At 33.0% G+C, this 131093-nt stretch overlaps 3 protein-coding genes and 1 non-coding gene across 6 annotated transcripts; 2 read left to right on the top strand and 2 right to left on the bottom strand.

Annotated features, from left to right (window-relative positions):
* Window positions 1–11650: 11650 nt before the first annotated feature.
* On the top strand, window positions 11651–53043 carry LOC149476945 (paired box protein Pax-6-like). Of its 2 annotated transcripts, none has more exons than XM_089711509.1 (9): window positions 11651–11735; window positions 12508–12673; window positions 14750–14930; window positions 33790–34039; window positions 45868–46044; window positions 46612–46694; window positions 47940–48181; window positions 52269–52456; window positions 52778–53043. In XM_089711509.1, the coding sequence occupies exons 1-9, from the start codon at window positions 11651–11653 to the stop codon at window positions 52864–52866; spliced, it is 1461 nt and encodes a 486-aa protein (XP_089567635.1). In that variant the 3' UTR covers window positions 52867–53043. The 2 variants fall into 2 exon arrangements, with proteins under 2 accessions (XP_089567635.1, XP_089567636.1); XM_089711510.1 differs by having other exon boundaries at window positions 12547–12673.
* TRNAK-CUU (transfer RNA lysine (anticodon CUU)) lies at window positions 47264–47336 on the top strand. The gene has a single exon. It is a non-coding gene; the product is annotated as a tRNA-Lys (tRNA).
* Window positions 53044–56564: 3521 nt separating the features above from the next.
* On the bottom strand, window positions 56565–66940 carry LOC149476947 (uncharacterized). Its single transcript, XM_089711363.1, has 7 exons — window positions 66789–66940; window positions 66466–66547; window positions 66098–66217; window positions 65725–65862; window positions 64947–65064; window positions 62582–62779; window positions 56565–58629 (listed from the first exon to the last, which is right to left on the bottom strand). The coding sequence occupies exons 2-7, from the start codon at window positions 66523–66525 to the stop codon at window positions 57614–57616; spliced, it is 1650 nt and encodes a 549-aa protein (XP_089567489.1). The 5' UTR covers window positions 66526–66547; window positions 66789–66940; the 3' UTR covers window positions 56565–57613.
* A 7340-nt stretch (window positions 66941–74280) lies between these two features.
* msps (msps cytoskeleton-associated protein 5) lies at window positions 74281–101456 on the bottom strand. Of its 2 annotated transcripts, none has more exons than XM_089711303.1 (37): window positions 101281–101456; window positions 100206–100438; window positions 99358–99488; window positions 98833–99077; window positions 98226–98389; window positions 97341–97579; window positions 96713–96907; window positions 96274–96454; window positions 95692–95825; window positions 95208–95337; window positions 94709–94837; window positions 94164–94371; window positions 91602–91823; window positions 91074–91311; window positions 90240–90398; window positions 89626–89845; window positions 88820–88999; window positions 88098–88267; window positions 87580–87747; window positions 87049–87169; window positions 86648–86765; window positions 85986–86223; window positions 85572–85707; window positions 85088–85281; window positions 84440–84583; window positions 83820–83911; window positions 82862–83026; window positions 82040–82172; window positions 81107–81289; window positions 80197–80384; window positions 79295–79522; window positions 78791–78914; window positions 78252–78455; window positions 77640–77793; window positions 77217–77281; window positions 76842–76976; window positions 74281–76491 (listed from the first exon to the last, which is right to left on the bottom strand). In XM_089711303.1, the coding sequence occupies exons 2-37, from the start codon at window positions 100405–100407 to the stop codon at window positions 76396–76398; spliced, it is 6033 nt and encodes a 2010-aa protein (XP_089567429.1). In that variant the 5' UTR covers window positions 100408–100438; window positions 101281–101456; the 3' UTR covers window positions 74281–76395. The 2 variants fall into 2 exon arrangements, with proteins under 2 accessions (XP_089567429.1, XP_089567428.1); XM_089711302.1 differs by having other exon boundaries at window positions 82862–83038.
* Window positions 101457–131093: the final 29637 nt, after the last annotated feature.

Below are 131093 nucleotides of genomic sequence, written 5' to 3' on the forward strand. Positions count from 1 at the left end.
AAAAAAAAGTTATTGTGGGTTATCCATAAGAGATAGACATATACCATCGCGAACTTTTCTGTAGACCTTTTTAATGTGTATAATACTTAGTACATTATTTAGATAAAACTCGTAGGGTTCAGCCTGCGTTTACAATGTAAGCGGAATAAATGTAATTTTTTACGACATCACATTAGAAACCTCAAAAATAACAGTACTTCTCCACTACTTAATGGATCTTATTATACATATAAACCTTCCTCTTGAATCACTCTATCTATTAAAAAAAACCGCATCAAAATCCGTTGCGTAGTTTCAAAGATTTAAGCGTACAAAGGGACATAGGGACATAGGGACATAGGGACATAGGGACAGGGAAAGCGACTTTGTTTTATACTATGTAGTGATTTAATTTAAGATCTTATAATTTTAATTGTACTGACATTATTTATATTTATATTATGTAAGTGCTTAACCAGTATGTTAATATTTCTAAAAATTGAACAAAAAAAAAAAAAAAGCAAAAAAGAGTCTCTGGACACCATTGACATCCATTGGTGGCGCGAACACCCTGTGATGACGGGTGCCTTTAAAAAAAAATATATATATATTATTATATTATTCACAGTCGTAACTGTAACGTGAGAATTTTCAAACCATTGCAACCATAATTTTCATCAGAAACCTATGTGAACATCTGTGGTGAATATAGGTAGATAGATTATACGCATACATAGTTACGTCCTCCACCAGTCTCTTTCTCAATATCTTCATATTTTATTAATCAATTGTAGGTACTGTGGATAATATCTTATCCAGTTTTTACTTTTTATAGATCATTATAGGTATACACATTATCATTCGTTATTTACTGTGACACCTTGATAGAATTTCTTGGAAAAATACTTAGGTAGATATAAATATTGCTTGCTACCTTGTCTTGCTACCTATACAATTTGGAAGTCTAGCCTAAATTCAGACAAAAATTCTGAAGCTAAACCTATTTCGTACTATTATTATAAACGCGAAAGTTTGTAGGTACCTACCTCCTCCATATGGAAGCATGGATGATTGTTACTCTTTCACGCAGAAATACTAGCTGATTGTATCGGAGGTGTCTGCAAGATAATCACGTAGGCTTGATCTTGATCTTCATCTTTCTCTCTTCATGGCAAGGATACATAATGATTTTTGTGTCCATTTTTTGTCCTTTGCAGAAGGTACTTATATTTGTGAGATTCTCTTCTTCTCATTTTGTGGAGATAGATCATGGATAGGCTAGGTACCTACTATCTTCTACTATCTATCACGGAAAATCTACAGCCAGGCTAGTACCTACCTTTTGAACTATCTGTGCCATATTTTTCAATCTTCCATCAGCCGTTTTGAAAAATATGGCACAGATAGGTCATAGCGTAGACAATACATTTTAAAGAAGGAAAATGTTTCCTCATATTATATTCGACTTTATGTATTGTGATCTGAATTAATTCCTTGTTAAGTAAATGTAAATGTCAAACTATCACGCTATAATTGGTAGGGTAGTTAATATAGCGGATACAAACCTATAAATAGAAGCTATAATAAAAAATAGTTTTATTTAAAGTAGAGTTTTAAAACAACAACCAAGGCTCTCTCAGAGGCATTAATGTATAAGGATATTTGTTAAAGGAAAGGCTCATTTTTCTTCTTTTAATCATTTTTCTAGTCTATTGCAGATACTTGAATAAGGAGGAGACTGTGGATGGAACAATTCAACGCTAAGAGTACCATAACAATTCATGCTAGTGTTAAGATACCTCCTTTAAATATAGAGATACATACTTATAAATACGGACATCATTTCAAATAGTTCCTTTAATTCTTCATTAAATCTATTCGAAAGCTGAAAACAGAGCAAATCTACATGCTAAGATAATAAAGCTGAAGAGTTTGTTTACAAGTGTGAACGCGCTAATCTCAGGAACTACTGATCCAATTTGAAAAATTATTTCGGTGGTAGATAGGTAGCTTATATTTTATCGAGGAAGGCTATAGCCTATAGGCTATATAACATCACACTAAGACCAACAGGAGTGGGGCCTCGCGAGTGAAAACGCGCGGCGCAACTAGTGAATGTTTACTAGAAATTTTATTTTCGATTTTAACTTCACTAATTTGTAAGTGTGCTTTTACAACATTTTATACTTAGGTGAAGTACCTACCCACTTCTTCAAATCAAGCTTGATTGATCGTTAAACTATCTTAGGTATGTTCTTTTTTTCTATCTAATTTCATCATCCTATATTTCAAATTCGTTATAGGTACTGGAACTGTTAATAATATCTAAACCCAAATTTTATATTCAATATACGGACAAAAACAACACACAAACTATAACTAGAGAACCATATACAGAGTGCTCATAATCATTGTAAAATAGAGTCCAACGAAAACATCCTCAAAAACTCAATTAAACATGCAAACAAAAAGACCAACGGCACATCCGACAAAAACCGTCGCGAATAATGTTCAAATAATAAAACAAAAGGAACGGTAAAGCCAAAAATTTCGACCGCTTGATTGGCTGAAAATCGTTAGCGCTCACGTACTATTGGCCACAGATAATATTTGTGCGACTAAACTGTTGTGCGGGGGAGATAAACCAAAATACGACCGCAAATGTTGACAGACCATTTTCTGTAATTAATTAACCGAAAATGCACCGTGTATGCACTTGCATAGGGTACAAAATTTGGTGACGAACATTTCTTACAGACTGTGGGTTAGCTAGGAGAGCGAGACGGAATATATTTTTTTAGATATTCAGACTAAAGGATTATGAGTGCTCTCTTGAAAAAAGTGGACAGTATTTTCAACGAAAATATCAACTTGAATCAAGAAATACATTAAAAATGTCAAGTAAATATTTCCTCAACATTTCTTCTTATAACTTGCAAAGTGTGCATTCCATATAAAAGATGTAAATTATAATAAAAAAAATGATTCTTATAGTAAACTTCAAAATTTATTACTTAAATGATTACAGCCTAAACAAAAGTAAATTAAATTAATAGGAGAATAATGTATGCAATCGCGATATTGATAATTATTGAAGTAGACTTAACGCTAAGGACACCGTGGCAAATGAAACACATCATTAACAAAACCAACCCCTTATTTCACGAAATAATTTTATTATAATAGATAATTTAAAACTGTCCAACTTCGCCCCACCACTTGGGAATAAAAGAGAAGAGGGCGGAGCGAAAATAAAACAGAAACACGGCTAAAAATATAAGCGTCCTTCTCGCGCAAATGAGCAGTCCCAAGTACGGTAAGCGGCTTACAATGGGAGTTAAAGCTTTAGTGTCGTCTCTCTCTGTCATGGCGTCGGCAAATAGAGCTATCTCGATAATATCAGCCCTTCATTTCTGTAAAGGTATAAGCGGACGGCACGGTCATAGTTCCACGTGAGATTGTGTTTTGTAATCAGTGAAGTGGCGCCTTTATTCTGAACTGGAGGTACAATGTTCGCGCGCATGACTGTTTGACATTTGTTTGGCGGGAACACAATTTTCGCGTTTTTCGACACGCAAAGGCTCTAGTTAATACAGCCAAACTTAGTGATTACATTTTAAATGAGTGATGAATAAACGCAGTTAAAATTTAACCACGGTTATTGCATTGCCAATAACGAGGATTTAGTTTTATAAAGGTCTACAAGGTAAGAAAAGTTATCTTACAATTATTTAGGGACCTCCCATAAATACCAGTGGCCTCTGAAAATAAAAAAAGAAAATGTACTTAATCTCATATAAGCAAAAATGATGTTAAAAACAAATTTATAATAAATTTTACTTACCCCTAACGTAGATCTTTTTGTAATAACTGATTTATTTTTAATTAGTGTTTTATTTATTGTACTTTTACGTTTCGGTGTTTCACGCTTAGGAGAAACTGTTGTTGAGTCAGTAACTTGTTTTGTGAAAACTTTTATTGTTTCTTCCTTTTTATTTACTTGGATAGTCTTGGGATTATTACTTGTAGAAATCTTTGGTATTTGATCTTCATTTTTATCATTGTCAGTTTTATTAAGAGCCTCTTTTAAATTCGTCGTCACATGATCATTTGGTTGTACAGCTTCTCTATTCGATCTCACTTCAGAACGAGGAAAATCTACAAAAGAAGTTGCTGTTACTTCAGCTTCCATACCTATGGACGTTCTTACAGAAGAATCTATATCATCAACAGCCGGCCTATAATATATTAATTCTTCATTCTGTAACTGTTCAGGCTTAGCACTTATTTCGTGGTTTGTACTAGTGGAATTTGTTTTAGCTTCATCTATTATCTCTATATGTAATGCATCTTCGATCCTATCCTTTACCGTCTCAGTAACAACACTAGAATAATCTTCAGGTGTAAATATAGAAAATTTCGTAGTAGCCAATGTTTTCTTCTTTGATTTTTTAGTTTCTTTCGTATCAGATGCTCTTAACATGATATCCTTTTCGGGAGCGCTGTATAAACTTTTCAAGAATTTGTCAATATCATTTCCTTTATCATAGATAAGTGTTTGTAATGATTCTTCATAAGTTGTTCGTGTTACTTTTTTAGTGTAAGCTCTTTTCATTTTATCCACATCGAGATACTCTATCCGCCTTGCTTTTGTCGTGAGTTTTTCTCTTTGTTTCTCAACTCTTTTCGTAAGCGCTTCTTTAAATTCTTCTAGCGTTAAATACGCGTTGGGTAGTTTCGATTCTACCGGATTATTTATATAAATAAATGGGTTGTTACCGGATCTGGGATTCCCTTTGATCATAAGGTTGTGCTGTTTTAATCCATTTACTTCTTTCAACTTTTTTATATGGATTTCGAATAGACGATTATGATCAAATAGACGTCTTAGTATAACAATGTCCGCATCTATAAACGTAAAAATATGGTGAGAATGATGAAGAACTGGAATAACCAAATGTGAAAAAATAACCAAAAAGCAATAAAATGTGCTTAAAAAATTTATTGACTGTATAAAATTTATTCTTCTGAATAGTTATATAGCCAATAGGTTTAATAAGGTGGTGTGCCTTATTTGACAAAGCTTGATATCCTATACCTTCTTATAAAATCACTAGCGGTCCGCCCCGGCTTCGCCCGTGGTACATATTTTGCAATAAAAAGTAGCCTATGTTCTTTCTCAGGGTCTAAAAATTGTCAGTGACAAATTTCATCAAAATCGGTCCAGTAGTTTATGAGCCTATTCATTACAATCAAACAAACCAACAAAGTTTTCCTCTTTATAATATTAGTGTAGATAAACACTACCTAGATAGGAACTGATAGGTGCGCAAAATATAAAAAAAACTTCAAATGAATTTATGTAGAGTCGAATCTTAGCAACTCAAGTTTGTAAGAAGTAAAAGACCCAATGAAATTTAATATCTACATATTATAATAATTACATTACTTACCATTAGACACAGCTTCTTTATATTTCTGATACAAATCGTTAATTAAACGCTCACTTAAGTGTCCACTATCATGCTTCGTTTTTCCTCTAACAATTGTAACGTAAACCAGTAAAATAACGATAGAAATGAATATTTTCCCTCCAAAAACACAATTCATGTTCACACATGGTGACATTTTCTATAAACAAGCAAATGATTAGAGGTTTCGCTTGAACACTGCTGTGAAATTTAATCACAATATCGGTTTTCCAATAATGAATTATTGGGGACGATTTGTTGGGCAAAAGTGTTTTATTCATAGCGATTAATATTTTCTATATAATCTGGTAGATAATGTAGATGTCGTAGGTTACGGCCGTATTAAATTATCAAACCTGTAGTTTATGATTTTGAACATGAATATCATTGTCTTATGTAGAAGCATTTTAAAATTATCTAAATACATAAAGGTCTTTTAAATCAGTATATCAAATGTAGCATAGGTATAGGTATTTCCATTACCTTTTAATCGATATTTATGAACAACTAACCGTCCGCCTCGGCTTCGCCCACGGTACATATTTACGTAAGAACTCTACATAAGAACCATCCTCGTACTTCAAGGAATATAATAAAAAAAGAATTATTGAAATCGGTCCACCCGTTCACGCGTGATGCCGAGACCAAGGAAAACGGGTTTCATTTTTATATATATGTTACTGGAAATGTATGTAATCCGTCATTGTATACAATTCCTAGGAAATGTATATAATTCCTAAAATCGCACGGAAATGTGTAAAATAAATTATTTTATACACATTTCCTAGGAAATCTATATCTACATTTCCTAAATAGCTATCGGAAATGTAAAACATTTAAGATATTGATATGTCGCAGGCTAATAGTATATAATCTGGGCGTTTACAAACGGTCGGCATTTTGTAGTAACTATGCCGATAATTCGTAATCAGAAATTTTTGGTTTGGATAAGGGGGTGGGTTAGGTTATAGACCGGACTCTCAGTGGAGTTTCGTTTGCAAAAATCGCGGACCTAAATCTGACTTCTGATATATATTGTATAGATCCCAGACATCCTATAGACAGATGTTGCCAACCAGTTTTGTGGTCCCCCTGCCCGCACCCCGGTAATTAAATATGGCATACAAAGAAAACAATAAAAATTTCCAAAACATGCCGTGTGGGGTATCAAATGAAAGAGCTTATTGAGTAGATTACGAATATATAGCATACTATATACATTTCTTACACTTTCTCTAAGATTTTTTAGAAAATTTACGAAAATGGTCCATTTTTGAGTAACTTTAAACCACTATAGATTGAAAACTCATGAATATATTTTTTAAATTATTATTTTAAATAATTAACAATAGTCCATTGTTTACGATTCAATATTTTGTACAGTGAAATAGTTGCATGGGGGAGTGGGGGGAGCATTCAAAGATGGCGAGTATATTTTCAAGTTCATATAGTATATAGTTATTTACATCAAATCCACCACATAGCTCACTTATATTATATTACGAACTATTGAATCATAAACAATGGACTATTGTTAATTATTTAAAATAATAATTTAAAAAATATATTCATGAGTTTTCAATCTATAGTGGTTTAAAGTTAACTCAAAAATGGACCATTTTCGTAAATTTTCTAAAAAATCTTAGAGAAAGTGTAAGAAATGTATATAGTATGCTATATATTCGTGATCTACTCAATAAGCTCTTTCATTTGATACCCCACACGGCATGTTTTGGAAATTTTTATTTTTTTCTTTGTATGCCATATTTAATTACCGGGGTGCGGGCAGGGGGACCACAAAACTGGTTGGCAACATCTGTCTATAGGATGTCTGGGACCTATACAATATATATCAGAAGTCAGATTTAGGTCCGCTATTTTTGCAAACGAACATCTCCTTGGAGCCTGCTCTATTAGGTTCGTGTTTTTTAAAACTACACAGAAATAGGAGCCAAACGAAGTGGGGCTCCGTCGGCTTGCGACCGTCTTTTTGTAGAATTTTGGAAAAAGACGAATTTTCGGCATATTAAAACAGCTAGCGGCATAGACAGCGGGACGGGGGACTGATTACTTGCCAAATGAAAATTTGATTTTATAAGAATAAATATAAGTTGATTTTGTGATATTTACGTTAAAAGTTAGATAGTTGATTTTTAAAATGTTAATTAGTAAGATAATAATATGAACATAATATTATTACAATTTTACGGTATGACTGTTTAACCCGATTGTATCAATAAGAGCTATAATAAAAAAAATAACAACGTGTTTTATTACAGAAAGCATTTACTTTACACATTTCCTAATACGATATTGGAATTGTATACAATTCCTAGGAAGATTATACATTTCCTAGGATATGCATGCATTAAATAGTTTTTTAAACAATATTTTATACATTTCCTAAATGGTATCGGAATTGTACACATTTCCTAGGAATTGTATACAATTCCTTGATTTCATACATTTCCGGTAACATATATACTTAGATAGATAAAAAAATTATGTAACTACTAGAAAATACCGATATTTAAAATTTCTTGTTAAAATTAAAAATTAATGTTACGTATCGGTAAATTATTAAACACCTCTAGCTATACTATTTTATATCTCTACCTATAAGATCTCTACATTCTATTGCACTTCAAAATTTTAGATAATGCTTTGAGTATTAGGTATTAAGAAACTTACAGGTAACGATTTCCTGAGATAAAAATTTTATACAGCCAAATATTCAAAATATTATAAAAAAAACAGGTTCTTGAATTATATATTAGGTACTGAATAAATTTATATTTTATTTCAATTAATTTATTTGTCGTACAATAAATTTTCAAATACGTCAAATAGGAAGATGATGATTATTGATTAATTCAAAAACGTATTGCCAATAAAAATAAAAATTCTGTCAATATTTTTTGTGGATGGTACCCACTTAAAAATACTATCACGTAACCATCTTTACAGCAATAAAAAATAGGATTGTCATACCTTAACCCAACGACCCTTTTAGCCAACGACCTTAACCTATGGATTAATAAAAAAAAAAATGTCTTACATTATAGGTACCTATACCATGTCATAAAATACTTTTAAATGATATTTTCAAGGCAACTTTTAATTGACATTACTTCCGCAGACCTCAAACCGCTTCGATTAATTTCACCACGTAATTCAATTTAGTAACTGAACCTTAGATAACATAATCCATACTATAATATTATAAATGCGAAAGTAACTCTGTCTGTCTGTCTGTTACTCAATCACGCCTAAACTACTGAACCAATCTTCATGAAATTTGGTATGGAGATATTTTGATACCCGAGAAAGGACATAGGCTACTTTTTATCCCGGGAAAATTACGCAATCCCGGAAATCCCACGGGAACGGGAACTATGCGGGTTTTTCTTTAACTGCGCGGGCGAAGCCGCGGGTGGAAACCTAGTAATATATATATCTTAAATCATTTAAAGTAGTTATAACAAAACCATTTACTGATATACACTTTTTTATTATGCCTGATATGATTCTCTACATATTCTATGCTGTATACCTATTACCACAGACTAATAATAATATACTACGTATACAACTATTACCTATACCTGTAAGTAATAATTTAAAAAAATTTGGAAAATCCAAAAGTGCACGCCTCATAATTTTTTTTTAATAAATATTTATTAATTATTATTTTTGTTTATTTAATAACAATTAAACCACATCGAATCAGACCCTGAAAAATGAAAGGGTTCTATTCCTGAGCATACTCAAGCGTAAGAGAAAAAAAAAGACTCGATTAGTAAAGTATTTCGGTCGCTATCGTGTTAACAAGAAAAAGGATCCGCACATACAGACACACGGACGTCCAAGACAGAACTTTTTTAAACTGTTTTTTAACTAGTTTAAATAACAAAAATGACATCAAAAATATCATGAACGTTAAAAATAGTGTTTTTTCTTAATATGTGTGTGTATGTATTATCTTACAAGTGCAATGTATGATACATAAAGACATTTTAAGTTTGAAAAATCAGATGTTTTGCGCGAAGTGACAGTAGTACCCACCTCAACGCTTCGCTTATGAGGCGTGCAATAAGTAGGTTTATTAGTAGGTACATGGTAGGTACATTTTATCATAGGTACCTATGTAAGAAGACGCCGTCGGTAACTCATTAAAAGAAAAAAGTATTGTTTTACATGTGGTAATGGTAAAAAAATCGGAAAAGTGATTTTTAATAATAATAGAGGTTATAATAATTTTATTATCAAGTAAATAATTCATATAAGAATCCTATAGCCACACAACTAGTAGTAGTAGGTAGGTACAATTTACATTAAAAAATGTCCAAAAGTAATGATTTAATTGGAAAATATAAAGCAACTGGATGCACTATAATAATCAGTTTATCTAGTTTTCACAGTTACATCGAAACTTAGATCACTTGATAGCACTTTTTGCTGGTTACATTATTTTTAGCTCTCTTTATTTGTAGTTCCTCTATTTTCTATGTAAATTTAAATGTACTTACTTATTATATAAACAAAAAATCAGTGAGTAATGTTTAAGTATATATCTAATTTAAGATTTTACCCAAGTAGAGTGAAGTCAATCATACTTTAAAAATTGTAAGTGTAAAGAATGTCTATCTTATACGATTTAAAACAAAAACCCCGATTCCAATTAGAATAAAATTTTGTGAAAAAACATAGTCTACTTTTTTTACAAATAAATACAAATATCAACTCCTAACGGGTAGTATTTGGGGATGCAAGTTTTTCCCAGTTGTTTCGACCACATATTTGATTTTGTTTATTTATGGCTTTCTTATTTATTCAATTTTCATCATTTATGCATCTCAAATCGGATCGCATTTAAAATGTTTATTTATCAGATTCTCGGATTCTGGACTTACGTATCTGCTCTTTATTTCATACTTAATAGGTACATACACATAGGTATATACTCATGATACTATTCAGTATAACAAATATTCAAAAATATGTTCCTACATAATCCGTATTTCAAATGTTATGGCTAAAATAAGTTAATGAAGTACCTAATGTTTTTTTAAGTGGATTCTGTAGGTACGTAAAAATAAAAAAGAAATGCTTAAAATTTTAATAACTGTAGATATGCTACCTATCTTGTTTTAATTCAAGAAAAAAGTCATACGTGTTTATCACAATCTGTTTAGGCGTTTTTTTGGAATTGATAACAAAAAAAAATATACCGGCCGAATTGATAACCTCCTCCTTTTTTTGAAGTCGGTTAAAAATATTTTTACACACAAGTTTAATTCAGCATAAAAAGCACATTGATTGTCCGATAAATAAACTGCCTAATTTAATACCACTGTGCGAGTAAAATTTACAATAAAGGACTGTAATAATAATTGATCGTCTGATAAACCAGCTGACGCAATTTAAACTTTAAAAAAATAATAATTTAGTACGTAATTTAGGGCAATGATAGATTCTTTTGAGGTATTCTTAAGAGGTTTAATTATGGACCAAAGTTTGAAGGGCAAAGGCGTCGTAGTCTTTAATTCTTAAAAATTTAAGCAAAGATTTTTTTGCAAGCCTTATCTTTTTTTCTCTTATATCTTATGACTTACAAATGTTGTATATAATAAGATTTTAAACAAATAAAATAGTTTGGGCAATCAATAAGAAAAACATATTATTTACCTAGGTAATTACAATTTATTTACAATAGAAACAAACAATATCGATTAGTTTCATATATATATTTACGAGATATTTTTAGTAAATAGTAGTAATTACTTTTAATTTTACTTTGAAGGTTTCAAATTAACACCTAAGCATGATCGTCCTTATATTATGAGTGTGTTACTCTTTTTTCATACCTTTCTACAAGGAACTAAATAACACATTGGCATGGTCTAATAACATTCTACGTTTTTAATAAAACCAATTCATTTTTGTTCCCTTTTTTTCTTCTTCTTCAGAATATCTATATTCTATACTTTTGACTATGTTAATATATTTTTTATCCACCAAATTTCGTATCACATTACAATTCAACCTCCGAAAAACATCAACCTGTAGCTGTAGGTACCATAAAAATCACCTGTACCTACCATAAAAAAGCATCCTGTACCATAAAAAAGCACCCTGTACTATAAACTCATACCATGTTTACAAAGGGCATCACCATAGAAGAATACGGGGTATATACCATGCTGCCGGCGCAGCAGATCACCCCCATCTCACCCTGGCCGCCGGACCAACTCTTGGACAGGATGGACGACCTGGCGCACAAAGGTAAAGGTAATGGTGACCACCATTGTTTATTTAATGAGTCTGATTGGAATATTGAAACTAAGTAATAAGAAAGGGAGATTTTTTGAGAGGATGATTGACCTGTTAGATAGATTCAGTCAATGTTTTGTAGAAATTCTTTACACAATTTCAGAATATACACTATCTATTTAGTTATTTCAGAGAAATTGAGTATCGGCAAAAAGGCAATCAAAATATCTACTACGTTAATATTGAAAAGCATTAGATTATAGACAAGGCTTATCAAAAGTTGTCAATATTTTGATCAGATTCTCACAACGAAACGATTTGAGTAGTGTTTGCCTTTTGATTTCTTACTATAAAGTGTCTAGAATCCGCTTATAACACCTTCGTTTTTATTGATCGGCTTTAACAAACCGTATTCAATTCTCAAGTTGCTTTATATTTTCACACAAGTGCACGGCAAGCTTGAAATATTATTAATCATATCACCTTATAAAATAATGGTAATAATAATTTCAAGAACGCTATTTTTCAGATTACTATTAAGCTTTTAAGTATTTATGTGTCATCCCTATAAGCCAAATCAAGCCACGTAGTATTTAGACCTAGAAATATTAACTCACTAAACCAAATAACATTCTTGTAACTTACAAAAAACGCAACACACCTGCGCTGCGTTTCTTGTAAGCTCGTTCGCTGCATTGCTGTGGCAGAACCTGTTACATTATAAGTCTGTGCATCATGAAGTTGAAACTTGATTAATTAGAGTAAGCAGGCTTGTGGTGAACAGGTCACAGCGGTGTTAACCAGCTCGGCGGCGTGTTTGTAGGAGGCAGACCGCTGCCCGACTCCACGCGGCAGAAGATCGTCGAGCTGGCGCACTCGGGGGCGCGGCCCTGCGACATCAGCAGGATCCTGCAGGTCTCCAACGGCTGCGTGTCTAAGATACTCGGCAGGTAACGTATTGTCGCTTTGTGCCACATTTTACTCATTCCTCACGTGAACGGCATGCCGCTGCTCGACTCCACGCATCAGAAGATCGTCGAAGATCCATGATATTTCTTCAGCATTTCTACAGTTTGGACGAATAGACCTATGCTCAGGTACACGGTATAAATCGGAAAGGATATTAAACGACACAGAAGTGTTTATCAAAGGATACAAATAAAATTACACCACATTTTCAAATAAGATTCTATTGGGCTACTGTTCTAGGTGACCACTAATCCTTGGACCGGATCAATCAAACGGCTCAATCAATCGTAATATCGAAGATCAAACCACAATCGTCATAACGTAGTAGCATAGATCCCGACCAGCGCTGGCAACACTACACCCAGTTATCCGAAAAATGTTGCCTGTAATCAATACGAGGTCTAACAGGCCCCAACCGCAGTATCATAGTTGCAACCACATTTCATAGCAAAACAGCCAAACCGGCCAGATTAAAAATACCCGATCGAAGAGATTAATGGAATAAATATTGAAAATATAAATTGACGGTATTATTCGACGGACAAGGTAACTCCGAAGGTTGGTTTTAGGTGACAGACGTGTAACGTGACACGGTCTATTTTCATGACGCATTGAATATTGATTTTTATTAAGTTTGCGGTTGATATGAATATTGAGGTTTTATTTACTGATAACGAAATTCCATGTCGATTTGATGAAGGAGATTTTATAAGTTTTATTGTGTAAGATATCTTATAAGACATTCTTATATTTTTAAAGTGTAACTATACCTATTATAAAATTGTAAAACACAATGTTGGCGATGCGAACATAATGCGAAAGTTACTTACCTTATTTCCGTTTGTAGTGAATTCACGCCTCAATTCCTGAATGGATTTCGATGAATTTTCTTATGTAAATACATAGAAATTTATAAAGCATAATTGAAATACATATAAATTTATAGATACAGAAATTAAAGCAGAATAAAGTATCCGTAGAGCCATGTAAAATAGAAAAACAAGGGCAATAATTAATTTATACTATCAATACAGTGAACATTACCAAACGTTAGGTATATTTTAGCATACTAAAAAACTCATAGTAAACATAAGGCCAGGTAATAAAACAAAATGCGTCTTCAAGAACCTGACACCAAACCAGTTCGCAACTTGATATTAGATAAAAACTTTTACCGTGTGATATCGGCACAGGAAACCTTTTTAACATTGTAAATATCAAAAGCTTAGATATAGATCTTTTTGGAAATATAAGCCTAGATCTAGAATTTTTTGAAAAACAAAAAAATTCTCATGTTTGTAGTAAAACTCCTCCGAAACGGTTTGACCGATTCTCATAAAATTTTGTATGCTTATTGGTCTGAGAATTGGAAAAATACCTTTTTTTCATATTCCTAAGTGATAAAAAGTAAGGCAGAACAACGTTTTCCCGGGCAGCTAGTAAATATATAAAAGGGAAAAATTTTCGCACTAATTCATACACGTGTTTCAGCAAAATATGAACAGATTTACAGCTCAATATGTAGTAATATTCACGACCAATTTAACCTTCGATGATTTCCTTTAAATTATATAACTATTTTGGTTCAAGAATGAAAAGGTGAGTTGACAGTTTTTTCACGAGTATGAAACAGCCAGCATAATTAAAATTTTTCTATAGTTATATTCATTTATGCATCTTATTGAAGTGAAACTTCTTTATCGGGGTTGGAAAAAAATTTAGTGTAACATTTTTCCGTTACGCGCCATCTTGTTTTTATCCCTACCACGCGTGATTGACGTATTTCTGTAAAGTTGCATAAAGGTAGTAAATTATTTTTTGAAAAATAAGGTCATAAAGAAGTTTCACTTCTTACGTGTGTACACTATAGTACACGCACAATTTTTTTTTTTACATTTTGGTTAGCAATCGAAAAAAATCTATTTGAAACATTTCACAAATACATAATTTAATTGTCCATAATGTTATTCATATTTCTATGTAGGTACATAATATGTATTTGTACACATCGATATGTCCTATTTAATTGCCCATATAAACAGTCTTCTACTTCACAGATACTACGAAACGGGGTCCATTCGACCTCGTGCGATCGGTGGTTCTAAACCCCGGGTGGCCACCGCAGAGGTGGTCAGCAAGATAGCCCAGTACAAACGTGAATGTCCTTCTATCTTCGCTTGGGAGATCCGGGATCGCCTGCTCAGTGAAGGAGTGTGTACTTCGGATAATATACCTAGTGTGAGTACCTTTTTTATATCCATACACAATAGATTAATTAGGATTACATATTCGACTGTTTTATTTAAGTTACAAATTCTCAATTGCTCAACTACATGTATCGCGATGATAGTTGATACATTAGACAAATTCTGTATTGTAATTGGATAGCAGCAATTTATGTATAATTACGATTTCTGGATGGAAAATATAAAAACATATTCGTAACTATTTAATCGTAATACTAAATCACTAATCACTACTATGTCTATGGGTAAATCGTATAAATAGACCCGGGAAATTATATTTCTCCATCGAATCATGAATTTTCTAAAATTTTACATCAAATTAAATAAAAAATCGCTTAACTTTTGGCTTCTAACACTTCTTCTAATGATATTTTAAACTTATTGATCTCAGTTTGAAATAAATTGAGTGGTACAATAATTTAATAGGCTTATGTGAACAATAACGATTGTCATGCAACATGACCGCCTGAGGTTTACTTGTAAAACGACTTTACCAGCTTAATAATACAGTTTGTGGCCGGCCGCGGCGTTTAAAGTCTTTGTTAGTGCATTTGGCCTACAATTATTTGAGTATCGGAATATAGAAATTTTATTTATTTATTTATTTTTCTCATCACAAATGCACAATATATATACATTGTTAATCTATATAATATCTTAACACTAACATTTGTGAGAGACTGGTGCCCGCGAGAAGTATAAAATACTTGTGTTACGGGTCACCAGGCCCCCAAAGCATTAACAATCACATCTATAAGATATACAATGAGCGTGAGCATGAAATGAGAAAGAATTAATCGTAACTAAAGTTAAATGAAAAATTAAAATAGAAAAAATTACCAATGGACATATTATAAATTATTATAGATGAGGTGAAAGGTTAAAGTGAATTGATATACTATGTGTATAATGTGTGTGTTTGTGTATGCGTGTGTGAGTGTGTGAGTGAGTGTGCGTATGTGCTCGCGTGTATGTGTGTGTGTGTGTGAGTGAGTGATTGACGGTAAGGTGTGGATGGGTTTTTGCGATGGAGTATGTACGTTTCAGTTTCTCTATTTACCGAATTGAATGAATAAAATTTTCTGTTGTTTGATAGTCTAATTTTTTGAGCCATTTACATACCGACGTCTTGCACCTTGATGTACTAAGAGAGTATATTGAGATAGACTTATTGATTCTATTGTATAAAAATGCCCCGAGAAAATAATAAAATCTATGTGATAGACATGAATTAAAAGAGTTCTTTTTACAAATAATATCTTTTCTACGCTTGTCCCTATTGAAATTCGGATCATAGTTTATTTGTGCATGTTGCCTTATTACAATAGATAAGATAAAAGTCTGTCTGACAGTTAGTACATCCCAGCGTTTGTATAGTTCGCAAGTAGGATAGCGAAATGGTAAACCAGCTCCTACTCTGAGTAAGGCTCTTTGTGCTCTTTCAACTTCTATGAGGTGTACCTTGCAAGCGCCTCCCCAGGAGCTAATACAATAATTAATGATTGAATGACATAGAGCTGAGTATACCATTTTTATTGTCCGGAAATCAGCAATATGTCTCAAAATTTTAAATATATATATCAGTTTGCGAATCCGTGTAACTAAAATTTCAATGTGAGGCTTAAATGTGAGAGTTTGATCCAAGTAAACTCCAAGATATTTGATAGTGTCAGTTCTTTGAATAGGAGGACAAGAGCAGGTAAGGTTAGTCATAGGTGTGCATGTATGTGAGGTAATTTTGTAACTTACAGGTGGAAGAAGATTTTTTTTTGATGCAAAGGCAATATATTTAGTCTTATCCACATTTAACGTTAAAACATTACATTTTAGCCACTCACAAATCTGATCAAAGCCCTTTTGTGTACTTTGAAACACTTCTGTCCATGAGTCACCCGTGAACAAAAGTGCTGTGTCGTCTGCAAAAGACAGTATTTTACCATGGTCCAGTTGAAGTTGGCATAAATCGTTTAGATACACAAGAAATAAGCTAGGTCCAAGAACACTACCCTGAGGGACACCGTACTGCACAAGTAGTTCATCGCTAACCCAATTGTCTATTTTTACACGCTGCTTTCTATGTTTTAAGTAATCTCCCAGTAATTGTAATGGAAGGCCTCTGACACCGATCCTTTCTAACTTAAGTAACAAGAAATAGGAGTACACTCTATAAATATCAATAGTGTAGTAGTTATAAAAGCGATCAATAATGTAGTTTTGTGCTAAAGGTTTAATTAAGAGTGTACAAATACCTGTTATTATTAATCAAATTATTTTTTTAATAATCAGGTAGCCGGTAGGTAGTTAAAAATTAAGCTTATGATCGATAAAATGTGCTAAAACTTTAGGTCTTCCCAATGAAAATGTTTGCAGAATGCGACACAATATATTAGTAAATTTTATTGTTTTATTTAATTTAATCGATTAGGTGCAGTATCGCTCTATCATATAAATCAAGTGGAAACATAAATTACATAAGTGTTATTTAATTATTCGAAAAAAGCTTGCACTCAAACCATTTTAACATCATTCAAAGCTTCTACACACTTCCATTCAATACACGAAACGTTCAAATTTAAAATCCGTATCAAACTAAAGTATTTCAAATCGTATAAAACATCATACTAAAATATACATAGGATGTCATAACGCCTTATCTCCCGCACTAGCCCCCTCCCACCCCTTGGCAAAACAATATGACGACGTTATAACTTTTTTCTTCGTCTTTTCCCTTTTTTGAATAAGGCTCTCCCTACTGGTGCCTTGCGTCGTCGATGCCTCTATAGAGGTTGATGCTTTTGTTTGCTGGCTTTATTTAATGTGGATTTAATAATCATTTTATTTCTGATATTTATAGGAAAATATTGATGTGTTCAATTCTTAAATCAGCTAAGATAGGTAGATAGTTATTGGTATATAGGTAATTGTCTAATATGTAATGTAAAACTGAAATATTTGTTCTTTCCTGCCCGTAAAGATTGTTATAACTAAGTTATAAACAGAAAAATGATTATGGAAGGAAATAAAAATAAGTCAGCTTAGTAATAAGTCTGAATTTTTCCATACAAGGGTGTTGACAAATGAAAGTCATAACAAAACATTTGCTACGTATAACTCATACTTTACTGTAGTCTTAACTCTTTACGGCCTCTAAAAAGAAACGGCGCAAAAAGATATTAAGATGCGAAAATAACACAGTCATTAAGTCGAATTTAAGCAACGGGCAAATTCCTAAACACCCCTTCTACTGAATACTTAACATAAATTAATTAATAAATTCATGCCATCACCCTGTCGTTGACGGTTCGAGAAAAAGAAGCATTAAGCACTCCGCCAAGAATATCGAGAAAAACATAAAACCCCGAAATGGAAGGTATCTATAAAATGAGATGAAGATATCGGCTTTGTAATAGGTGCGAAAGAGTTGGACGTTTTTTCAATGGATGGGGGGAACAGGGCGATTTTGACACGGAGCGAATAAAGAAAATATGAAGGCTTTTGTTACCGTAAAAATTCCTGTACAGGGGATAAAGTCTTTAAGTTATCAGCGAGGGTAGGGTGGGCTCTTAGGTATCTATAAACAGGTAGATAATATGTAAACGCTCTCTGTATTTATCGAGGACAGGGTTATTTCGTGTTTACGTAGATACATTTAAGGGTGCTTAAAGGTGAATATATTAACGTCAAGGGATCGATTCAGTATGACGTCAACTCTCGTCTGATTTTGTTAATGTGATGCCTGAGCTAAAATTAATATGAACGGAACTCTATATTAAATTAACATACGATTAATTGATTTTATTTGTTACGGTTTTTACTTTTATATGTATATTGTATTTAATTACTGCATGTTATTCTTACACTTTTTATAAATCATTTTTAAACTATGATTTTAATGTTACGAACAAAGCAACATAAGAATATAATTTATTTCTTATATAAATTTATGTTAACGTAACAATTTTACAGAACAATTTTTGTAGAATATTTGAGTATGAATTTGATTCCCTTATTGAATCGTCTCGTTTAGCTTAATAACAAACAAGATTGAAACTACAGTTAAACCTTTACAGTAACGACCCTTAACTAAAAAAGCAGAACCACTCAACCTTACTAAATACACAGCCCTAAACGATTCGTTTTGCCGTTCAAATGTGTGATTAATACCCATAATGTTACAGTACGATTTTAATTAACAATAAAAATATGCGGTGAGAGGGTATATTGTCGTCAGGGTTGTCATAGGGTCATATCGTGTTGAGCATGCTTTCCCGTAGCAAATCACTTCCGGGCCACTAAATCCAGGCCAAATTAATGCATTTAGCACGCTCCCGGCACTTTTGCTGGGGATGACAACTTTATTTTATTGTATCGCGATATTTTCTTGTCACGTTACTGTCGACGCATGATGTTGGACCATTTTTTTGGTGACACATTCGAAGTCGCAAATGTCATGGTAATAAAATTTAACACAAAGTCATTTATATTTATTATTTCGTTCTAAAGTTGAATGGAGAAGAACGGTGTTGGAAATTGAATATATCTAATTATCGCAAACACTTTACATACATTATAAGCTGTATAAGTTAAGAGCTTATCTTATTTTACGTCTTTTAACATTCGTACACTCAATAGGCAGGGAATCTGCCGTAATTTTGTAATGTAAAAACTAATCGAGTTTTAAATCCCTTGTGAAGGCCCTATCTTTGTTCTTATTTCTACTTATATTTATCGCATAAAGAATATAAATTTTTATTCCTGTTTCCTAAATATATCCTTTACCGCTTTCCTTTATTATCCTATCACATTCAGAATGGCTTATAAATTTACACACGGAAAATAAATAAACAATATACAGCGATATTAGGCGCAGATTGTTACGGCGAATAGCTCAGAACACTGATTTAAAATATCATTACGTATCATATCTGAGACGGCGATCTCACGGGGGTTGGGATATCGCGGCAACAAATTGTAACAAAGAGAGTCAAAGAAGATTATCGCAGGAACGCGTGGCGCGCACGCGACATGCATGTGGTCCAGTATTACTCGTCTTCCCCTTAAACCTACGCACACTGCAAAACATACCTTATTGCAGAGCAGTAATGATCAATTTTCTATGACAATGCTAAATAGATTTGATAGCCAAAAATTGTTCGAAATTGTATTCTATTTATTAAACATAGAGTTCAATTTGGTTTGAAATACCTCGTTGTAAAGTTGCTTTAAAGCTAGAAGCGTCAGAGGGAAATTAATACCACAATTCGTGGGATTTAAGGCTTATATTAAACTTGAGTGTGATCGGTCCGGCAAATAAATATGTATTCGTAACAATTGTTTAGTTTTGCTGTTTGTGACGATGCCACATGCAAATGCCTTGCAGCGATAAAAAATAGAAGTATAAAATCCAGTTAATCGAATGTCACGTACTTACAACAATTGTAAAGAATTTTATAATTATAGATTTTTATCTGAAAGTTTTTAATGTCATACGAGTACTTCTGCAGTTTTCAATAAAAAGCTTTCCAATAAATATATTGAAAAACTCATATAGATTAACCTATCCCAAATGCACATTATTTTGTTTTGTGTCTTCTTCTTCCAAAAATATGTTATCAGTTAAATGCATTTTTTTAGATGTAGAGTTAACCTAGAGCGCAAATACCAAGATAAGGAACATTTGAATGTCCTAATACGTTATTAAATGTTTTCCGTACCGCCCTAGTACTTATCACATAATTACAATACTTATAATTTAATGAAACCAATAACTATAGCTAAGGTGTCAATAGAATTCTCCCTCAGTTAATTACACGTTTTGAGTGCAATAAGGCGAGCCGGCACGTGATCGCAACCGCCTCCTGGACTATTGTTGAGTTTAATTCTTATTGATTCTTTATAAGTACCATATGGATTTTATGGTATACTAGCTAGTAACGAGTAAAATGTAGCCTTTGTCACTCCTGAATAGTGAAGGTTTCCTTATGAATTTTCACTATCAGGGTGGTAAAACATAATGTCTTATAGCAGTATTGTATTACTTGAAGTGTGAGAAAATGATAGTCATTCCGAACCATATAAACAATCAAAGTCAGAAATATTCAATAATTTTCGAGTTCTCATTTGAATTTTATGTATCCAACAAATGTAGAGTTGTTGTAGTGGCTTAAAAATATACAAGCTTCCTGCTCCCATGGATTAAATAACTTATAAAGTATTTTCTTTTGTCATCGATCAAGCTTGTACGAAAAAATATTATGTTTTCCACGCAATTACAGTACGTACAAAAAATGACGAAATATCACATTGAAAAATAAATACTTTAGAGCTGTCCTAAAAATTTATACCGTATTGTGCTCATTCTTCTATACTACGTACTTATACTAAAATCTCTGTCAAAATAAATGTTTCATTGTTTCATTATATTCGTTTTATCTTCATCTCAACACTAAAAATAAGATTTCCCTTAAAAATACCTAGTATAAAACGTGAAAATTACACAAGTTCGCCGTAAAGGCAACCTAATAACGTCACATACTATATTTTTATATCTCACGTCGGTTTTCCGTGAGCATAATATTTGTACTTTTCAAAGCTCATCACTAACACGAGCCGAAGGGTGACAATCGAAGCGAGATAAGTATCTAAACGCCACGTGCGTCGATGCAATTTTTATATTATTTCCTCTTATTTGCAATATTTAAAGTGTTGTATTTTATTCTAGTTTTGAACGAGATTATTTGGTATTGTAGTTCTGTAGAATTTTAAGTTTTACATTGAAGAGTTTTGGAAATGTATTGGTTAGCTCTTTTATTGAGAAAATATTAAATAATTTAATGTTATTATTTTAAGAATTCACAAAAAATTATATCATTGAGTTAAATTTGGAAAAGCTATATTTTCAACAACAGTTTTTCGCGATTTTTTTCCTTTATAATGCAAATAGTGTTTTTGCAGGATTTTTATGCAGGATTCTAGCTCTACTAAATTATGAAAATACAAGTATAAAGTATAAACTACTAACCTAATGTTATTTTTTTCTCTTAGAAAAAATTCCAACAATAATTATAACAAGCTATACATATAAAAAATACCACTTTGTTCGTCGTATGAATATATTATGTACACAGTATAATTACAACATTAAAATCAAGTAGGAACGGATTGCGTATATTAGCGCTTAATCCCTTCGTCCACTACAGTTGAGATGCCACACTTGTGATCCCACGTGTACGGACAGCAAAAAAATTGCTAAGAAATAATAATAAAATAAATAAAGTGAAGATCAAGTAAAATTGTTTTCAATATTATATTCATGCTGAAACGGAATTAGACAATTTTTATGATAAAAAAATGCAAGCAATGGCGTATCCAGTTAATAGGTAGGAATAGGTAGATACTAAAATAAAAATGTCAACACAGATTTATCAATTTATTTATTGATAAAGTGTATTTTTTCAGAGAAATTTTGAATACGATCCTATAATATCGCACTTTTAACATCTCTCGAGATTAGGTCTCTTACTAATGACTAATATTTGCCTTTTATTCTGACCATACCACACCCCTGTACGCAATATCAACAGATACTTGATTAGATAAAATACGAGATTAGTATCAACTTGGGACTACATATTGGGGTATTGTAACGAATTAAACGCTTTTATTAGGCTAGGGTCTAGTTTGTAAAAATCTCTCATTATTTGATTACAATTAAAAGGAACACGTGCATTTTACAACGCAGTTTAAAGTGGTTTATTCATAGATTATATCATTTACAGAACTTTTTATCACAATAACATAATTAGTTAGGTAGTATAATTAATTTCGTCACATAAGACAAATTGTTTACAGATAGTAGAGTCACTATAGTGACAGTGACTCTACTACTACTCTCCCAAAATTTCTAATATTGCTAGCAATGCATAAAAACAACATAAAAATGGACAAAATTCGAACAATGAAAACACCGAATCAATAAGCCTTTAGTTTATTGCTATAAAGTTTGCATAAATCGGATGCAACTCTACATTATTTACACGAGGAGTAATTGACTCTGTGTGTATTTTTGTTATTTCTAATTATGTGTAATTTAACTACATATTTATATACAAACCACGCGTAGTCGTTCTAAAGTTCTATTTATTTACCTATATTATGGTCTAAGAGCCCGTGGGAGACTCATGACCACTTTTCGATAGGCAAGCAATTATAGGCATATTTGTTTATAAAAAATATTTAATAAAAATACGTCTCATCTGGTTATCAGATCGGTGAAGGACGATCTCCCACGGAATCTCCTACATTACAAAATTACATAATTACTTATTAATATACCTAGTAGTAAGCTTGTTATCATTCAAACTAGTTACTTTCATCTCCATTTACCTTCAAATATTATATATCTATGTGCTCTATGCCTTATATATTTGCCTAGCAAGTTACGCAGTTAAAGGCATTCTTAGGGCCACAACGCTTGACTGCACTTCAAACGGAGTACTACCAAACAGTCATAATCAGCCTCTTAGGCTTTCTTTGATAAACATTAGCCGTTGTGAGGGAATTTAATTTGCTTGTCGTATTATCTTGTTAAATTTTGTAATGGAAATTCTGTGTATTTATGATAGGTCTTTGTATGTTCATCTGAGGATTGTTTTCTTTGGTGCTATAATTATAACTACTTTGAATAATGTAAGATGTAAGTTTACCTTATACAGTGTGGAAATTTTCGATGGATCCTGGAGGGAAAGTACTTGAAATAATGGAGATAGCAAATTTTGCTTAAAGGAAATATTCCTTTATTTTTCAATAGAAATAGATCTGTTTTCAAAGATTTGCGAAAATTCACTTGCTTCGCCCGGGAATTGAACTAACAAAAAATTAAAAAAAAATAAAAAAATTTATTTCCAGAGCCCATCGAAAATGTCTACACTGTATAGTTGTAATTTAGGTAGGTAGCTTACATTTGAATGCCACATAATAAATATGGTCTATGATATTTAATTTGCCTCAACATTTTCTCACAAAAACAACCTCTGTATATGATAATTTGATTATTCTATAAGTTAATAACTAAAAGCAACTAATTCTGCTGGAAAGTTGGAAGCTTGGAATAAATAGCCATCAAAAAATTATAAAAAGAAAGATTATGTAACTTAAAATATATCAAGTTACAATAAAAAAGCCCTCTACACAAATAGTCTCAAGAAAAACCGTTAGAACAGCCAATCTATTAACTAAACATCAAAAAAGCTTCCAAGACTAATTAATTTTACGTATTTGCTCACAATCAGGAACTTGGGAGCGTGATTTTATTTATTTTTTAAAAGAATAAAATCTTATTTAGTGGGGTGCGGCCCTCGCTATCGACATATGCTATACGTTTTACGCAAGTTTAATTTTAATCCCACTTCAACCCGCTTGAGGAATCTCCCTATTTATGATATATTCAAATTAGTTAATGGTCGTTGAAATGTGTAAAATGTTGGAATTACGGGAATCGGTTTTATTTATTCGCAATATGGCGAATAGGTAAGAGACAGGATAAATGATAATATGTCGTGTTTAACAATATTTTTCTCAATTTAGTTATAGCTATCCAAGTATCACGTTTAACAAATATATATTTCTGATTTGAAAATTAACGAAGGAAGGTATATAAACCTAATTAAAACATGTGAATAACTTAGTAGTAGTATAGTAAGTACCTAGTTTATAACTTTAAAGTGTGATGCATGATTCTTTGAACCAAAGTTTAAATTAGGTACTACTTTGTGACTTTGTGAGGTTTATAACTTTATAATTAAGGTACGAAAAAACACGTTTAAAAAAAAATTAAATATCACAAATATGATGTTAGCTTTACAAGCTCTACACTCGTAGAAGAGGGTAGATCTTATTTATATATTTAATTATTACCTTGATTATTATAGTCACTAATATATCTCAAACAAACATCGTGCAAACATATTAGAAGATTAGCACAAAAGTAAAAGGGATGCCTTGTATTGAATAGTTGATGAAACAAATCAATACGCTAATATCCAACTCAAAGCTCGCCGGCCAAACGCAGCCGACCATTCATTACCCAATCTGGATTAGCATTCCACACACGCCATCCACTGACCACGCATTCTGCTTGTTTAGCTAAATGCGACTGTTAGCATTCACTTCTATAGTTCTATACATACAGCTTACATCTGTGGTTATAGATGCAGATTATCGTGCGTATTAGATAGGGAAATGAACGTTCAAACGCGCAGACAGCGCCCAGACACTGTTTCTTTTAGACAATGACAATTTAACCAATTTTTACGCCGAAGCCGGTCGAAGAGATAATTAAAAAGCAGTCAATACGCAATTATGCAATCTCCTAGTTAGGACCACATTCATGCTCCCATAGTCCTCAATAATTTTGCGAATTTAAAACCATTTTACAATAATTTCACAGATCACGTCGACCCCCAAGAAAGCGTTGACAGCGTCGTCACCCAACAATAATAGGTTTCGATCTAAATCAGAATTCATAGTCATTACGATACCCCTCCTCGAGTTAACATGAGTTATGACTTATTACAACTACCCTACAACATTGATGCCCCCAAATGACATGTCACTATTGTCACCTCGCGATTTACGAATGTGGCAACACTGCAATAGCATTCGCGATGACCGCTCTACCCATCTTTCTCGCTCCGACTATAATTTATAGCTCTTTCTCATATTTATTATAATTTTATGCAGTGTGCAGTGCTTTTGTGCTTAAACGATGTCCTTGTCGGGTTTTGTTGTTCGAGGGTGGGTATTAAATGTAATAATAGTATCGAGATATGTATAAATGAATATTTATGAAGTTTTTTTGGGAGATTTAATTCGGTGATTACAGGGTGTCAGTTGTCTGTAATTATAGACGATTGCGCAGCCGCAGTTTGGTTGGTGTTTGATTTATAATTATTATATTCATTGCAATTCGTAGAATTTATTACTAGAGTATAGATCTAAATTGGTAGTTCACACTTATTGAACTACGACTAATTTTGATAAGTTCACTGCTTACAAACTTTCTATGTAGTATTAATTTTATTTTCTATATTGAAATTGATACAACATATAAAAGCACATATATACAACATATATTCATTTCATTCATTTTCATAAAAGGTGACCTTTAAAATATAAATAATTTCTATCAAACCGTTTAGGTAGGTATTCGAATGTAAAGTGCTTAAGAAAAATTCGTTCAATAAGGTATAAGTATCTATCATTAGAAATACTTAATACATACATTAAAATATCATTACTACCTAATTATCTTTTTTTATCTCACTTCATACAATACTTACTCAAGCGCACCTTTCGAAGCTTCGCGTCGACTTGTATTGTTTCAAAAGTATATTTCATATAACACAATAGCACGCGTCAAACCGAACACGTTTTAACAGCAAACAAAAGTAACGCTTATTTTCATAAAATATAAACGTAAAAACGTCCGTTACCAGTCTTTATGATTCAGTCGAGCGTTCATCCTCGTGCCGAATATAATACATTATATTAATAATAATGATTATTGTCATTTAAAATAAAATCACCATTATCGACGACTCGGAGCGGTTCATGAAATAAACACAATTGACTTTTGCCATTTGGTTGATTCTCAAAGATGAAGGTATTTAATTGTGTTGACCCTCCCTGTTTTCACTTTATTATTTGCTAGTTTAAAGAAATCTTCGTTGTGCCCTGGAGTGTACCTATGTATGAGTTTATTATTAAAGTATAAAAATAAATAACACACATAAATAAAAATGATAGTTTAAATAACTTTAATAAAAATACATAAGTACAAAAGTTACATGTCTTTAGTGAACCCAATAGCTTTATGCTAATCATACAGATTAAAATCGGTCCAATGAGTATTTAAGCATTTAAGGGTAATCCTTACTCAAATATAAGTCTAACCTCAATCAATAAAATAACAATTTATCACGCTTTTACGACCGGCGCAATCACTTCGTCACACTTCCTATTATTTCACTCTTACCAAGCTCGAAAGGAAGCCACCCTTATCCATCCTTAAAAATATAATAAAATAAATCAATAATCAATTTCACGCCAGCCCTTTCGGGGGTTTTGGGCTCACACTGGAAACAGTCGACCATTCCGCGGAAAATAGCGATATATCTGCCGACTCGGAAAGGTGAATAATATATAAAATGTGATTTACTATAATATTTTCCCTATTACCCCTTCGAAGAAAATCTATTTTCGATATCACTTCGTTATTCACTTTGTTCAGTAAAGGAAATAACTAAACAAATATAAATGTATTGACATGTTAATTTTAAACGTAAATAATAAAGGACGAACAATACATATTTATCGGCGAATTCCAAGTTTACTATTCAAACAAAATTAATTAAGTACCCTACCATATTGACGAAATAATTCACGGATCGATTCGCTCAGCAGCCACCATGAGAAAGCACCTAATAAATGGTTGCATATCATTTCACTCTCAAATGATTCAGAATGAGGAACGAAACACCTTAGATTCTTGTAATATTGTATGGGCGCACCCCGCCGCGTCACAATGCAATGCCGTATTGATAAACTGCCTATAAGTCTCAATCAAACAATAGAATTTATGAGCTCTTTACGTATTGACCCATTTCTTTGATTGCAAACAACAATAGTTAACGATTAAATTGAAATTTCAAATCGTGGGAATGACTCGAATTAAATGTTGACCCGCGCTGTCATCGAGCATGGGCGGGAAAGTTTTTTTTTTTAATTCAGAAGGCGTCGGTTCTTAAGTCAAGGGGCGTCTTGTGGTAGCTTTATTTCAATTATTCCAAGCATGAATTCTTTTGTCCTTTTATCACGCGGAATTAAGTATACAATAATTCAAATTTCGCAAGTCATTGTTTGATATTTCTCCTTTAAATATTTTATGCAAAATATGAAATTCATTCAGCGTCGCGGCGTACGCATTCGTATTAAGTAAGCATTTCAACAGATAAAAAAGCAACAAAAAGCTGAATATAATGACGCTGCATAAACACCAGATTTTCGCATTGAATTCGAAATTCAAAACGTGAAAAGAAAAAACAAAAGGATAATCAATGAAATGCAGCGAGGCCCGACGCACTGCGAGGTGCGCAGTTGTACGCTTACGTTGCAAAGATTTAAAACATCTGACAAGAGTAAAAGTCAGCCAAAATATTGACTCGCAAAGTGCCGACTTCGCGCACAATACACCCAGCAGGTTGCCTATTGTGAAGGACCCTTCAGTATTCAACAATGCTGAGAGTAATGCACTGCTTTTTTATTCGGCGACATTATAATTCTGAACGAAGTAAGCGAGCGTTGTACTAGATAGCGCGATAGTTTTAAATGGCATTTTGCAAATGATAAATACGTAAACGAAAGAAATGAATATGAAGATTGAATTTAATTGCCTGCAACTCGAAGATTTGATGCCAATAAACTTATTTGGATGTTTTATTGGGTTTAGGTATTAAAAAAACATAAAAAAAGCAAAATCGTAGGTAGTTTTATATATTTTACGAAAGTGTCACAAAACTCATGTAGTTAATTTTAGTTCTTGTCGTAGGCGTTTTGTGTGAAACCATATGTAGTAGGTACGTTTAGGTGTTTTAATAACATACATAGAACCCTGAACCGCCCCTTCGGTAGAACTGTTAGTAGGTTTATTTTTAGATCAGAGACTTTAAACACGATATAGAGGGAACATTTTAATCATGTTTATAAAATAATGTAACTCTACCTGTGTGTGTGTGTAACGGTTTCATGCTTAACCAGCTATACACACTTATAAAGTTTGTTAATTGATCTTTAAATGGAAACAATTCATGAAACATCAGGAAGTTATTCAGATACTTTTATGAATTTTACTAAACTATCATATATTTCAGTAGTTGACATTTCCAAATCGATTTATTTTTAACTATGAATCCAAATATTTAACTCTATATTGTTCTCTTTTAATTAAATAAAATTAGGGTATTAAGTATAAAATAAAATAAAAATGAAGATCTTTTTCTTTAAAGTTTTTCCAATAACTACCACCAAGATCCATGAAAATAAATGCATTCCAAGCAGGCTATAAACCGATTAAATGCAATTAGAATTATTAAATGCTTCCATCGATTCATTTACAAGATGGCCGTGGTAAAAATAAAAAAAATCCCTAAGCTTATTGAAAAGTATTTTCGCCCTACGTTCACGGCGTCTGAGCAAATATAAGATAATTTTTTCGCTTCACCTCACCCGGTATTTAGAGGGTACCTTTCATTTTTACTGTACCGTTTCGTAGGTACGGTAGGTATAATGTAATTTATTTTGTATTCAAAACTCGACTTCTCGTATCGGGGCTACGATTGTCGGTATGGTGTTTGAATTTCATTTCGTTCTACGAATATTCCGTGGATGTCGCAGCGTTTATATATTTTTATTTCAAGTACCTTTTACGCGAGAAGAAACGCTCTTTCAAAACACAGGATATAAAATCGTGCGTGCGACATATTAAAAATCTGAATTTATTTTTTTAAGTTAGTTTTCTCTAAAATGAAGCTGTCCAATAAAGGCATAGTTTACTTGTGTGTACTATTTAGCTATTGGTTTAAATATGTGTGGGTTTTGGCGACAGTGGTTTTCATTATAATTATGACATTATAGCAGTTCTAGTGTATTGTTATGTATTTAGATTTCTATGGTAAGAACATTTGTAATCTGAACAAGAAATATTTACCTACTAAACATCATTCCATACTAAATTCAATTGCTCTGAATATATTCAAAAGATTCTATGTACAATGTACATACTATTAGATAAATAGATAGGCTCTACATATTCGTAAACAAGACCGTAAGCGACTAGGTAAAGTATTATGTTACCTAGTAGCTTACGGTTATGTTATATTTTTAATATGATATCGTTATTTTAATAGGCATTTAAGCCAAGATATAAAATGTCAATCTTTAAATACTAATTGAAGTAAATAAATCAGTCTTCTGTGATTTTATCAAAACAAAATATTTGCTCTACATAAAAATGTAATACCAAAATTTGAGATATATCAATGCTACAAATACATAGAGCTATAAATATGAAAGCTACGATATGCTACATCAAATCGAACTTAAGAAACTAATCTAACTTTTGAAAATATTTTAACTCAAAATGTGGCAAATGTGTATTATCTATAATATATTAAACATATGAAATTATTATACTAAATACTTCTTATAACATAAAACAAGTAAAGACTCTATAATCCAAATCCCAAAGGATACCTTTTTAAGAACATTTAAAAAGATGTTACTTGACATTTACGAGTTAAATCCTTCCAATAAATATAAGTAATTCACTAGTCACTACTTACGTTAGCTGCATTGTAAACTTAATTCCCCGTGAACATTTAAAACCACAAAAAATCTATTTAAGTCCAACCGAACGAGAAACGATTGTTAACTGGATATTGTCTAAATGCATTCTCATAAAGAAAATTAATATGTGTAAACAGATATAAACATAAATACCTACAACAGAAGGGTTATTTACTAATTGGTGAATTAGTCGAGTACAATCGTGAAAACAAGTCAATGAGTGTGTAATACGAATTATGGAAGCATTTACAGGTCCTTTGCCGAGTTTATTTTTTTACAAACGACCAGCGCACAGACGTTTTTCACACATGGCCACACTTCTACACGGACCGCTTGTTTATGGTTATGCATAATTGTTTTTTACAAACCGCGCACCTTTGAAAGCTTTCAGAGCACTCTAGTAGGAAAATATCTTTACGTTTTTATTCGCATTATTCATTAATATTGTTATGCTTATTTTAATACGCATTCATCCTAAAGTTTTCTCAGATTTGTTTTTCGTTTTAAAGCTTCGCTTGAATATTTTAAAATTGTTGTCTATTATTAAAATAGCAAATATTTAATTGGCACGAATCATTGGCGTTCAATCTTTGAAAACATCACTCGTTCCTTGTTAAAAATTTTCAGTTCATTTTGTTAGAAAATTTTATAAGTTGCAACCCCTTGAGAGCCATTTTTCTAGTCGGACAGTCAAGATTGTCGACTTTTAATTAGACGCCTTGTTATAATTTTCTAATCGAAGTGTTCTGATCACCTGAGATTGCAATTAAGAATTCTTTACAGTAACAATAACAGTATCTTTGAATTGGATAATTTTAATTCAATTTTATTGTCTATGTTTCATAGGTATTTAGACATGAAGAAATGGCATAAATAGAGTCATTTAGAAAAAAAATATGTATCTTTGCTTTCATATCCCTATAAATTCATGAAGGTGTTCATTTTCCTAAAATTGCAGCGTAGGTACCTAAGTTTTTTAGATCGTGCTTATCTCTAACCAACGTTAACTACAAGTGTGTTGTAATTCGACAATCACAGCGCACAATTACCCGCCAAAAAAAAGTTGCTAATCATAGACAATAAAAAAATATCGAGCGTTCGTTTTTCGAACGTGCCGCGCTTTCTCGCTCGATCGGGCATCGCGCCAGCTGCCAGTCAGCACGCCGATCGGACCACCGCGTGTCTGCGTATCGTGTTACCGTGTCTCGCCTTCCTGCCCTACGTCTAAGTTACCGGTACGTCCGTTTGCCGCGCTGTCACATGTCAGTGTGACAGTTGGTGTGTGGACAGTTTTGGTCTACGCGTACCCGGGTGGCCTGGAGGCTATATCTTGAGACTTGGATATCCTATCTTGGGGCTTAGCTATTATCTAGCAAATTTTGATAATATGACTGTATTAGTTTTCTAAATAACAGATCAAGTCGCTTGCACTTAGCATGCTTCTCCTATAAGTTAATGTTAAATTAAAACAAAACCTACCACGATCATTACAACCTAATTATTTTTTGTAATACAATTTAACTTTTAACATCATCATATTTAAAAAAAAGTACCAACTTTATAATTAAAAATTTGGTGTACTATATCAGACTCTCTCTACCATTGCAAGTAAAATATCAAAGAGATAACAAAACAAATATTCAAAAGCAGTTTCCTGTTTGTTATAAGAATATTACATTTAACCACCATCAGTCTTAAAATAGAAACAATATAATATATAAAACATACATAAATTCCAATAAGACGCCAAGTACGTTACACGCTTTTCTGATCTCGCATTGACGACATTATCAGTGACATCGAACGATATCTTAATATTATCTTCCTATAGGACCACACAAATAATTTATCACGAGTCACAGTCTAATTAATATAGAAATATAATAGATAAAATCTGATGTGAACTTATGTAAATCTATCATATTACCACATATAGATAATATCTGCTATATGCAAAACATGTAATAAGGGCCTAATTATAAAAATATTTTGTCATCGATTTATTTAATTAGTGTTTTGTCTCTTTTACTTTCAAGCTATAGACCGGGAGATACTGACACAAAATTTCGAGTCATTTGTAACAGGATGGCGGTTCTACAGGGGTCTTAGTACGCAATGACAAAAAGAAAAACGATGGCGTGAACGCTGGTACCGGCAGCTTAGTCGCGTGGGCGTTAGTCGAACTCGTCGGAAAATAGCGAAAGTCAAACGATTTGTAACAGTACGGCACTTATTTTTCCTGTAAGTTTGAGGATCAACAAATATAAATACAAAATTTCAAAGATCTATGTGTTGGAAATCTTCACTTATATAAATTAATAATAAATTAAGTTTTCAAGTATGACAGCACTTTTTCCCCCTACTAGAAGTATGGCAAATATAATAATGGTCACATTTTATCAAATACTCTCCAAAAATCCAAATGCAATACTGGTACAAAAAGTTTGGCGAAATAAAAATTTTTTGCAGATTTTCGGCGGTATGGCGACCATTTGGAATCGTCCGAAAAGTATGGCATGGCGATTTTCGTAAATGGCTGCACGACGATAGTTACCTGTGCAAAAGTTAGCCTGGTACAAATGGTTGAATGATTGTTTTATTTAAATCAACACATTCGCATCGGTATGGCGGGCTGTAAGTCACACCGGAAAAGTATGGCATGACACTACCGCCTACTACTTTTTTATGGGCTATCGGTAAATTCTAAAATTTTTGTGTTACAAATCGTTTGACTTTCGCTATTTTTCCGACGAGTTCGACAAACGCCCACGCGACTAAGCCACCGGTACCAGCGTTCACACCATCATTTTTCTTTTTGTCATTGCGTACTAAGACCCCTGTAGAACCGCCATCCTTGTTACAAATGACTCGAAATTTTGTGTCAGTATCTCCCGGTCTACTATTTAATAGAAGGAAAAACGAGATAAAGCTGTTTATAAATTGATTGATAAATTTCAAAAGAAAGTAGCGATAGTTTTTCTTTTTACTTATTATCAATTTACTTAGCATTATGGAAAATACATGGCTGTTTATACGAGTGCTACCCAAACTCTAAATAGGCATGCTTATCATACATCACTGGTCATAAAGCAAACTGACACAGTTAAATTCTTTTAGTGCGTCTATTTTGCTATCTGCTTCATCAATCAATACCTATTAATTCAGGGTTCAATTATGAAGTGAATGCGATTTTAAGCACCATTAAGATTTTAGGGTATAAATGTCTGCAAAATAATCTACGTTAAAAACTGTTATTTTTTGTACCTATCCATGGCAAGTCAATGATGAGGTAGAATAATATAGAGGTTGGATCAATCTCTATAAAGACTAATCGAGTTACTTTAAAATAGCTTTGCAAAGCTACACATAGTCTGCCTAGTGTAGAAAATTAACTCATTATCGATAGTTCTTTGTCTATGGCAATATTTCTTATGTCTCTACTTTTCCAGGTATCATCAATCAACCGAGTACTCCGGAACCTGGCAGCTCAAAAAGAGAAGTCAACTAACCAGCAGCCCCCTACAGACTGTTCTACACCAGTGTACGAGCGTCTGCGGCTGTTGGGCACTCCGGGGGCAGCTCCCAACTGGCCCAGGGCTCCCTGGCCGACGCAGATCGATACTCGCAGCCCGTACCAGCTGCATAGCTTGAGTCCTGGACCACAGCCGATGTGCAATGGAGATATGGGGATGAAGAAAGGTCAGTGGTTTTGTAGTTAACGAACAATGTCGTGTTTAGGGAATAAAATAGGCTAAGTTACTTTTTGCTAAGTTAATTTCAAACACCAATATAACGTTTCATTAACAGGATACAAGGGACACTTGAATCAGTAAAAAAAATTGTTATATACCTACATTAAAACATAATTTGCACATACATTCCTTTATATTACATTCATCAAAAAAACACATGATAAAAATTCACCAACGCAAAAAACGCATAACCAACCTCTAAAACAGCGGAACCCGCAACCGCAACGCATCACAGACGGGAATAATTAAAAAAAAAACAACAACAAAAACAAAAAAAAATCGCAAAATGGCAATCCGCGGTCGGTCACAGTCTGGCAACACTTTTTTCCTCGGCATTTTGATAGTCGATTTGCGGGACACCCCCCAGCCTCCCTACCGTCAAAAACATTACTCTGCCCATCCGCTTGGAAGATTTAATTTTCATTTTTATCTCAAACATCCCCCTTTGTAGTGGTCTGTAGTCTGTATCCAATTAGGTTGGCTTTGAACGTTTTTCTCAAACCCGGACAACGGCACGGAGCAGTTATGGAATTTTTAATTTCGATACCTATTGAAGATTACGTTTCTGTAAAGTATTTCCTTATGTATTTGTGTTATATTATTATTTTAAATAGAATTTTTTTTTTATTTATATTATCTGCACATGAATGTGTAGGACACAGATTGAATTCAATGAAATTTGTACTTTAAAACGACTATTAAAATTCTTATAAATTCTTATAAATGTATCTTGGCAGCTTTCAATAAGAAGTTTTGCCAAGCAAATCAGTAAAACTTCATAACAAATGAATATTAAAACTTTGAAGTACACTTTTATTTTTGGTTGCAAACAATAGAATGATAATATCCTATTTTTATAGCAGCATTGTTAATAGATACTATATGATAAGAATACAAGAAAGATACATTTTATTTTAATAAATATATAATGTCCTGTAAACATTTGGGAGACGATATTTAAAACTATAATAGAAATTGTAGAGATCGCGACGTAGGATGCTCTACTATTTTAATTAACAATTTACAAACTTAAAAAATTCTGAGATTTGTCCATGTTGACATGTTTAAATATTTTAGTTAAAAAAACTTAATATAATATACAATGATGCTTTCTAGTTCACTATGATTATTAAAAAAAACCTTTAAATGGTATTAATACAATCTTCGCAGTGGTTATATCGCAAAAGCTCTATTTCAACCCCTCTGAAAATTATATCCCCGCCACGAAAATGCTTTTTACAAGATTTCATCTATCTTCATAAACACATGGTCTAAAACCGTAGTGCGGTTCAGGTATAAAACCCTAACATACAGAATATAAAGTTGATCTTATAATATCAGTGAGAGTTTCCAATTTCTTCACATTCATAGTAACCACAACAAAGTTATGTGTGAGTCGCCGTGAAATTGGTTTACACTCGGCAATATGCTATTTATCGACTGAACACTTTATTTGTATTCGCTACTAGGATTCCTAGCATTTTATTCCATTTTTATAGGATTACAAACCTACTGAAAATATACAATTAGTTGGTGTGAATTAAAAGTGATTAAATGAAAAGAGAAACGAAAGCTTAAATTTTTTTTATAAAAAAACATTAAATTGTTCATTTCATAATTTCGCAGTAAGTACTCATCCTACTTATTTACATAGTTACAACTAAAAGTTACTAAAATAACGTCTACTTTAATCTTTAAATTTTTTCGTATTTTTCTATCCCAAATTCGTTCAGTTCTAGGGATCAAATATATTTAAATTTAACGTAAAAATAATTATTTAGCGAACTCTTCAAAATAATATGCGACAAACGCAACAATAGGTATCTCACGTGTGACTCTACATTGCGTGACACAAAAAACTGTATCGGAACAAGTCTTTTCTTTTGACCCGAAATAACTCAGAAGTGAACTCAAACTGGAAGACAAACAGACAAGGTCAAAGGACCCGAAGAATAAATCCATTAAGGACCCAAAACTAAATAACGCGCACTAAGGGGAGGTGGGTTCTGATAAACGCCGCGGAAGCGAGACGACACCACGCCAACACATAAGAGTGAAAGAGACAAAATCACGTCTGGCCTGAGCCTTAGATAAGGCGAAGAAAAATGTCGCAGAATATTTATTCGCAGGGACCTGATAAATGGTTATTATGGGGTTCCGTAGTAGTAAATTAGTGCGATATATGGTACTGGTTAAATATTTATTTATGCGACGAGTAAGTTATGTTATCGTTAGGCCTAGCTGTGGCAAATGGACTGGTTTATTTGGATCATCTTCAGTTTCCTTCTTGAGTTTGAGAAAGTTTGTTCAATGATAGTTGACACGTTTGACTATAAAGCACTTAATAGTCACAATTTCTTTCCTAGAGTTCAATAATCTTTATTTCACAATTAATTCTAAATATCTAATGTCATTAATATTGTTGAACTAGAACAGTCGAAACTGCCAAGTTTAATAATTTAAAAAACGGAATTAAAAAGATCGATAATACTCAATAAAATATTCATTGTAAAAATCAATCGAATAAGAAACGAGAGTTATGAATATAACAAGAGTCAGGAACACGTATTTATTTTAAGAATGATTAAAACGATTGAAATAAAATCATTCACAAAATAAAACCACACATTATTAGTGTCAAATCTGTCTCCATATTTGTTATTCTTCATACTATCTAAAATATATATTCACAAAGATAAGGAAACGTATAAACCGAAGATTATTATAGGCATTACCATATTGAAAACTTTGCGTCAGATAACCGATGAAGGAAAATATCACACGAACGGGAATTTCCCGACGTATAAATACATATAGACTATTATTGCAGACTTCCTGGCACCTTGAAATATCAATATTTTTCGAAGAGCAACATATTCTATTATTTATCTGTAAATATAAGTTTATCAATCTAAAATCTGAAATGTAATCATATGCGTCTGAATCAATTTATAAAATTCTCAAATTATGTATGTAGGTAAAAAATTCTACCTACTTATAAAGATTTTTAGGTCAACTATTATTATTATGTTAAAATATACATAGGTAGGAGTACCGATGAAACTTCTTCTTGATCCTTTATAAAATCGCACGAAATTTTCATAGGTACTTTTCTGAAACCTCAATACCTTACTTTTCAACTGTATTTACGAGACATCAAACACCCACACCCATCACACGTTTATCAAACCATCACGCATACATAGCACATTAAAATCCCGTACATAAGCGTATGTGATCCACACTCGAGTACATACGCCTGTCGGCGGCGGCACGCTCAAAGCACGCCGCAACCCTTTGATCTGTTTAGGTACACTAGGTAGTAGGTACCTACAGAACCCTTGCATTTTCGTCTCCTATTTTGAATCTGTGGATTTTGTTTTCATGTTTGTGTTAGGCTATTCAATATATTCATAACTATTGAAGCTTATGGTACTAAATCTATTTATTGGATACAAACATATAAAGAGTAGTAGCAAATACCACACAAGATATATTAATTATGTTTATCAAAGAGTTAAAACGATTATTTATTATTAGTGTCTCTTAGAATATGTATCATGATGCAAAATCAGTGGAGTGGAATGAGTCTCTACAGTATATTTGAATGTGTAAAAAAACTGGCTCTACGAGTACTTTTGCAAAATATTTTATGATAGGTAATTTTATTCTAAACAAGTACCTACCAATGTTTAGCATATTATTCTTTTACTTTGTAAACATAAATTTACGATGTAGTGTATGCAGAGTATCAATAATTAGAAAACATGTAGATTGTAGAGTGTGATTGCCTTTTGTTAGTAAATAAATAAATAAATAAAGTAATATGTGTATAATGTAGATTGTAGAGTTTGATTGCCTTTTGTTAGTAGTGTTTAATTTATTACTAAAACACAACTTAGCTTTATCAGCAATTTTTAATACTCCAATTTTTTTCTGGTCGACATAAGAAACATAGCTTACATTCAAAACAGTAATTTTCGAATACTTAAACCAGAAATAGTAAAGTAACGGCCAACTCTACATTGGGATTTTCTAATTCAAAGTAAATAAAAAATCTATCTGATTGCAAAAAATAACACTATTATAGTAAGAAACGCTTGTTAAGTAATGATATCCCTCATAAAATTCAACACTCAACATTTGAGATTTACTCAAACACATTAATAACTCGAAATATGACGTTAATAACGGGTATCTTCTCTAAACGGCGGATACACAGCAAATCCCCCAAAACACTGTACACATAACACAAGTAAAATAGCAATTAAAGCGTGTACCCTACGATACAGCCCGCGCGACCAATGAGGGTGCACTCATTTTGAAAGTATTAGCTTTGACAGAACGAAGAACAAAGTTATCACGCAAATTGCTCACATACAATAGTTTTAAGTTTTATTTAAATAAGTATAGTTCATTTGACTAATACTATGAATGTTCCTTTGATTAATATAATGATTGATACTATGGAAATCTCTTACATCTAAAATCTTTTCATGTTTGTTACTCTAACATTGCAAATAAAACCTTATTTTGTCAGTGTAATTCATAAAAATCAAAAATTTATTTTCACCTAACTACAATCTTTTATTCCATATTTACAATCTATTAACTCTATTATTATTAATATTTTTCAATGATAATTACCTAGTATAGGTAGTTATATTAATATTAATTTATCTCTGTTATACTCTTTATCAAAGTAGCTACTTCAACGTGTAAGAAAATGCTCATTTCAACAAGTAAAGAAATATAACTTCATTGCAAGTGTAATAAAAGTTTAATCCTACATTCAGCAAAATACTCAGCCAGTTGTTGCTATTTATTCCCAAAATAAGAAAGCCCTCACACATACCTGTAAACCCACGTACACATATCTAACAAAAGCAAATCGTCAAGGAAACCCCACACCTCAAATGCCTATATTATTCAATATTAATTAAAATTAACGAATAAACCCCAATCTCCGAAACGTCGCACGGTAATCGAGCGAGCGGCCCATACAAAGGGTTTACCGACGCCAATAACGCATGAAACGGGATTATAAAACATGAAAACGTTAGCTAAAGGGCGGTTTCAACCCTCTGTTACTTTACATGTAATTATAGCTGTTAATTTGCGTGTGTTGAGGACTGAGGTAGTTACCTCGTTTGGAGCGCTTTCATCTGTATTCGTTAATTATATTATATGTATATTGTATGTGGAGGTGTAATACATTAATATATTTGTATACAGTAATAGAATAGATATTAAATTGATTTACAAAAAAATATTGACTGAATCTGAATCTATTATTTGCACCAATTCACTTATAATGAAATTCTTACGTCCGTTAAGAAAACTGTATCTATTCCTAAAATTATGGCAAACAGTACACAATTTAACTAAATGATGGCAAAAAATACTTAGAAACATACAGAATACAAGGTGGACGTTCATTTTTAAACTTTAACCATTAATTGTTTTTTAAATGTTACGAGTTTACCTTAGCCCTTAAGGCTAACTTAGAAATCCTCATAATTACCTATTTTTGCCCCTAATTACATAACAGTATAAAAAAAAATTGTATAAGTTTTGTTTGATTTGATTCGATTTGCTCATTTTTAAATATTGTTTCTCTTTTGATATTTTTATATCATAGACAAATATATCAACATTCAACAAAGCTTCCATGCAGACTAAAAAGTTATGGTAACTACATTGTCTAGACTCTAGAAGTATACTCATATAATATCATTTAAACCGCGACTAAACAAACTAACCACAATGGGAATTAATTTAAAAATCCATTAATTCAATATCGAAATAGCGTATGAAATAATAAGTTAAAAAAGGCTAGGGCGCGGTAGGCGGGTCCACATTAGTGCCGCCCCGTTGCGCCGCGCAAACACATTATAATTATACTATGACATATGCGATGCCTACAAACCGTACCTATATGTTGTGTTGTCTTAACGATTCGTATATAAGGCTTATAATTAAATGAAAATATGTCCAATCAATATACATTTTGGTTAAGTTTTGGCTCTCGTAAAACTTGGTCGAAAATAGAAATAGAGCTCTGTTTCGATATCAATTTGGTAATTAATTTTAAAAAATTCAACTTTGAAGTGTTATTCATATAATTATATTATGTTTAATTTAATAAATATGTCGACGAATAAAGTTAATGATAGAAATTGTACGAATAAATACGAAAAAATTAATATTTTAAACAAATTCTGATGAACTCTACATTAGTAAAATAAATATTAAATTGTATCTAAGTCAATGGAACAAAAATATTATATGGAATGTAGTCAAAGGCAGATTAATGAGAATTAATACTATAAAAACTTAATCTACATTATAATTATTGCAAACAATAACCGCGATATTCAGTTTACCTAGTTTTACTTTTTGTTCTATTTGAATAAATAATTATAATGTATTAAATTGTAATATAAAACTTATCGTAATAGCCTGAACAAGCTGACAGAATAACAATATCTTAACCATTATGCATTGAAATAATATTTGAGCGTTAAATTGAAAATAATTTCAAATATTAATTTTAAATTCATAGCACGGCCGCCCGTATCGGTTACAAAACACCTGTGCGGCCCTTTTCCCGCCGTTTTCCTACAAAATGGCCGACGCGTGACATGCCTGCTAACTACAAAAATCATTTTCCTAGTCCCACAAAATGTTTTAATACAATTTTGGAAATTATGTAATTTGACAAGAATTGTGCATTGTGGATTGATTTTTATTAAGTTGGACTCTAATCAATTTATAAAAAAGAATTTTATAGTATGTACAGACTTAATTTGCTACTTAATATGTATATAACTTTTTGGTCATTATTACAACCAATTCTAAAGATATACTTGCTCATTAAGAAAACCTCGCTCTCAGTACCCTGTCCGGACTAATTTTGATTGACATCAAATAGAGACACATCTATTATCTGATATGGATCTCCGTACAGCACCGCTTCATGAAACATTAATGTTTTCCCGCCTGACAGATGGGCTCCCGATACACCGAATGTCATTTCTCCGTCGTCGCGCCGTCGCCAGGGGATTTGATATTCTATAGCGGAGGACTGACGGTGTAACTGACGGTGCGTTATTTTTCGAAGATAGGAGATCATGTTTCGAGGTGTCATATTCGTTTGCGAAGAGAAGTGGGTGGGCTTATAATTACGAAATGTCAGCGGTTGAGTTCGCTTGCAATTTGAGTGAAAAAATAGGCACTTATATTTATTTATAACTTTGTTATTTTTTGATAAAATAGATCAGGTGCTAGATGGTGACAACGTTATTTATGTATGTTTTTTACGAAATGTGTGTAGAAAACACGATGAATTCTCTATATAATAAGTATATTTACGTTCAATAAGTTATTATATTAGGTACGAATCATTTGAGATGCGGGAAGCATTGAAGTTTTAGAAGTTTGTCATAGTTCTCAGCATAGTTTTAGTGAACGAATTATTTGTTTGGTTGACAAATGTAATATTGGCAGCTATTCCATTGCAAATATATTTATTTAAAATCATTTAGGGTGCACTCACACACATCAGTCACCGTCAAGTCACCGATGACTGATCGGTGACGGTTTGTGTACGTATCCACAAACACCAGTCACCGTCATGTTGTCCGTCAGTCACGTCGCCGGTTTGACTGAATCATTGAACACATACATCAGGTTAGTCAGTGATTAGACGTGTGTCACGCTAGAGAACATGTAGCAATTGACGGTAGCACGACGCTGACTGAACTGAGACGTGACGGCACCGGGTGAGTGGGGATAAAAGTATGGTACATGTATGGAAAGATTATTTGACGTGCCTGACCGGGGACGTCACTGATAGATTTCGTGCCGGCGACTGTCGTGTGGGAACAGAGTCATACTAGAACTATTGATACATATTTTTTTTTAATCCTGTCCGGTGACGTGCCGTGACGGTGACTGATGTGTGTGAGTGCACCCTTAATTTGCTTTTTATTGATTTTACTGTAATAAGGCTCTATAACTCAAGTCACTTCAATGCTTATTAAAAAAAGTTATTTACTTTTGACTAACTTCATATTTAAACACCGGGATCATTAATTATCATTGAATACTTTTTGAAAATAAATATGATAATATATGCAAGCATGTGCGACACTCCGGAAGGTAAACTCTCACATCAGACGGGGGTTACAAAAACACTCGACTATGTAGTGCGTCTCTACCATGTTACCGTATCGATATCCCAGTAATTTAATAAATATTCCATTTTTCATACATTACGCTTTAAAGGAAAAATTACTTGATTATTAGAATGAAAGATTTGTGACATTATGTACATAGAGTTAAGTTACATTGCAAATTATTAGATTGAATGAAACTTTATTATTTTATACTCCTTATTTGTACGTATCTACTAATAACATCTCATACTTTAGTGAACTAACTGTACTCGTATACGAAAAGTATTTTTAACCGACTTCAAAAAAAGGAGGAGGTTATCCGATTTCTATAAATAATTAAGATACTTACAATAAATAAAGCGTCGCATCGGTTCTTGAAGTTCACAATGAATTAATATGCAGACTTCGAGAACATTTCCCGATAAAGTTTAATTCTCTGTTGACTCTAGAACTCTAACTCATTAGTTATAAATTGATTTGTAGTAGTATAAGATTTCATACATATAAATATACAATTGGAATATTATATTTAATTCCATTAAAACTTAATATATTACCTTTGAAGCAATCCATACTAATATTATAAATGCGAAAGTAACTCTGTCTGTCTGTCTGTTACTCAATCACGCCTTAACTACTGAACCAATTTGCATGAAATTTGGTATAGAGATATTTTGATACCCGAGAAAGGACATAGGCTACTTTTTACCCCGGAAAATAGGATAGGTTTTATCCCGGAAATCCCACGGGAACGGGAACTATGCGGGTTTTTCTTTGACTGCGCGGGCGAAGCTGCGGGTGGAAAGCTAGTAAGTATATAAATTAAATATTACCGATGCTTATATTATGTTCAATCACCATGACGTGCCTTGTTCAACGTAAAGGAAAATATTTCTGCAATAACTGATAACTAGTATTATAACTTATAAGTACTTTGTAAGAGATGGAAAGAGCAAGTATTAGATACCTTTTTGCGAGATTTTTTTCTATAGAACCTGCTTTCCATACTCTCTACCTAACTAAATTAATAATGTAACTTAATTGCATTCTATAGAATAATTACATTCATTAATTTATTAAAAAGGCTGCTTATAAAATATACATGTATGTATATTTTTTGACTTCAGACTTAAAAACAACACCTTGCCAAAAGAACACTCCATTATGGGCCATACATTTTTAAGTTGAGATAACGCTATCGCATTCGCCAGGGTTACGTGGTAGGCTGGGCTGTTATCGTGTCCTTCCACATGAACGCGCACGTTACCCCCCCCCCCCCCACCGCCCGACAGACCCCCGCCAACGTACCCGGAGCGAACAGTCTTGACACTTGAAATTTACTACTGTAACTTAAAAGATAAGGGATATTATTTGATACTTTGTTGAGATTTTTGTTGGCTGGGAAAGCTCAGTCTCAACGTTTTTTTAAGGAGTGCAATTCGTTCTACAACAAAAAACATCCAATGTTACTGTATTCGTTATAAACTTTAAATCTTAATACCAATTGTATGTCAATTAACTGAAGGGTATGTCTCCATATAAAAAATACAAGTTTAAATGATATTAAATATGTAATTCTCATGTGTGTCTACATAACTATGGTTTGTTTTCGAATAACTAACATAAAACAATAGCATGAAACAACATCTCATAAAATAATAATTTATCCAAACAAGTATCAAGGCATACAATGTACGTAGCACCGTAGCGGCTACGGTACTACGCTCCGTAGCGGGCCGTAGCGGCGAATCTCAGAGGATTACAAGATCTACCGCAAAATAACCTATCCTCCTAATCGGAATTACATATATTTAGAACACAATACGATTCAGATTCCTTGAGAATATTTGCTTATTAATAGGAAAATAACTGTACAGATTATTTAACGTAATGTCTTGTTCGAACGAAGTTTTTATACCTTTATTAAGTACGCAGTACTGCTTTAAAAACGTAATTGAAGTAAGGAGTAAATGGTTGGTTTGTTGCATACAAAATTTCACGATTTCGATAGAAATATGATTGTTTAGCTGTTATCTGCAAAACAGGCTTTTTTAGCGACGGATAGGTGAATATCATTAGACTATTGACTCTAACAAAAACAATAAATAAAAAAAACAATTAACTTTTTAATTCTTAAAGTAACATACCAGAACATAATATTATGGATTTATTAAAATTTTATTATTAATAAATACAACTTCCTATATCAAATAGACAGAATAATGTGTTTTCTGGGAATTCCCCTTCCTTTACTTCACTCACAAACCAGGAAAACGAATGTTTCCTCGACATGTCATATTCCTACTTCGAATATTGCACATCACTCCAAAAACATCACCAATGTTATTGACATCTTCTGATAGACAAATATAAATGTTTCAGCATAGCATGAAACATAATGTGTATATATACCTAATGTTGTTATATGTCCTTTTCTATACTACTTAACTACTACACTACTAAATATACTAGGTAGGTAACAAACTTGGTATGTTACAAATTATTTATTTATTTATTCTTTATTGTACATTAGGTTAAATTATCATAATGATACTATAAAATATGTTTCTTCATAATATGTTTCATAATATGTTTCTTTGATCTTTATTCTTTATAATTCATTTACCAGTAGCAAGCTTATTTCTGAATATGAACAGAAATAAAATTATGCATAGATTAGTTTTACATAAAAAAAATGCGTAGGTACATTTAAACCCTATTTCCATGTCACAAATGTGGATTGCCTGGGAGAGAATGCTGATAGTGTTTTTAATTTATTCAATCATGAACATTTGCATTAATATCAGCGCAAGGCACAATAAAATAAATAAAATATTTATTACATTATATTAGAAAAATCTTCACACTAACCGCAAAGTAGAACAAGAATGAGTGTAGTTATAAATCAAAAGCAATATCGCGGAGTTTTCAACTGAATAAGTTGTGAGTAACGATTGTTGCCCAACTTGCGGAAACACGTCGCGATAAGATTCCGTATCTGATACTTTGAACATTATTTAAAGGGAGTTGTGATTCATTGCATTAATTTTATACGTTTGTATGTTGAGGTGATATCAAACTTGGTAGTAAAATATAGTACCTACTACGTTACTTGGCACAAATGTTATAACTTTTATTTTATTTGGTGAAGCATTCTTTCTGCTGTTTATATAGGTAGGTATACTATATCAAAGTCAAGATTTTCAACCATTGATAAGATTTAACAAATAATTGTTTTTATACCACATCAAATTCAGCGTTAAAATATAATTACATGTTTAACTTACATATAAAAACTCGTTGTTAAAAGCTTAACTGACTTTATAAATTATTATCTCTTTTCAATAAAATTCTCCACTCTTTTAAAAGCTTATTAATCCTACAAACCCTACATAATATATCCCTTTACAGGATACCTAAACCTAGGTTAATTATTAATTAACAGTTTAAACTTATCCTTATTAATAATAATAATATAATACAAAAGATTTATTGCAACCAACAGAACAACAGCTGCAACTGCATACACTTATACATATTACATTATATTACATTTCAAACACTCATTTGTTTTATAACTCCAAACTTTCTATAGGTGAGGAAGCCCTGGAAGGCATAGAAGGCCTGAACTCCGACGAGACGGGTTCAGGCGACAACTCCAACGCGGGCTCTAGCGGTGCTGACGAGGATGCTGCAAGGCTCCGGCTGAAACGCAAGCTGCAGAGGAACCGCACCAGCTTCACTAATGAACAGATTGATAGCTTGGAGAGAGGTTAGTGGTGTAAGAGTTAGGTGTAAACTGTTATATGTTTTATGTTGTGTTTATTGTTTGGGTTTTTACTTTATTTAGCGAACACTTCGAATGAGTTTGGTTATAGTCATGCTTTTAGAACGTAGATGTAAATCACAAAATAAATATGCAGTGTGTTGTCTTATTAAATTATTATACGTATTTTTGTCCGAATTGAAAGTACAATATTGATCGCTTCATGCAGTTAAACGCAAAAGAGAGGAAATGAGAAGGTGGAATAAAGACAACCATATCTGAGTTCCTTAATGACAAATTATTAATCGTAATGTGCAAAAGTTTATTCTACAAACATCTGTTGCCATCTCACGGAAATTACACATTAAAATACATATAACATGTTACTACCAACGCCATCTGTTGGCAACAAAGAAAATCCTCAAAGCTGTGCTTTTGCTTAGTAAGCTTAGTTAGTAAGTTTTAAAGCTATAAAGTATAAAATATCGTAAAACTCTGCATTTAATGAATTTTAGGTACTAATTACATATTTATGTAATTACTGTCATTTTATTTGTAGTAATATTGTTGTAGAATTCGAACGAACACACTACCCAGATGTGTTTGCCAGAGAGAGACTCGCCGCCAAGATCGGCCTTCCTGAAGCTAGAATACAGGTAAGCTGCTACTATTGATTAAATATTTGAATTTAAGGATGTCCACTTTGTTTTTTTTTAAGTCAGTTAAGAATAGAAATGGCTTTGAAAATAAAATATAATTTATGAGATTTTTCGATATATAAGTAATATTGGTCAATATGTATAATTAATAGTGAAACCTCAAACCATTTCAAGTTTCAAATAATTTATTTGTTAGAATTGTGGTAATACAAAAGTGAAAAGATCATCACACACACATCCATTGTTATAATAATAAAATTATGACATGAAATATGAATCCGAAGCTTTTTGTATTAAAAAGATTTTAAATAATAACTTATGTGTTCTTAACTATATGTTTGTTAAAAAAAATTACCTTCGATGCAACTATTCTGTCCATATGCAAAATTTTCTCTACTATAATAAAAAATATTTTTATCTCCAACTCTTATTTTTCGGAAACTAAAAACGAGAGGGAGATAAAAATATTTTTAAATAAACTATTTTCTGTCTGAATACCCCAAAAATATAGGCACATAATATACTATGCCTATAAGCTAGTTGCTAATTTCGCTACCAGTTCCACAGCCCGGCTAGCTCAGTCGGTAGAGCATGAGACTCTTAATCTCAGGGTCGTGGGTTCGAGCCCCACGTTGGGCGGAAACACTTTTTGTGTATTATAAATTTTTCACAAAATATTTTGTTTCATAGATACTTAATTTTTTATTGATAATAATTCAATTTACTCGTGTTTAAAATTATAATATTATACCGATTTTACTTTCCAAGTAAAAACTTTCTTATTTCTATTTTTTTTTATCATTAAATAACTACGATAATAATTATCTGTATAGTTGTATACCTAACCGTAACCTCACAGGTTACGGTTATATCTATTTTTAGATTTTACTTGTTTGCTCTCTCATTCAAATCGGTTGTCTGAAAACTAACTCTTTACTGTAATAGCTCAATGCTGTTTGTCTGTATGTATGTCCGGGCTAAACTCAAAAAGTACTGCATGGATTTACTTCAAATTTGGTACAGATATAGCTTGAAACTAGAGGAAGGATGTAGGATAGGTTTTATTCTAAAATTCTTACGGGAACGGGAACTATGCGGGGTTTTCTTTAACTATGCGGACGAAGCCGATCGCAAAAAGCTAGTATATAATAAAGAGGGCTTTAAAATACATAAGACTAGAAACAATCAATAGCCACAAAGTCGCGTCCCGCGCGCGTGTTGTTAACCTAACCCGACATTAAGGTGTGGTTCTCGAATCGTCGCGCGAAGTGGCGCCGCGAGGAGAAGATCCGCAGCCAACGGCGCAGCCCCGACTGCGCGTACCCGCCGCCCGCGCACCCCTCGCACCCCTCACACCCGTCACACCCCGCTCACCCCTCACACCCCGCGCACCCCGCGCACCCCGCGCCCGCGCCGCTGCCCGCGCCGGCCGCCCCGCACGCGCACCATGCGTACCAGCCGCCGGTCAATGTGGATTCTTACAGGTATGTTGTAGAACTAAAATAAACTTACAGATATGAACCTACACAGAAAAGCTGCATGCATGAATAATGGCTGGTTCACACTTTGATTAGTGCGAGTGCAGGTGATTAGTGCGCGTGCAGGTGTGTAGTGCGAGTAGTGTCCAATTCAACTGCGAGTGCAGGTGATTAGTGCGAGTGCAGGACAATGGTGCAATTCGCGACGCTACACACTACGCTAAACACTAAACACTAAACACTCCTGTCCAGACGTGTTTAGGCAGGCACACTGCGAGTGAGGGGGAAGGGAGGGCGCGCGGGACGTGGCTACTCGTCCACTCGCAAAAAAATAGAACACGCTTCTATTCACTTTACTGGCTGGTTCACACTTTGATTAGTGCGAGTGCAGGTGATGAGTAGTACTACGTGTGGACAGCGACTGTTTAGTGCGAGTGTTTAGTAGGCTGTGTAGTAAAGTGAATAGAAGCGTGTTCTATTTTTTTGCGAGTGGACTGCGAGTAGCCACGTCCCGCGCGCCCTCCCTTCCCCCTCACTCGCAGTGTGCCTGCCTAAACACGTCTGGACAGGAGTGTTTAGTGTTTAGCGTAGTGTGTAGCGTCGCGAATTTCACCATTGACCTGCACTCCCACTAATCACCTGCACTCGCAGTTGAATTGGACACTACTCGCACTACACACCTGCACTCGCACTAATCACCTGCACTCGCACTAATCAAAGTGTGAACCAGCCATAATACACAGCCTACTAAACACTCGCACTAAACAGTCGCTGTCCACACGTAGTACTACTCATCACCTGCACTCGCACTAATCAAAGTGTGAACCAGCCATAAGTTTCGAATATAACTAGAAAAAAAAGCAGCTACAGCACTTTGTTGCAATACCTTCAGTCATGCCGTCCTTTAACTAAAAAGCCGTTAACCAACAAATGGTCAATTTTCAGTTTTAAATGTAGGGTGACAGAGTTCAAAATTCTCTATCTTTCTGTCTAAGAATCATTTCTCTAGCATTAATAGTTATAGAGATATAAAAATATTGTAAGTCGTTAAATAACACAATTTTCAGCGATTCCATAACTTGAAAGCGTCTAACCAACACTAATTCGCTAAATTTCCTTTAAAGTACCTTAACCGCCAGATTTAATAATTATTTTTTAGCTTTTTACTTGACTAAAAGTACGTTATCAGATTATACTTGACTATAGAGACGCAAAAGGAGTATAACTGCTTTATGATAAGCTTTCATATAACTATTCCAATGGAAATCCTTACCTTATTTGCAGTTACTCGCCCTTAACGCTTTTTTAGTTAAGTAATTTTATTTAGGACAAATTCTAATAACACTTTTTTGCTTAGCTACAAAGCAGCTAACCCTCATTTTTTAGCTAAAAGGCAGTTATCCGATTCTGGTGATGCATCAGTTTTGGGGATGAGAGTGATGATGAAATAATGTCGCCCCCAAGCAGAGTACCGATTGCTTTTGATTTTCTTTTACAAGACGTATTATTTCTGATCAAGTTTACTAAGTTTTAAACAATCTAGCAGCTAAATTACGGAAAATATAACAAGTCAAAGTTACAAAAATTTGGTAGATAATGGTTACGACATTGCGAACTTTCAATCGTATTTCTCTGTTTAGACTCTGATTTGTCTCTGTAAACGAGAAAGAGGACATAGGCAGTCTATAATATTTAATTTTTAAAACTATTTATAAAATATAATGTAATTTTAAATTTACCCCTTGGGTGGAATTAGTAATCGACTGTCAAGCAATGTACTAGAGATGGTGATACAAAAATTGTTATGAGTACACTACCTTTGACCCGCTGACGGGGAGACCATTTTGCCACTATTGCTATTTTTTCTTTTCTTTATATTAGATTATTAAGATTTGTATTTTTTTACATGGTAGCAAATAAAAAGTTTTCTACCTCCTGCTATTTTCCATATATTCTGGTATATTATATTTTCTAAATGTGGATGAAAGAGTCTTCTAATCATTTGATAAGCGGTTCTACATTATTTATTAAGAGCATCCCACATGTAAGTCTAGCTTGAAGCCCTATTGAAACCATGGTGTTTTTTTCAAAAACCTCGTGCACAAGTCTTATTTTTTTTTCAGGAAACGATTTATGTTTACATTGTTTGTGGTTCTATATGTACTCACATATCCGTGACTCGTATGATGGCTTCGCAGAAGAGTATTTATAAAATAACGTTATAATTGCAATTCTAAATGAAAATACGGTTCCAAAAAGAAAAGCGAGAAGATTTATCTATAATCTTAACCCCTTAATGAGCCTCTGTAATGAAATAAACGTGAACATGACGAGAAATAAAGGTTAATTTTATCAACAACTTAAAAGAGTCATTTAGTAAAAGAGTTACAATACTTGTTACTCACAAACAGACGCAAGAACCATTAATTTAGATAGTGTTTAAATCCTTAATACTTAAACCTAAAAGCTTTTAATCCTTTTCCTTTCCATTGGTTGACCTAGAGGATGTAATTCCCGAGAGCAAAGCCTAAGACAGCAGCAAATTTTTAACATTAGTAAGATTAAAATTTAGTACAACTATATAGAATCATAGTACAAAACCATCTAAAAGCCCTTAACCGTTGATTATAAAGTTTTTGAAATTTAAATTAAAGCGAAAGTCATAGCTTAAAAGTAGTTATAGTAGCTTAACGACGTTTTAGGTAAGCATTTTATTACTAAATAAAAAAAAATCCCAAAATGAAAATAAAAATACTAAATTACTTAGCTAAAAAGTCGCTATGGTATGTTAACGGCCGTCTTGTCCAGTAAATAGTTAAAATTTTCAGATTATATGCTGAACTAAACGAGAAAAATTGAATTTAAAAATAAATTATAACAGTTTCTGGGTAAAAACTATTATTTATATATAATATAATTAAATTTCGATCGATGTATCTCACAATAATTATTCTAAGTGTCATAATTTTTAAGAAATAACGATTTCCGTGTTTTTTGCCATTTACTCGAAACTCACTTCGTGGGCTTAAGTGACATATCACACTAGCGGATTGCGAGCGGTTTCAAAGCGGAGCGGGTGCGCAACGAATACGTTGCGGGCGCGCAACGAACACGCCGCGGATGCGCAGCGAACACGTCGCGGAATAGAAGCGTCGACGCCATTTTGTATACTCTCGCACAAAAGCCAGCTCTTCCGCCTTGCCTAACTTCCATTCAATATTTCCATCGTTTCTGTAGCACTCAATTTTTTAACCGTACTGTGGAAATGCACTTACTTAACTAAAGATGTAATAGTAACAACTGGAGTTGTTAAAAAAGGTGCTATAAAATTGAATTACTAGGACTAGTGAGTTGCTGGTTGCTTGATAAAATTTTCTACTCACTGCTACCTATTTACCTAATAATAAGATAGACCTGTTTTAGTTAAGGAGCTTTAACATTTATTTCACTAATGAACTTTCTTTATGAGCAATTAAGTTATCTGATTGCATTTCGACCAAGATTTAATGGATAAAAAAATACCCTAAACATTAACATGTTATGAAACTCGTAAAAAATAATGATCTCATAATCATTATACTATCACAAGTTTTAAGTAACAACCAGCACGGATTCCATTTTGTTAATGAGTGTACATGACTGCGACGTAAACGTTGCGCATCTGCCACGCGTCCGAAACGAATTCGCTGCGCAACCGCGGCGTGTTCGTTGCGCGCCCGCAACGTATTCGTTGCGCACCCGCTCCGCTTTGAAACCGCTCGCAATCCGCTAGTGTGATATGTCACTAACGGCTTTCTAGTTAAAGGACGGCAGAGTCGGTGATCCTAACAAGTGTGTTGCTAGAACTAGATACATACCTAGTTAGAACTAAATTCGCAATATCAATTTTAAAGAGCATTTGGTGGAAGCAACTCAAACTATGATTCTTACAGGTTAATCACTGCAATCTGATATGTTTTTACTATTTTAGCAATAAAACCACTTTCTTCAACAAATTATATTTATTTCAGAAATACAACGTAGCCATATGCCCATATACAGTGTACCTATCGCCCTACAAATAGATTACATATTATTTATTAAACATTGACAGCCCGCTAACCCCCATGGGCTACGGAGCCAGCAGCGGCATGGTCTCCGACGCGTCAGTCTGCGAGGGAAGCGAGGCCGACCTGTGCAAGGGGGGCTTCCTGGGCTACCCGCGGTACGAGCTGGGCTACCGCCAGCCACATCCCTATGTGAACCACGGGTACCAGCACGAACCGGCTTCTCCTCCACCAGGTAATTGAGTTTAACAGAATATCTTACTATCATATTGACAGATTTATTTAATAAATTGGTGTTTAGCATTAGGACTTCGTTACTGAATATTTATTTTATTATAATGTGTTCTTGCTTTGCACAATTTAAATTCAAGTTATATGATGCAATATCCTTATAGTCGGCAACATTTTTCAGAGACCTATTGTAGCTTTGTGATATCCAGGTCTTAAATGACATTTCTTTGTCCTTTTACGGAAGAATAAATATCTAAGAATGGTTATCGTGGGTAATAGACACAAAATAGAACTACCGAACTTAATTCCAAACATCGATCCTCAGAATTAGGAGGTCTCCTGGGCGCCGGGGTATCAGTCCCGCTGGCCGTGCCCGGACAGGACTCGCAGCAGTACTGGTCGCGCCTGCAGTGACCCTGGTGGAACTAGACCTCAACACTATATACCTTCGAGAATTTTCACCTTGGAGGGTTGAAAACGCTTTTAAAGAATGCGGGACAAAATGATCAATATCATAAATTTTATGGCACTTATTCATGTGTGGTTTCAAATTTGCAATGTATTTTTAGTTAGGACTGCTATTTTTTACTAGGTACCATTATAATTAATAACTAATGTTCTAAAGATAACTAAAAAGCTTAGCTCTAGTTATTTTATGTCATTTGCCAGGAATATTGTTATAAAATAATTTATTTTGTAGATCAAAGGTGCTGTGTCCCATTTTGTCCCGTGAACGTATGTAAGATCTTTCGGCAAGGAACCTGCCGTTCTCATAAGAGCTAGCGCGCACCACGACTTTATGCAGCGTGATTATTTTATCGCAGAAATATAACGTATGAGTTACTATGACAATGCGCGCACATGCGATTAAGTAATCGCAGCGATTTTAAAATTGTGATTTGTTACATTTTGCTGCGACTGCTCGCGACGCGATTGTCGCGAAAATGAAATGCAGAATATGAAATTGTATGGTACCGCGCGCACTGCGATAATAAAATCGCACACTCGGGCCCGGCCGGCACTTCACTTGTGTTTCGTCTGTCCAACAGTAAACATCGTAGTGGTATAGGTACTTTTTGGTAAACATAAACTCAGTAATCTGTCAAAAGTTTGAATTTATTTATTTATTTATTTAACACTTTATTGTGCAAAATATACATAAAGGTTACAATAATAAAAAAAAACACAAAGGGCGGCCTTTTGGCGGAATTTTCATTCTATAGTAGCCAAAGAATTTTTTGGGATACATCCATATCAGAAATACAATGAACTTCCATGTATGGATATCCATACACAAGTTCATTGTATTTCTGATAAAAGAAATCTTTGACATTTATATCTGCTGTAAAAGGATGAGTCCAATATTGACGAATTTTCTTTTTTTTTCTTCTTCTTATCCTCCTAAGTAGTAACTAAAGACAAGCAACTTGTACGAAATCCATGATGAAAGTGAGTAATGATCACTATTAAATTATCGCTGTGCGCGCACCGTACTCTCTGCTATTTTCTACAGCGCGATTTTGAAATCGTGTCGCAAAAATTAAAATCGTGGTGCGCGCTTGGCCTAAATGTAACTTTGGTGTTGACAGGCTTTAGTTCTTCAATTCGTAATTTTTAATAAAGCCTAATTAATTAAAAAGACGTTCAACACATAAATTACGAGTGTCGAAGTGTATGATATAGGATTGATGTTTCAATTCACATTTCATATTTGATAACATAATAGCATTTAATTGTGAATCCACGCCAAATATATTAATAATAATCAACAAATTAAATTCCATTTTATATTTGGTTCTCGTTTAATCAATGTGGCTTTTTATTGCAAGAATATAGGTCAATGTGATGTTATCAATCATAAATTTATTGTTGCTTGGTATATTGCAATTATTTGTGATTTGTGCTCTATTATATAATATTTTATGTAAAGCATTATAATAAAAATAACAAGGTGGTTAACCACCTTGTCGGTAACGGTTAACCGTTTACGACTATTTTTACATTCCAATTTCCAAACCTACATAATGTACTTTTTTTCTTCATAAATGGCTTTTTCATTCATACGAGCTCCTTCTCATCGACGGATAAAACCACAGGCAAGAATTTCAAACGCTATTACAAGTAGGGGTTGATTTTTGAAAAAAGCATTGCTCTGGTCCCATAGCCTTTTTTACTATTTTTTATTCCAATCGGCTCTTTAGTTTAGCCGAGAATGTAAAAGATGATAGAGTAATGTAAAAGACATACTTACTTGTGAATTGTAATATCTATTAGAAAGTATTAATAAGCATTTGCATAAATGTGTCACGTTTGTTTAAATACTTATTTATTATTTAAGTTACATATCTGTCACAAATCGCACATAGCAAATGTACCTACCTACATCACAATTCACAACTATTATCATAGGTAAAACTAAAATAGCAACGTAAGTTTTAAGGAATTATTTCTGTTTAAAACTCGTATCATTTCATAATATACTAGAAACTTATTTATACCAAGTGCTTATTGTGTTACCTCAATTCCTGAATGTAAATTTCCTTTAGATGAAGTATTTTTTTAGTTGTAACTATTCTACCAACCGATAGTATAAAGAATTAACATATCTGTTAGCCAGCACACAGAGCACAAAATAAGGGCTCAAATTGTATGTATGTATTATACTTACCATTAAAATAAGCATACTTAGTATTTAGTGCATCTTTGTATTAACATGTTATTGTAATAGTTTTCGTTTCTGCAAATTGTAATAATTTTAATACTTACGTTACATTGTATCGATGTATGAATGTAGCAGTGTACAAAATGATAATTAATCATGAAATTGGTGTCCATTTATTCGTGATTTTATAAAGTAATTAGGTGTAATTTTGTTAATCAACAGGGCTTCTTAGATAACTTGTAAATAATAAGACTTTATTGTTAAATGGTAAACGTTTGAACTAATATGTGATCATTTACATCCTTTCATTTGTCATCAGATTTTTCTATGTATTTCTTTTCAATGAGTAGAGAAATTAGATTGCAATATCGTCCTGTGTTTATCAGCTGCTTGAATTTACAAAATCATAGCAATGTACCTAAGCGTAAAAATAAGATGCATGTCTTGGGTTCGATCCTTGATTGACTGTCGTCTCAAAAAGTACAGAATGGTATTTAAAATGTGACTCATGGTAAATTTACTCCGAAATAATTTACTTTAGAATGTATATTTTAATGATTTATAATGCATCGTTATAAACATAGGACGATATAGCCTAGGTACAAAACCTTTGGTACTAAGCACAAAAGTAACTACTTCTCACAACCGTAGAACTCAAAGTCCATTAAAATAAGACAATTAGTGTACAAAAATCAATTATGTATTTAGGTAATTAATTTCGAATTTATTAATATAAATGTAAACTTGATAACTAGGTACTTAACATTGTGAATAATTGTGTGATGTCGATAAAACGTTTTATTAATTGCATTATATTATATTACATTTTTGGAGGATATGTTGTGTATTATTTTACCCCCACTCCTTTGAACTACGTATAAATTAACTTATTTGTGACTAGCTGCGCCCCTGCGACAGACAAAAATTGTAAAAATTACTATTTTGGTCTATGTAGTGTATACAGCCATATGCATTTAGGAAAAATCAGTTATTTCAAATTTAAAAACACACTCAATGTTTATTAATGTTAGGTATATGTATAAAACTCTTTGCAGAAAGAAACCAAAATACTACACAAACTGGTGTAATCTCATATTTGTATGTCTTTCGGAACATTAATGATTCAAGATTAGAGAAGAATTGAGGGTTAAAATAAAAGAAACGAATCATGTAATATTTTTTATTAACCATAACTTTAATTAAAGCTCAAAAATTTTCAGTTTTATATTGATTTTCATTTTTTGAAAAGTAATTATTACAGATAATAACAAGTTTTTTAGATAACAGACAGATAACATAAATACATAACGAAAACAAATAAATTACATAAACTTAGTTACACATTGTAAGGCAGACATGGTACTTTTACGTGTGGAAGAGACAGATAAACAGATTCCTGAGTTATGAACTAAAAAAGTTTATTCATAACAATATTCAACATTTTCATAAGATAGCAAAGTGTAGACTCAAGTTAAGCCTAACAAATATTGAGTCAAACAATACTAGTTACTTATAAAATTATGGCAGTGATTGACAAATAGCTTGCTTGCTTGCTTCACTATACACTTTCGTATGATATGCCATCTATGGGCGTCTTTCCACACTTAAAAAATCTCAATTCTTTTTGGAACCATAATGTCCATTGTCCAATACTTGGATCAGTTTTTGTCCCAAACGTTCAACGAATGGTTGAAACCTGTTGCTGGCTCTCACCAATTCCTAAAGCCAAATCCTTTTCAGCTTTAATTTTTTCTCTAGCTATTTTATACTCCATTTCAGCCGCACGATATTCCAGATAACTTTGTTTTTCTAGTTCTTCATCACGCCGTTTGCGTCTACGCAGCCTTGTATATACTCGTCTTTTTCTTATACGTTTTTCACGTAACATTGTCAGTTCTTCAGACCACCAGTATGGCCATCTTCGAAATCCGGGACCAGGTACCAACCCTGCCTCTTCCATAGCTAAAAATGTACCACTACATACATTTTCTATGAATTTATATACAAAGTTTCACTGAATTAAGGAAAACGAAGTAGAAAAATATAACTTCTATGGAAAACGAGATAATTAACATGAGATCAAATGTTCTACAAGTAATTTATTGCAAGTTACATTTTAGATTATTTAGAAAATAACCATCAAAGTATAGAAAACACAAGTTTAATTTTTAAGAACAAATTAATCTACCTACCTTATAAATGTGCTTATACGAAAAATAATAATAAATACTAATCACGCTCTTATACGAATATCGCACAGCTTTTTCAAAACGATGTCGTCATTCAATAATATCAAAATGTTTAATAGAAACACTAAATTAAAAAATAATTCTACGTAACGTAGTTCCACTAATAACATGTCTTTTGGTAAAACAAATTGTTACCAAATCGCTACTAATATAAGGCGTAGGTAATTGAAATAATTTACAGTTTGAACTATGTAGTATAAATCACGTTTTACAACCTATATTGTGTTAAGCCCTATGAATTAATCTACGATCATAAATCCTCCAGGATAGCATCTATATCGCTTAAAATATCTTTATCATCGTCAGGTTTAGTTAATACATTGCGACAACTGGCGACTACGTCTGGAACATTCTTAACTAGATCTAGGTCTAAATCGGCGATAGTAATCTCATTGTCTTCCTGTTCATCACACAGATCTACTACATCTATCGGCTCGCCCATTCTTGTAGTTTCCACTTCTATAATATCACTGTCAGAATTCTTATCATCAAAACACTTTTCTGTTAACTCCACGCTAACGAATTGTACATCTGTATCTGAATCTTGATCATTTCTACAATAGTCGTCGTCTTTACTTTCACTGATTGATTTGTTTGTGCTGCGACTCCTAATGAGTCGAGGTTTGGATGTATGTTCCCCGATTTTGATTCTTTTAAACTCGTAACAATTATCGACTAGCTCATCTTCTTGCATTTCATACACATCACTCTGTTCTGATAACGTTCTCTTTCTACTATTAACTTCATCTGTCTTTTTACCATCCGATTTAGTCTGACTCGGTTGCGCGGGCGCATTCTTATCTACCTTCTTATAAACTATCGAATTGCTCCTAACTACTTTAATAATTTTATTGCCCGACGTCGTTATCGTCTCTTGTGTGGACAATTTTCTCTTCCTACTTAAATTTAGCGTTATAGGCGTAGTGTGAATTATCGTTTCGGACACTTTCTTTCTGGCCCTGATTTCATCAAGAGATAGAACTTTGAAGTCTAGCGAGTTCCTTCGTTCCGTGGCCGGTGTCTTACCTGCGATCTCGTCGAGGGTTAGTTTATCGTATTTGTTAGTGAGGTTGGTGCGGACTATTTTTCGTTCTTTGGGAGGTTCGGCCGGTGGGAGGGAGTCGTAGTTGTAGAAGGCGGCAGCTTCGGCTTGTATCTTTTCCAGCAGCAGCAGTTCCTGGGACTTGGAGCGAGCTATCCGCGAGGGATCGTCGAAGACTTCGCCCTTGGTCGGAGTAGTGGAAGGCGCGCTCTCGTTGTCCGACTCTGCGGAACACACCAAGTGATCGTTAAGGCCCGCTCTCAACTCGTACATGATTTTCGTAATTAATTTTGATACGACCACGAAAACTTGGTGTGTTCCTCGCAAGCATCTGAAACTGACTCGGGGGTGGACGGTCAAAAATAATTACAAAAATCATAATACGAAACGTATTTATTTGCTCGTCGATAAATTAACACAATTTCGTTAAAACAAAGCCAGAGTACATTCTCGTTACCGGTTAAATTAGTATAAATCGAAGTGCTCGATACGCATCGCTCTAAAATTATTGAAACTCTTATAGTAATGCTAATATTAAAATAACAACGTTTCCTCGAGAAGTGAACGAGAAACTCGGGGCGTTCCGTCCCCGAACATTAACATAACAGAAAACCTTCTACGTATCGACTTGTACTACGTGTATAGACGATATTATGGGATTCCACGCATGCCCACGACACTTCAATGCGCCATAAAAATTTAAACAATACATAACTTCATAACACAACTAAAGGACGCTGTAAACTGAAGCAGGCCATCCCTGGATCACCCACGCCTATACCGATACAACCTAACCGCCATTCCTTCCATACATGTATAAATAAAGTTAAAATATTGACCTGTAATACATTTTGCTTTGCGAATTTATCCTTTTGGTACAAAACCTTAAAAACTATGATACATGTATAAAACAAACGTCTTCCGTCTCTTTTAATTTCTTTCGAAACAATTTTAAAATAAGTCTCAATAAATACTTGACTATTTACGTACATATACATATTATGCAATTTTATCCAAATTATAAACCATTATAAAAAGCAGTCTTCCCATTCCATTTCTGTTATATTGAACAAAACGCTTATACGTATCGATATATAAATAGAAAAAAAACAGTATATCTATATACCTGTAAATCATACAAACTAAACAGGTACAAACGAAACCGAATAAATGAGCTGCCTACCAAGATGACATTTTGTACTCAATTACCGAAACCGCCAAATACTAAAAAACTTTTAAAGCCACAGTCGCTTCAATTTCAATCTTATTTTTATTAGACAAAAGTAAAAAAATCCCACGCGTTATCTCTATACCCACCACCGATTAAAATCTATGTTTTTAGGTTAAAATATTGTTAAATAATCGTCGTACATAAATAATATAATGACTAGGCGTACCGTGGACCCTAACGAATTTTCCCATTTTTACAAGCATTCCGTGTTCGAAGTGTAACAATAGGAACTTTACTGTCAGTGCAAAACAATGTAACATCTCATATTATGGAACGAAATCAATTCCGCTATTCAGACTACAGTGCCGGTGTTGGATGCTCCAAGCGAATGCTCCGTCATACTTCAATACCTAATATTATATACTTTATGTCACCTAACTCGGTAATACGTTTCTTAAGCACGAAAATTTTAAAAATCGCAATAGAAATCACAGTATTACAAAACAAAATGTTCAATTCACATCGTCTCAGTCTAGTTGCAGTGCTGTGACATCTATCCGCCTACCTAACTACTTTTTTTTTTAATTTTTTTTTACTCATATATTAAACGCTCACAGTGCGAAATATAAATCATGTAAGAAGACGCGAACCTCTTAATTTTTCTAGACGTACAATATTAAACGCATGAAGCATTACTTTTTTTTCTTTTTTTTTTCTCATTTCACCTAATATTAATGAGTTACAGTATTGTGTATATATATTTTTATTTTTTAAATCGTTAACCTATCACTATGTACTTGGATTAGACAAGGATTACATCGACGTCTAAGTGGGCACCGCATTTCAAACGAATCCATTAGACATGTTTGAAATGTCAGTGTGTTTGTTTACATTATAACTAGAAAAATGAAAAAGCGAGTTACAATATTCTTCTAATAGATATAATTAGCTAAGATATGAACGAGAATACGTCTCTAAATTATTGCACATACAAAAATACCGACCTCGCTAGCTAATTTCATTTACGGTCGGACTCAGAGAGCTAAAAATAGTCTATAGGTTATAAATATAGTGAAAATTTATAAAATAAAATCTAAGAAATAAACAAAACTCTGCCGCTTCTGGCTTCATAAAAATAATACAACTATTCTCTCTAGACAGAACTTCAGTTGTTGTATATGCAGTTTGATACAATGTGTCCAAAAATGGAAGTGACCACAACCCAACAATTTTATTTTCAATACATTTAAATATCTTTAGTTAATATTTCAAAATTTAAATTTTATTTTAGTTTAAAACAATTAATTTTATTTTAAAATTCATGAAGGACACACTGCATAAACGCCTAATATAATATCAAATTTGCCCTAAAATAAAAATCCTTTGAATACATTTATTAATGTATGTAATATATAAGAAATAAACTTTGCACACTTATTTTATAATCTATAAGAAAAAATATATTTAAAGAAACTAAAATAATATAACGTGTGAAAATAAATATTATCTCTAAATATACGTGAATTCATCAGCTTATGAATGGCAAGTGACAAATTCTGCCTTCTTAAGGATGAGCTAAAAAAATGGCCTGTTTTATATTACATTCTCCAAAGCCCTTTGACACTAAAACTTCTACTTCGTCTCTCTTTTCCTTTCTAAGCTAATTCATTTAACTTTCGCCTAACAACCTTTATAAAAAACAAACTAGTATATAGTTTCCCTATTTTTTTTCTAAATCATCCAGGATTTAGCATTACAACCAAACAGTTGATACTCATATTGCTTTCCAAATAATTCAATCATTACCTATCTATACTTTAAATTTTCTGTAACAGAGTGTTTCCATACTGCCATTTTTCCTCGTTATTTTTGTATACATACCGTAATATCCAAACCTAATGGACCGAACTGAAGTTCCTTCTTTTTCACGTAAAAAATTTTTTGGTGTAGCGACTATATTAGTCTACAATACTACTACTATATTATAGACTATATTATAGCGAGATATATTATAGTCTATATGCAGCAATGTTCTTTCCTGCATATTACTTTTACAAAATAATGTTATAGTTGGCATTAGTGTTATCTTGCATTATATCGGTAGTTCTTATTACTGTGGTATAGAGAATATTTTTCGTTGTAGTGAATATTTTACTTTCTACATCGATTCGCGCCTAACTTCAGCTCGGTCAAATAGATTAAGGAGTACATATTCTTTGTAGTTTTGACATAGTGCCTTTTCATAAATAAAATTATTCCCTAATTCATCAACAAATATCTTTAGTGCAGAAGATTTTTACGACTTGTGTCAATTTTTCTTCATATCAGATATTATATTATGGAATAAAGTTAAACCAAAATGTATAAAAGACAGAATATATCACATTTCCGCCACAATTAAAAACTATGCAGTGTCATTTAGGTGTGAGCGAATTTAACAAACAATATATTTTTGATTCGCTCACTCATATAAATATTGAGGAGTTATCGATTCACTCAAAACATTTAAAATGTCCGCCAGATAAAGTTTCAAGTTACAGAAAAAATAATATCTGAAAACTCCTACATATTTATACGTTTACACAATATGCAATGTCTTATTTTATTACTACTACAGATAATTTATACTGAAAACCGTCTGAATAGAATGTATCTAAAATGAGTTTTTCACTTCGAATAGTATATTTGCGCCCTTGGACAACTCTCTCAAGTGAGCGGTTCCTCATTTCTACAATACTTCATAGTATTACAAAATTCGACTAGCTCTGTATTATGCTGTTTGTTAACATGGAATTCCCTCTACTCTTAAAAAACAAAGATCGATTCAACAAAAATCTATCTATGTTTTCGCACACATTTAATATTAACGGCTTACATCTCAATCGTCTACCGTTACCATAGCAACAGGGAACTCCACTAAACAAAGGAACCGCTCACGTACCGCTTACACAGCGCACAATATCCGCGGTCCAAGGGCGTTCGGCGCGTTCAATACAGGCGCATACCTTCCTCGAAGTTGACCACGAGCGGGTCGACGGGCAGCGGCGCGTGGGGGGCGTACGGCTCGTGGGCGTGGGCGTGCGCGTGCGCGTGGGCATGTGGGTGCGCGTGGGCGTGCGTGTGGGCGTGGGCCACCACGCGCCGCCCGCCCAGGAGGTCTGTGGACGCGGGCAGCACGCCGAGGATCGCGGAGTCGAGCACCACTGGAATGCGGGAAGTGGTGTGTTAGTAGTGCGGAAGTCATAGAGATCTAGAGAGATGCCAATCGCTTGCGCTGAGTACGAAACCGTGTCTCATTACAAATTTACGCACACAACTGCAGTAAACAAAATCAAAACAATACTTCACGTTGTGTGCATGTCAACACACAAAAATATGAGAGCAACTATCCGTTCACACACTAGATTGTAAGTGACGTACGTATACAGCATGACTACAGCTTATTCTTTTTTTGGGCATATTACTGCGACACCGGTCCCGCCCCCTAACCATATCTCCCTTTAGTTTCTGTGATCTGTGGCGGAAGTGATCATAATTATGGAAAGTGTATATTAGTAGTATTGGAGGCATAGGCGTATAATTATAGTCTATTAGCGGTGCTGAGTTATAATATTGCGAAATACAGAAGATTTATTATCTTGAAATTGTCTTGTATTGTGATGATACAAAACGAAAAATTTATGTCCTAAGCATTACTGATTTCTTAGATTTTTAAATGTCAAATAAATTGAGGAAAAAATTAGATCTCATTTTGGTTAATTTTAATCTAATCTATGATGAAATTAATGGTTATTTTAAATGTAAATCTATTGTCAATTGGTGTATAGATAAAAACATTCTGAAAAATGAGTTGAGAAATGTTATCTACCCCTTTTAAGTTAATATTAGAAATTGTCAAACATAATTAAACATAGTTTATAAATGACCCTGTATTCCTTTATTGGTCATACTCTCTCACATCAAAAATCCAAAGACCTATATAGGTCGCGTCATGTAAAAAGAACGCTGAGGGCGTTTGTCCACTACAAGGAATTTTACGGTCCGGCATTCCGATTTTTTACGGTCCGGTATGGCACGCAATTAATCTTAATAGTAGCTTGTGCACTATACGTAATTTTACTGTCCGACATTTTACTTTTCCCTATTCCGGATGGTTTTTTGAGTTTACGAGTCGCTGTAGGTATAATTGTTTTCGAGTGCCCACTTGCTTGGATTTTACTCTTTTTATTGCATATGCCAATTGAAAGCAAGCTCTTGTTTTACTTTCTTTTAGCTGGCAATGAGATTTGAGAAGTCGGTATTGTTATTTTATATACATTGACCAAGCATTGACCTATAATTATTATCTAAGTAAGTGTTGATAAGTTAAAGTTCCAGTGGGAATAGATTTAGCTCCTCGTCACCGATTAAAATAAATAAGTGAAACACGCATTTTAAATCTCTTACGGAACTTTACTTTTTATTATAACGAAGTAATATAATATTTCACCTTCTATATTTTTACTTGTTTCTTGTAAAATGCGAAAACAATCATTTATGATAGCATTATACCGCCATACTTCCTTGAACTGTACCGCACTGATCCGAGTAAAGACGGACAGGTGCACAAGCAATTCATCGGTTTTTTCATGCCAAACCGGACCGTAAAAAATCGGAATGCCGGACAGTAAAATTCCTTGTAGTGCACAAGCGCCCTGACGGTTAAGCTGCGCATTGGCGATTTATTGGTCTATTTGGTGTTATGAGGTGGAATAAAGCCGGGTCCGCAGCGACAATTTTCTAACAAAACATGTTATCGAAACATGTTACCAAAACATGTTTGCAAAACCGCTCGTCCGCTGCGCCTATTTTTGTTATTGTTTTTATTTCATTTCAAAAATGAGTTCCGACGAAGAAGACGTGGAAGTTGTTTTAGCAATAGTTGATTTAGTTCTCCAAAGAAATAATAAAAATAGGTTCCGGGTCCAACAAACAAAATCAACAACAAAATCAACACAATTATGGCGGACGTCAAAGAGAATATAGGCGGACGGACCATAGATAAATTAGGACGGACGTCTTCTTCTCGTGAGTGCGAACATAAAATGCGTTCCTTCCCCTCCCCGCAGGCGAACACGGGGAATGTTATCCATTCGTCTCAGCAAACATGTTATTGTGATTTTGCTAACAAAACTGTTAGGCCACGCCCCTATTCGGTTAGCAAAACATGTTATCGTGTTAGCTAACACGATAACACGTTGCAGGGGACCCGGCTTTAGAATAACAAATATGTAGTTGCGAAGCCACGACTCAAGAGCCTACTTCAAAAACATGCCAAGACACACCCCATCACTTTCATCCAGCGTTCTTTTTACATGATTCGCGTTATACCTTGGCGCTGTTGCTGCCACAGCAAAGGAACAGCGGCTGGTGGAGGCACATTGGGTGTCGGCACACCGGTGAGGGCCTGCTCTGCGCTCGCTTCTGGTATGCTGCTGGTTGCGGGGCTCTGGAATATTGTATACTATTATAAACGCGAAAGTTTGTAGGTATGGATGTATGGATGTTTGTTTCTCTTTCACGTAAAAACTACTGAACCAATTACAATGAAATTTAGCACACATATAGAGGAATTGGATTAACACATAGGATAGGTTTTATCCCGGAAATCCCACGGGAACGGGAAATATGCGGGTTTTCCTTTGAAAACGCGGGCGAAGCCGTGGGCGGAAATCTAGCATTGTATATTTGTTATATTGTATACATGCATATTCATTTATGTGTTTATGAAATAAACCTTGATAAAGCTTTCTTTTCGTCAAACTAAGTTAGTTATAGATACTCAATTAGGTAAATATTTTTTTTTACATGAAACAGAATTTTAAATACTTTGAAAAAATATTAATTTGATGAAATTGATCTATACAAAGTTGTATTGTAAAATACAACTTATTTATAATTGTTGTGTTATCTATACAAAGTTGTTTTTATTTTCTTTGTATATTAGGCATTATAGATAGCCGTTTTGTATAAATATATTTTTGCCAAATATCTGGATGTGACTAAATATTTAAGTAAGAAACATTATTATAAGATAACATTTCTGTTTAAGAACAAACATAACAACATTATAATCATTTAAGAAACATTGAGAAAATAGTATACATACAGTAGCAACAGGTAGTGGCTGGCTCGGAGCTATGCCATCGGTGCGAGCATCTGGATTCTTGTGCATAAATGGGCAGTGCTTCTTGCGGCAGCCCCCTGGCTGGTTCTCCCAGTAACAGGGGATTTGCTTACGGTTTTTCTGTAATACCAATCAATTTATAAAGATAAATTCAAATTCAACAATTGATTATTTGGAACAAAAAATAAAGTGTACATAAATGTATAAATAAGCTGTGGCTAGGCAAAATAATACAAGAATTGAGTATCACAATTAGTTGCTATAATCCAGAATTAAACATGAAGTAGCTAAGTGAAAATAACTGAATGTATTTCACAGCAAATTAAAGCTAAATGTAACATTTCCAATCACTCACCCTTAGTTCCATGTGGCGGAGTTTACAGTGTTTATCTAGACACTTGCCCTGCTGCCAAGCTGTGCACATTGTTTCGCATCCAAGGGCCGAAGGCTCATGGCGAAACACACAGTTATCACCCTGTTAAATAATTCTTCTATCAGCATTTATATTTAATTAACAATCTACCAAAAACTATGTTATAAAAAATTTCTTCGAAAAATGTAATGAATTCCATGTTTTATCGTGGTCGTTAAATACGAAAATAAAACGAACGATTAAATTGTTTTACACGGTACACAGTCGGTATGACGTTATGTAAACGATAAAACACCATTTATATAAAAACTTTTATTGTTTATAAACAAAATTAAAAAGGTATGGTTTACCTTAGTGCAAGTAGAATAATAATAGAAATAACAGTCATTAAATTTTCTCGGCGACTCCATCCTCACTTCGTGTATCCAGGGTCTGGAGAGAAATATATTCCGTATGTTACAATGTAAAACGAGTTGTCAAATAAGTTGCACATATACGCTACATCCAAAACAATATTTCCTTATTATTTGATTTATTTTGTCGTATGATTTTAGGGAATTATATGATAACAAAATAATTTTAAACATTGACACAATCTCGAAGACACCGCGGTTAAAACATTTTTTAATTAAAAATGCTTTTAATGGATACTAACACTTTAAATTTAACTCACCGTGACTATTATAAACTAAAAATTAATTAAATTAACAACAAAATATTACACAACACTTCTATCTAATACGAAATAATATTGAACGTCAGTATTAGAAGAAAATGTAGTAGATATGGCGGACATGTGGCGGAAACAGTGTTAGCAACCTGAAGTGAGCTGATTATCGTACCAGGGGCGTAAAATTATCGTACATTAGGCGTTTTTGGTTCGAAGTTATCGTACTTTTTAGAATAAAGTCAATTATAAATAAATAAATCATATAAATTGTAATATTGATAAGTATGCAAGTTCTCTATAGTTAATCTTTGTTTAACTACCGCTGTCAAATCAACGGGACACTGAAACCATACTGAAACCCAAACGTTTTACGTGCCTTAATATTCATTATACTCTTTGGTTTTACGCATGGTACAGACTACAGACTGAACCGATTCCATTTCCACTTTATGTTCAATAAACGCGCCAAGTTTAAAATTCAATCTGACAAAATTTCACTGTTCCCATGAAAGTTCGATATGAAACACGTCAAAATTTCATATTTGTATGGGTGAAATAATATAAATTCTCGAATTTTGCCTGATAGAAATTATCGTAAAATCAGCGTACGATAATAACATGCTATCGTACATCGTACGTAGGCACCAAATTATCGTGTTTGTACGATAATTATCGTACGGTTGGGAACGCTGGGCGGAAAGCGAACTTTCATTCGGTTTCTTTCACCTTGTCTTTGGTTTCCTTGTTTTAGTTGTGTTGCCATTTCTGCCATTGCGCATTGTTTAAAGATTTTTATATACCTTATATTATTAGATTTTTACACATTTTTATATAATATCATTTGAACCGTTAATACTTCGTTAATATGATTAAAATCTGTAGCGATGTAAGCTTTTGGAAGCCATTTTATTTTAAATTTGTAAAAATTGTAATGATACAATGATTTTTTTAACGACTCATATAATTACAATATTACAAATTATTCATAGGCCAAAAGTTGATAATCATTATTAAAAGTTGTACAATTTGCGTGGGATTATAAAAATAAAACATTTTTGAAACCAAATGTCTCGGAGCAATTAACAAGCCTGGAGAAGTAACAATTAATTGAACGTTTCTTATATAGTGGCTCTCTTTTATTCAATACCCTAATTAATGCGATAGAAAGAGACAACACACTGTTATCTGCTTGGCATTCAAATCCACATGTAGCCACTTTTTGTTCTAAAAAGGTAGTGCTTGACTTTACGTTATCGAATACTAAAATATCGATAAATAAAAAAATTAAGTTATAAAATTGCTTGAAGATAATTTAAGATTCGTTTAATTTTGAATTATGGATAGGTAATTCCAAATTTTAAGATTCGTTTAATTTGGAATTATTCATTTACGATGCGTATTGACTGCCTGGCATTGTATGGTAGTGGTATTTATAAAAAAAATATTATGAGGTATTTCGGTTTAGGTTGTTTTTATGGTTTCGTAAAAAGGTACGTATTTTTTCCTGTTTTCATAGATTCATTCATAGAATTATACGGAACCCTTCGTGCGCGAATCTGACTTCCACCTGGTTGATCTTTTTACAAATCAATAGTCGTATCCTACTAATATTATAAAAGCAAAAATATATAAGAATGGACATATTTTGATACTCTTTCACGTAAAAACTACTGAATGAGTTTTTATGGAACTTTACAATTATATAGTTTAAACATCAGAATAACATATAGGCTACAATTTACCGCAGGAAAATAACTCATTCCCACAGGAAAAAATTTACAAGTTTAAAATAAATTGCTTCAAATAAAACAAATAAACATTTATTTTTTTTACAACCTTTTAATTTCGATACTTAATTACCAAATTACAATATTTATTATTTAAAATAGATGCCACCTTAAACTTGTGGCACAGCATCTCTGCAAAGCACTTTACTTTTCTTCCCGTCTGATTCGAAATGATTTGAACAAGGCCGAGAATGTTTTGAAGGCTTCCAATTTTTCCTGTGCTATATATAGCTTTAACCCAAACATCTTTTAATTGTTCTCAAGCCAGAAACCTGCAAATAACAATAAAATCCATACTTAAATACCTTTTTTTTTCTCCTAACCTAAAGCAGCCATTATCAATGAAGTACTTCGTTCCTACTCAAGTATCAAAGAGTACTATAATAATACGGTCAAGTATCGATAATTGCACAACACTATGGAAGTTATATTTTGCATTTTTTCTAAAAACTAAGCTGATTATGATTTCATTTCAATGATTACGGTTGGATAAAACATAGATGATTAAGAAAATAAGGTAAATTAACTTATTTATAATACAATTAACAAAAAAATTGATCTAAACACTAACCTGTGAAATGATAAATTTCTATCTTCGTCCGATTTCACATTACTACGGCTTTTACAGCCGTAAGCAACACAAGCCATGTTATCTTTAGTCAATTGTCTTTTCATAAAATAACAAATTAAACTAAAACACTCGTTTTTCACTTCAAAAAAGATAATTAAAATAACCAAGCGATGATCACCAGACTGGTGATCAAAACAAATTGAAATGGAGCCATGTCATTTCAAACTGTCGAACTGACATTTATCTGTCCTCTTTTTTTGCATGACATTTTGCCATAAGCTAAAAAGGCCAAACTAGTGCGTTATTGTTCAATTAATTGTTACTTCTCCAGGCTTGTTAATTGCTCCGAGCCAAATGTACTTAATATATTTTGTTTTTATTGTCTATGACACAAGGTCAGCTTTTGCCGCTTTTGCTAATGAACTTTGACCTTAACAATTTCTTGCCAGATAAGAACAATAAATTACGTTTAGGGAGATTCGTGGGAGATTCCTACTTATCATCTCATTAAAAAACAATTTCATTATTGAAGTTCAGGTATTAATTGAATTACTGAGAAAAAGTACAATAATAATAAGTAACCCTAAGAAAATTGAGAACGAGATTGTATTCCGAACGATGAACGATGGAGAAAAAGGAAAATGTATAGTTACTTCAGCTTGCAGTCTATAGGTCTACCAGAATCTGATGGCATAATATTTATATTTAAGAAATAAAAGATTTTCATGTGGCAACTTTATTTGACAACTATCAAATTGGTTGTCAAATTATTTGTTTCTTCGCAGTTGATGAATAATTTTTAGGATTTTGTCTTCGAAAAAATCTTCGAAAATGTCGAAAATGCCGCTGCGATCAGAAGCAAGAGGTGTTATTTATAATGTGTATAGAGAAAATCCATACTAATATTATAAATGCGAAAGTAACTCTGTCTGTCTATCTGTTACTCAATCACGCCTAAACTACTGAACCAATTTACATGAAATTTGGTATGGAGATATTTTGATACCCGAGAGAGGACATAGGCTACTTTTTATCCCGGGAAAATGACGCGATCCCGGAAATCCCACGGGAACGGGAACTATGCTGGTTTTTCTTTGACAGCGCGGGCGAAGCCGCGGGCGGAAACCTAGTATCCCATAAAGAAGGGTCAAACACAATGCAAACACATCACAATTTTCAATTTTGAATTTTGGTAAATTGGACTTACCCGTTTTGATACTTGAAATTAAAAATATTATAAGTAGGTAACTATAATATTGTTTGTTGATCACTACATAGTATAAAACAAAGTCGCATTCTCTGTCCCTATTTCCCTATGTCCCTATGTCCCTTTGTACGCTTAAATCTTTGAAACTACGCAACGGATTTTGATGCGGTTTTTTTTAATAGATAGAGTGATTCAAGAGGAAGGTTTATATGTATAATAACATCCATTAAATAGTGGAGAAGTACTGTTATTTTTGAGGTTTCTAATGTGATGTCGTAAATAATTACATTTTTTCCGCTTACATTGCAAACGCAGGCTGAACCCTATGAGTTTTATCAAAATAATGTACTAAGTATTGTACACATTGAAAAGGTCTACAGAAAAGTCCGCGATGGTATATGTCTATCTCTTATGGATTACCCACAATAACTTTTTTTTGTCATTTACTTTTTATGTCAAATAATGGCTAATTTTCGAAGCGATTTAAACCAATACAGCATTAATCCATAACCAATTAAATACCTTGAATACATTGTTCATTTAATATAGATCTATATGGCCCTTTACACCGTATGATTTAAGTGAATATTTTCGAAGATATGACAGATTTAAAAATTGCGGGACGTACCGTTTGCAGCGGTACCGGCCGGCCGGGCCGCTATGTTTTTATCTTAGATTACAAAATAAAAGACAGATGGTGGATGGAGCGTTGCCGAACTAAACCGAATAATTTATCGTCATTTCCATAAAGCTATGTGTGCTGTCATTTCGCCGTTGCACTGTACGTACACGGTGCTTCTGTGTGCGTGTTATGTTACCAGATAATGAAAAATTTCCCAAATTTTTGCCCGACTACGGAAGAAAGAGGGTTATGTTTTTCGAGTGTAGGTATGTATGTATAATATTTCTTTGACACGCCCTGCAGTATAAACTGTTGGATCGATTTTGAGTTGTGACTTGTGAGGTGTCATTGCAATCATCTGAATTATGAAGGTAGATGTGGTGGTAGTGACGTAGGCTACATAAATTATTAGCAGTCATGTTTTAATTTTTATTTTAATATAAATTCGGGTATTTGATATTATTTTATAATATTGTAAAAATTATTTTATCACCTATCTAGTATAGCTACTAAAGTTATACATGGACAAAATAATTTTATTCAATTTTTATTAAATAAATTACATTAAATTTATTAAATAAATTACATTAAAAAAAGTTTTATTTTTCAAAACATATGAATGCGAATAGCGGTAGTTTTTAGTCGAGAATGCGGGACATTTTATTTTCATCATATCCATCATGTGTTCACATGAATTAAATCGCAAGCGAAAACGACGCTTTTTATAAAAGTAACAAAAAAATGTATAATGCTTTTTAAAATAATCTAATAATGACCATGAACTTTTATTGCACTAAGTATACAAATAATCACATTCACGATCGAAAAATCCAACAGCACTACCCCGAATATCTTTTAACCATTTTACCCCTAAAAATGGCAAATTCATTTTCAAAATACTGGCAGCATACGTTGAAGTTTTGAATTCCTTCGTATTTGTAAAATTATTATTTGTATACAAAATTAAATAAGCCAAATAATCTACAGAAAATCTGTAAAACGATGTTTTATCTTTTTGTTTGTTTTCGGGAACAAGTTTTACAGCGTTTTAATATCACAAGACAGCATTTTTTTACTAAAATATCAAACCCCTTTTGACGTATTGCATGACACTAGAATCGCTATAGCACTAGCGGAGGAACGTATTCCTTTTTGATTTCGTATTTTCTTTGACAAGGGCGATGAATGATTGACATGCTCCATCTGTATTTTATTTTGTAATCTAAGGTTTTTATATACAACGTTAAAAGTTGTTCTGTAGTGTATTTAGTATCAGCATTGCACCCGTGCGAAGCCGGGGCGGGTCGCTAGTTACAATATAATTTTATGAAAACTTATTACAGTTAAGTCCAAGTTAATTTTATAATGTGTCTATCCGTTAATACTTACGAAAATAAACATGATTTTATTTTATTATTGTTTTATTTTATAAAAAAAAATATAAACAATCTAGTTTTGATCTGCATTATCATTACATCTATAGTACGACATAAAAGAGATGAAATTAATTATTTTGGAACTAATTCGTTTTTCATTACCTGGCAACCCTGAATTGGCAATGTAGCTGTCAAGTTGAATAAAAATTTGTTGTTTTTTTCGTGAAGTGGAGAATTATTGAGATAAAATTGTTATTTAGAACAAGAAATTTAAATAAAAAAGGAGACATCACGAAAAAGGTTAAACGTAGCGGTGTCCGTGATGTGGTGTATAAAGTTTTTATTCGGTGTTTGTCCGAATTTCAAGCTGGAAATTTATTGACTGATTTGAAAACGTTTACAAACGTACAGCAGAATATACCGGTGAGATTCCATTTATTTTTGCTCAGTACTACGTAAAATAGAATATTCCATTAGTGACGAGTGTATAATGTATGTATGTATGGCGATTATTACGTTTTCGCAATTTAATTTGAGGTTATTTGTATGTAAACAAAAACTAGTTTTTATAGTGCGACCAGCACAATTTGAGTCAAGAAGTTATATCCAATCCAACCAGCCTCAAATAAAGTACCTAGTTTAGATTTTACTACATAGTTTAGTGATAACTGTTTTCATAAAGCTATCTATCTATTAATCAATCAAACCATAAGAAAAAAATCATATTTACTGTATCATATTTACAGATACTGAAGATGCCCCGTACCCTCTTGCCAGTACTTCGAAACAGAGTGATGATCAGTCCTTTGAAGGAGTAGAATATTTAGATTTTGATGAATTATATTAATGTACAAAATTTATCTACAAAAAAAATAAAAATATGTGGTTTTCAAATCGCCTTGTTTTTTTCTACCCGACGGACCCAGAAAGAGGGTAATGTGTTTGAGCTGCATGTATGCTTGTTTGTTTGTATGTTTGATTCTATGTGCGCCTCTGCAGTCTAAACACTTGACCGATTTTGATAAAATAACTAATTCCAAATACATTTAAGTAAAATTTGACCTAGGTAGGTCAATTAAAATACTAATGTATTTTTGTCTTAAATTACACTATTGCTACAATGAAACAATTATAACGGTTTAAATCGCGGTATTTATTTTAGATTATATTATATAGATTTTTGGATTTTTATTCTATAGTATCAAGATCGCTTGCGTCGCAGTATCAGTGTTGCTATATGAGCGACGGTGGCGCCCTCATTTATTTTCATCTCTTTTGTGTCGCACTGTATATTATTACATGACATAATGATAATGAAATATACAAATATAGGTACGTGTAAATACATTTAATATGTATTACATTCTATTAGTCCATGGTATTACCTATAAAAAAGTAATATGTGTAAGTATGTACCTTCATAATATTAAGTGGATATCTCATTATTAAGTACAGTATTGTCCACTTCTGTAATGATATCGAGGACAAAATAAAAAATAAGCAGTATCAAGATCGTTCAGTCCATTTTCCCTAGGGTTGCACACTCAAAATTTTGATTTACCTAATTGCCATCAGATTCTGGTTTACCTTTACCGAAAATAAACATTGAATGCAATAATCAATATTCGATATGGTAAATATTTTTAAATAAATATAATTGGCTTCTTTTATAAAAAAATAAATAAATAAAACAACAAAATAAGTGTTGTATGAACTTTATTAATATTACATCATGATTTATTAATTTACATAAAATAAATAAATGCTCACAATTATTATTTAGTAGGTTCGTAAAAAAGCGCTTACTTATGACATCAATGCAAAATATTATGTTATTAAAAATAAACACGTGCTAATATTTTTTAATTTCACAGATTCTGTTTTAATGAAATGCACAATGTTACAAATATATGGCTCTGAATTTATTTTAAGTATATCTCATTTCTTTTCTTTACTAATCGTTGATATTCTATTGAACCATTACTTTCTATTCTAGGCTATTTCATAATACAATAATAATAATTGCTCTGTTATTATTTTCTTTTAGACTTGCCTAAATATGGATGTTTAGGAAATTTGAAAGCATTTTCATGATTAACATTAGGCCTTAATGAAAAGGATAAACAATACCAATTTCTCAATTGTTAACATAAAGAACTGTAAACTATTTCAAAATCAAATACAACACTAACATTATCGACAATAAAATAGCGAAAAATCAGTCAAAGATTAATAATTTCAAACACTCGTAACTTTTCTGACAAACAAGAACATGTCATATCGAAACATTAAATAATTCATATTATATAAAATTTTAAAAACCGTAAATGTATGTCATAACTGCCAACATAAACTTGGAAACACAGTGGTAGGTGTACGCTCATACTAAAACAATTAATTGCACGGTTGTTTTCATACTGAGTGTGTAAGCCAATGTAGGAATGTTTTGTTCGGTTAATGGGCGATGGATGGGTTAGAAATAAATGGAAAATGCCTCATCGCAGCTACAAAGTTTACTAACAAACCTACTGGATGACTGCTACTTAAAAACAAGAACATATGAGTATTCCTCGAAATGATGCCTCGATACCAGTCTTATAATCGTTCGACAGTCCAACATAGGATATAAAGAGAGTTACTATCAAACTGCTTGAAGTCATGGATAAATGTGTATGGACATTTTGTTCCACTGCCAAAGGAACATTCAAGCTCAATAAGCACTTTTTAACATTTATATTCCCAATACAGTAAATGTTATATATTTGATTGGTTGACTTTTTATAATTTTGTCCATACAGCCGCTCTTAAACTCTAAATCACAAATTCATTGCCTTATAATCAGTTTGACAGTAACGTTTGAGAAAATAACTAAAATTAAACATAAATTACAACATGTCAATCGAAGTTTTCAATACATTGAAGACTACATTGACATTATACAAAAATAAGACAATTCACACTACATCACTACATGGATTATCATTTATAATTAATGTACTATTCTCTACATGGTAATGTTACATGATTTTTTTTTTCACATTTCAATGTTTATACGACTTCCACTAGTTTCAATTACACATTACCTACATCGAAACATACATAATATCAAACATGGGGCAAAGGGATTAAGACACACGTGCAAAAACGAGTGAAAATGACTCCACTTTTTAAATATGCTTTACGACATTTTCATATATTTTCAACTTTCATAATGACAAGCCATGAACTATTTTGATCATCAAAAACTATATATAACATGATTGCAATCAAAAGCATATTAAAAAACGGTGGAGTCATGAAAAACAACACATTGCGGAAATTCCTCAAACACGAATGCCACAGTAACCCTTAATAATTTCAACCCCACTTACCCTGCAAGGACATTTATATTGTCATGATATACTAAGGGGTTAATGGACGTCATATTATAGCGTTAGGAACTAAAAAGCTTGGAATAATGCTATAGTAATGGTTCCAAACCTGAAAAAGAAGCAACCTTAATTTAAAATTTTCTTTTGCGCAACCTTAATTTTTCTTTTGCGTTATGAAGACTTGAGTTACAAAAAAAAAAGGAATAACACGCTTCGTTTACATATTTTCGCAAAAAAATCAAAGAAATTGTTAATGAAAAAAATTTAAATATACGCAAATTAATAATTAAAATTGTGTTATACAATATTATGACGGGAATGATAAAATTCGTGCATAGATAGCTCAATAGAGTCGTGCGTACGTTGATAGACAAATAGACTGACAATAATACTGCGAATACATTATGTTGTGTCGATTCTCCTTTAAAGCATGAACTTATAGACAGAAAAGATCTCATGACTTTTTAATATGACCCTAATATAGCCTGACCTAGACTTATAAGAGTTATAAGTCACACATGATTAATATTTCCATAATGTCCTGATAGTCAGCCAGATTTTAGACGAAATAAAACGTAAATCGACACAATTTGTCATGTCGCAGTCTATTCGACATAATATAAACGTATTCTGCACATAAGTATACAAATAGTTGCCGTGTGGTAAAGATGAATGCCTATCTCTTGGACGAGCTTTTGATTTGTTGCAGTTTGAGTCGTAGAGCATCTACAGCCGCTTCGTTCTTTTGTGATACCGACTGTGTTGAATGTAGCTGGAAATAAATTCAAATTTATTCATACAAATTAATTTTCTAATTAGTTCTTTTGAATTGTTAATCGTGCCTTTGTTATTTATAATTTTTTATTTCTTCATTTTTTAAGTATTGTTTTGCAATCAAATTGTAAGAAAAAGTTGATTTTGACTTTTTTTGAAAATGTATTATAGTGATACAGCTGACTTTGAATGGAATACCTTGTTCAAAGTCCGTCGGTTTACTTTTATTTTACATCAAAATTGTATGTACACTCGTAATTCTCAATATCTTTACTTTTACACAAGCTATTTATAAACATTATTTTATTTATATTTTATACAATAAATGAATAAACTTAATAATTTTACCTCTAATTGTGGATCAATACTATGAGTTCTTGGCAAGGTGTTGTCATTGATGGAGTCTGTAAGCGCTCGATTGTCGTTCACCGGTGTTCTGGGTTGAGACGATGGGTTTGAATCCATTTTGAGACCAGCTTTTACCTGATAGTAATGATAAAGTTGAAATGTTTATATTAATATTCACTGATTTTTTTACTTAAAAGAAATAAATGGATCTAGATCTCGTTGATTTGTAAACATTAAAATTAAAAAAATATCTCTACCAAGTAGTAGAGCATTATAATTAATATCAATATAATAACTACGATAATATTAAATGCTAATAGTGAGTATATAGTAAGTTAAATATTTGAATTTAGTTGTTAAGTTATTAGTTGTTACCTGCAAAGCTCGCAATCTCTCTAAGAAGTCGACGTGTGATTTTTCATCGTTTTCGTTACTAACATCTGAAAATATAGAAACCTTATAATAAGTCCAACTCATATTATAAACGTATAAGTTTTAAATCATCAATTTGTACATTCCGTTCGTTAGCAATCCGAGAATACATTTTATAATTCGGAAGTTAGAAGTAGTTATCAAATCATAAAATTTAGGGCCGATTTTTCAATGCTTGGATAAAACTTATTCGTCGAATAATGTATAAAACTACCATTTTAAAAACGTATTCTAATTGCCCGTATTTGACAGTTTACGTGACATAATAAAATCGTGTAATACTTTATTGGACGGATAAGTTTTATCTAGCATTGAAAAATCGGCCCTTAAACAAATATAATTGCGGGTAGTCACAAAATATCATACCGATATGCTCCGCCTTAATATCCGGCTTGTATACAGGGTGTGCCCGCATTTTACGCTGCTCGGCCACCTCTCGTAGACCGCACTCGACATAGTTGCGGAAATAGAAAGACGAGCCCGCCATGAACGTCCAGATATCTACTTCCGGGTGACGCTCCTGTGGGAAATAATAATAATATTATCTGTACTGTTTGATAACATGACAAAATCATCAAAATTAGTGTACCCCAAATGTGGCATTTTTTATATTATAAAAATCTTTCGTAGAACACTTAGAAAGTAACATAACATAGAAATATGAATGAATGCAAAACGAAGCGAAATGTACATATTATATTGTCTTATGAAGTAGACAAGTGCTAAAGAAGCAAAATTTTAAAAAGAAGATATAATAAAGATTATTCCAGTACTAATTGAACCAACGAATGAATTAAACACACTTAACTATGCCCTATATATGAATAAATATGGTTATCTAAAAGTAAAGCAACCTAGTTTAGGTTGCTTTAGTTTAGATAACTAAACTAACTGTGCCTAGCACAAGTTATCCACAATTCAAAACAATACAATATGCACCATAATTTCATAAACCAATCACAATACACACAAACTCACCCTCAAATCATACAGCTGCGCAAGCGCCTCCCTATTATGTTCCTTAGAGCCGATCCTTTTCAGAATAAGCGCTAATTCTTCATGCAATGCCCGTGGTAGTCTGCCAGAAGTAAGGGCAGTGTTCGTTACACCCATTCCCAGGCTTTGAAGGCTGCCGTTCATATTGTCTGGAGGTGCGTCTTTTTTCTCGTCTAATTTTAGTTGCTGAAATGAATGTATTACTTATTATTTATTTCTTGAATTTACCAATAGAATATAAGTTGAATATTTATGAAATGAAATCTAAAATAACTTTTCTGTATTCATTCTTTGACGTACCGACGTACATTCATAAAAAGGCGAAATATTAAAACATTAATCCGAATTAACATCTTATTTCGTTGTAGTAATGTTCAAAAATCTTTGCATACGCTCATTAGAAACTCTGCCCAATAGACGCGTAGGCAGAAATTTACTTCAGACAATTTTTGATTAATTGCCCTCATTTTCTTTACAGAAAATAAAATCAATTTCGACAGTATTCATTTTAAAAAACATACCTTCAAAACTTTGTGCAAATATGGATACAGGTCGGACTCGTTAACATCTGGTATCTGTGTGAGATGATTGGTGATGGACGCGCCTTTCATCTTCACAAGAGTGTGCACTAGGGTTTTTACCGTCCTATGGACGTATAATAATAATACATTGTTAGTGTCAAATAAAATAAGAAATATTCCTTTTGATTAAATAGGGATATAACAGTGTTTGGGAATCTCAAACAGAACAACTAAAACATTAAACATTAGACACAAGCATTGTGACATAGAACTACACTAATATTTTAAAGTGGCAAGATTTGTAATTTTGGTATGTAACAAATAAACTCAAAAACAACTGTATATATTTCAAAAAATATATTCAAAAACCAAAAGACTTCAAATAAATATTTTAGCAAGAAACATAAGCCTTTTTTATATTTTGTGTCAAAAGGAAACAAGTTACATATGCAGTTTGTTAGAAAAGGACAAAGATATAATAGAAAATAAATAAATAAATCTTACCTGTACGGCGTATCACTAATTTCCGGATTCTTCTTCCAATAGCTATTCGGATATGCCTTATAGAACAAGTGTATCTTGTACAGTACTGCGTCATAGTCTATCGAATTGACTTCCCATGAAGATATCATTTTAAGAGTTTTCCAGAAACATTTGAGCAGTAGATCTTGATATCTGGGGTAGGCTGGGTCGGATTCAACTATCGAGTCGTGTAGGAGAGAAACTATTGCGCTGTGAAATGAAAAAAAAATGTTTGGTTATTTAAAATATTATAATACTCTATTGGGTGGAGCCATAGCACATAATAAGTGAATGTAAAAAAGAATGTAAAATGTATTCATATTAAAAAGGAGGAATGTGACGAACGTAGAATTTTCATGAACATTAGTATTTATTACTATGTAATTTAAAATCAATATTTTTAAAATTCTAATCAATAATTTTCCAAAATTAACACTCCCATTTGACTACGCCCATACTTTTAAGTTGAAATGTATACTAACTACAAGTATATAACATACCAGTAATATTAAAGTAAGTTTCTCCATACTAAACGCAAAATGGATGTTTTTAGAAGTAATGTTTATAAATTGCTGTAACAACGTATTTTTTTTTTTGTATTTTAAATAGTGATTTTTTTTTTCTCTCTCTGTTAGAATTTTTTTGTTCTTGGTTTGTGTTTGTTCCTGGCAAAAAAACATGGTCATAATGTAAACGGTTTTTCTTTTTTGGTTCAAAGCTGTGTACGGTATTAATTAGGTTGTGGAATTTATATGTATTACATAATATTATGTAAGAGCTAGATATAAGGTATTGTTCTGCAATCTGTTACTGTAACTATTTATAAAAAAAAAAAAAATGAACAAGCTAAGATGTAAAGCCACCAGTGAAGCATGTACAGTTACCATAGCAACGGCGTCCTGGGCGAGTGCTCGAGCACACGCACGCACACGTTGTTCAGTATGCGCACGAGCCGCTCGGCGTCGGGCGCGGGCCGGGCCGGAGCAGCGCCGAGCAGCAGCAGCAGCTCGCCCACCAGCGCGCGCAATGCTGCTTCGCCTACGGAGCCGCCGCAACCGGCTGTCTCGTAGAACTGTAATGTTACATTACACGTTAAACTGCAACAGGCATATACCGGGTGTAATCGTTAAGTGTGCTCAGACGACTATTCCGTAAATATTGCCGATATCAAAAAACTTGAAATTGATATCGAAAGTATATTATTCGTGAGGATGCATACTATATATATGTATATAATATAATATTATAAAGCTGAAGTTTGTTTGTTTATTTGAACGCGCTAATCTCAAGAACTACTGGTTGAACTTGAAAAATTCTTTCGTTGTTTGATAGCCCATTTATCGAGGAAGGCTACAGGCTATATATCATCACGCTATAAGCGTAGCACTGCGGGTGAAATCGCGGAGCGCAGCTAGTTATTGATATTAGTTAAACGGCGACACATATCATATAGTTATAACTGGTGTTTTTGCCCGATGTATCTTGAAAATGCTATTGCATATTATACAAGCCGCGAAAAGAGACGTCAAATTTCTCCACCTTATAGAATTGCAACGTACACACATATTATTTAACTTTTTTTATTTTTTATAGTTATGTGTGCCATATCACGGTGTCTTGTTAAACTATTATCTCGTGCAACTATCTCTCTGTGTGTGTGTGTGTACAGTACGCCATTATTATAGTTGTGTGACCGTAACCCGGTGTATCGTTAAACTATTGTCTCGTCCATCCGTCTGTATGTGCATATGTGTGTGTGTGTGTCTGTATGTGTATGTGTGTGTGTGCACGCACCGTGGTGAGCGCGCCGGCGAGGTACTTGTAGGCGGGCAGCGCGCTCGCGTCGGGCGGCGCGGTGCGCAGGCGCCGCAGCTGCGCCGCCACCGCCGCCACCAGCCGCGCCTCGTGCGCCGCTAGTGCTGCGCCCCGACCGGACACTAGCGCGCCGGATATCAGGGACAGCGCACGGATCGCCGCCTGGTGGACAAACAAACATTTTAATTATATAAAAAAATGTATGCGTGTACTAAAGTACACACGTAAGAAGTGAAACTTCTTTATGACCTTAAAAATGTCACGAGTATGGCGTAACGCAAAAATGTCACGCGTACGGCGTAACACAAAAATGTCACGCGTAGGGCGTAACGCAAAAATGTTACACTACATTTTTGTCCAACCCCGATAAAGAAGTTTCACTTCAATATAAACATAAAGTCATACATGCTTTCATATAAACAAAAATGTGTGCGTGTACTAGTGTACACGTAAGAAATAAAACTTCTTTATGACCTTATTTTTCAAAAAATAATTTAATATATGCAACTTTACAGAAATACGGCGAATCACGCGTGGTAGGGATAAGAAAAAGATGGCGCGTAACGGAAAAATATCACGCGTAACGAAAAAATGTTACACTAAATTTTTTTCCAACCCCGATAAAGAAGTTTCACTTCAAAAAGTTCTAAAATTTCCAATGACCACACAACATGTTCTATTATTAAAAAACACAACATATAAAAAAACAAGCCTCTCTCAAATGAACTAATCTACCTATATAATAAGAAAAATAATAAAGTCCACATTTCTATACAAACTTATTAGTTTTAAATTTTTTTTTAAATGAAATTTTTCGGTAACCTATAACGGTTAAACTATTTTCTATACACAACTCTAACCAAGCATAAAACATCGAGAAAGTATTATATTTATTACTAAAATAGCACTCACATTCAAATCAGGACTAGCTATAGAGTGTATGGTGTCAGCTAGCTGCGAGTCGTCCACAGAGGCGGGCACTGGTTGCGCCGACACTAAAGGGTGCGGCGCCGTTGCGCGGGGCGGGGATAGCGCCACCATTGAACTGGAATAAAATTATTATTAGAAAGCACTCTAACAAAATTAATTTCATTAATACTATTTCGGACAAAATATGTCTCAATCCGAATATGAGATTGTGCGAAAGTATAGTTGTTTATATTCAGTAGTAATAATAATATGATAGCGTATAGTGTAGGAAGGTAATACATTGCGATGTAATAGTGTGATGATGCAGTGCGGTGTAGCAGTAGGATGTGGCGATATAGCGCTTGTTAAGTAGCGGTATAATGTGATGGTGTGATGTACTAGGCACTAGCTTAGTGTAGTGTGAAGGTGTTTAGAAGTGCTAAATTTAAAACTTATGTAAAAAATGTATTAGTTCAGACAACCTGTTACAGCATTAACGAATACATAGAAGATGAAAATCCATGGGCGGTTGTCCCGTAAGAACCACAGGACAGTTCTTTGTCATATTATGATATATTATGTAGTTAGATATAAGTTACATATTATGTAAAATTAAATTGTAATATTGACAAGATTTTAAAAAGAGCAACTATGGAATTTCTTGCCGGTTGCCATAGATACTGCTTTCCGAATCGGTGGTAAATGTTAAAATATGTAACGACGATTCGAAAGTGCTTCTAAAAGAAGTCTAATTGAATAAATAAATGTTAGAGTTTGAGTTTGTGTGAGTTCGTGCGTTACGTATGTATGTATGTACATGCATACCTCGGTCTGTGCGGAGCGGACAGCGCACGCACGGGCTCATCTAAGAACTTGAGGTCGAGGTCGGGCAGGTTGGGGCGGCGCACCACCGGCACGGCGGCGTCCAGCCGCGCGATCAGCTCGGGGTCCAGCCCGAACGGACCCGTCACCGTGCGCACCTCTTGTTCCCTGGACACCGCGCTTTAGTTGTGGACATTACACATTACGTTACAATGATGTTTACACGACCGCCCGATATATTTTTGTAAAGTTAGATTAGAAAATGTACATAATATATAAATGATTTTTGATATAACTTTTTCACGGATTTCAAATAAAAAAAAATTACTATGCAATAAAAAAAAAATATTTAAAGAATTTGTTTATACAGGGTGTCCCGCTTTCGGTATACTAAGCGCGAAGGGACTTGTAGTTTTGCATACACTGATCACATAAAAAATACTTAAATAACAAAATTACGCGAAAAATTTTTTGCTAAATTTTTCCTTAAAATCCATGTATTCGTCTCTAGCTTCGCGCAGCCGGCATATACCGCTTCGCTAATGTGAGTATTTTGTCTATGAAAACATAATCTTAAACGATAGCTCACATGCGGGTGGCAAAGTTGGGCGGTTTGCTTGTTGGGGGTGTACACATGGAATTTTAAGAATTCCTCTATTTAAAAAAAAATGCGTCTGGAATTTTATAATTATTTTTTACGTACTCAAAGTATGCAAAACTACAAGTCCCTTTGCGCTTAGTATACCGAAAGTGGGACACCCTGTATACAGCAAGTACTAAAATTGTTTCTATTTCTTATACTTTAAGTGGAAGCATCTATAAAACTGTATTACTAAACTTTTTTCAATTATACATAAACTATAACATGTTATAGAAAAAATTCACAACTTGATCTCACACAAATCTGTGTCAAAATAAAATAAGACAAACACAAGATTATTCTACACAAGCATCAACTCACTGTTGCACCGGCGGCGGAGGCGGTTCATCCGGTTCCTCCTCTTCATAGTCCACGCCCGGCGTCGTCTCCACTGTGATCACACGCTCGTTTTCCTGAGAGTCCACCATCACATACGTTTTATTATACTACTAATAATATATCATATTTTACTAGAGTTGACAATAATTGTTATGTCATAACTCGAGTTCATAATGAAAAAATCGTGCGAGTACAAATAAGATTTACGCACGTAGTTATATACGCGAGTTACATCTCTACGGTGTTTGTTTAACACGTAATTTGACAACTATTTGTATCGAATGATTTTAAAAATGTGGAGATTACATTTATTTGTGATAATAAGAAATTATAGTGTATTGATAATATGATTAGCATGTGCGATAAGACGGTGTGAATGTAAATTTTATCAATGTTATTCATTTATAATTATTATTGATATGATAACAGTAAGCGCCTGTCTAATTTCCATACGATAAAATCATAACAAATTTTGGCTTACTTTACTAATTACAAAAAAATAAATATTTGATGGTATTCTTATTCATACAATTTTTAATATATATAATTTATTTACGGATATTTGAATGTTTTGCATACGAAGTAATTAACATAAAAATTACCTCAGGCATCTGTTGTTGTTGTAATATTATGGGCTTTCCACTCGCCGAGAGAGGGACCACCATAGAGCGTCTCGCTTCCGCACTGCGTGTTTTCGTCGCGCGTTTTATACGCTCTTCTAGTAGAGATAGATCTTTGTCTGATATCTGCAAAATTTGTTGAATTAAGTTTCAGTACTGTTTTAAGTTTTAATTTATATTAAACATTTGTATTGAATATGTATGTGATATGTGGTATACTTAAAATTTTACAAAAATATACCTCATATTGAAAGAAAAATTGGTTTTTTGTGCTTGTTTATTTTTCGTTTTGTCATTTACCTACATTTCATATAAACATACACCCAAAAACGACATTAAACTGGCAACATCAATCCATCGACCTAAATTTACGCACAACTGGCAATATCAACTAAGGTGCACTGGGGTAATTCCGGCCACGGGGTAAATATGTATAAGTTTAATTAATACGTAACTAGTGATAGATTAAGCAAATATGTATGTATGCTAATAATATCAAACCTATATATCTTCAAGCCCTTACGATAAAGCGATGCTCTGAAGTGGTATTCACAATCTTCTGAAATTGCCCCTCATCCCAAATTCCCCCAATGCACTAGATTACTATATTTTTCTGCTGGCAACACTCACCTGCCCAATACTCTTGTACACCTTTTCGCCGTCCAGGAAGTACGCGCTGGCAACACAGTTGAGGGCTGCGGATCGCACCGCGTTATCTCTATCGCCGATTAGTCGCGCAATGTCGCGCAACGATGCGCCACCACCGCCCGACATTACTGTTGACCCGTATGTCTCGAGCAGGTGGTTGATGCATTCGAGACACTCTGGGTGATTAAAAAAATTGATTATGGAAAGGAATAGAATTATATGTTTAAACAGATATGGTCAAAAGACTATAAGCCAACTATTTGTTTCAATCCCTAATCCCTAATAATTAATAAAAATAATATAACACAAATGTAACAGAAAGTTGTTATTCAGCTTATATGTATAACATCTAAAATAGAAGATGTATGCAAGGCTAACGAAAAACATTTTATAAACAACAAAAATAAACATAAGTTATTTAATACCAGAAGCAATATATTAAAATAAATCAATAAATTCAACTTACCAGCTCTTTGTCTCGCATTCTTTGACTTCAGTCCTTCCATCAAATATCCAAACAGTTTTGTAACAGAGTAAACCACGCAAATTTGTCTGAACAGAGCCTTGACGCCATTCCTCACTGTGTCTTTAGGATCACCCACCTGTGAAAATAGTGCGAAAAATATTTTATTAATATAGCCCGTTAAAATAAGTTGAAAAGATTTCAGAATTTTTAATTACCGAGGTTTACATAATATTTATTCCAACACTACAGAAAAAGTGAAATGATTTACAAGTTTTTTTTTGTATATTCATTTTATAGACCAATTATCTATAAATTCCTACAAATAACTCAAGTAAACGACTCAATTTGTTTTATATAATTTATGTATAATAAAATATCGCACTAAAATTTGTTACCATACTAAAAACAACATACCTTCAACACCAAATACGGTATAAAGCAGTTCGCTTCATACTCAGCCATGGTATAATCACTATCAATCAAGTACTGAAACACTTGGCTCAAATACTCCAATCCCTTTAGTATGACCGATGGGTTAGTGTCAAAGAACCGTAATGTTAACCATTTGAGTACTAAATCCAAGTTTGCTGTTAATGCTTGACCATTTTCGTGTAAATCTTCGGATAGCGCTTCTATGGCTTTTAAGTGATACCTTTGTGGAACAAGAATATTGCATATATTATCGATTGTAATAAGGTATCAACCTTATTACAAAAGACCTATGTGGTAAGTATTGTACACCGATTTTAGGTGGTTCAAAAATAAATGAATCTGACTGATTTGCACATATAAAAAAATAGTAATAAAATGAGTAATGGTAAGAAATAGGGTTATGTTTATGTAGATATATGTCTTCAATGTATTGAAATTACTGTGAGCTAACTGATGGCAAGAAAAAAATATTTTGCACAATTGTAATAAGTTCAAATATTTGCATTTATGATGTGGTTGACGAAGTGTCACCTATAACGATTGGATTTGGTATTTTCACTATGGAAAATAATCATAATTATATCTAGTAAAAATATCAATCTTTATAAACAGAGTAAAAAAAATACATATAAATGTTATCTTACCTAAAATCACTGTGGAACATATTAGCGATAAGTTGCTTGTTCATGCCAGCACTATTCATTTGATCCTTTAGTAAGTCAAAGAACTCCTCTCGTGGCGTTGTGAAATTCCATTTTAAAACTGAAATAAATACCGTTAAAATAAATAATAATATGTTGGCTAATTAATTTATGGGGATAGTTTAAATTTTGAGAGTCATATTTAAATTAAAAAATACGTTACTGACATTTTTTAAACTTACAATGCAATACAAGTTAGTTTGTAGCATAAAATTGTCAAGGCAACTAACTATACTCACTTTACTAGTATTTAATGGTTATAAATTGAGCTCTATTCTTCATAAACTAAATAAATGTTATTTTAAGCAAATAACCATTACTTGTTTCATAATATTTTCACATACCCTTTAGCTTTTGATCATCAACAATACGCTGATTCTTGGCATTATTGTTAGGCAGTAGTGGCGTACAATCTTCGTCTTCTTTTTTACCACGACTGCTTGCTGACGCTGGTTTCGCTGGTCCCTATATTACGTTATATTTAAAATATTATGAAAGGTATTTTATAAGTAATTGAAGGCATTTAATATATAATCATACTAATATTATAAATGCGAATGTTTCTGAGGATGTTTGTTTGTTGCTTTTTCGCGGAAAAACTATGTAACGGATTTGAATGAAACTTTACAGCAATATATGTCACACATTAGAATAACACATGAACTATACAAATATTTGATTTAAGATTTACGGCTTCGCAGCTGAAACCTACAAGCACAGCTAGTAAATCATATAACTTTGTTGACTTATCAATTTATCCCAAAGAAAAACAATTTTTATATTAAATATGGTAGATTGGGTCGAGATTTTTCTACCACCGCTCGCGCTATTACTATTCATTTTAACCCTGGCTGTATAAAACCAAAAAATAATACCTTAGCCTTAACAGCGACTCCTTTCTTTTCAGCTTCCTTTTTCATAGCTCCCGCGGATTTAACCCCCCTCGGTTCTTCTTTTCCTTTCGCTTTTGCGGGTAGTGGCTGTACCGGTAGGTTAGGTCGAGCCTTATCTAGTACTGCTAATACTACTGATTTCGATCCTGGCTATAGAAATAGAAATATGACGGTTAAAATAGGCAAGAACAATAAATAATACATGTAGAAAGCATAATGGCTTATATACTGCTATAAATCTACACCATATGTATTTTTTTTTCATTGAGATGCATTAACCCATTGAGCCCCGAATGGCCCAATCGGTCCACGACACAATAGATTTTCTATTGTGCCTGTGATTCCGGGGCCTGAGTTATTACACTACTTGTTCATTACACAATTTTACTCAAGCGTTTTCTTCTGCTTTATTGTGTCGTTAATTTTTTTTTTCTTTATTTTGAAGATTCTTCTCTTCGAAACAAAATCTATAAATAAACGTTTCTTGTTACACAAATTACCTTAAGTTTATCCAGCTGTTTGTGCATAGGCTCGTAACCGAGGTGCAGCATAAACGGCAGCACACAATCAGCTGCCGCTTTTCTTACATCAGCCGACCTATCTTCCACACCCGCGTATAGTAAAGCCACGCACACTGAGAGCTCCTCGCGCGGGAACGAGCGGGGTGGTACTGGGGATAATAATAGTGTTAAAATTAATAAATAATGGTAGGTAATAACTGCTCAATTTGAATTTTAATTAGGACGAGGCATTGAATTTAATACTAGATTTATGCAAATAATTATTTTGTTGTTTAGCTAGAAAAAGATTTAGCAATAGTCGGATTGAAGAGGAGCTACAGTCAATTGCAAATTTAAATTAAATTAATATTTCATATTTAATTTTTGAAGTTTCACTTCTTCTTCAGGCGCGTTGAGACTACAATTCCAAGGTCACGTCATGGAGTAAGGCGACGTTTTATGTATGTTTGAATCTTGACAAAAAAGTTTCACTTCTTACACGTGTGCTCCGCTTACACGCTCTCTTTTATAGTTTCACAATGTTGCTAAATATCAAAATAATAGCTGCCTATTTTTCTCAGTATACCAAGTTATCCAACTTGAAACAAAGCAAACTGGCCACTTCCCAACACCAACAAATAAAAAAAACGAACAACGCGGTAATTCCACTCCAAAAAAAAAACATTTAAAAATGTTCGAAATTCAAATCCCCCGGCACTCACTGTGGGGCAGCTTGTCCGCGAGCCAGGCGAAGAGCGCGGCGCGCAGCACGGGCGAGCCGCTGCGCAGCGCGTCGTGCACCATCTCGCCGTCCAGCGCCGCCGCCGCGCCCGCCTCGCGGCACCACGCCTCCACGCACGCCACCGCCGCGCTGCGTATCCACTGCTTGCTGTCGCCGAACGCTGTGTAACACGTGTAGCAGTTAGTTGGTAATGTATACTGTATAAAGATATGTGTACAATGACACGCAAAAACTTCTGCGCGTGTCTATTGCTTGGTGTCGCCGAACGCTGTGGGCGGATGAGCATGGTTAGTTGGTAATGTATAGCGGATATAAGTGTGTGTCTGTGTGTGTATGTACAATAACACACAAGCACTGGTTAGCGAATAATGTTTACAGGATGCAACCTTCACTTTTTTTAGGAGTACGCTCAAATATATAGCATGTTTCATATTCTTCACCATGTTATTTATAACAAGAAAATAATAATGCAATGATTACTTGTTAGCACACCTAATATAATGTAATAAAATTAGCTGAGGTGTAGGCATAAGGTGTAAAAGATACAAACAAGAATGTTGGACATTATGACCTAATAATTATTTATCTACCTTGTCATACGAATCAAATTCAAACAAATATTCGTTAAATTAGTCTTCTTTCGAAGCAGACCATCAGTTATTACTAGGCACACCAAAAAGAAAGATAGATTACTTCGGCCAAAAGATAGAAATTAAAGTAATGCACAATGAACAACCTTCATATGCACTCTCAATATTATAAACAACAGTATCTACAAAAATTTACCTTGAAAGAATCCCGGGAAGAAAGTCCGCACGTGCTGCTTACACTTAGGCCCCATAGACGTGGCGATCACTTCACAAATCTGTAGCGCACTCTGCGCAAGCTTAGAGTTAGAGTCTAGCAGTCTAGCCGCTAGGGCCGCTGGCAGTTCTCCTAGTGTTGGTTTGATTGGAGCCGAGTTTAGAATTATCGCTTTTAACTTGTCTAGCGCTTCGTTTCGGACCTGAAATGTAAATGAAATATGTCTAGAAAAGTGAAACAATACTATTTATAATGGGGGAAAAATAAAGTATGCTTTAAAATACATACATACATTTTTATTGAAGATTGTTATTCAATGTTAAAAATTCGCAATGAAAGTCGATTGAATTTTAGCTTTTTACTTTTTATCAATTTTATACATTTGGATGAACATTTTTATACATTACTTGAATCATCAGTCTTTTTTTTGTACTACAAGAGGAAAAATGGATAGAACAGAGAAATTATCAACTCAAATACAATCCCTTTTTTATATTCCATTATTAAACCATATTTTTTATACATTCCAGTTCTTCACCGGCGGCTCATCACCCACCGAGCTTTGCTTGCTAACTTGTAGTCTCTATAACACATACCTTCCAGTTCTTATCGTTCATCTCGCCCACGAGCGCATCGGTGATGAGCGGCGCGATGTCGGTGCGCGGCCGCGTGTCCTCCACCACCGGCGGCTCATCATCCGCTGCGTCCTCGTACACGTCCTCCAGTTCATCACCCACCGAGCCTTTGCTTGCGGACTGGAAACAATCATAAATATTTCAGGACAATTTTCACACACGGCACAATCTGATCTCATACAAAGCTTTCGCTTGTGTTATGAAAACCAGATGGCTGATAAACATACAAATATAATATTTAAATTTATATTTATATCGATAATTAACACCCAGATACAGAGCAAACATCTATGTTCGTCACAAAAATATTTACCTGGGGTGGGAATCGAACCCACTAACTCTGGCTTGGAAGGCAGGGTCACCAACTAAGCCAACTGGTCAGTTGAATCGAATCATGGTATCAGTTATGTATATTCATGCTGTAGAGATGAAGTCTGTTTGAACATGATAAATTACGCAAAAATGGGAAAAACATTGCTTTTGAGAAAACACATACAAGGTTACATGCTAGTTAGTATATGAAATGAAAACTCAAACAGCTGTTTAAAATTTGCCATTTCACTGATAGCCTAGGCTCATAACCCATTGACCACCGAGCGGCCCGATCGGGCCGAGACACAATAGATTTTCTATTGTGTCTGTGATCCGAGGACTGACGGATTAATTAAGCGCCTATACAACATTAAACAAATTTAATAGCTCATGCAACTATTCATATAACATTTAACAAGGCAATAACAAATAACAATTTTAACACGTAATTTCATACTATTGCAACAGTATCATAATAATTACCTTACTAACACGTCCCAATTGTCGTGTAGGCGTGGGTGGTGTGCTATTAGCGTATTTATCAATTTCCAAACTGATCAGCTGTTTGGTGGCCGGTTTCTCGCTATCAAAGTGGTTGAGTAATGACGGACCAGTGTATAGAGACAGCACACCGAGGAAGTTAATAGTTGATGTGCGGACGTTTGGATTCGTGGCGGATAGAGCCTTCTTGCTGTGCGCTATTATTGATTTGATGTTCATTCTGTAATTAATAGAAACAAGATTATTAAGTGGAACAATTAATATGGCAAAGTTCAATGTTAACTTTCTTAAGTTTTTTTGTTTAGTGGCAAAACAAACACCTATTTTATTGTAAAAAAAATACATAATCAAGTTGTAACACAATAAGTATGATAAAACATAAAATATTGCTGTTACTTAACATACGAGACAATATTTATCTAGTCTCTAACATTATATTACACAAATTTTAAATACTGTTTAAACACTTATTCGAGCTTCACTAGTTTTCATAGTTACCAAACAACTTACGAGAATCCAAACTCCTTTATCGAGCTAGTCATCCAGTTGAACATCTCCGACTGCACCTTGGGGTTCTTCTGCGAGTCCATAGCGAAGCCGAGCCCCTCGGTCACCACGTGTTCCAACCCACAACCTTCGGCTAGAGAGGTTAGACAGTCTGATGCTATGGCCGAGCAGGATGCTTCACCAAGCTTGTTCACAACGTCGTGGAGCACGAAGTCTGCTGCCGTCCTGTGAGTAGTTAGAATACGTGATATAAAAATGTTCTTAATTGCTTTAATTACTGTTCAGAAACAGAATAAGAAAATATTTCAGAGAAAACAGTATCACGAATGGATTCAGTTATTCGTGTCCCTTCGTCCAGCATACTCACCACAACTCACCATGGAATCCTGATATTTCATGAATGTCAAAAAACTGTTCTGAAATAGTGCTAAATAGTGCCCAAAGGAAAAAAATAGTGCTCTTGTACTTGCGAAGTTATAGCCATAGTTCGATGAGTATGCTGGACGAAGGTTTCGCCCAGCATACTCACCTCCGTCCGGAGAATCTGTATACGCTTCAAACATAATTCATACTTCAAAAAATAGTTCCCAAATAGTGCCAAACGGTGCCCAAAAAGAAAAAACAGTGCTCGAATAACTTCGGAGTTATAGGCTTCGTTCAGTGAGTATGCTGGGCGTAGGTTCTACGCCCAGCATACTCACCTCAGTGCGCGAATATCGAACGAGCTATAGGTATAATTTACGTCTCAAAAAATTGTACTTGAAATAGTGCCCAATATCAGTCCAATTTTTGCTTGACTTTTGACTTAGAAAACCATTAAATTTTAATGTAAACTTCTACATACTAACGTAAAATGGGGTACAGTCGTCGACACATGTTTTTGGACAAAAATATTAAACTTTCTAATTGTAGACTTCATGTTATTGGAAATAATTATGGTATTTTCTCACATGTCAAAAACTTTCGATTAAATGCATTATTATATATTTTATAAATAATAATAAATGAATGAAACTTTAAGCGTAAATGAAGTCTATTACTTCATTGCATTGTGTGTTTGTCTGAATAAAAAAAGTCATTTGCAGCCAATAAAATTAATATCTTGAAAAATTGTAAAAAGGAAATTATACAGTTTCTTTTTGTATATATGTTGCAGGCAAAACTTATAACCAGTCAAAACTAGTACTGTGACATAGTTATACAAATTTTTAAAACTCTTTCCAATAGTTTCATCAATGAAAGGTTTAGCAATAAAAAACATTTTTAATTACTTACGTTATTTATTACTATTTAAAGGGCCAAAGTAATCAGAATTCTAGTTAACTAGTTCACAGCTTTTGTTAACATTCATAATATAATCAATGTAAATAGAAAAAATTGTAGTTTTAATGTTGTATATAATATACATATAAAAAAATGTTTAGCGTCGCGGGCGCCGCGCGTCGTAAGCCCCATACCTATTGACCGTAGGTGCATCCATTACTGCCACACTATATTGAACTTTATCACATGAGGAATACAGGTCAATTCCGTAAACGTTGTGGTACCGTCCTTGATCCGGAAAATGATTATTTTGAATAATTTTGTCAGTTGTAATGTAAGCATTAATAACAGCAACTTTATTTTTCATGCATGATTTACTTCATTTGATATCTTAATCCTTCAAGCGCCGTGATCTAGACAAATATATAAAATCATTGTTCCTAGCTACCGGGGTCCCATGCGACGCGCGAAGGCTTAATCATATTATTATAAAGTATTATTAAAATAATGTGTAATTAATAATATTGCGATTCTAAAGTAAATACTCCCTTACATAGACAATATTACAAAACAAATAATTTACACAAGACAAAAATTGTTAGAAAGAAAGTTAATAATATTGTATTCGACTGTACTCAATGTAATGTATGTAGAAGTTTACAATCAAATTTAATGGTTTTCTAGGTCAAAAGTCAAGCAAAAATTGGACTGATATTGGGCACTATTTCAAGCACAATTTTTTGAGACGTAAATTGTTCCTATAGCTCGTTCGATATTCGCGCACTGAGGTGAGTATGCTGGGCGTAGAACCTACGCCCAGCATACTCACTGAACGAAGCCTGTAACTCCGAAGTTATTCGAGCACTGTTTTTTCTTTTTGGGCACCGTTTGGCACTATTAGGGAACTATTTTTTGAAGTATGAATTATGTTTGAAGCGTATACAGATTCTCCGGACGGAGGTGAGTATGCTGGGCGAAACCTTCGTCCAGCATACTCATCGAACTATGGCTATAACTTCGCAAGTACAAGAGCACTATTTTTTTCCTTTGGGCACTATTTAGCACTATTTCAGAACAGTTTTTTGACATTCATGAAATATCAGGATTCCATGGTGAGTTGTGGTGAGTATGCTGGACGAAGGGACACAGTTATTCACACAATAAAACGAAGCATAATTTTTAACAAACTCATTATAAGCTTAGAAGGAAAGAAGAATTTATATATTTGCACATAGATTTTAAATTATTGACATATTTTCAATAAAAATGCTAACTAATATATAGTTGATATACGAAACTTACGTAGAAATAGGGAAGTTCTCCGTAATATACTTGCAGGCCTCCAACCTGGCCTTCAACACTTGCACATTGGTATCTTTAAGACCTGGCTTCTTATTCAGCACTCGATATAACACTTGCGCATTTGTGTCTTCCGTGGTTAGACCTTGTACGGTTGAGTGGAATGATTGTACAGCCGCTAGACGATTCTTCCAATTGCCATCTACGAGGCCTGAATTTAAAAATGGGAAATAACTTTGAGTTAAAATTAAAATTCAATGTTGCAAATATTTTTATTGAATATCAATAATACTTGTTCAAATTACTCAAACCGGGAATTTTGAAAACAGGATACAGGAATCAATCAATCAATCATTTTTTGATCAATTTATATTTTCTTTTAGAAATTTTTCAGCATGGAATTACTGTTCACAAATAACTTTTCAATAGGACATCGAAAGTATTTAGTTTAAAAAACAACAAAAGGATTCACAATGAGTGTTTCTTAACAATAACTTTAAACATATCACATCAATAAAACAAATATACTTAATATAAAATTATCTCACCGTTTATTACATCAGGCGGGAACAAAACCTCGGCTTTAGCGTCCACCTCCTCGGGCGACAACTCTTGCTCTCTAGGCGGACTCTGTTGCACTTTGCCCACCGCTTTCTTTGTCACTGTTGGTTTCTTGGCTGTGTAACAAATAAAAAATATATAAAAGCCCGAAAATTTAATAGAAAAAGGCAAATTTTTTATCAACCATGAATTCAGGAGTAAGGGAATAGGGATAGATAGATAAAATTTTAAATATTTATAACCAATTTCACAACTTCTTGATAAATTCTGATTAGCTTATCTGTCAGTTAAAATTAGAAATATTGTATGAAAACATACATAAAAGTGATAAATGTGATATCAGAAACTTTTCAGCAGGCAATAAAAATGTCTCTATAACTTAAATAACGTGCAAAATGTAACAAGACAGTACCAATAAAAGTTCAATTAACTATTAAATAGACAACTACCAAACAAAAAACTCATTAAATTCAATATAAATCATACCTGAAGGTGGCCTTTTCACAGGTTTAGGTTGTGCCGATCCCGCACTGGGCTTAGCATCTCCTTTACCAGTCGGTGCCGCTTTTGGCTTAGCTTCTTTCTTTGGAGCTGATATCTTTACTTTGATTTCAGCCTATTAGAAAAATGCAAATTAAAGTACAATGGATTTTATTCGGGAGCAAATATATGCACTGATATAGTTATAATAATAATAATATGGGCATGCTTTCGCAACTTGACATCAAGTGATTATTCTGTCATAAAACATTATCTTTTTTGGATATGATTATTTCATTTATGAAAAAGAAATATTGATATTTTATTTATTCCAATAAACATGAAACATATTTATATACCTACTCGGCAATTAGAATTTAGATGTATGGATATTTAAAAAAAATTAGAGACCAGTCTAGTCCAGCTACTTTGAAATTATATGGTTATTGAAAAATATAACGGCGCTTTATAATTGTAACCTTTCACATACCTTATCTGCAAACTCCTTAATCTTCTGCTCCTTCAAATTGTCCAATTTACCAATGTGTGGCGCTATGTTCTTTTCACCAACGAGTTTCGTGGCCGTGCCGAGTGCTTCGGACGCTGCGTCTCTTACTATTGGATCTAGATAAAAAAATATCACTTGAATTTCTGTGTTGTTATATGTTTATCAACAAGTTAACCCCCAGAAATAGTCTGGTCTAGTAAGGAATATCTTTGCCATTATTTCATTATTATTTTTTTAAACATTGACAGGGAAACTGACTGTAAGTTATTTTTCATATGAAACACTATTAACACTGCTGCATATCCTATATAAGATAGCTATCTAGTATTAAACAAGTGAGTAAGGAACATGCTTTCCGCCTTTATTGACGGGTTCTTATTAAATAAATCAAACAAATAGCACTTACCAGCACTTTCAAGCAGCTTCAGCAAGATGGCCACATAAGCTTTAACAAGCTTCTTGTTAAACGCCGCGGGTTGTGTGACGCACAGCGAGCGAGCTAGGAACGTAGCGCTTTCCGCTTTTATTGACTTGTTCTTATTAAAACAAACAAATAGCACTTACCAGCACTTTCAAGCAGCTTCAGCAAGCTGGCCACATACGCTTTAACGAGTTTCTTGTTGAACGCCGCGGGTTGTGTGACGCACAGCGAGCGAGCTAGGAACGTAGCGCTTTCCGCTTTAATTGACGGGTTCTTGTTATCGAAAGCCGCTAACATGTCTTCCATTATCGCTTCTAAGTTAGTCTGTACAAAGAAAATACCTCAAATTAATTTATATTTTTTTAACGATATACTAAAAATGTTAAAGAATCATTAGTTAAGTACATTTTTTTTATATATTTTCAATAGTAAATGGACATCAGACAATCTACAACTGAAACTGTATATGCATTGAGTTGACGTTAAATACACGTTCAGTTCAATTCAGTTCAGTCTATCTCTATTTCAGATTACATAAAAACAGTAACAATTCAAAACACAAAAATTTTTGCAAAAACTCACCGACGGATAAATAGCATCGATACAATCCCTCAAAGCAGTCACCACATTGGGTTTTTTCTCTTTAAATTTCTCCAAACAAGCCTGTATACACGACACGGCATATGGTTGGAACTTAGAGCGAAGGCCACTTGCCACCATGCCCATTAGTCGAGTGCCGAGCGCTACTAGCATTACGTTTGTGTCTTTTGATATCACCTGGGAAATAAATTATTACTTAGTACAGAAAAAATGGATGCGTGTACTAGAGTACACATGTAAGAAGTGACCTTAAAAATGTCACGCGTACGGCGTAACGCAAAAATGTTACACTAAATTTTTGTCCACCCCCGATAAAGAAGTTTCACTTCAAAAATTATAAAACAATGTAGGTAATATTATTTTGGTAGTCAAACACAGAGATGACACTAATCAATCCCATAATCAATGGCATATTTGTTGAAAATTAGTTAATTGAGAAAGTAGATAAACTACATTATTGAGTTACAATTTTTTTTAATATTTATTAATTTATTATTTATCGCCACTCAAGGATAAACATTCATATGACGATAGATATATATCATAACTGAATAAATTAATGTTTCGTTTTCTATTTCATATTGCAATTTAATGTAAATTGTTATCTTACCTTTTTCAAAGCTCTGACTAGATCAGCATAATCACCGGGTTCCAACTTAGGAGCATTTTTCAAAAGATTTTCCAAAGCATCTAGAGCCTCTTTTCTTTCCTGCCATTTCTTATTTTCGAGTTTGTCGTAAAAGTCTTTCGGTAATTTAGATAATATTTCCACGGGGTCTAATAAATCGTAAGGGTCCATTTCACCGGAATCACCGTTCCCTATTTCTGCGTCGTCATCTTCCGCGGCACCTATTGTATAAGCGATAGATAAAAAAAATAAATAAATAGTATTTTCATTTTAAGGCTAATTTATTTGTAAGTAACAAAATAAGTCAATAATTTTCAGTCACTGTGACTTTCAACTCTTTTGTAAACAGTTTAAAATATTGGTATGGTTAACAATATACAAAATTATCTAGTTTTCCATTCACTAATCATGTTAAATTTATTCATTGCCAAATATATAAACAGCAAAAGAGTCATTACATATACAATGTTTATTTTTGAGGATTAATTTGTTCTGCCTATTCAATATTAGGCATGGCCATAGAAAGACCCGAATGGAAGAGATTGGAGGAGGCCTTTGCCAACTGGTAAACGGACACGCAAAAATGGATCAAACCTAGCATAAGTATATAATTATTAATTACATACATGTGTAAAGTCTGAACAAAGGCTAATAATAAAAAAAAATGTATGCGTGTACACACGTAAGAAGTGAAACTTCTTTATGACCTTAAAAATGTCACGAGTATGTCGTAACGCAAAAATGTCACGCATACGGCGTAACGCAAAAATGTTATACTAAATTTTTGTCCAACCCCGATAAAGAAGTTTCACTTCAATAATAATAATTCAATATTAAACCAAAACTACCATAAACAACAAATCTCACCATCAGTAGCATCAGCAGCGGGCGTATCCCTAACCCTGTTCTGCTGAGATCTCAAGTACCTCGTGGGCTGAGCTCCACCGCTGCCCGCGAAGGCATCTCGTAGCTCCTGTTGTACCACCGCTTGTAAGGAGGCTATGTGCGGCTCTATTGCTCCACCGATCCATCTGAAAATGTAATAAATGTATTGATTCAAATTCTTTATTTAACTTTTTTAAGGGCCGATTTTTCTAATGCTTGGATAAAACTTATCTGTCCAATTAAGTATTTCACAATAATATTAAAATGTCACGTAAACTGTTAAATACGGGCTAATTAGAAATCGTTTTTAAAAATGGTAGTTTTATACATTATTCGATGAATAAGTTTTATCCAATCATTGAAAAATCGGCCCTAAAGCAAATTTTTAATAGTGACCTTACATGTTGCTTTGCTGATATATGCACAATATTTAAACTAAACTTGTAATTAAAAAAGATTTTAATTGAAAAAACAAAACAATAGAAATCTCAGTTGCACTCTATTAATTTAAAAAAATTTCCTAAAAAGACATTGAAGTTAGGAACTTAATAAAATTAAAACAGTACATATTATTTCACCAATAATTTACCTGTGCATTTCAACAACCAGCGCCTTCATTTCATCTCTTACAGTCTTGTCTCTATCTGCTAGCAGTATTGGTATTTTCTTCACCATTGGTTTGATTGCTATAACTTTGTTGCCAAACTGTTTAAGTGCTGTGTTCAATGCTGCAACACATGCTGCCACCACTTTAGGGTTCTTCTGTTCCATGCCTTTTAAAAGTTCTTCCTCAACAACTTCATGTTTCTCTATTTCTATGTACATTAGTGTGATCTAAAAGAGTAAAATTTATAACAATATTACAACTTGATTGATGAATGATACAATCTTGATGTTAAAATAGCAGCAAATAGTATTAAAAATATATAAAATGTATTGTGTTATGATATATGAAATGCCTTATTCTTTTTTCATAACACAAGCAAAGAGCGTATGAAAAATGTCCTGAAATGTATAAATATGTATTATGAAAATAAATAACTATAATTATTTTTCATATGCAAGAAATATTAATAACAGTAAGCAAGGTAATTAATTATTTCTTAATTTATACCTGTAGGGCAAGATCTTTAGTCTTAGTTCTAGGAGCTGCGATGCACTTGGCCACAATGCCTGACATAACTTCCCCTGTCGTCTTTCCTGCATGCCCACAATTTTCCACAAATACCAATGCTGCTTCAAGACCTATAAGAATATTACATTTTAACATCATTGGAACTTATATTACAAGATTAAGTTGTAAATTTCAATAAGACAACACTATTTAAAAAAAAAATTATGGCATTCCCATTATTTTGTTTCATTATGTTTTGCCAGTCATAACAAATAAGTTTACATTTCCACTATCAATTCAGTATAATTATATATAAATAACTTATGAAAGCATAAATTTCCTATAGGCATGGTGACTTCATTTCTAAATAACAATATGAGCAACAATAAATTTTAATAATGACCATATAAGAAAGTGTTCTATATATGGATTAATAGTTAGGCGTATATATGTGGGTTGAATCACTTTTTGATAAAATATATGAGAACTGGGGTCATAAGGTTATTGTTCTCCTTAAAGTATAATTGGTAATAGCAGGAAGTGTATCAACTCGCAGACAATACGGCTAAACAATAACTAATTACTCTTTATTAGTCTTTAATTGAGATTCATTACTTCTTAAAGATTATGCCTAATTTATATGAGAACATTGCAAACAATAAATTGAGAAGACTTGTTTATAAAATGTGGTTATAAAAAGTATTTAATTTTAATTAAGTTCAGTAGATGTAATAGTAAATATTATGGTTTACTGTTATAGCCATTTATGGTAAAACAATGTTGCCTCCTAACCAATTATATTTATGTATTTGTGCAGTTTGATATGGAATCCTTTATAAATAACAAACCTTTTTCCTGCGCCACAGCATTACTGTCAATTACAAACTTTTTGACAAGCCCCAGGTATTTATTCCATTCCGGTGACTTCTCATCGTCAATTTGATTAAATAACTTGATGGCTTCTTCGTAACCAGCCACACGAGCCTTCCATAACTTGTGTACACATTTCTCTTCTGTTGGTAACTTTTTAAATTCATTTTCATCTTCCATTTTGATGTTGTGTCTTCAACTTAACTTATAACTGCCAATTAAAATATTGAAATAAATATTTGTTCACTAATGATTATTTATTGAATGCAGTTTTTATTTTTTTTATGAATCAGAACAAAATAGATAAATGATACTATAAAGAGCTATACTTTCTGAGACATATTATGTTTGTTAATTATTTTTTTTTTGGGACTGTTTTGTTTATTTCATGTTTCTTGGTCTTAAATTATACAGATGATATAAATGTATTAAAATCAAATAAGGGTTTAAAGGAAGCTGAACTGTAGACTTTAAATGGATGTTGTTTGCCATGAATACAATTTGTTTACTGCATGCAGAATGACCTTTTGTTGCTTCCCTTCCAAGGTCAAGGACTGCAGCTGTTTTAATGCAGAGGAATTGCATTTTTGAAAAATAAAATATCATATCAAGTTAAAATGAATAACTCATACTCAGAACACGAAATACAATGAGTAATTATTTCCAATCGTATTGTCTCGCGTGTTACAAAATTATCTGAAAATTGTTACGCTTTCTACATATTGCAGATGATGCATATATATACATTTAAATACAGTAGAATGCAGAACGATATCGCATAAACCGTTGGCACATAAATTTATTTGAAGAATATGAGATGCAGTAGAAACGGATAAGTGATGATTCAACGCGTTAACGATGCTCGTCTTGTAGACAACATTGCAGCTAAAGCGCAGCTGGAACCTTACAGACATAACTAAATTACTAAACGGTTCATTTATAGCCAGATGTGAATCTAGAGCAACTAAATAGTGTAACAACCGCCCGACAACGGTTACTTTCTATCCACTATTTTAATAATACAAACAAAATGTCTTGAAAGCCTTAACTTACCGTTATTCTGTGAGTTATGTCCGGTTATGTTTTAAAACTAAGAAAAAATACGAATAAGACTCTACATGCAATATTTCACATCGTTTTAAATGGGAAAATTTAATAAGTCAACCGACAAAAGAAATTCTTTTCGACGTCGTTTTTTTTTAAGTTTGCAAATTGATAGAAAATGGACGTAATATGAATGTTACCAGATTAAAGATTAAATTACTATCTCCGTAAAAATAGTGCAAATAGGAAAATAATATTAAGTAATTAAGTTTGGTTGCAGACTGCGGATTTATTTTTATTTAATTAAACACTTCATTGTCAATGAAATATTAAAATTAAATAATAAATGAATTTGTAATATTTTTTATTATGTGCCTTCTCTGAAAAAATGACCAATTTTCAAGTGTGAATTCACATGACACATACACCATATTTATTGGACCATACTTGATATTTTAAACAAAAAGTTTTTTTCATTCAGTTTCAATACAGTTTAATTTTATATTGACATACATACTTTGTTTATTGGATTTTGACTTTTGTCTACATTCTCATAGTGGTCATTAATCGGGAGATTTGGTTTAAGCAATGGCAATTTTTAATTTGCTGTCATTTAACCATAGATGATAGAGCGTGTAAAGTCTTCCAATACTATTGTCTATTTTCATATTATGATTGAATCTATCTAATTTAAATTACAAATGATAAATGGATTTATTTAATTAAATAGGTAAATAAAAATTATCATATTAATGATCCATTATTTTTTTTTAATATTAGGTGTTTCCAGTTGCGACCTGTAATATTTTTCACATCCTCCAATCGCAGCTTCGGTATCCACTACAGTGTTGCCAGATTGTAATCTATAAAAATCTTCGCTCAAATCAGAATTTATACTCAATTTTAATCAAATGGTTTTTCGCTCGTCTGCGTGCGAGACGTGTGTCGCGCTGCCGTCGTGACTACTGTGCGTTCGCAGTTTTGTTTTTTTAATTCAACGTACATTATCAAAATAGCAATTATAAGCGTTTAACAGCAAATAAGTGTAACTTTGATAATATCTGACGTTTTACAGTAGAGAATACAGTGAATTTGATAAATAAAATAAACAAACAGTTTGTTATGTTTTCATTTGTTGTTGGGGTGAGCAGATTGAGTTACTTCGAACCGTGAGGGAAAAATTAACAGCTGTTTGAGCATAGTATGCTTCGTATTGTAAGTAATTTACAATATATTTGTTTTTTTATAATAGAAAAGCTAATTCATATCGCGAATTTAAAAACGATCACAGTGTTAAATGTTGCTTATCGATTACTATCATGCATTGCCGAAGCTTCATTGTTGTCTCATTGTTTTGACCAATAAATACACCAAGTGAGTTTTACTTTATTATTTATTTAACTCTTAAATAGCTGTACGTGTTTATAGTAAAATAAAATAATATGCTTAAAGTCAAACAACATAGTGATTAGTGATATTCTATTGAAATCAACGAGTTATAATAATTTTATAACAATTATGTTTGCTTACAATAGGAAACATCAATTTAAATACAATACAAAGTACGTACCTACCACACGATTATATTTATAAGTACCTACCTACATAATTATTGTCTGCATAAAGTGTGTATTTTTTAAAAACGGCGAATCTTTCAAATTACCTATTTGTAGATTATCTACTAATGGTACGGGAGCTAGCAACGTTTTAAAAAAAGTCATTTTAGTATAGTTGGGTTTTTGATATACTTAACTGTTTCTCTTGCTATTTCGGTTAGAGTCCGGGCTGTCTGGCTGGCGGTACTTAGTGGTTGCGTTTATCACTCTCTTTAAAATTCTACCACGTTCTACCTTGGTCCTTGTCCTCTCTTGAAGTATCTACCTACCTATCTACGTATCGAATCGACAATCGTTGTCGATTAGTTTATTATTTTCATAAAATAAAACAAAATATAAAATGCAATTAAAAACATCACAAACAAGTTCAAAATATATACCTACCACCTACAGGGTTATTGAAAACTAGCTGCTCCGCGCGGTTTCACCCCCGTGGTTCCACCCCTGTTGGTCGTAGCTTGATGATAATATATAGCCTATAACCTTCCTCGATAAATGGGCTATCTAACACCGAAAGACTTTTTCAAATCGGACCAGTAGTTCCCGAGATTAGCGTGTTCAAACAAACAAACAAACTCTTCAGCTTTATAATATTAGTACCTATAGATTAGCGCATCACCTCTTTCAGGCAGCTTCACTCCCATCAATCCCAACAACATTTTATCGACCTACGTCTTTTTACATATCTTGATGATATAAAATTAATGTTATGATGTCTGAATGTATGAATGTCTTAGATTTCTAACATTGGTTACGATTGATTTTAAAATTAATGAGGTTTCCGCGAGAAGCGAACAAAGTCGCGAGTTTTTCTGGGCCCTCCAAAATACACACACAATTTCTAAATACTTATCTTTACAATTACAATAATACCTAGTTATAAACATACGTATTACATATTATGAAGAACGTTTTATTTTAAACGAAAAGAAAATTGTTTTCCCTCATTAAACGCAGAAAGCCCGGTATTACACGGATGCGTATTGCAATTCCCGCCATAATGCAGGCGCCATTTTTGATGATTCATCCGCTCAGATGGACGGACTCTTTGTTGAAAACTAATATCCTGGTTGATTTTTAAATTATTGTGAATCATCATGTCCGTTATGTCTTTCTTCGAATCTAAATTGCAATTTAAATGTTTTATTTCTTATTTTTGAGAGTTACTACCGCGTTATCTTCTAGGAATTTATAGAAAGCTTAATTTTTCTTATATTATATACCTATAGACCTAACTATCGTTCTGGTTTTCAAGCCAGATAAACCAAAGTATAAACCAGACAAAAAATAATTTTATCATCCGTTGGATTTGCTTGATAAAAATATGTTATTCAGAATATGAAACAGATACACACATGTATGTATCATGTTGCCAATCACTTTACAATTGAAAGAAGAAATTTCATATGGTTACCACCCAAGGACTAACGGGATCTAAATTTTACCGAAACATGCTCGAGTCCGACATGACTGATCTTTACAGATTTATGCGAACCCACTTTCATTTTCACAATCAATACAAACTTTCATCCATTATGATTCATACATTTATATTCCTCGCGACGAGCGTAAGCCCTGTTCCTTCAAGGTCCTATTTGCTTATTTTGCGGTTCTTTGGTAACACGTGATTAGGAAAGACAGAGCATAGACAAACTGTCACATTTATATATGATACGCTATTTCGCCCAATGCGAATTGTTTTGCTATGTTAATCATACCATCACGTGCGACACATTCTAGACTAATAATGGGATTGAGGTGTTCTAGTCGTTTAAGCCCGCACTACGTGGGATTCATCGCTCTGATTCAATTACAAATGGTGCCTACGCATGTGACATGTATTCTGTTTCTAGTGCAGTCCATGTGAAAAGCGATAGTCTTCGACCCATGACCTATAGTAATATAATGAGATATTAATAGCCCGCCCCGTGTAGAAAGCGCAGGAAGGATCTCATGTCCAGCCCCCGTACCATGATGTCTTACATAAAGCATTATTATTTCCAGTGTGCGCGATCAGTTTTCCAAACTGGATGATTGGATAAAATACTGCTATAAGACAATGATGGCCAGGGGGGCCATTTCGATTCGATAAAAAATAAGCAATAATAGACATTGTGCTCGTTATTTGTATGGTTATTTTAAGAATTAAGAATAATGCCATGTAATCTTGGTATGCTATGTTGTAGGTAATTTAGGTTTTTATAGCAGAAAACTCTTTTATAAGCTAAGAAATTACGTGTAAAATACTAAAAAATACAAAGTAACAGTATAATAATAGTGAGGCTTTCACTTCAAGAGTGCTTTAGAACACATTCAAACCTACAGTCGTAAGCATTAAATAAACCACAGAACAAGCTAAAAGACAAGAGATTGTTCAGTTGTTTGATTTTATATGCACTAGGTGTGTTAAGTCTTAAGTAAAATATATTTTATACTAAGAGTATATGTATCTAATTTAAAAAGTCACACAAAAATATTGCTAGCTATCTATATGCACGTCCTTCATGGTTAAAACATTAATCATGATATTACCAAATATGTCTGAATTCTTTTCAAGATTTACACATAAGTTCGTTCTTTATATCGAATCTTTCTCATCCATAATATAACTCAAGAGCTTAAAAAGAAAGGTTGATACATGCCTAAATAAACAAAGAAAAATAACAACATATTTTTTCTTCAAATAACATTTGTGTTATAGAAAGCGTCTTGTGCTACAAGTGTAAGATACGCTGTTGCATTATCTTCGATCATTACTACTTTCTCCATTAAGCTTTCTTTTTTTTGTGAAATTATAGATTATAATAAAACGACATGGCTGCGCTAATAGATAATCGTAATCATCCATGGTTACCATTTCAAACAGCAGTTTGAACAATGCATTAAATTACAGAGGAATTAATGTAACACGCAAAACACCTAAGATATAATTTGTCTTAATTCAGCGGCATTTAAAAGCAAATTGGCTGCAGTCCACTTTTTACTTCTTAGTGTCAACGCAGAAAATATATGGGCATGTATAAATATGTTTAAGTGAATTCATAATTATCATTAGGTACCTACTGTTACTTCACTTTATCTTAAATCCCAGAATCCGGGTAATCAAACGGATCAAGCATTTTGTAACATCTCGAACGTTTCCGACTTCGTATACATACCTAATTATAATTAAGAATTGATCAGCTGAAACATAAAATAAGCGATGAAAAATATGTGTGTATAGTAGTGCACCTAGTACAATGCACATATCATCGAAATTTCGCGTATCGGCGTTGGGTGTAAAAAATAAATAATATGCAATTCGTTTTTGTATACATCTGTATTTCAGACCCAAGTACTTATTATTTGCTATTGATCCAACTAACAAAGTTGTTTTAAAGCACTTAACAATTGTACAATAACTAAATATAGTTCGGTAAGCGCTGATTCATTTTAACTGAAGTGTCATCTAACTTGTTTATAGTTGCAGCTGTTCCAATTGTCTATTAACTGTGTATTTTATATTTTAACGGAAAATAAACTGTAATGGATTGTTGTTTTACGATTCAATTGTGTTGCTGTACGCTATTATGTAATTTGTTGTGGTTATAATTCGTAAAAAAATATCTGGACAGCTGTCCATATCATCTGGTAGAATATTTAATAGTTAATTGATCGATTCTCGAAGATAAACGAATTCTTCCTATCATTTAGATTCATTAAAATATTACGTTTATAACTATTGTTAATTCAGCAAACTGTGGACTATTTGTTCGTTTTTTTATACTTAACCGTAGATTAACATTTGAAAATCATACTGTAACTATTCCTGTCCTTATCTTGGTTCATGTATTTAGAACTATATCTATAAACTTCAAAACATAAAATATGAAACATATAATATAGGCTTATATTCACTTCTATTTATGATCTTGAAAAAAATACGCAATAACACAGGATAAACAATTACGTCAACATTTAATGCTTGCTATCGTTTCATAATTAATGAATATATAATTGGTTAATATTAATAGCGCATTACGAAAAATCGATTACGAACTAGGTTAATGTATCTAAAGTGGATATAGATAGTAGATACATCAGATCTTCCTTTGAGATGTAAGTATCGATCCTAATGTATTTGGGTCACACATTTTTGTCGCAATAAGATAAAATGCACAACTCATTGCGCTGAGTGATCTTTTTGGGGCGAATTCTATTAATGGAAGTGAATTGAAAACGAGAACGAGTTTATCTCGTATCGCTTTGGTTGATGGTGATGATGTTGAGGTATTTTATAGATATTTGTTGTAAGATACGTTGGTTACGAAGTACGATACGAGGTTGTAGACGAAAGATCTGGTGCAAATAAAAACAGAGAAAATACGGATAATTTCTCCAGAATACAAAACTTCTTCTGTTACGCAAATATTGCCGTAACTTATATTGAAACGATTTCACAATTTCAATACAATTTGAATGCATTTTGATTTCATGATAATTCAATCCATTAAGATCACTTTCACTCGAAAGTACGAAATATATGTCGCGTCGTAAAAATCAAAACGGATGATTTCATAACCCAGTTGCGTGGCGAGCAATTTCAGTTAACTGTGAATAGTGATCCTAAATTTAAATCGGTGCAACTTGCGGTAGGTACTATAACGAGTTGCAAGATATCGACAGATATATCGCGTAATAAAGTTTGGAACTAATGTTTTTGTGCGTTGAAAGATATGTGTAAGAGTCGAAGAATAAGCCGGTGTAATCATGCTGGTGCGCTAAATATTTAGTTGGGTATTGGATTGCAAAACGATATTAAAAGAAGTCCAGTTGAGTGTGCTGAAAGTAAATGATAACGTGATAGTCTAATTTCCATTTTTTCACGTAAATGTTCTAATATTGTCATTTTATCTGATGGATTAACTAAACGTAACATATACGTGCATATATACTTACACAATACATAAGAGCGTTTTTATTAAGATTGTATGGCAACTGGCAAGAATGATAATCTTCCAGTTAAATTTCCCTGTCTTTTTCCATATTTTATAAACTTTCGACTAACATTATAACGTGGTGTTTTATGTTGTCGTTCTGTAGATTACAAAGTTTTAATATGAACGTTGTTAACTTATCTTCATGTGTAGAGACACGAATAACATTTTATTTTAGTTCATTTGTAATTGCGAAGGAACGTTTTCGGTGTGTCATGTAAAAGTTTTGTCATAATATATTCAGTTATCGCGTAAACAGCTAGCAAGTAAAGTAAATGATACAAAAAGTACAAAGCATAATGAGGCAATTATTGGGTAATGTGGTAAATATTTTATAAAACAATTACTTCCTGATGATTCAAACCTACAACATGATAAATGTTTGCAAGGCTTAAGCACAAAGATGCCTGAATTGGCAAGATGGTATATTTAGATAACAAAAGGCGAACAAAGGTAAATATTGCGTATGCGCACGTCGCGTAGGGCTTATTGTTAGTACTTAACCGCTTTTTTTCGTCAAGTGATAAAGGAGATAAGTAGGATATTACTTCATTAAAATGCAGGCGAATATAAACACGATGACGTTATACATATTTTATCAGATATATTACCTAGGTAGGTACTACCTTAAAGTGTTTAAATAAAATAGTTCAGTAATTTCGTTAAGTTATCAATTAAATGGCTTATTATTCAAATTTCAAACTAAGTATTGGTTCATTAGTCAATCAAATCAAATCAAATCATTTATTTATTTCTCCTCACAATTCCCAATCACATAAAATCTATACAAAAGCATAGCATACAAAATTATAATACATAGCTGATTAGTAGATACGATAACAACTTACCTTAAATCGCAAAACAATAAAATCAATAGTCATTCAATATAATACCTCCTTAAAATATTTTAATAAATCACGACGCATGTTAATAAATTTCGAAATACATAATGTAGTTATTATTAATTCAAGTAACTTCCTCTTCTCACTCACCATTTTGGTCAGCGGCAAATTTAGTATTCAATAAACAGATAGGACAAAGGAATTGAATAAATGATGCTATAGGAAAAAAGTTTGATTCAGTCGCGCTCCGCATAACATTAAAGTTTCGATTAGGCTTCCTGATGTTTAAAAATAAACAAATATGGCTGGCGGAAGCCGATCGGCCTTGATGGGTCCTTTTGTCTCGACTCTCGTGTCTAAATATCGTGGGTTGTTATGGGCTTTAAATTGTTGTGAATATTGTTCTTTGTTAGTTAGACTTATTAATACATACTTATCGCCTAAGCTTTATAACGTCTTGCGTTATTTATAGTTTGTGGGAATCTCTTTGAAAATTAGGGAATTAGGGCGGGTCTTTATAGCACATTTTACTTGTAGTACGTTCTCATCCTTTAATCTGTTTATGCCTGATATTACGGCCAATGCCATACAGTTAAAACAAGATGTCTTTACTGTTGTGTTCTTTATGGCTGCGATAAGTCTAGTCAGTATTTGTTGTTGATAAGAAGGCATACATATTTGCACTGCATAGCGCTGTTTTCAATACACTTTCTTGCAAAAGGATCTTCTTCTTCTTGGGTCAATCATTTGTTGATAAATATGTGAATAATTTCTTATATTACTTATTCTTTATGATGAACAGAGCCGGATTAAGTCTGTTTCCGGTCAGATGGAAGTGCATTGAAAGTTAGTTCAATATTCAGTTTGTATTTGTATTACAAAAACTTACGTGGCTACACATTATATACTATATCTATCTAGCAGACAAGTTATACGATAAATTATATAAAGTACTAGTTTAATTACATAGACGCGGGCGCAGTCACGTACGACATAAAAAACAACCTACTTATACCATATTTAAAACCTTTAATATTCCAAACCTCATAAGTCATAACGTCCCGATATTCACGTTCATGCTCATTAATATTAAAAACAACATGCGATGAAAATAAATTCATCCAACCGCTATAATAACGTCTAAACAGATATTATGAGAGCTTAAAAGTAAATATGGTGCGCGGCATGTGGGCGGCTGTTATCATAATAAGCTGGTAGCAATTTGGTTCACGTGTGGTGACATTGCTAAATATAGATCGTATCGGTAAATGGAGTTATTACATGGTAGTGGGAAGTGGGAACAAGGCAAATATATACGAGCATTGTATAGGACAAGCGTGTGTAAGTTTCTGAAATGTCTATTGTATGCAGCTGGTAGCGGTGTGGTAATAGGTTTAAGATGTAATAATAATATGTTGGTATCTGTGTCTTCGTAGATCAGGCGGGTGAAGCGTGTTGAATGTGATTTTATCAAAAGACGTATTTGGGAACGATTTTTTACCATGTTTGGCGCTAATAGATGTACATAGTATGTATCAGAATATCTGGATATTTGTAAGTTTTAGCAATTTCTATATTTTATTTTGAAATGCTCTCGTTAATCGTTATTAACATATTACATTTCGGTTTTAGTCCATTATACTAAACCAGATAATAAACTGGATTGGATTATATTATTCGGTATGCGCTAAGGAACAAAAATTGGACTTAATCTTTATCGCCTAATGCAAGAGCAATTTTATCTTATATTTATTAGCTGCGCGCGCTACGTGCTATATTTATCAAAATTAAAATAGCCTGTATGGATAATAAAAAGTGAAGTCTGTTGACCCCTTGTGGGGTATCATGGGTCAGATGCATAATGCATTACTTTCGATGTATCTGTGGCATTGACCATATACATAACGAGAAGTGTTTTATATTATTAACTTTTTATGTCCTGAAAACGTTTTTTATATCAAAGTTTTCAATATACTTACCGGAGATAAAAATACATTTTTGGAAGTCAGTCAAAATAAAGATTTAAAAAAAATTAAATTATTTTTACTTTTAAGCTATCTACTGTAAGTAGATAGTTTTAAGTCGGTTTGTTTTATTTTTACTACTTGAAATACTTGATTATTATTATCAAGAACAAGTCGTGCATGACGCATGCAGCATGACTGGCTCATGCAATCATGCATCTAAAGACCAAGCGAGTTGTGAGGTGAGTAATAACCCAGGTTGCCTGGAAGAGATCACTTCTAAGTGATAAGGCCGCCTAATAAACTATACTGTTTTTTTGTTATGTATAAATTAGCAATAAGTTTCCCAAGGCAGATCTATTCCCATTTGTGAATTAATAAAAACGGCCTTTTCCAACCTATAAAAAAAGAAACAAACGTTACATAATTACATATTATATAGATTTAGTCGTAAAATCAATTGTTGCAATTGAAGACCTTGTTATCTTAGCTTGGACATGGACTAATATAAATTACAGTTGGCAATGATAGAGTTCATGGTTTTAATAGGGAAGTGACGGAAAGTTGTGTATAAAAAAATCTTAGAAAAAAAAAATTAAGACATAGTCCGGAATCCGGATGTGTAGTACGGTTAATTTAACGGCATCTAGAAGATCCTGATTCGATTTTATCTTACGTAGTTTAGAGGGATCCCTCAACGTACCTACAATAATATCGTTAGGTTAGGTTAGGTTAGTTACTAGCTTTGTGCCTGTGGCTACGCTCGCGTTAGTTCACGTTATCGTGTGATAACTGTTCCGCTATAATATATTGAGGTAGGTAGATCCCCTATTTTACTTCAATTTTGACTCAAGAAAGTTGTAGCAAAGTTTAAAGAATACTTATACTATGGTTATGGTTATATGTTTTCTATTCTCTTCGAATTTCTAGTATTGTACTGTAATCACCATAAGAAGTCAGTTTACGATAACTAGCAACAAGTGAAAACCTTCTAGACGGGTTCTAGGTTAAGTGGCCGACGATTTAGCCTTTTACAAAAAAAAAAAAACAATAAGAATGAAAAGTGACCATACATTAACATCACGCGCAACCATTGTATTCAAGGCTGTCGTGTCTCGACCGGATCAAACGAACTGCAGTCAGCGGGATTTAAAGGAAATTAAACTCTACTTCGTTGTGATATGATGTATATTGCTATGTTAAAGTAACGATTTGTTGTGGTGGTGTAATTGCAAAAATGATGCACGCTTTCTGATCGGCGAATTGTCCGTCTGTAACAGAGTTACCGAGTAAACTATGAAATGGGTAGGTCGTTTTTCTTCATTTTACTGTTTTATTCAAGACTAGCAATGCCCTGCGGTTTCACCCGCATAGATAGCGATATCGTTACAGTGAAAAGTCTACTATAGGTCGGACTATAGGTTTAATTTTTAATCACATGAAAATCACCTTTACCCCGTCCCGCACTACGGCCCTACTTTTTTTTTGTTTTAGTGGGGAAATCTTTCATAGATACCCACGGTCTCCGGGGGAGGGGCCGTGGGTTATGTCGGATTCCTACCGACCAAAACCCCACTGTGTTCCGTCAAGACGCATGTTGGTAGAATTCCTCCGTGACCCCCGCACTACGGCCTGCTCGAACAGTATACCTACTATTTTCTGTAGATTGACACTTTTAAAAATTCGTTATATCTTTTGAATGGAATATCCAATTCTTTTCATTTAAAAAGTATTTTGCTGGTATTGAAACAGTCTATAATAATACATCATTTAATGGGATAAGGATTAATATATGTGTATGGATAACATGGTTTGATTACTGTCGGCACTTCTATTTACTTTGAAAACGTAAAAAAGTTGTTGTAGTAACATAACTACTGAAGATGGACATATGGTATCGCGGACTTTCTTGTAGATATTGATCCATTCTATAATACCGTAGAACATTTTTTTGTTCTATCTTCAATAGATTCCGCAGCGCACGCGATGACAGAAGTTTTATTGAGGATTTTTTTACACCTTGGGTTACATTATTGCATTTTTAGTAAGGATCTCTATTTTTTTTGAAAATGCAATATAGCCTATGTTGCTCAGTAAAGATGCAGCTTTCTAATGGTGAAAGAATTTTTGAAATCGGTCCAGTAGTTTATGCGTGAAAACCATACATACATACATACATACATACATACTTACAAACTTTTCCTCTTTATAATATTAGTATAGATATACCTACCAATATTTTTACTGAAGGTTCTCATTAGATAACCTTCTTTCTTGAAACCCATTTTGTCGATACGTGGATACTGGATAAATGACTTGATGAAAATTTAAATAGGTAGCTAAATTTTCAGCTGGCTACAAATCAGTAGTCTTCCAAGTCCCAGGACGAATCCACAAGATATTAGAGCATAATTGTATTAAGCAACTTGTACATGTACGTACTTACATAAAAAAATGAAATTTTCTTTATCTTAAAACAGGTAATTGTTTCAGTTTCAGCGACCTTTGCATACTAAGTATTTAATATTTTTCGCCTTGGATTAGATGTTTCTATTGCTTTGACAATAATTCACGAGTGTATCGGGGTCATGTTTTCTAAATTCCTTCAAGGCTTTATCTTTTGATTACGGTACAATTAAAAAGATTTTCTCGTTGAATTATAATTGCTTTAAAAAAACAATGTCTTATAGCAATGTTTTTTCCAGTGTGAGAAAGTGATGGAGCTAGACGACCTATATAGTGAGCCTGTCATTTTTCCATACTGGATATAATACTGATTTAAGACATCATGGTACGGGGGCTGGTTTCTCTATTTATAATCTTGAATATTTGAATAAATACATAATTCATAATTTATTTATAAATAACGAATGTATCCTTGATGTACTGGCTAGTGCTGAAGTCTTATCGAATATATCCCGGTTCCATATAACGGGTAAGAAAGTTCTAACGGGTCCTGGGGTTCGAACTCTTTTCGAGATTAGTAAAAGACATCTCATTCTAGTAGGACTTAGAATGGTGATCATTGATCAGCTATAATTGCCTACAAAAAATTTATCAGTAAAAAATGTTCTGCTTATCTTCCCTATCCAACATAACCTCATATATTTGAATGCCCGTCTACATAAGCTCAAGCATATGTATCCATTGATTTCCTATGTTATAATTGTTATAAAACAAATATGTGTCTATGTTTCAGCAATTTTCTCAGTGCATTGTCTAATCTGCACATTGTTTAATAAATATCTTGTGGGATTATTTTTAGATACAATGAAATATATACCAATAGGTCGCGTTAGAGTATATTATATTCTATGCCAATAGTCTGGCAACTATTAATATTTAATACAATACAGAATGTAGTGTGCAGTATTTTATACTTAGTGGTGTTTTCAATGTAGGTATGTATCAATTTTGTAAACAACGAATTAATGATAATTATTCATGAGTTTCCACCCCTTATGCTAATTTATTTATTTTGCGTCATCGTAATCATAGCTATGAATATATTTTTACTGACAGAACAAAAAATGTATAAAATATAGTAGAATTATTAATTGATAGACTGGGGTAGAAGCCTTTAAAAATAATGAAAAGATAAAAAAAATCGCAGTCGGATGAAACCCATTAGAAAAGGAGGGGAATATGATGAAAATAATTTGGAAAATCCAAGAGTGCACGCCTCATAATTTTTTTTTAATAAATATTTATTAATTATTATTTTTGTTTATTTAATAACAATTAAACCACATCGAATCAGACCCTGAAAAATGAAAGGGTTCTATTCCTGAGCATACTCAAGCGTAAGAGAAAAAAAAAGACTCGATTAGTAAAGTATTTCGGTCGCTATCGTGTTAACAAGAAAAAGGATCCGCACATACAGACACACGGACGTCCAAGACAGAACTTTTTTAAACTGTTTTTTAACTAGTTTAAATAACAAAAATGACATCAAAAATATCATGAACGTTAAAAATAGTGTTTTTTCTTAATATGTGTGTGTATGTATTATCTTACAAGTGCAATGTATGATACATAAAGACATTTTAAGTTTGAAAAATCAGATGTTTTGCGCGAAGTGACAGTAGTACCCACCTCAACGCTTCGCTTATGAGGCGTGCAATAAAAGGAAAAATAAATTAACTAGGTACGGTCAATCCGAGTTCGGGAAGTGGGAGGGGGGAGCTTTTAAGAGAAAAAAATGGTTTCTCCTGATTTCCGACAAAACGGTGACGGTATGACGTATGACGGTCGCTAGTATTGTATAAGTTTGCATCAATTAAAAAACCCTCAATAACGATTGTTATCATAATAGAAAAAAATATTATTAAAACGGAAAATAAACACTGTAACTAGTTAATTTAAATTTACGTCCATTGGGAAATAAATGGATGCAGACTTTTCCAATATCTAAAACTATAGTTGGCTCTAATTTATCACGTTTTTAAACCCTGACTAAACTAATCTTTCTCAGGACATGGTACTCCTCAGAAAGCATACATATTTAAAACACACATAACGCATTAGGAATGTTTTATTTAGCCCCCATACATCGAAGATAGTCATACCAGAGCAAAAACAAACACACAGTTCATGTCCAATATTATTGTTTATACCAAGATAATGCAACAGAAGTCAATTAGCACGTTATTCGCATTATAATGCTTCTATTATTGTCTTCCATTACTATTGTACCTACACTAATTACACCATGACGATAAGTATTATACAACGCTGTGAACCGTGGCTTCATTAGCACTTTGGCACACGCACAGTGTTGCCAGAATATGCTATAAGGATTAAAACAATATTTTTATCTGTATAAAAAGAACCAATTATATTACTTAACGCACGCGTTGTAAATAACGCTGGTTGAACTGTATGGATGGTTACGTTAGTTTGTGATTTATCTGTAAACAAGTACATATTTTAATTTTTTATTGTAATTGATAAAAACCTAATGTCTCTGGTGCTGTATGTTTGCGGTATTTCATACCGGTATTCATCGAATTAAATTACACTGCCATTTTAATGAATAATGTTCAAGACATCGAATAAACATACATAACTATTCCCGTTGACCTTAGACCTCGCATCGAAGTAGCAAAATAATAAGCAATAATTTCCCACTTACCTTGTAATATAATAAATGGTGCTTGCATATAACAAGTTTCCGTCATTTGGCGACGTTCCTATTTATTTGGCGAACGTATAGCTGTCTGCAATCGCTGTATATTCTAGAATCTAGGTGTTGCTATTATAAACTGTCTGTGTGATGTAAGAAAATAATGATAGAGGTATTATAAGGTTTGTAAATGGATAATTAAAAGGCAACTATTATCTGATCAAAATTAGGAGTGTGCAGCCTACAGGACTGCAAGTTTCATTTTAAAATTGTTATGTTCATACATTATTAACTGGTTAAAGAAGTACATATAGTAAGCATAGAATAGCTTAAAACATGTTATTCCACGTGTCTTCAATCTTCATATTCCCCTTTCGTATAAACTTAATATTATGTACAATATTCCAAAGATAATTAAACCAACGATAAAAAAGTTTAATATACATTGCAGTACATAAAGATGTAACAACGCTACTGTAAATGCCAAGGGCGCAATGAAACGCAATCACCATGAGCTGACCTGCGGGTAGTCGAGGCTAAGGATCGTGACGTCACGCCGCCCACGACATGCTATTGGTGTTTACCATTGTTTATTGGCTTTAAGTATTGACGTGCTGCATCGATTTTTTTACTATAAAGTCAACTGAAATGTTTTCTGTTTTTAACTGTTATTTTTAAAATAATGTTTATTATGTGTGAATCAATTCACTAATTTTCAATCATTTTGTATCTACGCATATATATTATATATACGATTTGGTAATGAAATCAGTAAAAAGTTCAGTAGTCCGTACCAGTTTGTAGCATTCAATCAGCAAATAATAAAAGTGCGAAACGCTGATGTTTTATAGTTAGAATAATTTATAGATAAGTTAAAAACATTTGTTTGCGAAAGTAAAAGTAAGCCCAGTCTTAGATAACAAACAGGGTTTTGGCGCCACCAATGTAAATACAGTGAATGCTGCCAAAATAATTTAAAATGGCAAATGAATTATTTATCAAACGTTTACCGCCGGTGCTGCCAACATAATAGCATATTCATTGCGGAATAAAAACGCAAATTAACAATTGCACGCCTCATAAGCGAAGCGTTGAGGTGGGTACTACTGTCACTTCGCGCAAAACATCTGATTTTTCAAACTTAAAATGTCTTTATGTATCATACATTGCACTTGTAAGATAATACATACACACACATATTAAGAAAAAACCCTATTTTTAACATTCATGATATTTTTGATGTCATTTTTGTTATTTAAACTAGTTAAAAAACAGTTTAAAAAAGTTCTGTCTTGGACGTCCGTGTGTCTGTATGTGCGGAGGATTTTCTTGTTAACACGATAGCGACCGAAATACTTTACTAATCGAGTCTTTTTTTTCTCTTACGCTTGAGTATGCTCAGGAATAGAACCCTTTCATTTTTCAGGGTCTGATTCGATGTGGTTTAATTGTTATTAAATAAACAAAAATAATAATTAATAAATAATAAAAAAAAAATTATGAGGCGTGCACTTTTGGATTTTCCAAATTATTTCGTAGTCTATACCCGTAGTTTGTATTGAAAGTAAAAACACCATGAGAATTACGTCCCATTTATATTAACGATTATTCTGTAAGAATAGATGTTGAGATGATAATCATACTAGATTAAAAACAATTGTTATGAATAATTACATTTTATTTGCATTAAATTATTTAATTTGATCATTTGATCTACAGACTACAATTACAGTGTTTATCTAAAATAAGATACACGTCAAATGTTGCTATATTTAGTAGGTTTTGACTTTTGATATAAATTATTAAACTTAAAATAATTTAAAAGCTTTTTTAACAAGTGGAAGAATATTCATCAGTTTAGAACTTCATCTTTGTCTATTACAAACATTCTATTCCTCAATAATGTAAATGTAGAGAACGCTTTTCAACAGCCAATTTCATTTCTCATTTATAGTTCCTATTATTTCTAACCTTCATATTCCAATGTCAATATCGAACCATAATAACCTTCTCAGTGTACATAAGTTAATGGAAGCATGGGACAAAAGCCGGAAGGGCGTTTAACGATGCCATAGACAATGTCAATTATTAATTCCACTAATTTTCAAGGGTAAGGGCTGTTAGGAATGAAAGTTTGAATTTTATGAATGTAACAAGAAATATGTGTTAATGAATTGATAAATATGTATCTAGATTTATTATTTATTAATTCGTTTAAGGAAAGATGAATTACTAAAATACTGTGGTGTCGGTACGATTTTCTTCGTAAAATAATTCGTTCTTTTCAGAGAATACTGAATCGTTTTTGTATAAAAATAGTGAAATAGTTCAAAACCAGATAATATATTTTTAAATTATACATTTTTTAAACACGCATAAGTTAGAGCTTTTAAATTGTACGTAGGTTTATAAATTACTAGCTGCTTCGCGCGGTTTCACCCCTGTGGCTCCACTCCTGTTGGTCGTAGCGTGATGATATATACCCTATAACCTTCCTCGATAAATGAGCTATCTAACACCGAAAGAATTTTTAAATCGGACCAGTAGTTCCCAAGATTAGCGCGTTCAAACAAACAAACTCTTCAGCTTTATAATGCTAGTATAGAATATAGTATTCTTAATAATTCTTGTTTTAAATACATCGTGGTCCGCATTCAACTGTCATCCCATTGTAATTCTATTTACCACTTGAAGGCTTAAGTGACCGTGTATCAAGATAAGCCTGTCTTGAATAGTTTTTATGTTTGTTTGTATATTTTTATATAATCCTCTTCGCATCTAATCATGAACTATTCGAGATTACTTTCCTTTTAAAAAGAAAATAAAGTATTTCTCGATAACAGGTAGGTACTTATTATTATAACATTTTCAGCGTTCAAACTTCAACAACAAACAAACGAAAGATAAGCTTTATGTGTCATAGCTAAATACTGAATAGGTATGTTACACATTTTTATTAATTTCCAAGCATTGTTAATATCACATTTGGTATACCTACCTTTATACTGATTTCAAAGCATTTTTAATAATTTATAAAAGCAACAATACAAATCAGTTACAGCTTACAGGTCGTGGGAGCGTGAACAACCACTTTATGTAAATTTCACTTTCTAAACCTCAAATAATCCAACCATTAAACTAACGTTAGCGTAACTTATGATTTTTATGCATTTTAACTGAAGTTTTCAGATTACTATGGGATACTAAACAACTAGGTACATACTTTCAAATACATTCTGTAAAACAAAGTCACTTCCCGCTGTTTGTGCCTATGTATGCTTAGATCTTTAGAACTACGCATCGGATTTTGATGCGGTTTTATTAAATAGATAGTTAGGTTCCTGACAAAGATTTTAGTAAGTATGTACTTACCTAATTTGTTAAATTGTACACAATGCGAGTACAGCCGTAGGGGAAAGCTATATAATCTGAAAATTGATTTCAAACTAAATTCATCTACATATTTAGTTCTATACAATGCCTGATAATATTATTATAAGTGTTATTGATCTTCAAAGCATAATAGATATCTCAACAATAAACAAATGATCCTCACGTACTCGATTCGTATACAATTATATAATATCTCGTTCTTATATAACATTGCATAATGTGACTAGGCATGCATGAACGATCGTATGACTTCTATTGACCTCAGAGTATTTCAATTATTTTATATCAAAATGTTTGCAATTTAACTAAGGTTGCTGTCACGTGTTTGTGAACAAAAAGTATTATTGTTACGTTAGCATTTCGAACATCGCTAGACCGTAGACGAAATGAAGCCAGTGTTTTGGTTGCAACCTAAGTGAAATGATGTGAAGCTTAAAATGTAGTTGTATTATAATCGTATTTAGAAAATGTTTGCAGAAGCATGTCTATTGTTGTGTGGTTGTGAGTTATCGGATTTTGTGATAAATACTGAGTCAGAGATTAGAGAGTGGTATGTATTAGTTATTACACGGTATAATAGTACCTTCTTATGATTAAGAATTAATGTGAATTTAAATAGGTATCACATTCGATACAAAATATTTGATTATTCAAGCAAAAAAATATAAAAATATAAATTGTTCGTGCAAATTTTAGGTGCAAATAATGTATTTGATTTTAATTCCCAAAAGTGTGAAGTGATTGATGAATCATAGTTTTAATGGAATGAAAAAAATATTGCGTGCTAATTTATAATTGTAGGGTGGGAATCGTGTGTATTTAAACACAGGAATTCGGTCAAGGCAATACGATTTCATGTAAAAAACGTAGGTAGGTACTTAAATTGTACGACGATTTAGTTTTATTCGTTTTGATAATCATCGGCCTTCGGTAGGACCACCTGTCCTTGAAACGTAAAACGGGAATTAATTAAATAATACTGTCATCGCTTTGTGTTTGGTCGTTGTATATAAAAAATAAATCTAGTAGGTAATTTAGGAAGCGATATTTTGTATACAAAACGATTTAAGAGGCATATTAAAATTAATTATTTTTAAATTAAAAGATGTAGATGTAAATGCTTGTATAGCTACATAATATATAGAAAATTCGGTATTGAAAAGTCGAACATTCTCCAGCCTCCTCCGAAACACATTTAGCATATTAATTCGACCACAGCTTTGAGTAAATATTCACGCTATTTTCTATAACGACCCACTATTAATCAAACAATAAATTGTTATAGCCTCCCACTATATTATTGTTACGCGTATTCAACATTTTCTTGAGTCATCAGCACAACACAAAGTATAAGGTTCTAACAAAGTACCATTCATGCATCTTTGACCCAACATGTTGATAAGAAAAGCGTTGCATTCATTGTAATTTTATAACGATACATGTGCCGACATTTTAGAGTAATCACGTACTTATAATTTATAGATAAAATGAACTTGATAATATTATCTATAAACGTGTTTATTGATCACGTGAATAATTAGATTTAGATGATTATGAGAATCTATGGGATAATGTAACAAGGGTGTTTATAGAAATGTTAATAATTCTTTTTAATTTAATGTAGCGATGATTATTATTAATTGGCAAGTACAGGCTTTACCTTCATGTTATTAGGTGATAATAATATTGCAGTATCTTCATTGGAGATCGTATTTAAAATTGATATTTCTAATTGCCTGGTTCTAAGATCTCTATTAGATTCTCTACACTTTAGATTAATTGAAATTTACATAAATGAATGTTAATTATATTCCTAGGACCGTAGATACAGATATTTCCTTCCTTTTATTCCTTCTCTGTTATGATTGTACTGATTGATATTATACATATTTATTCACTTTCTCCATAAATATGATTTACAAGTAAATTAACGACCACCCGCATTTCATGTCGAAACTTATTACAATATAATAACAGGAAATATAAATTTGATACAACTGTACGATAAGAGTTCCTTCTTAAAAATACATGGGCAAATGCTGAACAATTGTAGGTCGTCACGCACGCGTTGCGCACGCGCATGTAGCGAAATGTGATAAATATCGTTAGCAACAGAGATAACATCTGTCAGTTTCCAATTCTCATAGTTTATTTAATTGGAATGTTTGTTAATAAGATAGTTTCAGGCTGACGAGAAGAGTTTAAAATTTATTTATTCTTAATTTTTCTTGTAGGTAATTCAATTGTTTGATTATGTTGATATTTTAGTGCTTCAATATGGATAACATATTTAGTAATTCTGGAGCTAATGCAAAAATTTCAATTTTAAATAACACCAGTAAACCAATGTTTGTTTTTATTTAACAAAAGAGACAGGGAAATAAAATTCATGTATAAAACAATGGACATTATCTCTACCAGGCACCTCGAGCCTATACTAGTTAGCTATTTTTAAGTATTTTGTGCTTATACTATAATAATAAGCACTCTATAGGGCCTAAAGAGAGAAAATAAATATCCACTCACTTGCAAAACATTCATTTCATTGTACCATATTTTCTTTATATGCTTGCGATATTACCATAAATTAGCAACTCATGTCGTAACATACATATTGAAACGTTTCCTGTATGCTCCCAAGGATCTTCCTGGGTTACACGTGCTCTGTTTTATAAATTACAAATTCACTTTTTGCAAATATGATTAAAATTATGGACATGCCCGTATGTGTCGAACGGTCATCTAGAATTTTTATCAAGTAGAATTAATAGGAGGATATCAATTTAGAGTTCATGTTTTTGTATCTATTTTATGTGATTATATCCCTTCAATTATATTTTAATGCTTCAAATTATTTTGTGAGATCATACTATAAATTAATAAAATATCGTATTTCATTCAAGACGTATAAAAGACTATTAAGCAGCTTTAAAAACCTAAATAATAAAAACGAATTAAATTTGTGTCAACTCCAAATGCATAGAGCGAAATAATGTTAAATTGGAATCTAGTAGTTAGTGAACAGCTGTTTTAATAATTCATTAATTCACATAGGGTAATGACCCTAAATTAAAATTAATTAAACATATTAAAATATGTAATACTAAAGTTAAAAGTTACCTAAATATTACGAATATTCTCGCTAATTTTGTATAATATATAAGCAAATTTATAGTAATTGTTACAACACGTTTTTGTTCATTGTTTTGATTCGAAGAAATGTCTGATTTAAAAATTGCTAGCATGATTCTATTTACTCGACTCAGCTTATAATAAAATACTCAAAGATTCTTTAGTTTTTACAATTAATTGAATTATATTTTATTTTTATTAGACGATAGAATACGTTTTTTAATGAAATTTTTACATATTTGATTTTTAACACTTCGTGACTTGTTTAATCATTTTGCGTTTGTTTTTACCGGGTACTGACTCACAGATTAGAGGTTAACTAAATGCTAATGTATTCTGCAATGTTCGTAGGTACTTTATGCTAACAAACATAGTTTTAATTTGTATCTGTGTGTGATTAGCAACATGCCAATTATAGGCACGAAGAAAAACTTTATACATTCACCATAATATGATGTCAGATTATTAGATACTAGCTGTGCCCCGCGGTTTTACTTGATTTGCTCCGCTCCTGTTCGTCTTAGCGTGATGATATAATATACCTATAGCCTCCCTCGATAAATGGGCTATCTAACACCAAAATAATTTTTCAATTCGATCAGGCTTCGGGCTTTATAATATTAGTATAGATATTTTCGTTCTGAGCTTTTCTTTTAATGCAAACAAAACTTAACAAACATATAAATAAAGAGATATATTTGCATTTAAAATTAAAATTTACGTATTTAATTTAACAAAGCAAAGAACATTTAAATTTCTACGAAAATTCTGTCAATCATAAATGTTCCTTAGGGCTCTTTCAATTTATGCGTTTCGTATCGGACCGCTGCCGCACGTTTTCCGTGCCGCTAGTTATAAGTTATAACCCGCTGCCGTGCCGTTGCAGTACGGTAGCAGTCCGTTACCAAACGCTAATTGAAAGCGTATCTGACTGCCGTGCGTTTGTATGCTAGTGCTGTTTTAAATTTATAGTTTGGTTTTTAAGTTGGCAACTCTGTTAGTCAATTTCAATTTCAACTGCCCGTCCGTATTATTACCACGACTGACTTATACATTATAACCTCAAAACGCGCGTATTTCTGTACTTGAGTACCCGTAGAAATGTAAGATGATTGAATTAGATTAGACCAAAAAATTAATTTTTAGAGCACGAATATTCTCTGTTAAATCATACCGATATATCGATATTTTTTAATAAAAATATCAATATCGATATTGATATTTTCAAAAAACATCGATACGATCTATATCGATACTTTATTGCATTTCCGACATCCCTATGGGACTTGCGACGTTGCCGTCCTGCTGTCGAGCGTTTGCGGTACGGACGCCGCACTGTTGCCGCACCGTGCATTTTGTATGAAAACAAACGACCGGCCGTGCGCCGTACGACAAACGCACCGCTTCGGCACTGTAGCGGTCCGATACGAAACGCATAAATTGAAAGAGCCCTTAAATATTTTGATATTTCATGAATTTAATTTCTATACGAAAATACTGAATGAATGTTTATAAATTAATGTCAATTATAGAGCACAAAATTTACACGATTAATGTCAAATAGAACGGGAGATACTGACACAAAATTTCGAGTCATTTGTAACAGGATGGCGGTTCTACAGGGGTCTTAGTACGCAATGACAAAAAGAAAAACGATGGCGTGAACGCTGGTACCAGCGGCTTAGTCGCGTGGGCGTTAGTCGAACTCGTCGGAAAATAGCGAAAGTCAAACGATTTGTAACAGTATGGCACTTATTTTTCCTGTAAGTTTGAGGATCAACAAATATAAATACAAAATTTCAAAGATCTATGTGTTGGAAATCTTCACTTATATGGGTGATTATACAAAAATGGGGTAACTCGATGTCATCAGCCAATTTAAACAAAGTCTTATTATATTTTATTCAAATAACAATCTATTTTAAAACAATGAAGCGTCCTTTATTTGGTCACTCAATTTCACTTCTTTATTTAAAATACAAATGAATAAAAATAATAAATTAATACCTCAAACGTCAGTACTTTGGCATGTCACAACTCCGAAATCCAACAATCAAGTGACTATCGTTTAAACATTATCATCGATTTAAGAAAACTTACTAATTCACTACAATCTTTGATGTACATAGTATTATATACTACAACTTTCATAACGCAATGTTTTCCATTTTATTTAAAAAATGAAATTAAACTTTGTCATCGTTTTCACTAGTCAGTCCGTTGTGTGTTTTTTAAATTCGAAATTCTCGCTAAATATCACCAAGTCGAGGTCAAATCCCTGTCTAAGTATTAATGTTGGTAATGAAGTTACTTGTGCACCGCATATTTTGACGGCCGTCATAACTGTACCAGCGCTAGGGTTGTGTTTGTCCTCTAAAATCTTGCTGCGCCAGTCAACATTTCAGTCCTATGGTGAGTCGTTATTTTATTGTTAATCCGATTTTTATTTTCATTTATAAATGGTTAACTATGATTTGTAAAAATATAGTTTGTTGATATTAGAAATTAGGCAAAAAAACCTAATTTGTGATTATAACTTCATATTAAGTCCCTTTTCATCAATCCGCTGGCATCAGTCCTTTGTCAGATATCGCGCCAGAGGACTGACGGGGCTCCATAGTACTGATGACTCTATCATTTTTGAGAACTTTTATCTTGATTGCTATTGGTATAAGCATTTCTATATTATATTTCAGTTAAAAACATCTTGCGCCACGCTAAAAGTAACTGAATTTGACTAGGGAAGAAACATTTAAAAAATAGTAGCAAAGAAAAGAGCTATTGAAACAAACTACTAATAATTTTATTAAAAAGATCTTATTTTCTTTTAATTATTGATTTTGATGCTTTCAGGGCATAGCTTTTTATATTTATCAGATAAATACGTATACGTATAATACTGTGAAGTAAAATTACCTCAAAATAACATAAAAGTTAATTAATATACTTAATAACATTATAAAAATGTCAAGGGGCTCTTATGAAAACTCAGATGAGACTTTCATTCGAGCCTTTGGTTTTTAATTTTATAATAATTAGTACTTTTAACATAAATATTGGTAGATTTTTAGGGCTCCGAACCTCAAAAGGAAAAAACAGAACCCTTATAGGATCACTTTGTTGTCCGTTTGTCTGTTAAGACGTTTTTTTGGAACGCGTGGAGGTATCAATCTGAAATTTATATTGGATACTCAAGATTAAGAACCCTTGGGGATGTAAAATAATCAAACTTATAACGCAACGCAATCAAAAGATACCTACATCCGTTAATACTGCAAATTTCCACAAAATTCAATATTCGCAAGGGAATAAAAAAACACACAGGATGCTTGCCGTGTATACAGTCTACTATAGTTTACTTCTACTCGGTAAATAGCAACGTCTTATAACACAGATAAAGGAAAAATTGCTAAAAGTGTAAATTTTAAGTTACAAACATAATAAACAATAGGTTTGTTAGGAGTCCAACTCGCACTTGGCCGTTTTTTTGTTTCTATTGTTTGTGAATTACTTAAAATATCAAGTAAAACTAATTCAAAGTAGTAAAAGTTAAGTAAGAGAGTAAGAATATTCACGTTGCGTTAAATGTCAGAAGGCTGTTTTGAAAATTGAGACATTGTTTTTCCCAGTATCACATATTATAAATTATCATTTTTAAACATGTTAAGTACGTAAAATACATGTGCCATTATTAAAACTGAGAGATTTGTAGTAATTTTCATTGAATTTCTTTAAGAATATTACAAGTTATAGTTTTTTATCAGTACCATGTTAGCCTCGTCAGTCCCCTGGAGGCCAAATCCAGAAAATTTAAAATATCTCACAATCTATTTAAAAAAGTGGCTGGCCCGATTTGGAACAATATATTCATTAAATTAGCTATCATATACACCCTTATTTGTAACAATCTGATATAAAAAATATAGTAAACAAAATATCCTCAAAAGTTACCCCATTTTTGTATAATGACCCATATAAATTAATAATAAATTAAGTTTTCAAGTATGACAGCACTTTTTCCCCCTACTAGAAGTATGGCAAATATAATAATGGTCACATTTTATCAAATACTCTCCAAAAATCCAAATGCAATACTGGTACAAAAAGTTTGGCTAAATAAAAATTTTTTGCAGATTTTCGGCGGTATGGCGACCATTTGGAATCGTCCGAAAAGTATGGCATGGCGATTTTCGTAAATGGCTGCACGACGATAGTTACCTGTGCAAAAGTTAGCCTGGTACAAATGGTTGGTTTTATTTAAATCAACACATTCGCGTCGGTATGGCGGGCTGTAAGTCACACCGGAAAAGTATGGCATGACACTACCGCCTACTACTTTTTTATGGGCTATCGGTAAATTCTAAAATTTTTGTGTTACAAATCGTTTGACTTTCGCTATTTTTCCGACGAGTTCGACAAACGCCCACGCGACTAAGCCACCGGTACCAGCGTTCACACCATCATTTTTCTTTTTGTCATTGCGTACTAAGACCCCTGTAGAACCGCCATCCTTGTTACAAATGACTCGAAATTTTGTGTCAGTATCTCCCGGTCTAAAAGGATTAAGCGTGGGAGGGCTGAATAAAATACGCCTCTGAAAGGATTTTCAACTATAAATGAAAAGCTTTTCGCTAATGGTCGGTTAATTACTTTTCTATATTGGATATCCGTAAAATGAATTTCAGGGAACGCTATTTTTAGAAAATTTTCATCGTAAAAACGTCGACTGCAGAAAATATGAAAATATACGTTTAAATTTTCAAAACTAGTATTCCGCTTAGTGTATTTTACTAGTAGCTATAACTAATACTTGTTTTTATTCATAGGTACGTATATTTAATTCCATATTGTGTAGGTGACATATAGGTATACCTACATCTAAATATAACGCAAACGTGACCGATAGGTGCACACTGTACCTATTGGGCTAAAATTTAGCATGCAGATAGCCACTATGATGTAGACATCCGCTAGGATTTTGAAAATTCTATTCTATTCCCAAAGGGTAAAAACATAGAATGAAAATTTGTACTATAAAAATTTACACCACGCGGATGAAACTTCTGGCAACAGCTAGTAAGTATATAAGTAGTTGAGAAGACGAGTAGAATCAGCATTGACGGGCAGTAACCCCTATCTTCAGTATACCATTACAACATTGTTTTACGAAGAAAGCGGAGTAACGGGAAAAAGTGGTGTTGAATATCAAGTGTTTAAACATGTATTGTATGTTGGCGCTTACATTATATAAATACGTAGGTACATGCAGTTCGTCCTATTTAAGTTTACAATTTACAAAGCTGATGTGCAGTTTTTACGACGAGACACTTAGTTCTTTTGCTGGCAGGACTTATAAAGTGTAGGTGCATTTCCCCATTTAAAAAAAAAGGTGTGCCTATGTAAGATATTTGATTATTCAGTAGGTATTGGTTTTGTGGAATCATATCGCTTAATCCATACTTAATATTATAAATGCGAAAGAAACTCTGTCTGTCTGTCTGTTACTCAATCACGCCTTAACTACTGAACCAATTTGCATGAAATTTGGTATAGAGATATTTTGATACCCGAGAAAGGACATAGGATAGGTTTTATCCCGGAAATCCTACGGGAACGGGTTTTTCTTTGAAAACGCGGGCGAAACCGCGGGCGGAAAGCTAGTAATATATATAAATCAAGTTGTAAGTCCTTGATTTCTAAATATGAAACTAAAAAAAAACTAGACTAACTATTATCAAGTCATGTTTGAACGTAAATGGAAGAAAATTGTCGACATAAATATAAATTAAAACAATACATTGAATACAAACATATTGAAAAGACGCAAAAAATAACAATCTCTTTGTTGTTTTAGAAACAAAGCGGTAATTATATAAGAATATAGTAATTATTATGTCGATAGTTGTAATGCTTCCTTAATAGATTGTGAAATAGTCCTTGTTAACCTTCCTATATCTAGATAGTATTTTTATTACAAGTTCCACTTTTTATAAACAGTTTATAAAGCCATGCAATTATGTGTGACAGTTTATTATTTTAATAGTTATTACTGGAATGGCTTAGGGCATATTATTTATAGCTGTTATACTTTTTCTTCTGAAAGCAGAGTGAATTACTATTTAATATATAATGTATTAACATGTTGGTCACTTCAAACATATAATTATATAAATGCTGTGAATGATTTATGTTTTTGTTGATATATTAAGAACGAAAACATAATGTTTTTATACTTTACTTTTCACTTGTACAAACTGTTTATAACTTCACAACAAAATAATATAAACAATAGTTCTAGTCTAATCAGATAAGCATTATTAGCAGACTTAATATTTTTTCCATGAGTTGTTAATTTAAAGTAGGTAATAGCAGAGAAACCTTACAACATCCACGCTCATGTGGTCTAGTACAATCTAGATACTTGTGGATATTTTCTCATTATATTGACCTACTTGGGCTTCACATAACATGTTGTCTAGGCATATGTTGTCATTGTTCAACAATACAAACCGCAAGTTACAAGAGAAACATATTTTCGACAATTTTAGTGCAGCTTGAAATTTTTTTGCATAATTTTCTATTGTTCTGTTATAGTAAAATTCGTTATTGTTATGAATCTTTGTTGAGGTTGTTATCAGATTCGTAATATGTATGATATTAAATAAAGTCTGTTTCGTTTTGTTAATAAAATATAACATTGTAGGATGAAGCTTACTACAATAGAAGTTGTATTTTACTGAAACGACAAAAGCGCTCATTTCGCAGAGCATTATTCACGGTTCCATGAAGTACTCAGTTGTATTTCTTTTATAATTGAAATTATGGTTAAAAATACCAAAATAATGATTGAAATTATGGTTAAACAGTACTTAGTAAAGAGAGTACTTTTCCTCTATATTAATAAACTAGCTGTGCCCCGTGGTTTTACACGCAGTGCTCCGTTCCTGTTGGTCTTAGCGTGATGACATATAGACTTCCTCGATTCGGGCTAACTAACACCGAAAGAATTTTTCAAATCGGACCAGTGTTTCCTGAGATTAGCGCGTTCAAACAAACAAACTCTTCAGCTTTATATTATTAGTAAGTATAGATGTTATGTCGCGTGACGTTGTCGAACAAACAAATTATCTAACTCAATTATTATTGTAACTGCGCCCATTAGCGGTAATGATAAGCCCAACGTGTTATTGTTTGTGAAGAATGAAGATACTCATATGTCAGGTTATATTTAAAAGTGTAAGGAACTATATTTTGTGAATTAGCATAGGTATTGTATTCTGGTTATATGTTCCTTCTATACATTTTGTGAAAATTGTAACCTACAAAAATGTGAATAGCTTCAAGTAAGTTTTTTTAACTTTATTGTATTCGTTACTTAAAAGTATAATGAACATCTGGTATAAAAAATGTATTAGAATTTAGAATTCACGTATCTTTATCCATAAGTAGAAATTCAATCTCAAAATAACATTTCCGATCAGCCCCCCTAGTCAAGTGGCTTTCTGTTAGCGTAGCGTTCAATAGAATAGACTACGAATGTATGAGATTGACGTAACCTGTAGATACGTTTATCTACAGCCTACGTCAATCTCATACATTCGTAGTCTACTCTATTGAACGCTACGCTAACAGAAAGCCACTTGACTAGGGGGGCAGGGCCTTTAGACAAACGTACGTAACGCCATGGAATAGAAACTGCAAACGCTAATTATTGACATAAGCTCATGACATTTTGGTAATGGTTCGATCACACTACCAACGACGCAGACGACCACGACCAAAGTTCCAATCTTGCCGAAATTTGTCCAAAATCAATATTAAAATCTCCCGTCATTCTGGTTCTCGGAAATAAAAAAATTCGAGGTCAATTAATAAAAAGAAATAGGGTTTTTTGCGATTTTCGCCGAGACGGTAAGTTTATCATACAATCACCTGAATCAAAATTGTAGATCATCTAATTATCTATAAAAAAGGTTAAATACATTTTTTTCTAGGAGCCACCGTTTCTATGAAAAACATGTTTGTTTATCCATTGATCTCAAAATTTTTTTTTCCAAACACCAATACGACAGGAAATTCTTAAATTTAATTTTTAATTGTTGCGACTGGATTAAAATTTTTTTCGTGGTCGTCGTTGTCGTTGGTAGGGTGACCGAATCCTTAGGCAAAACATCACACGCTTATGTCAATTTCTATCGATAGCGTATTCTATTCCTTGGCGTTTTGACGTTTGGCTAAAGGGGCAGAAAGTCATTTGTCTCAGAGGTTAATTAGTAACGTAAAAATAAAAATACTTGCATGTGTATTCAAGAAAGCAACTGTTCAATGTAAAGAAGCTTATGCGTATTAACTTATGCATTTAATAACAAAAACATCTTTATATTTCCTATTTACACATAACATTGAGATCGTTAACCAACATTGAACTTGCAGTTGAATATCCGATTCGGCAACACCTCAGCTCAGCATTGACCAGAGGAACGTTGCTCTCTGATAAAGCTAACCCTTTGACTCGCGATAATTGAAACAACGACACTTTATCGCACTTTTATTGAGGAAACAGATGGAACGTATTAATTGTCCTCGTTGGTTTCTTTATATCCTGTGTCTTGTGCGTATTGTGCATGTGTATGATAAATATGCATTCTATGCAATTGTAGTAGAGATTGAGCAAGAAAAATATTAGGCAATTGAAATTTTAAACGCGATGCATTTATTATATCATTGAGCTTTACCTTCCAAATAACTATACCTACTCTAATTTTAAATATACA

Source organism: Colias philodice, chromosome 26, assembly GCF_061535455.1.
Source record: "Colias philodice isolate Cphi_HAF_F1 chromosome 26, ilColPhil1 Martin Lab GWU primary, whole genome shotgun sequence".
NCBI classification, from domain to species: Eukaryota; Metazoa; Arthropoda; class Insecta; order Lepidoptera; family Pieridae; genus Colias; species Colias philodice.

Bases quoted from the DNA above. Each gene is read 5' to 3' on its own strand.
- LOC149476945 (XM_089711509.1), top strand. From the start codon at position 11,651: ATGCTGCCGGCGCAGCAGATCACCCCCATCTCACCCTGGCCGCCGGAC. The intron at 34,040-45,867 runs GTCAGTGGTTTT...AACTTTCTATAG, and splicing joins AGATATGGGGATGAAGAAAG to GTGAGGAAGCCCTGGAAGGC. The intron at 48,182-52,268 runs GTATGTTGTAGA...AAACATTGACAG, and splicing joins GTCAATGTGGATTCTTACAG to CCCGCTAACCCCCATGGGCT.
- LOC149476947 (XM_089711363.1), bottom strand. From the start codon at position 66,525: ATGGAGTCGCCGAGAAAATTTAATGACTGTTATTTCTATTATTATTCT. The intron at 66,218-66,465 runs GTAAACCATACC...ATTATTTAACAG, and splicing joins ATTATTCTACTTGCACTAAG to GGTGATAACTGTGTGTTTCG. The intron at 62,780-64,946 runs GTATAACGCGAA...CCCGCATTCCAG, and splicing joins GTGGCAGCAACAGCGCCAAG to TGGTGCTCGACTCCGCGATC.
- msps (XM_089711302.1), bottom strand. From the start codon at position 100,407: ATGGAAGATGAAAATGAATTTAAAAAGTTACCAACAGAAGAGAAATGT. The intron at 98,390-98,832 runs GTAAATTATTGG...TTACATTTTCAG, and splicing joins CTGGTTGTTGAAATGCACAG to ATGGATCGGTGGAGCAATAG. The intron at 83,039-83,819 runs GTGAGTTGATGC...CCACAACTAAAG, and splicing joins CCTCCGCCGCCGGTGCAACA to CGCGGTGTCCAGGGAACAAG.